The 134,157-nt window shown below is 44.0% G+C and overlaps 1 protein-coding gene and 1 long non-coding RNA gene across 2 annotated transcripts; one reads left to right on the top strand and one right to left on the bottom strand.

Moving 5' to 3' along the window:
• Nucleotides 1-14,084: 14,084 nt before the first annotated feature.
• LOC122547402 (uncharacterized) lies at nt 14,085-87,502 on the top strand. Its single transcript, XM_087976450.1, has 3 exons — nt 14,085-14,273; nt 27,127-27,442; nt 83,613-87,502. Exons 1-3 carry the CDS (start codon nt 14,259-14,261, stop codon nt 83,681-83,683), a joined length of 402 nt encoding a protein of 133 aa, XP_087832576.1. The 5' UTR covers nt 14,085-14,258; the 3' UTR covers nt 83,684-87,502.
• On the bottom strand, nt 84,436-89,679 carry LOC148142278 (uncharacterized). Its single transcript, XR_015752004.1, has 2 exons — nt 85,433-89,679; nt 84,436-85,380 (listed from the first exon to the last, which is right to left on the bottom strand). It is a non-coding gene; the product is annotated as an uncharacterized LOC148142278 (long non-coding RNA).
• Nucleotides 89,680-134,157: the final 44,478 nt, after the last annotated feature.

The raw sequence follows: 134,157 nt of genomic DNA, 5'->3' as shown, positions 1-134,157 counted from the left end.
CGAGCACAAAGGAAGGTGATTATGGTTTTTGAAAGTCAACATGGTCCAAGGATGGCACTGCAGGGGTTTCTCAAGGTGGCATCTTTAGTTGCTTCATTGATGATCTTCACTCCATCATAAGATCAGAAGTGGGGATGTTTACTGATACCTGCACAATGTTTAGTGCCATTTGCGATTCCTCAGATGCTGAAAACGCACATGCCAATTTGTAACAAGACTTGGGCAACATTCAGGATTGGACTGATAAGTAGCAAGAGGCGACACCATGGTGAAGGACTCAAAGGCCTCTATTTCTTCCTCTCCCTTTGACCCAACCAGTACCTTCCATCAACATACTCATTCGATTGGTGGAATTGGTCCTCACCCTCAACAATTTCTTCTTCGAATCCTCCCACTTCCTTCAGACCAAGGGCATAACCATGGGGACCTGCATGGGCCCCAGTTATGCCTGCCTCTTTGTCGGATATGCAAAACAGTCCATCTTCTGCAGTTACACTGGCAGCATCCCCCACCATTTCCTCCACTACATTGGTAACTGTATCGACGCGAACTCATGCTCTCACAAGGAGGTTGAACAGTTCATTAACTTCACAAACACCTTCCACCTGGATCTTAAGTTCACCTGGACCATCTGATGCCTTCCTCCTCTTCCTGGACATCTCCGGCAACTGACTCAAAATGGACATCAACTTCAAACCCACTGACTCCCACAGCTACCTGGACTACACCTCCTCCAACTCCCCCTCCAGTAAAAACACTTTCCCTTACTTCCAATTCCTCCGCCTCCAACGTATCTGCACCTAGGAGGAGCAATTTCACTCTAGGACATCCCAGATGGACTCCGATTTCAAAGACGGCAATTTCCCCCTCCCCATGTGATTAACGATGCCTTCCAACGTATCTCCCCTACTTCGCGCACCGCTGCCCTTAAATTCCACCTCTCCAACTGCAACAAGGATAGAAACCCCCCCCGGTCCTCACCTTTCACCCCGCTAATCTCTGGATACAGTGCATTATCCTCTGCCATTTCCACCACCTACAATCAGACCCCACCACCAGAGATATATTTCCCTCACCATCCCTATCTGCATTCCGCAGAGACCATTCCCTCCGCGACTCCCTTGTTAGATCCAGGCGACCCACTAACCCACACTCCATTCCGGCACCTTCCCTTGCTACCGCAAGAGGTATAAACCCGCGCCCACACCTCCAACCTCACCTTCATCCAAGGCCCAAAAGGGCCATTCACATCTGGCAGAGGTTTTCCTGCACATCCAAACACCTTAACTATTGTGTCTGCTCTCGATGTGGTCTCCTCTTTATTGGAGAGATAGAATGTTAACTTGCAGAATGTTTCAGGGAACACCACTGGGACACACAGACCAAACAACCCCACTGCCCTGTGGCCAACCACTTCAACTCACCCTCCCATTCGGCCAAGGACATGCAAGTCCTGGGCCTCCTCCACTGCCAAATTCAATCCACCTGACGACTGGAGGAAGAACATCTCATCTTCCGCCTTGGGATCCTCCAACTTCACTGTATCAATATTGACTTCACTAGTTTCCAAATCTCCCCTCCCCCCATCTCATTCCAGATTCAAACCTCCAACTCGACAACACCCTCTTGACCTGTCCTACCTGTCTATCTTCCTTCCCATCTATCCATTCCACCCTCCCCACTGACCTATCACTATCATCCCCCATCTGCATCTACTTATTGCCTTCCCAGCTACTTTCCCCCCCACCCCAAGCCCCACCCTCCCATTTGTCTGCCAGACCCCTTCCCCCTTCACATTCCTGTTGAAGAGCTTATACCTAGAACATTGACTCTCCTGCTCCTCAGATGCTGCCTGACCTGCTGTGATTTTCCAGTGCCACACTTTTCGACTGTAATAAGCAGCAAGTAACATTCGCACCGCACAAATGCCAGGAAATAACCATCTCCAGCAAAAGAAAATCTAACCATTTCCACTTGACATTCAATGGAATTGCTCTTGCTGAATCCCCATCATAGTAGGGATTATTATTGACCAGTAATTGAACTGTATCAGTCATGTAAATACTGCAAGAGCATATCGGAGTGAGGGTTTCAGTGGCAAATAACTTACTTCCTGACTTCCACCATTTACAAAACACAAGGTAGAATTTTGACACCGTACTGTTCACTTGAGTGGATGGTTACACCTCCAACACTCAAGAAACTTGACACTATCCAGAACAAAGCAGTCTACTTGATTGGCAACACATCCAACACTTGAAAAATAGACTCCCTTCACCACTGACACTCAGTAGCAGTGATGTCTACTATTTAATGGATACAAGAGTGTGGTGCTGGAAAAGCACAGCAGGTCAGGCAGCATCCTTAGAGCAGGAGAATCGATGTTCCGGGAACATCAATTTTCCTACTCCTCGGATGCTGCCTGACCTGCTGCGCTTTTCCGGGCACCACACTTTTGACTCTGATCTCCAACATCTGTACTCCTCACTTTCTCCTATTTAATGGATACACTGCAGTAATTCACCAAGATTCCAATAACAGCGCCATCCACTAACCTATACAATGGCAACAGGTGAATGGGAACACCAACATCTCTAATTTTCCCTCCAAGACAAGTATTATACTGATTTGGAACTCTGTCACCAGTTGCTTATGGTCAATGTAGCAAAATCCTGGAACTTCCACCCTGGGTGTCCCGACTGCAATCGTTCAACAAGTTGGCTCACCACCAACTGCAGAAGGGCAAGTAAGGATGGGCAACAGACTTTGGCCTAGCCTGCAATGCCAATGTTCTAGGAACAAATTAAAATCTGGTTTTGTAAGGTTAAATCACAGTGTTAGAGCCATGTGCAAAATCACTTGAAGTAAACAAGCTAAGCTTTCATATCATGAGGAAGGAATTCCCATAATGTTTTCAAACACTGTCCAATGTTGGTATGAATGTGGTAATCCATGAATGAAGCATATGGTACTTGACTAATTCTAACCTCCTGTATTGGTAGTTATGACGAATCTCAGCTGATTTAATGTTGTCTCCCAGCAATTTATACTTCAGCATGAATTGATGTTCCAAGTAAATCCCTGGCAACATTTGAATTGTGTATAGGAGACAACAAGAGAGTGTGGTTTCATCAATGTCACATATGGTAACAGAAAATTGTAAGTCTGTGCCTAGGTGCCTCATGAAGGATTTTCTGTTTGATAAATGGGTCACACTTCCCATTATTTAAATGAAATAGACAGCTAATCAGCAGTGTATCTTTGTGTGTTATCTGTTAATGATCCCACTTCTCAAAAAAAACCCTTCACCTACCATACTTACAGATTAATACTTATCTTCAAACTTGCTTTCCTCTCCACAATCCTTCAGTATGATGCTGCCTCCCAAATCCAGGACCATCTTTCACTGATTCTATCTTCTGAATGCATCCAATCAGCTTCCTGTTCCTGCTACTGAATCAACGTGAATATCAAAATTGGAAGTTTGCAGATCGTAGAATTTCAGAATTCAGTAAAGGAGCACAACAAACTTGTTAAAGAAAACTTGTAAATGAGAAAGAATGCAACATGAATGTAAAATTGCCAGGAACATCAAAGCATATTGGAAAAGCTTCTAGTGCACAAGAAAGGAAAAGATTATCAAAGATGAGTGTGACTCTATTGCAGACAGAGTCAGGAGAATTTATGATGGGAAATAGAGAAATGGCAAAGAAACAACATAAGCATGTTTCGCTTGCCTCTACAGAAGAATGCACAAAATGTTTTTCTGAAATAATTAGCATCCAAAGATCGAGTAGGAGCATGAATCTGAAAAAAAATTAGTTTAAAAGTAGTTTTGGAGAAAATGCTTGGGATTGCAAGTTGACAAATCCTCAGGATGTGATGATATTCACCCTGGAGTACATTTTTTACTCATGCACAGGATGTGAGCATTACTAACTAGACCTACATTTGTTGCCCATTCCTAATTTCCCAGAGGGAAGTTAAGAGTCAACCACTTAGCTGTAGGTCTGGAGTCACATGTAGGCCAGATGGCAAATTTCCTTCCTGTAAAAGACATTAGTGAGCGAGATGGGCTTTTCCCCAACAATTTCACGGTCACACTTAACTCCAATTTCAAATGTTGCCATCTTTGAGAGCAGGATTCAAACACAGGTCAATAGAATATTATGTGGGCCTTCAAATGAATAGTTTTGTGGTAATACCACAACGCCATCACGTCACCAGTGTTTAGAGAGATGTTTATGCAGATAATGGAACTATTCCTTATCATCTCTCACAATTCTACTAATTCTGCAATCCGCCTGCAGATTTGAAGTTTGCAAATGAAATGCCACTGTTTAAGAAAGGAATGAGAGAGAAAACAAGGGACTACGAGCTGTTAGTCTGTCCTTCGTAGAAGAGAAAAACCGAGAATCTATTATAAAGGATATGATTCTGGATATTTAGGAAATAATTGTTTGGACAGAGTCAACTTGGATTTATTAAGGCAAAATCATGTTTGACAAACCTTATGAAGGGTTTTGAAATTGTTACAAGTGGAGTCGATTAAGGGATCCAGTTGGCGAGGTGATTAAGTAGCAGACAAGAGTTCAGTTAACAAAATTAAATCATATGGAATTGGGGGCAACTTACTTGCATCAATTGAGGATTTGTTTACAGATGGAAAGCAGAACTAAAATGGATGAATATGCCCTGTTTCACTTTTCACAATCGAAATCGATTGCAATATTTCCAAGCTTGTAAATGATACAAAGTCAAAACTGAAAAACACTACAGATGCTGTGAATCAGAAACAAAAACAGAAATTGCTGGGGTCACCTTAGGTCTCTCAACCCGAAACATTAACTCTGATTTCTCTCCACAAATGCTGCCAGACCTGCTGAGCTTTTCCAGCAATTTCTGTTTTTCCTGCTGTTGACACAAAACTTTGAGGAGTAGGGATGGATTCAAGAGGCTTCAAGGGGATTTGGACAGACTGAATGAATGGGCAAGAGCATGATAGATGGAAAACAATGAGGATAAAAGTTATCCATCTTTATCGACAGAATGCTGGTGCAGAATATTTCTTGAATGGTGAAAGATTGGAGAGTGTTGACATCCAAAAGGAGTTAGATATCCTTGTTCATACATCACAGGAAACTACTATATAGGTGCAGAAAGTGGTTCAGAAGTCAAATGGGGTGCTAGCTTTTATTGCAAAAGGCTCAGAATACAGGCCAAAGAAGTCTTGCTAATGGAATGGAGCACTGGTTAGAGTTCACCTGGAGTACTGTGTGCAGTCTGGTCACATTGCATAGGGAAGGATACACTTACTACTGAAGGAATGCAGTGAAGGTTTACAAGATGATTTATGGGAGGGTAGACTCTCCTAAAGCAGGGGTTGAAGAAACTGGGCTTGCATCCTTGAGAGTTTCTAAGAAAGAGAGGTGATCTCATGTAAACATAAAGTATTTATAAAGTTCTAGACTGAATGGATAAAGAAAATAGGTCTTCTCTGGCCCTGGGGTCTAGAACCGCCGGACTCAGACCCAAGTTGAAAGACGAGCTGTTTAGGTTTGAAACGAGTAGGAATTTCATCATTCAGAGGGTGATGAATATTTTGGAATTTTCTTCCCAGAGGATTGAAATAATTTCAAATAGAGAATCAAGGGATATGGGGTTAGTGTAAGAGCATGGTGTTGGTTTGGATGATCAGCCTTGATCCAGACTGCCCGAAACGTCGAATCTCCTGTTCCCTGGATGCTGCCTGACCTGCTGTGCTGTTCCAGCAATAAAGTTTCAACTTTGATCTCCAGCATCTGCAGACCTCACTTTCTCCTCCAGACTGACAGGGCAGACTTAATGGACTGAATAGCCTAATCCTGCTTCTACGTTCTGAAAGACAAACTACCTCTCCTCATCCTTCCGAGCCTTTCTGTGAATGGCCAGACTGGACATGTTATTCCTTCATGTGTGCAAAATGGCTATACGATTTCCTGACAACACTCCAAATGTACTTCATGTAAAATGATGATACAGAGGTCCTCGGGCAGTACAGTGGCTCAGTGATTTGCACCAGGGTCCTGGGTTCAATTCCAGCCTTGGCTGACTGTCTGTGTGGAGTTTGCAAATTCTCTGTTAAGTGTCTGCATGGGTTTCTGATGGCCGCTATGGTTTCCTCCCACAGTCCAAAAATGCACAGGTTAGGTGGATTGGCCATGCTAAATTTCCCTTAGTGTCCAGGGATGTGCAGGTTAGGTGAATTGGTCATGTAAAATTGACATGTAGTATCCAGGGATGTGTAGGTTAGGTAGACTAGCCATGGTTACTGTGGGGTTACAGGGATAGGGTGCTGGGTCTGGGTGGGATGCTCTTTGGATTTTTATTGTGCAGACCTGATGAGCCAAATGACCCCTTTCTGCACTGTGGGGATTCTAGGACATGAAAGGAAAGTTTCTTCTCTCATTAGCCTCTGCTAAACCCTTTTTAGAAAGGCCAATTAAAGAAATCAATCCTGTTTGACTTGGGGATTATAACATTTCTAGTTGTATTCTGATCATTATCCACAAGTGCTCATTGAGTTTACTGCCCATTTTAGTGAAAGGTCACAGACATGAAACACAAACTCTGGGCTTCTCTCCACACATGCTGCCAGACCTGCTGAGTGCTTTCAGCATGTTCTGTTTTTATTACTGAATTTCAGCAGAACTGATTTACATCTAACTTTGGATTTACCTAATCCCTGAACAGAGTTGGAACCCAAATCCACATTGCATTTGATGTGAATTTGGGTCAAATCTGTCCTCTCAGATTAATTTTCTATTTTATACATATTATTCATAATTTCCCACCTAACACATTTCTTCATAACCTGTTAAAAATGTCATGACTGTTCCTCACTCATCCTCACCATAAACCACTCAAAACAAAATTTATTCTAATGCAATCATGTAAAAAAAACTTAAACTCTAGGTAAACTCTTGTTCTTAAATAATTTGGGTTTAATTTACTGGTTATTGTCCCAGAAAAAAACAACTCCCTCAGAGTAACCTCACAGATATGTCCTACCCCTGATTTGAAAATACACACAAACCTAATACTGGCAGAACATCTCTGGGACACATGTTATAGCCACTTATCCAGGTATCTAAGAATCTACCTGTTCTCTTATTCATTTATCTGACAATTCCGTTGTCCAGGACTAGCATTCCCAGACCATTCCCTGATTCCCTTTAAAGCTGGCAGGCTTTCCCTGTGATCTACACTTCCCGAGACTCTCCATACATGGAGTGAACATTGTAAAGACTAGCAGTGTAGGTGTAAAAAAATGAAAGGAACCCAGTGTAAAGGAAAAGCAGAACAAAAAGCTGGGAAAACATCAGTGGAACCAAAGGAAAAAGGGAATCAGAGGAAGGCAAGAATGAGTGAGTGGTACATACATGTACAGTACTCTATCTGTGGTGAGGAAGCTGCTATTTCAGAAATTCTGTGGCCAGGGAACTGTGATAGAAGAGACAAAACAGGTGATACTTTCTTACAGGAGAAGAGAGAGACTGGGAGAGAGACAGCATCACTTCAGACTGGGAGATGATGGTTGGCTCAGTGTTTAGCACTGCTGCCTCACAGCATCAGGGAACCGGATTCGATTCCACCCTCAGGTAACTGCCTGTTTGGAGCTTGCACATTCTCCCCGTGTCCGCCTGGGTTTGCTCCAGATGCTCTGGTTTCCTTCCACAGTCCAAAGATGTACAGTTAGGTGAATTGACCATATTAGATTGCCCATTGTATCCAGGAATATGTAGGTTAGGTGCATGAGCCATGGGAAATGCAGGGTTACAGGGATAGGGTAAGGGGATGGGTCTGTGTGGGATGCTCTTTGGAGGGTCCGTGTGGACTCATTGGGCCGAATGGCCTGTTTCCAAACTGTTTGGATTCTATATGCCAGCAGGGAAAGAGAGTGTTGTTAACTTCATCCTCTGATTTTAATGCCTGAGATCTTTCATGGACTGAAATAGACGTAATAAAAGACAAATGTTGATTTGGAGCAGCCGTTGTCATCACCTGACCAGGTTCAGCACGCTTATGAAACCATCAATAAATAAGAATCATTCTGAGCTGAAATTAAAGTGACTATAAAAGGCATTGAAACATTGATTTGCATATTTCTGGAACATTCACTTATTAGAATGAAAATCACATGCAAGTTATTCAGCTTGAAAAATGAACAAAGCCAGACATGGCAATATAAAAATGGACTGTATTTCAGGCAATAACTTATAGAGAAGGAAAGGCGATTCCCTAATAGCATAACTGGAAAACATTCCCTCTCTGTGTTGCTCTTATCTTCTTGAAAAATAATGCCTGATGAAATACAAACTGGGATTTACCAAGGACTCCAAGGAATCTACAGGTTTTGTTACTGTGGAGTATACAAGTCATCAAACTAAGCAACTGTGGTCTCAGATGAAAACCCAACACCTCAAGATTTTAAACTGCCTACTCTTGATCTTCATTTTTGTACTATACACCGTCCCCTTTTAAAACTGTATTCCCATGTTTGTAAATGTTTTTGATGTTCTGTTTTATTATTGTTCTTGGGGTTAATAAGTAATAAATTTCCTCTCTCTACTACTCAAGCATACTTTGTGATTGACTCCATGAGTTTGACCTAGTGAACTGCATTTTACTTGAAATTTGATGTAGCTGCATGTTAGAAATAATTAAAAATCATTTATCAGGCAACTGAGAAGTTTAAAAATAAATTATGATGAGGAAGGAAGTGTGGAAATAGTTTCAGGAAAGATGAGAGGGGATGGAATCAGATGAGCCTGTTGCTCCCAATCAAGCTATGGTGACTTCCATTCTGTCTGTAACTTTCACATTATGGCAACATTAAACATGTTTCTGATAACCCAAAGTTAAAAGTAACTTGCTGATACCTGTTATCTACACATATTCATGAATCTTTGTGATGACTACAGTGAATCTTTGATTTCTGACATATCGATGCTCATTATTATGCATGCGATCCCATACAGGGCTGTCATTTTAAATATCTGGTATACAAACATTTCCTGTACTTATGAATGGCTGCTTTATATTATCTTGCATTGTGTTCCAATTAGCCTCCAAATTGACTTGTGAACGGACTCAGGAACAGAACCCATTCGCAATCTGAGGGCTGCCTATAGTCTGAAATGGTGGAGAAACGCTGACAGTCATTGAACAGGGTGCAACAATGACATCAGGAAAAGAGAAAAAAAAAACCCTGAAAGTAAAGGCCAAAAACATTTAGAATCATAGGGTCATGCAGTACAGAAACAAACTCTTTAGTCCAACACAACCACATCATCCCAATCTGACCTAGTCCTATTTGCCAGCACCTGGCCCATATCCCTCCAAACCCTTCCTATTCATATATCCATTCAGGTGCCTTTTAAATGTTCCAATTGTACCAACCTCCACCACTTCCTCAGGCAGTTCAATCCATACAAGCACCACCCTCTGCATGAACAAGTTACCCCTCTGATCCTTTTCAAATCTTTCCCCTCTCACCTTAAACCTGTGCCCTCTAGTTTTGGACCCTCCTACGGTATGATTGAACTGTGTTTTCATAAATTCTGAGCTATTCTGGGAGAGTAATGCTATTTAATCTTTCTTCATATCTATTATTGATTGCATGAGCCATTTAAGCCCCTAAATGCGATTACTAAATTATAATCACTAATCTGTATCAGTTTTTCTACATTTGGTGCTGAATGTGAGGTAGCAAAATTGAATTTAAGACTGAAGATTTCCATTCCTTACATTCTGTTGATGCTATTGTTAATACATTGGAAAAATTGTTGGGATTCACAAAATCTCACAGGTTAGAATGAGGTCATTGGCCCATCATTTCTTACTACTTGCCTATGTGATTACATCTACCAAGATCAGAATATCTTTTCAGAAATTGACTTTAATGTTTCTGAGAGCAGGCATCTGAGAGAAATCTTTTCTCTTTGTTACGTGGTATATTGAAGCTGGCAATAGGCAATAAAACCTGGTCTAGCCAGTAATTCCCACATCCTATTAAATGAATAAATTAAAATTAAACTTGTGGCAGGAGCTCCACCTCATAACCCTAATAAGGCACTCAAAACCTCTTATCTGAAGCAAAGAGGGCATCAAGGTTTTAAATTTAAAACAAACGCAAATAGAGAAGACAAACATGAGATTAGAAAATGTTTTTTATTCAGCATTGTTATGTTCTGTAATGTACTGCCTGGGGCAGAAGAAAGGAATTCAAAAGTACAAGGAAGCTTAAAAATACACGAGAATTGCAAGATTATGGGGAAAAGCAGGGGGATGAAACTTTGACAAAATATCATTCATGAGATATGGTAGTTGCTGGCTAGCCATCCCTCAATACCTTGGCAAAAGTAGTAGTGAACTACCTTCTTGAATCACTGCAAATGAAGGTTATTAGATAGATAATTAAAACCATAAGGATGGGAATTCCAGGATTTTGACCCAGTGACACCGAAGGGATGGTTATATATTCCTAAGCTTGGATATTAAGTGGCTTTGAGAGGATCTTGCAGATTGTGGTGTTCCATTAGATCTGCTGTCCTTGTTCTTCTTGATGGTAGTGGTCACGGGTTTGACAAATTGAACTCAATGTTCCTCCAGAGAGATTGTACAGGAACAATGTGCTGATTGGCCTCCTTCTTTCTGTAGTTTTTAAACTCTATCTCCGATGCTATGATTCACCAAAGTTGTATCAAACTTGGGTTTCTTCCTGAGCAGTGTTTACTTCTATTTCTGGATTGATATGCCTTCTACTACCAGCCCTGCTTGCTTCTCTCTTCAGTAAACAGCAGCTTGTGTGAACTTACTAGAAGGCTGGTTTAAAACACAGTGTGCATTCATCAAGCTTTCATAATCTCACACAATCTATTCACCCGCCACTTTTTTCCCAATGTGCTGGTAGTTGTTGTAGCGAAACACCTGAACTACCTTACCACAGGTATATTTTTCTATGAAAATATAGTGACAAAAATAGGAAAATTCTTAAGTTTGAGGTGGGGTCATTGGGAAGATTTGTTGATGGTTTTCAGTCTTCTTGAAACATACGTAAATCATGTGGTGTGTGGTGTTGTGTAGCTGGAGGGAGAATTGTTTCATTTAGGTTCATATGCTTGATTACAACAGCACTTCAGGGACACAATCCCAGTTGTGTCCATTCAGGGTATAAATAAGGCTGTCACAACTTACTGTCTCTGAGCCAGAAACACTAAAGAAAAGCTTTTCTACTCCCACATTGTTATCCATCCCCAAAAATGGTTAATGCCTGTGGTTAATTCCTGGCGTGGGGACAGAGAGTTGCTTGAGTCCAGTGTTATGATGGAACAAATGACAGAACATGCATTTGATGACACTCAATATGAATATTATTGCAGTATACCTGTGTATGTATAATCCATTGTTGTCCAGGATATACTTGCATTGGAGGCAGCTCAGCTAATCTGCTCCCTGGGGATAAGTGGCTGAATGAATTCTTTAAAGTTGAGTATGAGATGAGGTCTCAGTAAGACACTCTGAAGGGTTGACACTGGGAAGTTGTTTCCTTGACTGGGAAGTCTAGAACAGGGGGATCAATCTTAGAATAAGTAGTTGATCATTTCAGATCTGATATGAGAACGAAAAGTCTTCATTCAAAAAGTTGTGAGATTTTGGAATTCTTAGTCCAAAAGAGCTGTATTTAAGGCTGAGATGGATGCATTGCTGGTATCTCAAGAGTCAAGGGATATGGGGAACAGATGAATGTGGATTTGAGAGAAAAGATTCATCATGATTGCACTGAATGGAGAAACAGGCTTTTCAGGCTGTTTGGCCCATTTTTGCTTGTATTTTAAGTGCCCTTATGAACATCCACTTCACTTCTGCTCACTGAAAAATTAGTAGTGATGTGGCGGACAGCTTCTGTCAATTGTCCCTCTGGTCTGCCTTTTCCTACCTAAGGAACAACATAGGGAGGACAGGAAATAATTCATTACATTTTAACATCAGGTAAGAGAAAAAAAACTGAGTACTGTTTGGTCCAGTGAGGAGTAATGTGGTATGGATGTAGGATAGAAGATGAAGAAAACTATTCACTCAGGTCCTGAGGGAGGACCTAAATGTCAGGTGGACATATTAAATTGCCTTTTTTTGATCCTACATTGCTTATCAAGTGTCCAAAGGCACAATATATTATGGTTAGCATTGGGTTATCAGGAAATCCACTAATCCCAATGCCAAATAAAGTTCCATTAATGGGTCACTAACATGGTGAACATAAGATAATAACAAATAGAAACAGGAGTAGACCATTCAGCCCTTCAGACTTGCTCCATCATTCAGCAAGATGATGGTTGATATCAATGGGACCTCAAATCCAATCTTCTTCCTGCCCTGCCAGCACAGCCCTCGAGTCCCTTCTCTGTCCAAAATATGTCTACCTCAGCCTTAAATTTATTTTCCATGCCTCATTGCTGCCCCTAATTATTCAAGTAGTTTTATTGGCTGATGCATGAATAAAGATGATGATTAATTCCAGAAGCATGCTTGATTAGGATTCAGGCCTCAAGTGCAGTTGAGTTATCCAGATATGGAAGCTTGAAGAATTGATTTTTGGCTGTAATTTATTGAGTGACTGTATCCGGCTTGATAGTAAAGAATCCAGAGCTGACCTTGATTTTCTGAGTGTGCAATCAATCATGAGTTTCTGCCTCTGATCGGTTTGCAGTGACTTCTGTTGGAGAGTAAGGAAGACAGTATGTGTTTGTGTGGGATGTGTAATAGCATTAACCAATGCGGTAAAATAGCTATGGTTAGATAATCAGCTACTACTGCTCACAATAATGAGGAACACTTGGGGCGCAGTAGAAATATTCCTCCCTCTGGATCAGGAGGTTTTTGTTCAAGTCATCACATGTACAGAATGTATAGAATCCCAACAGTGTGGAAACAGGCCCTTCGGTCAAACAAGTCCACACCGACACTCTGAAGAGTATCCCATTGAAACCCATTCCTCATTACTCTACCTTTACCCCTGACTAATGAACCTAACCAACACATCCCTGAACAGTATGGGCATTTTAGCATGGCCAATTCACCTAGCCTGCACATCTTTGGATTGTGGGAGGAAACCAGAACACCCAGAGGAAATCCATGAAGACATGAAGAGAATGTGCAAACTCCACATGTCTGGAGCCTGCTTAAAAATAGCTCTGGTCTAATACAGAAAAGGTGGTGTCTGGAGAAGCTTGAGGCTGTATTTCCAGCCATGGAACAATATGAGTTTCAGGAGGGATAAGGGACCAGATTTACTTGAATGGCTTCCCATGTAGTACTAATGATAGTGGATATTTCTGCACTTCCAAAGGTTAAAGAGGCATCCTGAAATAGAGGGAAAAGCTCCCATCTCAGATGCTGCTGACATGGGTGAATTGTAATGTAAGAGCAAGTAGAACACACGATTACCAAAAGGATCCTTCTGCTTATATCAGCTCATAGTCATATCTAGATGCTTCTTTAAATTGGACTGAAAGATGCCATTCCTATTTTGCCTTGCATAAATTTTCACACAGCAGTTCTGCATGCACTGAAATGATCAATTATTGCTACTAAGTAATTTGGAAGGCAACGACATTTACTTATGCTACGAAAATATGTTTCTGACTAATGTAGAATGAAAAAATAAATATCCACGCAATTAGCTCAAAATTGGAATGCAAGGCTGTGGAATTAATTTTCACAGAGGCTTAAAATGCGTGGGAGCTCAAAGAGAAAGGACATGAAAAATACAGAGAAAAAAATGAGGACAGAAAAAACTGTGAAACACCGAAGCTCATCTGTAACTGTCTTGCAACATGTCTGCTGAGAATAGAGGAAACGAGAAAAAAATAACATTCACTGGTGAAAAACATCACTGGCAGAGCCAGTTAGAATTGTGCATGGAAAGAGCCCAAGTTTTGTGTGGCATGGTGATAGGTTGGTTTCAGCTAATGACGAAGGTTATGTAATCAGTGATGGTCTAGTTTTAACACCTGCAGAAACCAATCAGTCCAGAAGATATTGAGAGAAAACGAGACAGAGAAAGAGAGAGAGAGGGAGAGGGAGAGAGAAAGAGAGAGAGAGAGGGAAGACAGCAAGTGTCCAGAGAGTACAACACTCGCTCTCAAGCCTGTTGTTTACCTGCAGTAACTAAACCCAGCAGCAGATTTCAGACTTTAATACCCACTCGTTTTAGGATGGATTGCTGTACTGTATGTATAATTTCTAGTCCATTTTTGTGCTTATTTATATGTGGTTTGTCTGCTTAATTTAAGTGTTGATTATAGAACCTTTAGTTTTGAACTCGTACTGATGCAGATCAGTGAGATAGACTGAACAGAAGGGTAATAGCTGGTGTCAATATATTTGGGGAGGAATCTCAATATATATATCACTTCTATTATCACAGTTAAGGCATCGACTGTCAGAGGTATTTTTTTATTTTATAAAATTCATATGCAACTAAAAGTAGTTCAATCTGATACAGTGGAGCCTTGCCAAGAGCTCTGAGTTGCCTGGTTTCAAACAGTGCTGTTTGTACCGTGGGCTTCATATTTCATATAAAAGCAGTTCTTAATGAGATGCACTTCAGAAATGAAGTTTTAACTGAAGAATGGATGAAGAGACTTTCTGCATTTTTAACTCTTCAAGTGCTGATTTCTTGGTGCTGCTCCAGTCAAGTAACTATTTTGTAAAATCATTTTGAAATCAAAGCAAATTGCTTTTCTGTGTGTCATTAGTGATATCACATGATATGATATTTGAATTAAAAATTGATACATGTTCAACAAATACTCTTCACCAAAGTTCCACCCAGGAAGAGGCATTGGCTATATCATGTTGAAACTGACATTTGGATCATTACCTAGACAAGGTGGATGTACTTTCATATTATTCCAAAAAAGATAGTACTTGCAGATAACAAAGGTGTTTTTAAGATCCAAACACATGACAGTGGTGTGAAGTTTGTCTCAATTTTAAACTTACGGTGCTCATGTCTGTTGTACAAAATAGCTTGTGGGATTGACATGTTAAAACCAGCCGGAATATTGGATGTGTGGGTATCAGCATGAATGACTTAGTGTATATTTTAAGCAGGTCTTAGGAAACATCTTCACTCAAAAAGCAAGTTTGGAATAATTTGCCAATTAGGGGCTCAAAACGCAAAGCCTGATAGATATTTGAAGCGAATTGGATCTTCCTGGTTTTTACTTACATACTCATAAATAATGGGATCTGAAGTAATAGAAAGTATGTGGAAAGCCCAGAAGACATTCAGTGATTAATAGACTAATGAATTCAGATTGCGATGTCCATTTTGAATTAATTTTGAAGTAATTTTATGTTAAGAATTTTGAAAGTGTCGAGATAACACTGTCACCACTCATTGTTACTGTAACAATAGGATGTCTGACTTTTAATTAAAAAGACTTCTACAATTACTTGATATTATTTTTGGTAATGTATTAAATTAATTTGCATAACCAACCTGGAAGCTCAGTCCTAGTGGGTTTGTTTTGGTGATATGATGATTATCATCATTTTGGGAGCACCTCAATGTTTTGAATTATATGTATCATCAACAGGATATGCACCCAAAATAGAAGCAATATATCCATTTAAAATTCACGGTATACACTGCAAAATTAACATATACGAAGTGGCAGGTTTGAAGCTATAATTATTTGAGGCGCAGTAGCTTCCTCTTGCCTCGATTTGCTTCCTTTGCCTCCTCCCTCACAGTTAAACCTCCCTAAAATGGTGGTGGGAGGGGGTGGGAAGCAGGAGTAAGTTAATTGCCTTCAGGTAACTGAAGTACTAAGGCCAGTACTAAGAATGAGAAATGGAAGTTCAATGTACTCCCCATTCCATTTATCCACTGGGCAGAAGCTCAGTAGGCATATCAATCAGGATTGAGTCTTACATTGAGGTCTGGACATACCCGAGTGTTATCAGTGAATATGTACAACTGACAAATGCTGCCTGGAAATGCCAAGAGCAAGATGATGATTGCATTGTTCTTTTGATTCTTGGAAATGAGGTCTTTTCCTCTTTAAAATATTTTCTCTCCTTTGTAATCCTGATCTACTCCACACCAATAAGATGGTGGGAAGCAGGTAACTTATTGCAGGCTTTCATTATAGTCTTCTGAAATGGACTTGCAGGCAGATGCCTTAAAAGGTTCTAAGGTTGTCAATTACCAAGTTGTGGGATTGGAACTCATGATGTATTTAAAGCTGCTAATTAATTTCTTTGTGACTTGTGAGTGCTAGATTATGCATTGCCACCAAATCACCCTCAAGCACAACCACCGTTATGCTCCCTGTCAGTTCCATCATTTTGAAATTGCCAGCCAACACTATCATCTTTCATTGAATCCCCTTTGTAATGGACAGTTTAAAAAGTAAGTTATGGCAATTCCTCCTCCACCAATACTTGTCGTATGATATGTATAAGCTATAAGAATCTCTACATTTGTGTGAAAAGTTTGATCTGAGGTAACACAAATCAGCTCATCAATCTCAATTATACATATACCCACAGGACCAGATACTGATTGTGGATCAGTAATGGCTAAATAATGTAATGGGTTTGTGGCCATTTCAGTGAATTAAGAGCAAGCTGAAAAAATGAAAAGAAGGGTTGCTTTATAAAGCTCTCTTGATGCTAGCACACTGTAACATACAGTGTCGTACTTAGCCAGGCAAATTAAAAAGGTTCCCTTGGGATGCCTTAATTCACTAAAGGTGCTGGACAAGTGCAAGTGTTGTTGATGTGTAAAAATGTTGTCAGCATTCCTGTGATAGGGAGAGTTAAGTTTAGCCAGTGTGCCAGTTTCCTGTTTACCATCTGTTGGTCTCTGCTGGAAGTGTGTGTATATGGTTGTTGAGTACGGGTTGGATTGCACTCAGCAGTGAGGTGTCCCAGTGCCTGCTGACACCAAGCTGGCAAGTGGAGAATGGGTCAGTTTGACCAGGAGACTTTGCCACTCGAGCAATCATTATCTTCAGGAGCGGTATAAATCAAAAGGGAAATTCAGAATTTGAATCGTTTAAAATAAAAGTAGCAATTGTGCAAAAAAAACGCATCATTACCATGAAAAACTAGATTATTGTTAATTGTAGCTGTCCTCATTTTATCCCTGGCAACAACCTTGCTAGGCTAGTGTGTGTGTGTGTGTGTGTGTGTGTGTGTATGTGTGTGTGTGTGTGACTTGTTTCTAGGAAGCCAATTAGCCAAGCTTAGTGACAAGAGGTAATATTTTTTAATTACATCCATAACGAGATTGTCTAAACTCATTTTTTTTACCACCCTCTGTCACCATAGCAGGAAACTTGCATTGCATACATTATTGAAGAAACTAATTCCGCACATACACATCTTATTAATGCATAATGCATGATGTTTAGCACCATCCAGGACTAAGCGGCCTGTTTGACGAGTACTACATCCACAAACACTCACTCCCTTCACCACTGATGCTGAGTCACAGCAGTGTGTACCATCTACAATATGCTCAGCAGAAATTCACAAAGGTTCCTCAGACTGAACTTCCAAACACACAAGCACACCATTGAGAAGGGCAAGGACAGCAAATACATATGAATACTAACACCTATAAGCCCTTACCATACTAACTAGGAATTCCATTATAAAAACCCAAAAGAACTGCAGCTGCCATAAATCAGAAACAAAAACAGAAGTTGCTGGAAAGGCTCAGCAGATCTGGCAGCATCTGTGGAGAGAAATCAGAGTTAATGTTTTGGGTCCAATGACCCTGCCTCAAAACGGAGGAAGGGTCACCAGAACTGAAACTTTAACTTTGATTTCTGTTCACAGATGCTGCCAGACCTACTCAGTTTTTCCAGCAACTTCTGTTTTTGATTGGAATTATATCCTTGTCCCTTTAATATCGTGAAGGGAAAATCTCAGAATCACCTACTTAATAACATTATGGGTCTATCTACACCAAATGGTCTGCAGTGGTTCAAGAAGGTAGCTTATCAAGGACAACCAGGGATAGTCAACAAACGCTGGATCAATCAGCAATCTTGACACTGCATGAATGAATTAAAAAAATCATTCCCACTTAAGTATGATTATATGCATTATTTAGGGGGAGATATGGTTGATTGCAGCTTTTCAAGGGAGCAAGGTTATTTGGAAAGTGAAAATGTACCATGATTCAGGTGGCACAATTGAAATTCTCTTGGAGATAATGAGATAAAGGAGTTGATTCTGGTGGTGAGTTACACTCCTCAGTCATTATAAAATGCTGCTGACCCCTGACTGAATAATACACAGATAATCCACCTCCACTGTAAGATACAGCTACAAAGAGATCGTCTTACCAGGAGAATCCACATTAACTTCCATTAATACAGAACATATCTGGCATTATGTTGAGCTACCTCTTACACTAGACTGAAAAACATGTAGTATTCATCATTAGTATGTATTCCATTGTGCATGGAAGTACTCCTCTTCTGATCTTACACGGATTACATCATAAAGGATCTAAAGTAGTCGGACAAAGCTTGTAATATGGAATGCATACCAACACATAGAAATCACTCTGTGAACCCATAGTCATGAGAACTTCTCAGCTTTGTCACACTGGTTCCAGCGAATCCTTAATGAAACATGGATCTTCATGCATATAAAGAGAGAAGGAAACAACTCCTGAATCAGTGGAGTGATGGAAGGTGTAATCAACAATGCTATCAAGCAGCACCTACTCAGCAATAACCTGCTCAGTGATGCCCAGTTGGGTTCTACCAGTAACACTCAGGTCCTGACCTCATTACAGTCTTAGTTTAAATATGGACAAAAGACCTGAATTTCAGAGGTGAGGTAGCAGTGACAGCCCTTGATCGAGTGTAGAATCAAGGAGCCTGAGCAAAACTGGAATCAATGGGTATTGGGGGCAAATTCTCTGTAGGTTAGTCATACCTGACACATAAGAAGACAGTCTTTGTTGTTGGAGGTCATCATCTCAGCTCCAGGACATTTCTGGAGGAGTTCCTCAGGGTAGTGTCCTAGGCCAAACCATCTTCAGTTGTTTCATTAATGACCTTAAAGTCAGAAGTGAGGATGTTCACTGATGATTGCATAATGTTCAGCACCATTCATGACTCCTCAGTTATTGAAGCAGTCCATGTTCAAATGCAATGGGATCTGTATAATATCTAGGCTTCGGCTGACAAGCGGCAAGTAAATTGCCCAGTGTTCAGGGATGTGTGGGTTAGGTGCATTAGTTAGGGGTAACTGTAGTAATAGTGTAGGGGAATGGGTCTGTGTGGGTTACTCTTCAGAGAGTTGGTGTGGACTTGTTGAGCTGAATGGCTTGTTTCTGCACTGTAGGGATTCTTAAAAAAAAAATCACATCACTCAAATGCCAGGCTATGACCATCACTGATAAGAGGCAATCTAACCACTGCCTTTTGACATTCAACGGTGTTGCCATCACTGAATCTCCCATTATCAACGTCCTGAGGATTATCATTGGCCAGAAACTCAAATGGACTCACCACATGATTGCTCAGTGGTTAATACTGCTGCCTTGCAGTGCCAGGGACCTGGATTCAATTTCATACTCAGACGTCTGTCTGTGTGGAGTTTGTATATTCTCCCCATATCTCTGTGCATTTCTTTCGGGTGCTCTGGTTTTCTCCCATGTCGAGAGGTGGATTGGCCATACTAAATTGTGCAGAAGTGAATTCTAGACATGAAATTCCTTTGAACGTTGGAAATGACAAATCTAACATCTGCTGAGTGAAGGCATGGTTTAAAATTAACAGCCCTATATCTAAGAAAATAGTTTATAAATTCAATGGTGAATTCAGAGGAAACTTTCCCGCCCAGGTAATGGTTATAATGTGGAACTGAGTACCATAAGGAATAACAGAGGATACAAGGATTAAAACATTTAATGGGAAATATGATGAATAAATGAGTAAGAATGAAAATGGAATGTTATACTAATAGAATGAGAGGGGTGAGAGGAAGTTTCAGTGAAGAATAACCACTGACACAGTTAAAAATCATCTTTCTCCTTTATTATTGATTCTTTAACAAGTGGTTAAATCCAGTACCACAGATTTTGTCAGTGGAGGGGTTATTAGGTACCTGGATGACTTTCATTTGATGACTTTTCTGCTTTATGCTACAAATTTGACAGAGTTTTCTAGGGTTCTTCTCAATCCCTCCTTCTCAATTCTCTGATGGGCCATTGGGCTGAGTATTGGCAGATGGAGTTTAATTTAGATAAATGAGAGGTGCTGCATTTTGGAAAAGCAAATCAGAGCAGGACCTATACACTTTATTGTAAGATCCTAGGGAGTGTTGCTGAACAAAGAGAACTTGGAGTGCAGGTTCATAGCTCCTTGAAAGTAGAGTCGCAGGTAGATAGGATAGTGAAGAAGGCGTTTGATATGCTTTTCTTTACTGGTCAGAGTATTGAGTACAGGAGTTGGGAGGTCATGTTGCAGCTGCACAGGAAATTGGTTAGGCCACTGTTGGAATATTATGTGCAGTTTGGGTCTCCTTCCTATCGGAAAGATGTTGTGAAACTTAAAAAGGTTCAGAAAAGATTTACAAGGATGTTGCCAGGTTTAGAGGATTTAAGCTATTGGGAGAGGCTGAACAGGCTGGGGCTGTTTTTTCTGGAGCACCAGAAGCTGAGGGATAACCTCATAGAGGTTTATAAAATCATGAGGGGCATGGATAGGGTAAATAGACAAAGTCTTTTCCCTGGTGTCGGGGAGTCCAGAATTAGAGGGCTTAGGTTTAGGGTGAGAGGAGAAAGATATAAAAGAGACCTAAGGGGCAACGTTTTCACGCAGAGGGTGGTGTGTGTATGGAATGAGCTGCCAGAGGAAGTGGAGGCTAGTACAATTGCAACATTTAAAAGGCATCCAGATGGGTATATGAATAGGAAGGGTTTGGAGGGATATGCGCCAAGTGCTGGCAAATGGGACTAGATTAGGTTGGGATATTTGGTCGATATGGACGCATTGGATCGAAAGGTCTGTTTCCATGCTGTATATCTCTATGACTCTATGACTCTATGACTCTGCCCTACTCTTTACTGCAACCCATTAAAACTGCTTCCCTGTTTTGTTTTATTTCTAGTTCAACTGAATGCAGTATTCAATGTTACACTTTTGACACGCTGCTCTCTTTGTTTCTGCCTGGAAGCTAAAATAGTTCACTTTGCAAATCCACAACATACTTTGTGCTATATTCAGAAATGAAACACACACAGATTAGATTAGATTCCGTACAGTGTGGAAACAGGCCCTTCAGCCCAACAAGTCCACACGGACTATCTGAAGAGTAACCCATGCCCCTCTGACTAATGCAGTTAGCAACTATGGACAATTTAGTACGGCCAATTCACCTGGCCTTCACATCTTTGGAATGTGGGAGGAAATTGAAGTAAACCCACGCAGATATGAGGAGAATGTGTAAACTCCACACAGACAGTCACCCAAGGCTGGAATCCAACCTGGTATCCTGGCGCTGTGAGGCAGCTGTGCTAATCACTGAGCCACCGTGCCACTGTGCAATGTTATAATTGAGACATCATAGAATAATGAATTACCAATAGACTGTAAGGGTCGCATTCTTATAAGGAAAGAAATGTTCTCAGCAACTGTTACATGTTAAAAGTTCTATTTTCAGGTTGTAGATATTTAAAATATTACAAGAAATTGACTTGAAAACCTAAAAGGCCGAGTTGGTTGACTATTCAACACTAAAGCTATATTTCAGACTGACTGAATGCAGTGTTAGGTGTCACATAATTACAGTGCTTCTTGAATACAGCTCTCTGTTATGCGGGTTGGAAATCTGGTGTTGATCGTAGATCTGCAGCAGCATCTTAAAGGGGTGGTATGGAAAGACTGTGATGTTTATGGAAGAGTGTGTTGGAAAGATTAAAATGAGCACACCCACCAGCACGGATATTATATACTTACTCTTGGGGTGTCACTGTCAGTGGCAAAACTAGCATTTGCAACCCAAACTTAACTGTTCTTGACAAGTCATTGTCTTGAACTCCTGAAGCCTATGTCATGTAGGTACACAGGCAGTACAGTTAGGATGGGATTTCAAGGATTTTGACGCACTGATGGTGGAGGACCAGTGATGTAATTCAGGATGGTGTGTGGCTTGGAGGAGGTGATGGTTTTCCCATGTGTCTGCTGCCCTTGTCCTTCGAGATGTTTGAGGTCATGGGTTTAGAAGGTGGTGTCAATGGAAGCTTAGGGATGACTTTAAAACGAAGCAAAGGTGTGGTCTAGACCTACATTCAGCTTTATCCTTCTGCAGCTGATGCCCCTTGAAGTGTCACTGTAAGCCACTGCCTCACCTATGAAATAACATCAATACTGATTCCAGTGTGAGTGCTGGTTGTCTACGATGAGCCCCATAAGAGAATTGGAATGTGCATGCATTCATCAATGAATGGTAGTTTCTTTTGACAAGTTTCAGAACCTCTATTGACACATTTACACCTAAGAATAGTATCAGTTAGTTGTAAAACACTCCATTTAGGTTTGAAATAGTAGCAGTCTTGCTCTACCGAAGCTGCAAAATGGAGAAAGAAATCATATACTTCACAGGCTGTATGTTTCAGTGTGGAAATTTAGCATCCAATTCAACTTTACTCCAGAGAATTTCAAAATGTATGTACAAAGTAGGTATGGATATGGACTGTGTGAGAAATAATTCTCAATACAACATGGAAAGATTCACATAAAAACTGGGGTCTGCCATATGCATGCTAATGTACTAATAGGCAAGACTTTATATGTTCATAACTGATAACAATGCTACAGATTTATACAGATGAGTCAGTGCTGAGGAAAGATCACTGGACCTGAAACGTTACCTCTGATGTCTCTTCACAGATACTGCCAGACCTGCTGAGATTTTCAAACAATTTCTGCTTTTGTTGATGATTTCCGTCATTTGCAATTATTTCAATTTTTATTTGTTACAGATGTGTATCTCATTGTCTGTATCCTCTATATCTTTTTCACTTTTTATCCAGTCAGCTATTTGAGTTTTGCTGTAGATACCCACCTTACTTCTCTGTTGCCCAATATCACATGGAATGACAACTCCCTCCACTTCCTTTGGGGCCCTTGACAGACAATAATTGCTGTATTGTGTCACCATTTGTTACAGACTCATAAGTTTGGAAGTGTTGTTGTTTTCTCCATTAATTTTCTGACCTGAATTCTTAATTTAATGCATTGAAAATTTTTATGATGCAGATATCTAATAGGCATTGTGGAGGTCTGCAAGAAACTACTGCATTCTATAGACCTATCGTTGTGATTTTTGAGAAGATATGTAGCTCAAGTTAGGGTTCAGGATGTAAGTTTGCTCGCTGAACTGGAAGGTTTGTTTTCACATGTTCCATCACCATGCTAGATAACATCATCAGTGAGCCTCCAGTGAAGCGCTGGTATTCTGTCCTGCTTTTTATTTATGTGTCTTGGTCTGTTGTTGTGGGTATATAATTTCTGGTTCTTTCTCTCAGAGGTTGGTAAATTGAGTCTAAATTGATGTGTTTATTGATGGAGTTCTGGTTTGAATGCCAGACTTCTAGGAATTCTTGTGCGTGTCTCTGTTTGGCCAGTCCTAGGATGGGTGTGTTGTCCCAGTTAAAGTGGTGTCCTTCTTCGTCTGTATGTAAGGATACTAGTGACAGTGAGTCATGTCTTTTGGTGGCTAGTTGGTGTTCGTGTATCCTGGTGGCTAGTTTTCTGCCTGCCTGTCTGATGCATCATTGTCAAAGCATGCACGGAACACATTGAAGTTGCATGAATTAATTTGGGCTATGGAATTTATGGTTGTTGCAATGAACTCCTTGTGTAATTGCATTGAGATCCTGCTCAACTGACCACAAAATTGGCTGCAAAGCAACTCGAACCTCTCTGTACACTTAAAAATGAGATAAAATAAAGAGGTTTTATTGGGTCTAGAATTAGGTACTTGCCATAGCAGAAGCTCCTGCACATACTGATCAGATCAGAAAGACTTGATGCCACATTAGCAGAGGTCTTTCTGATCATATAATTACTGGAACATGTACTTCAGCCCATTGGTTGTTTTTACCTGCACTTCCAGCATTAATGTACCTTTCCATTACTGACTGACACTCAATATTTGAATAAATCTGATGTCAGTTTTAGCCTGAATACATTAGCCTGGCAGCTAAATATTTGCTTCTTTTCAAGAAAGACAGGATGATGGGTAAACCATACAATCGCTAGATATTAATACCACACCTTGGACTAGTAGGAATCATTTAGAAAAACAGAAAATGTTGGAAATCTGGCAGAATCTGTGCAGACAGAACAGATTTTTAAAATCTTATCTTTAATATCAGAATCTTTCATCAGAGCTCTGATGATAATTCATCAACTGAAATGTTAAATCTCTTTGTACAGAAAAGCTGTTTGATCCAATAAGCATTTCCCGATTATTCAATTTTTATTTTAGGCTTCCAGAATCTGCAGTATTTTACTTTTATGTTGGAGTAATTATTAATTCTAGAAACAGAGGGTGTTAATTTTATTTCATACGAGCTGTTCCAAATTCTGGATTAGTGGTGCTGGAAAAGCACAGCAGTTCAGGCAGCATCCGAGTTTTTACCGAACTGTTCCAAATGCAGATCTGCAGAATAAAGTCTATGTCATTCACCACTAATTACATATTTTTCTCTTTCTGTACTTATTAAGGTGAGGCACATCAATGATATACAGAAGTCTATTTTTACTCCTTTATATACCAAAAACTCCTCAGTCAGTTGCAGTATGACCTGGATACAATTATTCACTTTTATCAAGTTTTTATATTGTGCCTTTCAATCCGGCCTCAGTATCTCTCTGATTACTATGATTTGGAGGGATTGGTGTTGGACTGGGGTGTACAAAGTTAAAAATCACATAACACCCAGGTTAGACTACAACCTGGGTGTTGTGTGATTTTTAACATTGATTTAATATGGTACCAAAACACTTACAATCTCAAGTTCTGGTAATTCTTGTTGCCTCACTAAGAATCCATCTGCTCAGTTTCATTTTGTGTAGAATTCTACACAAGTCTATGAATTAGTCAGGAGTCAGTTTCCAACTGCTTGAACATGCCTCAATTAAGATCATTATTTTTATGAGCATTTCATCCTGGCAACTGATTCTAGATTCAAAGTCAATTGTTAGTCAGTAATTATTCTACCATTCTGAGGTGAATTGAACTCCAGATGTGAGCAGGAGACGGGCATCATAGTTGAGAATTATGAAATTGTAGGGCAGTCAGAGTTTGTTACGAATCCAATGATTGCAGACTAAACTGTCAAATGTTAAAAATATTATAATATCAATGGTGACAATATTAGACATATGTCTGAGGAAACATAAATTTGAATCTTATTTTAATTTGCTTCCACACTGCAATTTTTTTTCCCTCATATACCTCTGGTATTTCAACTGCTAATCATTCCTCACTTATGGGCTTAGATGGTGATTGTCACAGACACTGATTTGAATTAGAGTTGAGTCCAATCCTGTACTTGCCAGATGTCCACTCCTGCTCCTTTCTCAGTAATTTTGGAATAATAATCAAGTGATGACCCTGGCTGATTTTCCATTTTCTTGGTTGAAGCACTAGTGGTGTGTGGGTTGTCACAGAATCACATCAGTGTAAAAGGGGACCATTTCCTCCCTAACTGTTGTAGCTCTGCCTACAACATATGGACTGTAGAAGTTCAATAAGGCAGCTCCCCCTTCACCTTTTCAAGGGGTTACTAGGCATGGGCAATAAATAGTGGCCAGCCAGCAATGCCAATGTCCCACAGTTGAATGAAAACCAGAATTCTGGACATTGTGTTTGCAATGGCTCTCCAAATAATGTCTCACTTAGTCTATGAAGAGATTGGTTACAATGTTTACTGAAGAGATGCTGCTGGATTCTTTGAATTTTTTGGGTAACTATTTATTTACATTGTACCAGCTTTGCAGATGTTTTTAACCAGCCTGTTTAGAAGCATTAAGAAATGCCTCTGGAGTGGGTAAGTCTTGAACTATGGCTTTCTGAGTTAGAGGTAGGGACACTGCTGTTGGGAATTCGTGGGAATTCTATGGCAAGTAAGTCATCTTCTGATTCCCCAAAGCCTGTTCACCATCTATAAGACATGGGTGTGATAGAATATTGTCCAATTAGAAAGATGTTGTGAAACATGAAAGTGTTCAGAAAAGATTTACGAGGAAGTTGCCAGGTTTGGAGGATTCGAGCTATCTGGAGAGGTTGAATAGGCTAGGGCTGTTTTCCCTGGAGCATCGGAGGCTGAGGGTGACCTTATAGAGGTTGATAAAATCATGAGGGGCATGGATACTAGCTATATATACTACACTTAGCAAGAGATCAATGCTGTTGCTTCCCTCTCTGGAGGCTGTACATCATCAGGGAATCATTGCTCCCTGTTTATGTATCTAATCTGTACCCCTTTACCATGAAGAAGATAGCTTCCTTCTTTTCATATATGGCTTGACACTACACCAGTCATCGACTATGGAACTGACAAATTCAAGGAGAGAGGATGGGATAGATCAATGGATGAGAGAGTTTCTTCCAAATTCACGTGGCCATGTCTCTTTGCTGTTCACTCAAGCTGTATATTCCTTTCATAAACATTATTTTATCAACTTGGAATGTGTTGGAGAAGGAGGTGAAGTGTAGGAGGGAGGCTGGATACCCAGAGTGGGAGAAAGTAAAGAACAATTCTGCTCACCCACATAAATACAATATTACGGTGCACAGTGATTTGTATCATAAGATCTGCCTTTGCAGTCTGCTGCTGAACACCCACTGTTTGTTAAATCCAATTGGTTTTTGTAGTAACCTCCGAACCAAATAAAATTCAATGTGTATACTTTATCTTCAAGATGTTTGCTTGGAGATGAGTGAAAGTTTATTTTGGGAGAGCGAGGATTTTGTGAATCACTCATATCTAAAAACTTGTTTTCTTCCCTCTCCTTGCATTCAATGAAGGCCGATAAGGAAGAAACCTGCACAAAGCATGAGGAGGAGGATATTCTCGATATCCCACTGGACGACGAGGAGGCTAATGCAGCTGCCGCCAAAATCCAGGCGAGTTTCCGTGGCCACATGACCAGGAAGAAGCTGAAGGGGGGAGAGAAGGAAGAGGCTGAGCAGAAGGCAGATGGCACGCCGGAGTGTGAGGGGGATACTTCCGCAGGAGCGTCTGAAGGAGCAGGCAACTCTGGAGCAGCTGAAAAGGGAGAGGATGAAAGCGGAGGAGAGGCGAAAGATGAGGCAGCCGTCAATGGGGACCAATCAGAATCAGGTAGGCAAAGTTAATATTGCTGGTGGACCTGCCTTCAGTTCCCCAAGTCTTAGGATCAGAATTTCCCTCTTTATCTTTCTACTTCTTCCTCTCTTTAAAATCATCTCAAACCTACAATTTGGTCACATTTGTTCACCTGCTCCAAAGGCTCGCTCTTTTTTAAGTTTTGTGTCTGTTTAGTCTCATAATGCACTTGGGCACTGTTGGACATGGATGTTGTTGGATGAGCCTGAACTTCATGAGCAGAGACAGATAGGGACCTTGTAGACCTGATCTTCATTGCCAGCCAGTAATCTGGAAGATTGCGTCAACCAATAATTAAACATGCTTCATTTATATTTCATTGAAAAGAAAACTATCACACCTTACAGTCTTGTTTGGACTCCTTATGAATTTGGCCTTTTTAATCTGAGTGCAAGCTCCTAATAAATTAGAAAGTTAATTTGACCTATTCAAATCTTGTGAATTCTATGGCAAGTAAGTCATCTTCTGATTCCCCAAAGCCTGTTCACCATCCATAAGATATGGGTGTGATAGAATATTGTCCATTTGGAAAGATGTTGTGAAACTTGAAAGGGGACAGAAAATATTTGCAAGAACGTTGCCAGGTTTAGAGGACTTGAGCTATAGAGAGAGGCTGAACAGGCTGGGGCTGTTTTCCCTGGAGCATCGGAGGCTGAGGGGTGACCTTATAGAAGTTTATAAAATTATGAGGGGCATGGATAGGATAAATAGACAAAATCTTATCCCTGGGGTCAGGGAGTCCAGAACTAGAGGGCATAGGTTAAGGATGAGAGGGGAAAGATATAAAAGAGACCTAAGGGGCAATCTTTTCCACACAGAGGGTGGTGCGTGTATGGAATGAGCTGCCAGTAGAAGTGGTGAAAGCTAGTAAAGTTGAAACATTTAAAAGGCATCTGGACGATATATGAAAAGGAAGGGTTTGGAGGGATATGGGCTGGGTGCTGGTAGGTGGGATTACATTGGGTTGGGATATCTGGCAGCATGGACAGATTGGACTGAAGGATCTGTTTCCGTGCTGTACATCTCAACAACTCTAAGTTGAAAAATGTGGTGCTGGAAAAACACAGCTGGCCAGGCAGCATCCGAAGACCAGGTGAATCGACGTTTCGGGCATAAGTCCTTCTTCAGGAATGAGGAAGGGCTTATGCCCGAAATGTTGATTCTCCTGTTCCTCAGATGCTGTCTGGCCTACTGTGTTTTTCCAGCACCACATTTTTCAACTCTAATACTCCAGCATCTGCAGTCCTCACTTTCTCCTCTATGACTCTAAGTACAGGTCCAACAATATTTGATAAGCTTGACTCCAACCAAGATAAAACAGCCCTCATTTTAGTGCACTGCAGCAACTTCGAAAGCCTCCTTTGCTAGCACCTTACAAATCTATGACCTCTTCTAGAAGAATAAGGAACTGGTGCATGGGACATCACCACCTGCAGATTCTCCTCAAACCACCTTAGCTTGAAAAATATTCTTGCTTCTTCACTGTCACTAGGTGAAATACTGACATTCCCTTCCTAACAATACTATGGATGTACCTTCACTAATTATCTGTGATCACCACCACCTTCTGAAAGGAAATTAGGGATGGGAAATAAATGTCAGCATTCATTGCCAACAATGCCTATTTCCTATTTGCAAAAAAAAATGGCTACCAATTTATGCACAGGTAGGTCCAACAAAACAGTACGATGAAAGCAATGTGGTTTTTAGCATTGGATTGAGGGGTATCCCACCAAATGTATGTTGTATGCTTCTGAGAAGGCAGGTTGGCTCTGAATTAACATTGCACTTAAAAGATGACACCTCCAATAATGTACCTTCAGTATGATACTGGAGCAGGACTTTAACAGATGACACCTCCAATAATGTACCTTCAGTATGATACTGGAGCAGGACTTTAACAGATGATTATCTAAAGTCAATGGAATAAAAAATGGGCATATTCTATAAAGATGCTCCATTCTTGCAAAATACTGTCCAGGCAATAATTACAAGTATCTATTTGAGGGCCACACTCAAAGATAACCTACAATGTGACCATTGAATTACTGGGACCCATACAGCATGAGGTTAAGCATGGTATTTACCTATTGATAAAATCATATTTTAAAGCCTTTTCTGAGGAACACAATAATTTTCAAGGTATTCAACATTGTGGGCACGTCTTGTAAACTGAGAATATAAATTATTGGTTTTGTTCACAATCTTGTATTAATATGCTTCTTCTTGATGTTATATTGGATTTTTCCTTTGCTGTCATAAAACAGTTGTCAAATATTTATCTTAATTCGATTAATGTTCCATCAAAACAAAAGGGATGGTATTTGCAACAAGAATATGAGGTGTTTAAAACAATAATTTTGAAGCTCCTTTCATTTATCTATGCAGTCAATGCAGTTCAACAGTTCAACAGTCAATCCTAAAGTCTTTGACTAATCTCTTTCTGTCGAGGGAGAAATATGTGAAACCGGGATATTTTTATTGATGCGAGACATGAGATCCAGAGATGGTAATATGCTTGCATTAGTTTTACATCTGCAGTTTTGCATTGTAGGTGGTTAGGACCAAATTGATCATTCCATGTGGGAACTAAACAAACTTACGTAAAGGGATTGTAAGAATTTAGCAAATTATTACAAAGTACAGTGTGCCACATGGATGAACTATAAAAACTTAGGTGTGCTTAAAACTGAAATATGAGTTACATAGAGCAGCAGTGTGAAATGAATAATATTTTGCACAAATGAGTTGTAGACATTTATATAGCATTGCCAAATCCACTTGGACCTAGAAATAGATGTTTCATCTCATCACAGCTGTCTTTAACCAATCTGTTTCCATGTTGAAAATATTGGTCCAGAGATGGAGGTGTTGTCTACTAGCTGGTGAGACACCTGAACTGGCTCTTTAAATCAAGGGATACCAAATCGAAATCAGAGTGCAGAGGATGCCAGGAAACTCAATAAATGTGAGGAGGAGACAGACAGAATTTAAATCAATAATGGATTATGGCGAGTGGGAAAAAAAAAGTGGAGTTGAGATGAGACCAACCTTGATCATATTTAAATGGTGGAATTGGTTTGTTGGCTTCAATTGACTACTTCTGCTTCTAGTTCTTTTGTTCCAATGCAATGTCAGTCTAGCATTGACAAGGCCACTGGCGAGCCTTTGCCTGGAATTAAGATTAGGGAGAGCTGCTGGCCAAGTACAGGCAGTATAAATAATGGGTACACTTCTATTGGAGATCAGGAACGCATGGATGTGGGGTGTACATGTACACCAATTGTTAAATGTGGAAAAGCAGTTTGAGAAAATAGCTCAAAAGATATGTGGGAGACAGTCAAGACTACAGATGCCCGAAGTCAGATTCAATGGATGTGAAGCTGGAAAAGCACAGCAGATTAGACAGCATCTGAGGAGCAGGAAAGTCAACATTTCAGGCCGAAACCCTTTGTCAGACATATGGGATCTAGGAATTTATAAATAGAAATGTTGAGTATAAAGGCAGAGAAGCTGTGATGAGCTTTTATAAAGCACTGACTTGGTTTTAGCTGGAATATTCTAATCAATTTTGGCCATCCACTTTAGGAAGACTGTGAAGACATTAGAGAGGATATTGAAAAGATTTATGAAAATGATTTAAGAGATGAGAGACTCACATTACATAGACATATTAGAGAAACTGAGATTATTTTCCCAAGAGAAAATAAGTTTGAGAGGAGATTTGATGTATTGAAAACCTTGAAAGTTTAGACATAACAGATAGTGAAATTATTCCAACTGTTCGGGTTTAAATCCATTGACAAAAGAATCAAAAATGTCATGATAAAAATAAACACATTTTATTCAGAACGTGATTCTGATCTGGAACATGCAACCTGAGAGTGTGATAATTGCAGCTTCATTTATGTTTTTTAAAGTGAAACTAGAGAACCTGGATGAAGTAATTTCCAGGAATATTGGGAACGAATGGTGGAGTAGGATAAGGTAACCTGCAGAGTGTTAACTTTAACCACTCAGTGACTGATTTAATTTTGCCGACAAGTACGTTGTATGATAAATTGTTAAGTGTCTCTTGAACATCCAAAAGCAAATTATTAATCATATCAACCTCAATCATCCTTTGTGTTACTTCATCAAAGAACTCAATCAATTTAGCGAATGATTTACCTTTAATAAATCTGGTACAGTAAACTGGATTTCATTTGTTAAGTTTTTTTTAGACAAATACATTTTTCCTGATTTAATAAATGCCCATCATCACATTAAGCTGATGGACATGTAGCTACAAACCTTTTGAAAGAGGGCAGGTAACATTTGCAAACCTCTAGTCCTTTGACACATGTCAGAGGAGGATTGTGGGTGAAGAGTCTGGTATTTACCACAACAACTTTCTGCCTGGACAGAGGAATCCTTCTGCTTCAAGTCATCCCTGACATTTGCATTTTATCAGTTTAACTTCTCTAATATCTCTTTCTTTACTGTGAGATTGATAGTATCGTCTTCTTTCATGAAGACAGAATTCAAGTATTCATATACCATCTTAGCTATGCTGTCTGCCTCCTCAAGAATATTATTTTGAGGGTTCAGTGTGTTTGTAATGAACTTCTAAGTTTCTTTTCGTGTTAGCCACTGATTGTTCTCACACACTCTCTTTCCCCACTTATTTCCTTTTTGTAGTTCTCTGTGCTGCTTGTTTCAGATTTATTCTTCATTGGGTGATTAATGCTACACCTATCAGAAGCTTCCTCTTACTTCATTCACTTTAATCTCTCTACATTCAGTTATCCAGGGAGTTCTAGCTTTGGATTTCTATTCTTTGTCCCAGGTAGGAATGTATCTACTTTGTACCGAACCTACATCCTCTTTGAGATTTCCCATTGCTTAATTACTACTTCTTCTGCAACCTTTGACTACAATCCACCTGGATTAGATGGATTTCCAGCCTCCCTAACTGAATATTTTCACTTTTCATTGTTCCTTGTCCTTTTTCTTTATTATTCTAAGCCTATACGTATTATGATCATTGTTCCCAAAGAAGAATGCTACACTTGCTTTACTCTGTTCCTTGGTACCAAGTGCAAATTATAGAGGGGATGCACTAACCAGCAAATTTCTCAGTCACTGAATAGATACATGCACAGCTTGACAGTTCATGACAGAATTATCTTCCCTAAGTTAATGAATTAAATCTCATGTCAAACAGTGTGTGATTCAAATCGAACTGAAAGCACATGTTTCTAACAAAAGTCATAGTCTACAGTTGTTGAAGCGTGTTTATGATATTTCAATTGAAACTATTTTAGATAAAAATAGATCTTTAATAATACTGAAATGTGTTTAAATAAACTTTCAGAGGAGTTCCAACTGATTCTCATTTGTTATATGATTTGTTAAATCTAATAGATTATGTAATGATTCTGAAATTGTCTGATACACGTGGACATCTTTCATTGTGAGATTCAGAGGCAAAGTTCTGACATTAATTCAAACAAATTCTCAACTGTTTTCTATCAATTGTGGTACACTAGTCATTAAAATATATTAATGATCAAAATAGGAGATTTTCCATTGTATCTTCTGGATATTTGTAAATTTATTATCTGGGATTAAACTATTTCAAACCCTTATTTGAAACTATTATTAAGCTGTTATTTGAAGTGTGATAAAGTTTTATGGGACCTTTCTGTATGCTTTGGGAGGCGGAGTGGTTGAAAGATCAAGTGGGAAGGCAGAGGATAGCCTTACTGCTTCTGTTTGCGTTCCATAAGGCCATTTGAGTCCCTTAAGGAGTCACTTGCAGGCTTCATTTTGTTGTAGCTGACCACGTTGTAAGAGCTAGTTGGACTATTGATCACCATAAGAGTAATCTACTGCCATCTTAATCCTTTTTAGGTCAAGATTTATAGGAACCACTTGGTCTAGTGTGGTAGACTGAAACCATTAGATAATCTAAAGAGAAGAGGATTTTTCTCTTAAACAAGATAAAATTCATTGCAGTATTCAATCAGGTATAAGTTATGATAGTATGATAAACATTGTTGCTAAGCCTGTGAGAATGTTTTAGATCTTACAAGGTCCAGAGCTGTTCTCCTGCCTCATTGCATGTAAAATGATCATATTGGGTAATGCAGCCTTCAGTCTTCAGCACTAACCCTTTAGAGCTTAACACATAATACAATATTTTCTCTAAATCTATTTTTCCATGATAATAATTATAATTTATAAATGTAATTGCATTTGCCATAACCCATGTACCTCTAGTCTCTGGCTTTCCAAATTGAGGTTGTTTGGTGGCTTCAGCACTCTGCCAGAACACATTCTTTTTGGACTTAGATGTCTGGCAGGTCTTTAACATGAAGAAAGTTGATCTTGATTTTTTTTTTTGATAGTGTGATTAAATTCCTTTTAATCTTCTGGCTTTTATTCTATGCCCTTCCCAGAGATGGTCTTTCCTGCTGAAACAGACAACTGCCCAATTCCCTCACCTGGAGGCAATCTCATGAATTTCCTCCACAGCAAATGACTGGTCTGTTGAAGCAGGCATTTCCTCTTTTGCAGTAACCTAGATTTCTGAATGAGTGACTTTTTAAAAAAATGATATCCCTGATCTCTGCGCCAGGTTATTTATTTTTGATCATATCCTGAAAGTGCAGGCATTTGTCATCCCATCTCAGTGGTGTCTTTCAATAGAGTCACATGCACCTCATTATTAAGCTGCATGAACAAATCTTTATTAACAATCTGCCAGCAAACCTGCACTGACATAACTAGATCCTATATTTAAACCTTGTGAGTTCGTTGAAATCCTTCAATCACCTTCAGAGAATGCAATACTTTGGTTAAATCAACAATTTCACTTTTGTAGTCATATTTCTTGAGGAATGTTCCTTATTTAACATGATGTCTGCCCCGGTACTGATAATTCTATCTTTAAAGATGAATGAATGAAATGTTCTATTTGAACTCGTAGCTTTGAACTTCAAAGCATCCAACATCAAATTTGGGTCTGCCATGATGGATTATTCACCAGGCTATGTTGCAGTCTGAACAACTTCAGTTAAAGGTTCATCAGAGAGCTCAAATTTATTATGACATTATTAACTTTCACATCATTTACATATCTTCACAAACTTTGCTGATTCTCTTTTCGAGCTGCTAGGAGCAGCAGGCGCTTCTACCATCCCTATACAATCAAAAACATCGACAATTCAATAATATGAAGCAATTCTGTTAGGCCAACATAGCTAATGTCAATAGATTGTACAATTGGGTTCACCATTACTCTTGGAAGTAAATGAAACCTTCGACCAGTTGATTTTTAACTTGTCGTATGATGCTGGTTGCTTGCAATGGCCATTTCCTAGACTTGTGATTCCACGACTGGCTAAAAGAGTCATAGTCATAGAGTCAGAGCATGGAAACAGACCTTTGGTCCAACCATTCCATGCCAAACATAATCCCAATCTAAACTAGTTCCCCCTGTCTGTGCTAGGCCCATATCCTTCCAAACATTTCTTATTCACCTACTTATCCAAATGTCTTTTAACTATTGTGATTACACCCACATCCCCCACTTTCTGTGGAAATTTATTCCACACACAAACCACTGTGTGAAAACATTGCCTTGTCATGTCTTTTTAAAACCTTTCTATTCTCACTTTAAAAGTATGCCTCCTAGTCTTGAAATTCCCTACCCTTGGGAAAAGACATCTCCCCATTCAGCTTAACTATATCCCCATACAACAGGATGACAGTGGGTTAATAACTTCAGGTACTTCCCTCATATCCGTAGCCATCTCATTGTCAGCTACTGATGGTAACTGACTTCCAGCATCCTCAGTTCTATGTGTTTTTTTATTGGACAAAACAATGTGCCTGCCCAGTCAGCTGCTGGTATTTGTCATATTCAAAATTTGGCCTCACTAATACTGCAAGGTGTCAATTATGACTCATTATGTATCATTCTCACCTCCAGGTCAGAAGATTATATATTCAAGTTGCTGTCCAGTGACTTGGCAATAAGACCCAAGCTGCCACTCTAATCCAGGGATGTGCTGACATAAAGTTTGACTGCGATGTTGATTGAAGATGTTATCTGCCCACTCAGCATGACCTGAATACAGTGACATTCATTAAATAGGAGCAGAGGGCTCCACTGAATTCAGATCAATATTTTTCTTCAATCAGTATCACAAAAACAGATAATTTGGCTATTATCTCATTATTGTTTGTTGTATCTTGCTGTGTGAAAATTGACTGTTTTGAATCCAACATGACAGCAGTGGTTACACTTCCAAAGTACAGCAAAGCCTTTTGTATATCCTGAGCTTATAATAGTTGCTATATAAATGTTAGTCATTCTTTCAGTAAAGTGCATACTAACTGATCCAAGCCAAGGTTGGAGAGTTTGAGCTATAAGGAGAAGTTTAATAGGCTGGGGCTATTTTCCCTGAGTGTCAGAAGCTGAGGGGTGACCTTATAGATGTTTATAAAATCATGAGGGGCATGGATAGGGGAAATAGTAAAGGTCTTTTTCCCCAGGGTAGGGGAATCCAAAGGAGAAAGTGAGGTCTGCAGATGCTGGAGATCAGCTTCGAGAGTGTGTTGCTGGAAAAGCACAGCAGGGCAGGCAGCATCAGAGAAGCAGGAGAATCAATGTTTCAGGCCAGAGCCCTTCATCAGGAATAAGCATTCCTGATGATGGGCTCCAGCCTGAAACGTCGATTCTCCTGCTTCTCGGATGCTGCCTGCCCTGCTGTGCTTTTCCAGCAACACACTCTCGATTAGGGGATACCAAAGCCAGATGGCATAGTTTTAAGGTGAGAGAGGAAAGATTTGAAAAGTGCCTTAAGGGCAACATTTTCATGCTGAGGGTGGCGTGTGTATGGAATGAGCTTCCAGAGGAAATAGTGGAGGCTGGTATAATTACAAAATTTAAAAGGCATCTGGATCGGTACATGAATAGGAAGGATTTAGAGAGATACGGGCCAAATGCTGGAAAATGGGACTAGATTAATGTAAAATATCTAGCTGGCATGAACGAGTAGGACTAAAAGATTAGTTATCATGTTGTACACCTCTATGACTATATGACCCTATGAATAGGTTTATGTATGAGGAAAGGTTGGACAGGATAAGCTTGTGTCAGCTGGATTTGAAAGAGTAAGAAGTGATTTGATGAAGACAAGATGCTGAGGGGTCTTGACAGGTGGAGGATGTTTTCTCTTAAGGGTCACTGTTTAAAATTAAGGCTAGCCCATTTAAAACAAAGATTAGCCATTGGCAACATATTTTCCAGAGGGTCATAGTCTTTCAAATAGTCTTCCAGAGGGTCATAGTCTTCCAGAGGGTCAGACTCAGAGGGTCATAGTCTTTCAAATTCTCTCCCTGAAAAGCTAGTGGAAGCATAGTGCTTGAATAATTTTAAACAGAGTTAGATATCTTCATCTTCAGCAAGTGGGTGAAAAGTTATTAAGAGAGAATCAGAGCTCCTCTAATTTTCTTTCCTCTGTTTCCGGGTCTCTGAGGTCAGTCCCTGGCAGTGCCTTCTGGAACTGAAAGTTAATGCTGCAAGTGGCATGCTAATATCAACTGCCATGTACGGAACTTTGAAGCTTAGAAGGAATATTGGCGGGAATGCAGTTTTGAGGTTATTATTATTAGCCTTGTTTTAACTGAATGGCGGAGCACACATGAAGGGATGAATGGGCTACTCCTGTTCCTTGTGTATGTGATGTATATAGAGAAAGTGAGGACTGCAGATGCTGGAGATCAGAGTCGAGAGTGTGGTGCTGGAAAAGCACAGCAGGTCAGGCCGCATCCAAGGAGCTGGAGAATCGATGTTTTGGGCATAAGCCCTTTCCTGATGAAGGTCTTATGCCTGAAATGTTGATTCTCCTATTTCTCAGATGCTGCCTGACCTGCTGTGCTTTTTCAGCACACACTCTCGTATATGGTGTATATCTCCAACTGATATCTGAAGAGCCCAGTTAATTAAGTGTTAATGCAATGATGACTTTAACTTGCCCTGAAAGTGACTGTTTATGCAGACGTGGTAAAGAATATAACAGGTCTGACTGCTGACACACATTTAGGTCTTTCCTGAATTTTGCTCTCCTCTGCAAATTCTAGCTGGGTTAGAGTCGCGCTAGAAAAGCACAACAGTTCAGACAGCATCCGAGCAGCAGTAAAATTGACGTTTTGGGCAAAAGCCCTTCATCAGGAATATGTCTGTTTCATCTTTATCTGTATGAGGAGGCCATGCTCAGAACAGACATGATCCTAAATCTCAGTTCGCTTAAGTAATTTGACTTTATCTCCTGACCGAAATGGGAACAGTGAAGGTTGTGGGAGAAATAATTTACATACTGTTTTACAAATAATTAATGTGCAAAAAGCATTACCTGTGTTTTCAGGAGTTCATTATAAATCTATTTCTAATTAGTATAAACAAGTAGTAAGACATTCCTCCTATTACCACCTTTGCTAATCTGACTAAATAAATCCCAGAACAAGACAAATGTTTAATGTGAGTTTTATATTTTTAAAGTTCTTTCCTTTGATGAAGGGCTAATGCCCGAAACATCGATTCTCCTGCTCCTTGGATGCTGCCTGCCCTGCTGTGCTTTTCCAGCATCCCACTTTTCGATTATTATATTAAAGAGTTCAGCAAGCGAAACAAAAATGCTGTGATAAATCACACAGACTAGTGATACAGTGATATAATGATACTGGCTGAGTCAAAATTGTTTGCAGATTCTAACTGATCAATTTGCCCATTCAAGAAAAGTCTCAAAAGGTAAATTTTGAGACCTCGCCTAACATGAGTTAACTCCCTTGCAGCAAGAAAATGTCAATGCCCCAACAGTCAGGAAGATTTGTACAATGCATCTGTGATCTTCTAATACACTCTCACGACAATTGATGACTTGGAAAAGCTACCATTTTGTGTCAATAAAGGCCAAGAGCTTTCTTTCATCAGATCCCCCAGGGTTTATTGTTAAATGTTTTGTCTGAAGATACACTAAATCACAAGCCCAGTGTTTTCAGCCACTGTCACTGCCTCTGAGCTACTGAGGACTTTCAACCAAGCTTCCTTTTCCTTATCATGATTTAGCTGGAGAGAACATATGTAAGATCGTGAGGTGAGACAATGCCAGACTCAACTGTGATGATCCCTATGGTGAGGACCACGTGCCACAGCTACTTGGTCAAAAAAGCCAGCATTGTCATCAAGTTCAGGAGATGGATGAAGGAGCTTAGGAAATCCAATTACCCTGTGAGAATGGAATGACATGTTTTTTTAAGACAGTTCAATTTTTCATGTCCTATTGATTGCTTTCTGACACAATTTTGCATGACCAACAGCAATCAATCTATCCACATCCATCTTAACCTCCCAGTCTCTGAATAATTCTGTTGAAGGATTTAACAAACAGTAAAGGAAACTTAAAAAAAGCATTCTGGAGGACAGACATTGTCATCTTAATTGATGCATTTCTGACCCAACACATATTTTACTTTCTTAGCCAGTGTACCTTGCTTTTTGTATTGTGTTCTTTCATGTGCTTCTTGCTTAGCAACCAACAATTGGGTTAGTGTTGCTAGGGCAGAAACCAGCTAAAATCAGAAACAAGGCCTGGAGATCTACACTAGGGATTGAACAGACTGCGTCTGACTGAGGTTACCATGAGAACTATTCCTGTTAGCACCTGCTGGCAAGAGTACAGGATCTTTTGACTTTCCCAGTAAAACCAGGGCAGAGCAAGCAGAAATAAATGTGCTAGATTAATTCCTCATTAATCATACTAATGATAATGTTTCTGCATATTTCCCATTTACAAATTGTAATCATGTAATAGCTAGATTTTAAAGAAGTTCAATAGATGCTAACCAGGTCAAACATTCAGGTGGCTGTGACAATAACTTAGGTTTAAATAGTACCTTTGATGTAATAAGAAATTTTAAGGTGCTTCACAGAAGCATTGTAAATTTGATCCTGAGTATGTAAAGAGATTAAAGAGACACATTCCAGACATATTCCCAATTTAGTGCCAAGGATACTAGAACAAGTTGACAGTCAGCTCTCCCATGAAAATACAATTGGCACAAATTCCTCACCTAAAAATGATTTCTGGTACGACAACAATGATATATTTAATTATTTCATTCATTCCCATTAATTTAAATTTTTAATCTAAATATCAGTCATAGAAACCCCTACCATCTTGGCAAAACCTGTTAATTGTTTCTGTACTAAACAATGGTTCTCTTTGTATTGAAAGTAATAATTTTTACTGCATTTGTAATTTCAGCTTCATTGCAATCCATCTAACGTCGAATTTGATCAGATCAGTTTCTTTTTTTTTTGTTGACAAGTGCATTTCTTTCTGCAGTGTACTATCAGACAAGAGGTTAGGCATGGCACAATCTCAAAGCCATTGTTGTAACCAGCCACCACAACATCCTGGGACTGTGGGTATGATTATCAATCAGTCTGGAAGTGGTGCGGAAGGTGGCAAGAAAGCCAAACAATTGAGCAAATTTACTTACCCGCTTTTTACCATCTCAGCAATTCAATGCTGGGTGCAAATGCCCATTGAGGGCTTTCTCAATTTTCCACAATTTAAAGTTCTCAAATGATCAATTAATGGCTCTTTAAGGCCCTCAACTTGCCACTGTCCCAATTCTTTGCTTTCCCAGCAGCTGAGAAAAATGACTGGTTTCCCAACCTACTAACCAGTTGGGTGAGCGGGAGGGAGAAAGCCTCGTTTATCCCAGTATGAGCCCAATTAGAATAACAGAATCCTTACAGCCATTTATCAAGTTCACACTGACCCTCTGAAGAGCATCTCAACCAACCCCATCCCCACAACCCCCTCCATAATCCCTCTAGCCTACATATCCCTGGACAACTGTGGGCAATTTAGAAGGCCCAATCCACATAACTGGGAGAGGTTACATCCAGAAAATGTGCAGAATTATGAGAGTTACAGAGCAGTAGGAAGTCAAATAACTACTCATACACACATGTAAATTAGCGAGAACAGGCTACAATTGAAGTAAAGGCCAAACTACATCAAAGGTTTATCAGTGATCCAAGCCAAATGTTCATCAAGAAGAGATTTTCCCGAGTGGACAGCTCAATAAGTTTAATCTAGATGCAGGAGTGTCACAATGCTATCAAGTTAATGTACCATGCTTGATGAAACACTTTACACACTACCACAGTCCAATTAAATGGTTCAGGAGGTAGCACTAGCAAGATAAAAGGTATTGCTACAAGCTACTGTATAGCATAAAGGATATCAGATGTAAAAGATGTAAACATGCTTCATAATCAAGAATTCTCACTCTTGGATGTCTGTTTTGACCTCAACCTTATTAAAATTGTGAAATGATATTGAACCTCAGGAGATGGGAGTGATATTAAATGAATATTTCTTATCAAGAATAATTGTGGAGAAAGAAATGGAGACTAGAGAACTCATGGAAATAAATACTGATGTTTTGAAATATGTTCGCATTACTGAAGAGGAAGTGCTTGAGGTATTAGAAAATATAAAGGTGCATACATCTCTGGGACCTGATCTAATGTATCCTAGGACATTGTGGGAAGTTAGGAAGGAAATTGCAGGACCCCTTGCAAAACTAGTGTATCATTTATAACTACAGGTGAGCTTGCTGAAAGACTGGAGAGTAGCTAATGTTGTACCTTTGTTTAAGGAGGGATGTAAGTAGAAGCCTGACAGCTATAGACCTGTGTGTCTGACTTCGGCGGTGGTGAAGTTGCTTGAGGTGATTCTGAAAGATAGAAATTGTATGCATTTGCAGGGGCAAGGAACGATTAGTGATAGTCAATATGGTTTTGTGCGAGAGAAATTTTGCCTCACAAACTTGATTGATATTTTTTGAGGAAGTAACCAAGAAGATTTATGAGAGCAGAGCAGTAGATATTGTTTACTTAAATTTTAGTAAAGCCTTTAACAAGGTTCTGCATTGTAAACTAATTAGTAAGGTTAGATCACATGGGATTCAGGGCGAGCTTGCCAATTGGAAATAAATTGCCTTACTATCAGGAGACAGAGAGTGATGGTGAGGCTAGTTTTTCAGACAGGAGGCCTGTTACCAGCGGTGTTCCACAGGGTTTGATGATGGTTTCATTTGTCATTTAGATGAGACTATAGAAGGCATGGTTAGTAGGTTTGTGGATGACACCAGGATTGATGGTATAATGGACGGTGAAGAAGGTTACCGAAGATTTTACAGAAATCTTGATGAATTGGGGCACTGGGCTGAGGATTGGCAGATGGAAAATTAAATGCGAGGTATTGCATTTTGGTGAAACAAACAAGGGCAGGACTTATACAGTTAAAAGTAGGACCTTTGGTGGTGTTGTAAAACAGAGAGACCGAGCCTTTCAGGTAATTCTTTCAAATTTACGTCACATGTAGATGGGGTGTTTAGAATGCATTTAGCATGTTTCCATTCATTGCTCAGACCTTTGAGTATAGGAGTTGGGACGACATGTTGAGGTTGTTGGTGAGGCCTCTCCTAGAGTACTGTGTGCAGTTCTGGTTGTTCTGTTATAGGAAGGATATTATTAAGCTGGAGAGGGTTCAGAAAAGACTTACCAGAATGTTGCTGGGAATAAAATCATTCGAGTTATAGGTGTTTTCCAGATGTTTGGTATTCTCAAACAATAGAGCAGTACAGTTCATTACTCATGTACTGCTTTACAGTGCCCTTCCCTTTGTCAATGGACTGGGTTTTGGTCATTTCATGTACAGATGGGAGGTCATCACAAGCAAAAACTTACAGAAGAAACTGTTTGTTTTCTTGGCAATGTTTAAGATGTTAGAATGGTGATTTGTTTATTCAAGAAAGAAATTAGATCGCAGAGCACAATCCAGCCAGTTCACAACTTTGTGGAAGAGATCTTTAAAGAATCATGAAATACTTAGAATGAGGTATATTCCAATGGCAAACACATATTGGGGTATAACTTTGGACTTGTAATCTTTTTTCAATTACTTCAGATGTATTTTGCAATATCAGAACTAATTGGCAGAATAACATTGATAAGAGGAGAGCATTCTTAGTTTTGGTTTCAGTCTGAGGGTGAGTGCATTAGTTGACAAATACACTACCCCATTATTGGTAAGAGTTGTCCATTTGCCTACCAAACAGATCATGAAGCGCTCACAGGTAAGCATGGGTAAATTTCTCGGCAAACTAGAGGCCTCAACACTGGCAGGCTGAGTCACCAATCAGAGGCTGTAAGCTTCTGAGTTCTAAAATTCATTAGTCAAGGTCACCTTGGTCAATTGAGAGGTGAGACGCTAAATACCTTTTATACATTTCATTTGGTAGGAGCAGTGGGAAAAGCAGGGTTGTCAAGGCTTCAGAAGCTTTGGGCAGTGAGATGGTTTTCAAAGAACAGCTTCTTGAATTTATCCCCGAGGCCATGCCTCCAATTTCCCTCAGATTCGGGTTAGTACAGACCCTCCTCTAAACCGGCAGGCAACTCATCATGGTTTCCCAGTCAGGAAACTGGCCACATTGCCTCTATGGGAGGAAGTGAGGACTGCAGATGCTGGAGATCAGGTCAAAAAGTGTGGTGCTGGAAAAGCACAGCTGGTTAGGCAGCATCCACGGAGCAGGGGAGCCGATGTTTTGAGCATAAGCTCTTCAATAGGAATCCATCAGTCGACTCTCTTGCTGCTCGGATGCTGTCTGACCGGCTGTGCTTTTCCAGCACCACACCTGTTGACCAACATTTCCTCTCTGCCAGGGAAATGGGTCACCAGAAATCATAGGAGCAACATGATAGCTCAGTGGTTAGCACTGCTGCTTAATAGCACCAGGGACACGGGTTTGATTCCACTCTTGGACGACTGCTTGTGTAGAGTTTGTGCATTCTCCCTGTGTCTGTGTGGATTTCCTCAAGGTGCACTGGTTTCCTCCCACAGTCCAAAAATGTGCAGGATAGGTGGATTGGCCATGCTAAATTGCCCATTGTGTGCAGACTAGATGGAGTAGCCATGGGGAATGCAGGAATAAAGGGATGGAGTGGGTCTGGGAGGGATGTTCTTCAGAGGGTTGGTATCGACTTCATGGACCACATGGCCTACTTCCACAGTGTAGGTTTTCTATGTTTCTGGGAAGGTGGTGAGTTGCAACCCTTAAATGACCATGGAATACACAAGGCCTGCTTGGTGTATTTCACATTATTGATGTCATAATGTTGTAACAATTGGATATTGGCCTGCCAAATTTATTTTATAAGAGAATATAGCCGCAAGGTCCATGGTTATTAACATGTAACAATACTATACCACATTGGAACAGCAATATAACCAACATTACATCCACAAATTATTTCTAACTCCCAGAGCAATGTGTGGTGAGTACGGGTAATAAACTAGAATTAAATACCCCACAATGCACGTCAAATATCAAAAGCAATCAAGACAGACCGCATGGATTACTCAGCAGTATCCCAATTAGTAACACAGTGAGTCATCAATTCTCATATTATACATGGGATTAGAATTCTTTACTTCTGTTGACCTGGCCTTGAAACTCACTCTCATGGACTGCACTATCATGGTCTGCTCTATCATGGACTGCCTCAACGTCTTCCTCTGTGCTGGTCAATCATTCTCCTCTCCTGGGTTTAGGCTGTCCTGGAATCTGAATCTGCATTCAAAACACTCTCACAGGTATAACATCAATTGTTCGCTGGCAGCCAGTCTCTGCAAACTAAAATGACACCAGGGATTTGTTTTTCCGCTGAGCTCTATTCTTATTCAGTTGCATTCAGCAAATACAGCTTATGGGCTTTACCATCCCATTATCTCAGCTGTACTGAACACTTAATAGGACCCAGCTTCCTCTGAGCCCCTCACAGCTTCCACAACCTTTCCAAAGCCCTGAACCCAATACTTCACTCTCCACTAACTTCTGAATGTCTGCCTTAATTCTAGCACCACGGACATATTCAATGCTCATTATTTCTCCCTGAGTTTCTGACACAGAACCCATTTAGTGCCCGTGCCTTCCCAACAGTATGGCTTAAAACAATCACTCCTGCATGGAATTTATTTGATCCCCTTATCCAACTGAATCATTGAACACCTTTTCAGTGACCCTCTGAACTGTTCGAAGTAAGCTACCAAAACGTTTGCAACAATTACTGCTCCTAACTAAAAAAAATGACAGTGTGATATTTTTGTCACTGATTAGGCCACTATTTATTGCCCATCTGCAATAGTCCAATAATGGAGAAGGTGATGGTTAGCTGCTTCCCTAAACTGCTGTAGTTGTGAGGTGCAGATGCAGGAAGGAATTTCTAGGATTTTCATCCAGCGGTGAAGGAATGGAGATACAGTTCCAAATCAAGATGTGCGTGGCTTGGAGCAGAACCCGATGGCAGTGACAGTCCCGTGTATCTGCTGCCTCTGTTCTCATCGTTATTTGAGGTTTGGAAGTTACAGTCAGAGGAGCCTTAGTAAATTATTGCAATGCATCTTGTAGGTAATACACACTGCTGCCGCCATGCATTAGTGTAGAAGGAAGTGAATATTGTGGTGGCAATCAAATGAGTTGCTATGTCCTCGATGGTGCCAAGCTTCCAGTATGTACTCATCCAGGCAACTGGGGAGTATTCTGTCACCCTCCTGATTTTTGCCTTCCAGATGTTGGATAGGCAAGTGGTGAGTTACTCGCCATAGTATTCCTAGCCTCTGAAGTGCTCTTGTAGCCACAGTATTTATATAACTGGTCCAGTTAATTTTCTGGTCAATGGTAATCCCCGGAATGTTGATAATGGGGAAATTGGTGATGGTAATGTCATTGGCCTTCAAGAGGAGATGGCTAGGTTCTCTATTGTTGTCGATGGTCATATCCCAGGATGTAGGAAAAAGTGAAGACTGCAGATGCTGGAGATCAGAGTCGAGAGTGTGGTGCTGGAAAAGCACAGCAGGTCAGGCAGCATTCAAGGAGCAGGAGAATCGACGTGTCAGGCATAAACCATTCCTGACAAAGGGCTTATGCCCAAAACGTCGATTCTCCTGCTCCTTGGATGCTGCCTGACCTGCTGGGCTTTTCCAGCACCACATATCCCAGAATGTATGTGATGCCAAAGGTAATTAGTTGAAGGCAATTCTCTTATTGACACCTGGGCAGCTGATGAGCTTACGTGTCTGAATGAAACAGAGAGGAAGGTTTTCCAGACTGGAAGAAGCAGAGTCTGTCTCAATGGCTCTCTGCAACAAATTAACCCAAGCCTGGAGACAGTCAGCTATTTTCTCCCAGTAATTGCTTTGAGCTGTGCCTCTAACCAATGACTATGAAACTGAACAATTAATGTGCAAATCCCTTTTGACTTTGGCAAAGAGCTGATAATCTGGAAGGAAAGTGTTGGTGAAAGAAATTATGCAATCATAATTGAGATGCTTCTCAACAGCTTAGCTGAACCAACTCATTGCAAATGAACACCTGCCCTGCCGTGGGGTAATCCTTGGAAAGAACTTACGGAAAATGGTTGTGAGCTACAGTTCATATTAATTTGTTTTTGGGAGAAATTCAACAAAAACCTTCAGTAATGACTGGTTATCTGCTGGCTTGTGAAAGGAATACAGTTAGCTTCACTTTCTCTAGGCATCTGAGTGCTCTGCATACTGAGAGAAAGGCATTAATTAAAGCTAACGTTTCAGAAAATTTGAGCTTTCCAGCCAAACAAGAAGATTTGGAGAAATCGTTGGGTTTATACACTGAGGTGCCAGATACAAGGCTTGAGACATGTACAGACAAAATGCTTCCGAATGGTCTGTCTAAAGCTAAAGTCAGATTGATAGCTCAGGGCTTCAAACATAGACTTAGCTATCAAAATATTAGTTGATTCCCTTATAGTAGGTAAAGTGAAGATTATCTTAGCTTTTTAATTCATTTGTTGGATGTGGGTATCTGTGATTGATCCATCTGTGAACTGGAGCTTGGCAATAAAGCCAGTCAAGCTTGGTTTCATTGCCAAACATCAGTTGGCCTTGAGAAGATTTTAGTGATCTGTCTTCTTGAACTGCTGCAGTCCATGTATTGTAGATAGACCCACAATATTGTTAGAGAAGCAATTCCAGGATTTTGACCCAGCGACACTAAAGGAAAGGCGATATATTTTCAAGTTGGGATTTTGAGTGGCTTGGGGGAGAATTTCAGGTGTTGTTCCATGTGTCTGCTGCCCCTGTCCTTCTAGATTGAAGTGGTTGTGGATTTGGAAGTGCTGCCTAAGGATCTTTGGTGAATTTTGCAGTGTCTCTTGTCAATAGAACACACTGTTGCTACTGAATGTCACTGGTGAACGAAGTGGGTGGATTTACATGTAGAGCCAGAAAGGTGTATTGCTTTGATAGTGTCAAGCTTTTTTAGTGTTTTTGGAGCAGCACCCATTCAGGTAAGTGGGTTGTATTCTGTCGCATTTCCACTTGCGCCTTGTAGATGGTGGATAGGCTTTGAGGAGTCAGGAACTGAGTTACTTGCTGCAGAATTGCCAGCCCCTGAGCTGCTCTTGTAGCCACATAGTAACATTGTCCAATTTCAGTAAAATATTTGCTGGGAATGTAAATAGATTGGTATAAGTGCTGCAGTTATTACGACAGAAAAAAATATAATAGGGAAGTTATTTTTGACGCTGTGACATAGATAGGAAATTAAACAATTATGTTTATGGATTGAATGATGCATCTATTTCTCAGTTAGCTTGTCCTGCTGAAAACAGATTGCATTCATTTAAAATCAGACCCAGCCATGCTTGACTGGGAGAAGCTAGTTGGCATTTTCATTATCACATTGATAGTTCCTGTATGGAATTTCTGTGGAATTCGAGAAATGCATTTCATGATTGGTAGTGAAGCTTTGGGAATCTTTTAAATACATAGGATTCAGTAAGTTGGGGGTGACTTTGGATCTACAAGTTTACTTAGAACATATCAATCACAACCCAATAAATAGAACCAGCTTCTCAGTGAAAGATAGAAACAGTGTCGTTAAGAAGTTAAATTGATCTTTGAATTCGATATGACTTGACCTGATAACTGTTGTGAAAGGATAAAAAAGGATGCTGTGGCTGAAGAGGTTCTGTGCATGAATAAATAATTGGAGAAGTAAATTTCACAGAGATGAGCATTCAAGTTTCCAGTTTTGAGTGATCCAGAAGATGTAAAATTAGTTACCTTTAGTAATGCTTCACATGTCAATTTTCCAGATGGATATTCTAGTTTAGCAGGATTAATCATTCCCTTAATAGGAAGAAATAACATCTTTATCCATGAACCATTAACTTGGCCAGTTCAGTGTTAGGAAGGTATCGGTGTGCACTGTATCTTTAAGAGAGAAAGGAAGCTAGCGAGGACTGACTGAAAGCACAAAGTGTCTTGAATAATTGAATAATGTAACATTTAGTTGAAACAAATAGCTGGAGTTGCGTTGTCATGGAACAAAAACAAATGCAAATTCAGCCAATCAGTTTAAATTATGCCCCAGATACCAAAATCCAATCAAATTTGAATTTTATTGTTTGCGATGATATCAAACCAATGAAATGATTCAATGTTTTGGGGAATAAAATTGGACATTTTGAACAGTTAGGGGAGAACTGCCAAGAACACCAACAAATATAGACTGCTCACCGATTAACTCCCAGAAAGGTGCATAAGAAAGGGCGGCATGGTGGCAAGCACTGCTGCCTCACAGCACCAGAGACCTGGGTTCAATTCCTGCCTCTGATGACTGACTATATGGAGTTTGCACATTCTCCCTGTTGATTTTAGTGTTCTATACCTTTACTAACCAACAAAATGGTGGCTACCTCTTCTAGGGTTTTCCCACCTTCTGCAGCCAAGATGGTGGGTTTGCCTCTTTTTCACATTTTTGCAGATTAGAAAACCAAGCATTTACTTCTACAAATTTTGAAAAACGTTCTCTGGCTATAACCTTTATAAAACTGCCTGCCAAAGGCATCACACAATGGGGGTAGCACAGTGGCTCAGTGGTAAGTACTGCTGCCTCACAGCGCTAGGGACCAGGGTTCAATTCCAGCTTCAGGTGACTGTCTGTGTGCAGTTTGTACATTGTCCCTGTGTCTGCATGGGTTTCCTCCAGGTGCTCCGGTTTCCTCCCACAGTCCAGATGGAGTGGTCTGAGGATTTATGGGTAATGCTAGTTCAGACTAAACTGGTAGGCAGAGCTATTGAGGTATTTCCCGTGCTGTCAGATGAGGGGTCAAGAGATTTTGAAGAGGTCAAACAGGCTATTTTAAGAGCTTATGAATTGGTACCAGAAGTGTGTATACAGTGGTTCAGAAACATCAAGGAGGAACCAGGTCAGACTTATGTTGAGTTCAAAAGAATTAAACATAGTCATTTTGATTGATGGGTGTGGGCTTTAAAGATAGATAAGATCTATGAGGCTGTAAGAGAGATTAAAAACTAGTGTTAAAAATACTTTAGCTGTTGAAATACTGGCATCAGTGGAAGCAATAGGAACAGAGGTGAACTTGTCTAATTTTCTGGAAGAGATTTGATACTGTGGCAATCTGAGAAAAAGGATTTTCCCATGGAAAGTTGTGAGGATAATTATTTTCTTTTGAGTAATATACATTTACTGTCACAGAGAAATGGTTGAGTGTTGACAATCTTGCTAGCGTGAAGAAAATCTTGGAAAAAGAGATTTCAAAAATAAAAAAAAATTGACATGATTAACCAATTTTAAGATAGTTTCCAAAAGAGAAATTCTTCCCTCAGAAACCATTAAATATGTTAAAAGAACATAGAAAATTGAATGTATTGTGATTCTTGAAGGCAGAATGTGGAAGATTATTACATTGTCACTTGTGGAACAGAAACATAATTTTGCTAATGATTGGCTACATTAAAATACAAGACATTGAATGTACTAAAAAGTTTGTTTCTTTCTCTTTTCTTTGTTCTTTTTTAAAGAATGGTTAATGTTAATAAAATATTAGAATGGAGAAATCTGTTAAATTAGCAAGTAATTGAATTAGAATGGCTACAGATGATCATCAGAACAGAAATACTGGAGAAACCCAACAATTCTGGCAGCATCTGTGAAGAGAGAAAGAATTACTGTTTCCAATTCCAAACAATCTTCCAAAAAAAGAGTCATAATGGGCTAGAAACATTAACTCTGTTTCTCTCTTCACAGATGTTGCCAGACCTGCTAAGTTTATCTTGCATTTTCTGTGTATATTTTAGACTTCTGGTACGCATAGTATTTTGTTTTCATTTGAATGAATACAGATAATTTAAATTGATTAACTGTCGTCTGGATCAATAAAAGTGGAACAGAGGGTCTTGTGATAAAGTTGTAGTGTCCCTACCTCTGGTTCAGTGGATCTCAGTTGAGGTCCCACACACTCTGGAGATGTGTCATACCACATCCAAACTTGTCAATTAAATATATTATAAAAAGGGGACAGACAGGTTGAGAGAGGTGTTTGATTGGTATAATCAACTCTCTGTGCAAAGAAAGTTTGTGGCTTTGAATTTCTGTGGACCAAACTAGTTCGAATTATCTAAAATTCCCTGCTTTACATTATCAATTTCCTTATTTGGTTTGTGAAAATCAATTTGTGGTGGACAATTAACTCACAATGGAATAAGACTCCTGCAATTCAATTTGAACAGAATCCTGACAGTGTGGAAGCAGGCCACTCAGCCCATCAAGTCCACACCGACCCACCGAACAGCATTCTTTCCAGACCCACCTCCCGACTCTATCCCTGTAACCCTACATTTCCCATGGCTAGCCCACCTAGCCTTCACACTATGGACACCTAGGCATGGCCAATCCACATAACCTGCACATATTTGGACTGTGGGAGGAAACCAGGACAACTGGAGGAAACTTATGCAGACACAGGGACAATGTACAAACTGCACACAGACGGTCACCTGAGGCTGGAATTGAACCTTGGTCCCTAGCACTATGAGGCAGCAGTACTAATCACTGAGCCACTGTGCTACCCCCATTGTGCGATGCCTTTGGCAGGCAGTTTTATAAAGGTCATAGCCAGAGAATGTTTTTCAAAATTTGTAGAAGTAAATGCTCGGTTTTCTAATCTGCAAAAATGTGAAAAACAGGCAAACCCACCATCTTGGCTGCAGAAGGTGGGAAAACCCTAGAAGAGGTAGCCACCATTTTGTTGGTTAACAAAGGTATAGAACACTAAAATCAATGGAAAAGTCCAATAAGCAGTACAGAGGTACAATATTACCAAGAAACAGATAAAAAAAAACTATAGCAGAAAGGTATCAGAAGGTATTCTAACTCATACTTGTACAAAGTAAGTCATTGACTAACTAAGCAGAGATGGCTGGGCAGGTGATGTGCTGTAGCTGTATGATGTGGGAGCTGGAGGAGAAAGTGAGGTCTGCAGATGCTGGAGATCAAAGTTGAAACTTTATTGCTGGAACAGCACAGCAGGTCAGGCAGCATCCAGGGAACAGGAGATTCGACGTTTCGGGCACATTCCTGAAGAAGGGCCTGTGCCCGAAACGTCGAATCTCCTGTTCCCTGGATGCTGCCTGACCTGCTGTGCTGTTCCAGCAATAAAGTTTCAACTTTGATGTGGGAGCTGGCTGATCCCATTGTGAACGGCAGTGACCACATCTGCAGCAAGTGTTGGTCGCTGGAAGAACTCCGGATCAGAGTTGATGATCTGGAATCTGAACTTCAAACACTGCGGCACATCCGGGAGGGGGCGAGTTACCTGGATGCTTTGTTTCAGGAGGCAGTCACACCTGGGAGATTAAGTAATTCACATTCAGCTAGTGATCAGGCACAATAGAGTGTGACTGTAAGTGAGGCAGGTAGGGAGAACCGGAGTTCAGGAGTGGAGGAGCCTCAGCCCTTGACCTTGTCCAACAGGTACGAGATTCTTGCCCCCTGTTCGGATGAGGAAAAGGGCTCTGGACAGGATGAGCCAACTGACCAAGGCACCATGGTGCAGAAGGCCATTCAAGAGGGGGGAGCTAATAGACAAGTAGTGGTTATAGGGGATTCTATAATTAGGGGGACAGATAGTATCCTTTGCAAGCCGGATCGGGAGTCTCGCATGGTGTGTTGCCTGCCCGGTGCCAGGGTGCGAGACATCTCCGACCGGCTTGAAAGGATATTGGAGCGGGAGGGGGAGGATCCAGTTGTTGTGGTCCACGTTGGTACCAACAACATAGGCAAGACTAGGGTGGAGGACCTGTTTGGGCATTACGAAGCACTAGGCAGGAAATTGAAGCACAGGTCCTCAAGGGTCATAATCTCCGGATTACTGCCCGAGCCACGTGCCAATTGGCATAGGGACAAGAAAATTAGGCAAGTAAACACGTGGCTAAGGGATTGGTGTGGGAAAGAGGGATTCCACTTCATGGGGCATTGGCATCAGTTTTGGAACGGGGGGATCTGTACCGTTGGGACGGTCTCCACCTGAACTGATCAGGTACCAATGTTCTAGCGAAGAGGATAAATAGGGTGTTCAGTAGGACTTTAAACTTCTGAGTTGGGGGGAAGGGAAAGTGAAAGCGACAGGGAGTATGGAGGTAAATGGCAAGATAAGCAGCAGGATAGCATGTTTCCAGGCGGATTTAAAATTGAGGCAGACTGAGAATGCAGTAAAAAGCAAGGATAACTTGGGACATATGACTTCCAACATCTCTAATGATAAGGAAGTTAGCATTAAGGCACTTTACCTGAATGCTCGTAGCATTCATAACAAAGCCGATGAACTAATGGCACAGATAATAGTGAATTATTACGATGTAGTAGGCATCACAGAGACTTGGTTACAGTGGGGTCAGGACTGGCAGTTAAACCTCCATGGTTTTTCAACTTATCGAAAAGACAGAGAGGTGGGCAGAGGGGGTGGGGTTGCCTTGTTAGTTAAGAACAAAATTAAATCTATGGTATTGAATGACATAGCGTCGGATGATGTGGAGTCTGTGTGGGTGGAATTGAGGAACCACAAAGGCAAAAAAAACATAATTGAAGTTGTGTATAGAACTCCTAACAGTGGTCAGGACCAGGGATGCAACATGTACCGGGAAATAGAGAAGGCATGTCAGAAAGGCAAGGTTACATTGATCATGGGAGACTTCAATATGCAGGTGGACTGGGTAAATAATGTTGCTAGTGGATCTAAAGAAAGGGAATTCATGGAATGCTTACAGGATGGCTTTTTGGAACAGCTTGTCATGGAGCCCACAAGAGAGCAGGCTATTCTGGACCTAGTGCTTTGCAATGAACCAGACTCTATAAAAGATCTTAAAGTAAGGGAACCCTTAGGAAGTAGCGACCATAATATGGTAGAGTTCAGTCTGGAGTTTGAAAGGGAGAAGGCAAAATCGGATGTAATGGTGTTACAGTTGAATAAAGGTAATTATGAGGGCATGAGAGAGGAACTGACTAAAATAGACTGGAAGCAGAGGCTAACCGGGAAGACAGTAGAGCAAAAATGGCAGGAGTTTGTAGGTATAATTGAGGACACTGTACAGAGGTTCATTCCCAAGAAAAGAAAGATTAACCGGGGAGGGATTAGACAACCTTGGCTAACAAAGGAAGTCAGGAAATGTATTAAAGAAAAAGAGAGATCCTATAAAGTGGCTAAGAACAGTGGGAAATCAGAAGATTGGGAAGGATACAAAAGCAAACAGAGGATAACAAAGAGTGTAATAAGAAATGAGAGGATCAAATATGAAGGTAGGCTAGCCAGTAATATTAGAAATAATAGTAAAAGTTTCTTTCAGTACATAAGAAACAAACAACAGGCAAAAGTAGACATTGGGCCACTTCAAACTGATGCAGGAAGCCTAGTGATGGGAGATAAGGAAATAGCAGGAGAACTTAACAAGTACTTTGCGTCAGTTTTCACAGTGGAAGACATGAGTAATATCCCAAAAATTAAAGGGTGTCACGGGGCTGAGTTGAGTATGGTTGCCATTACGAAAGAGATAGTGCTAGAAAAGTTAAAATGTCTTAAAATTGATAAATCTCCTGGCCCCGATGGGATACATCCTAGAGTTCTGAGAGAGGTGGCTGAGGAAATAGCAGAGGCATTGGTTGAGATCTTTCAAGAGTCACTGGAATCAGGAAAGGTCCTGGATGATTGGAAGATGGCTGTTGTAACCCCCTTGTTCAAGAAAGGATCAAGGCAAAAGATGGAAAATTATAGGCCAATCAGCTTAACCTCAGTTGTTGGTAAAATTCTAGAATCCATCATTAAGGATGAGGTTTCTAAATTCTTGGAAGAGCAGAGTCTGATTAGAACAAGTCAACATGGATTTAGTAAAGGGAGGTCATGCCTGACAAACCTGTTGGAATTTTTTGAAGAGGTAACAAGTAGGTTAGAGCAGGGAAACCCAGTGGATGTGGTCTATCTAGACTTTCAAAAGGCCTTTGATAAGGTGCCACACGGTAGGCTGCTGAGCAAGGTGAGGGCCCATGGTGTTCGAGGTGAGCTGCTGGGATGGATTGAGGATTGGCTGTCTGACAGAAGGCAGAGAGTTGGGATAAAAGGTTCTTTTTCAGAATGGCAGCCGGTGACGAGCGGTGTCCCGCAGGGTTTGGTGCTGGAGCCACAGCTGTTCGCATTATATATTAATGATTTGGATGAGGGAACCGGGGGCATTCTAGCGAAGTTTGCCGATGATACGAAGTTAGGTGGACAGGCAGGTAGTACTGAGGAAGTGGGGAGGCTACAGAAGGATCTAGACAGGTTGGGAGAGTGGTCCAGGAAATGGCTGATGGAATTTAACGTGAGCAAGTGCGAGGTCTTGCACTTTGGCAAAAAGAATAAAAGCATAGACTACTTTCTAAATGGTGAGAAAATTAATAAAGCCAAAGCACAAAGGGATCTGGGAGTGCTAGTCGAGGATTCTCTAAAGGTAAACATGCAGGTTGAGTCCGTGATTAAGAAAGCGAATGCAATGTTGTCTCTTATCTCAAGAGGGTTGGAATATAAAAGCAGAGATGTACTACTAAGACTTTATAAAGCTCTGGTTAGGCCCCATTTGGAGTACTGTGTCCAGTTTTGGTCCCCACACCTCAGGAAGGACATACTGGCACTGGAACGTGTCCAGCGGAGATTCACACGGATGATCCTTGGAATGACAGGTCTAACATATGAGGAACGGCTGAGGATACTGGGATTGTATTCGTTGGAGTTTAGAAGATTAAGGGGAGACTTAATAGAGACGTACAAAATAATACATGACTTGGAAAAGGTGGATGCTAGGAAATTGTTTCCATTAGACGAGGAGACTAGGACCCGTGGACACAGCCTTAGAATTAGAGGGGGTCATTTCAGAACAGAAATGCGGAGACATTTCTTCAGCCAGAGAGTGGTGGGCCTGTGGAATTCATTGCCACGGAGTGCAGTGGAAGCCGGGACGCTAAATGTCTTCAAGGCCGAGATTGATAGATTCTTGTTGTCTAGAGGAATTAAGGGCTACGGGGAGAACGCTGGTAAGTGGAGCTGAAATGCGCATCAGCCATGATTGAATGGCGGAGTGGACTCGATGGGCCGAATGGTCTTACTTCCACTCCTATGTCTTATGGTCTTATAAATTCTTGGAAACTACAATGAATGTAAAACAGTTCCTTAACAGAATGTAAGCTTTATAAAAGAATTTGATACAATGCGACAGAAATGCAGGATTTAAAAACTTAATTAACAAAAGGATGTTGTACAGAGTCTATCAATTTAAACAGCATTGGTAAACACAAGGTGCAAGAATAACAGATTTAAAACAATACTGAAATTTCAAAGAGTTAAAATACTTTTGCAATAATAAGATTACTTAGTGAATTGAGAAGAACTGGGAAAAAAAACCCTTCCAGATTCAAGATCAGTGAAGGGCTGTTCAGAATACACTGTTTAACATCCTGAATGTGACAGTTCTTCAGGTACGTAGAATTGGAAATAGGCCATTCAGCACATCGAGTCTGCACTGACCTCAAAAGAGCATCTTACTGAGGTCTGACCTCTTCCATCCTATCCCCATAAACTTGCTTTTACCATGTCTAATCTACCCATCCCAGCCCTACAGAAACCCATACAGACATAGTGAACATGCAAGCCCCACACAGACAGATGCCCAAGGCTGGAATTGAACTAGGGTACCTTGCACTGTGAGGCAGAAGCCTAACTACTGAGCCACAATGTCACCCCAGCTTTGCTTCTCAAAATTTGCCTCAAGTGTCCAAGATGGCACCAACACAGTGTGTAATGTTCGGGCTCACCCAGAGCCCATCTGCTCCAGGTAACCGGCATTGTTTGCCCTTTGTACTTTTCAGCTTTTGTCTTTTCTTTTTCCTTTCTTCAACACCTTTGAGGCTGGAGCGGTGTCGGTGGCATGGCCAGGACTCTTGCCGGTTCTGGTTGTGACAAGAGCCTGGACTCCTGGCACCAGTAGGGCCGGAATCTGGTTTCCTAGCACCAGTAGGGCCGGTCTCCTGGTGGTGGTAGGGCCACAGCCTGGTCTCCTGGTGGTGGTAGGGCCAGAGCCTGGTCTCCTGGTGGTGGTAGGGCTGGAGCCTGGTTTCCTGGCACCAGTAGGGCCTGCGCCTGGTCTCCTGGTGGTGGTAGGGCCAGAGTCTGGTCTCCTGGTGGCAGTATGGCCACAGCTTGGTCTCCTAGATGTGGTAGAGCCAGAGCCTGGTCTCCTGGTGGCGGTAGGGCCATAGCCTGGTCTCCTGATGGGGGTAGGGCCAAAGCCTGGTCTCCTGGTGGTGGTAGGGCCAGAGCCTGGTCTCCTGGTGGTGGTAGGGCTGGAACCTGGTCTTGTGGTGGGGGTAGGGCCAGAGCCTGGTCTCCTGGTGGTGGTAGGGCTAGAGTCTGGTCTCCTGGGGGTGGTGGGGCTGGAACCTGGTCTCCTGGTGGGGGTAGGGCCAGAGCCTGGTCTCCTGGTGGTGGTAGGGCCAGAGCCTGGTTTCCTGGTGGCAGTATGGCCACAGCTTGGTCTCCTAGATGTGGTAGAGCCAGAGCCTGGTCTCCTGACGGTGGTAGGGCTGGAACCTAGTCTCCTGGTGGGGGTAGGGCCAGAGCCTGGTCTCCTGGTGGTGGTAGGGCCAGAGCCTGGACTCCTGGTGGGGGTAGGACTGGAGCCTGGTCACCTGGTGGTGGTAGGGCCAGAGTCTGGTCTCCTGGTGGTGGTAGGGCCAGAGCCTGGTCTCCTGGTGGTGGTAGGGCCAGAGCCTGGTCTCTTGATGGAGGAAGGGCCAGAGTCTGGTCTCCTGGTGGTGGTACGGTCAGAGCCTGGTCTCCTGATGGGGGTAGGGCCAGAGCCTGGTCTCCTGATGGAGGTAGGGCCAGAGCCTGGTCTCCTGATGGAGGTAGGGCCAGAGCCTGGTCTCTTGATGGAGGAAGGGCCAGAGTCTGGTCTCCTGGTAGTGGTAGGGTCAGAGCCTGGTCTCCTGATGGGGGTAGGGCCAGAGCCTGGTCTCCTGATTGAGGTAGGGCCAGAGCCTGGTCTCCTGATAGAGGTAGGGCCAGAGCCTGGTCTCCTGATGGAGGTAGGGCCAGAGCCTGGTCTCCTGATGGGGGTAGGGCCAGAGCCTGGTCTCCTGCTGGGGGTAGAGCCAGAGCCTGGTGTCCTGGTGGTGGTAGGGCCAGAGCCTGGTCTCCTGGCAGTGGTAGGGCCAGAGCCTGGTCTCCTGATGGAGGTAGGGCCAGACCTGGTGTCCTGGGGTTGGTAGGGCCGGAGCCTGGTCTCCTGGTGAGGGTTGGGCCAGAGCCGAGTCTCCTGGTAGGGGTAGAGCCAGAGCCTGGTCTCCTCGTAGGGGTAGGGCTGGAGCCTGGACTCCTGGTAGGGGTAGGGCTGGAGCCTGGACTCCTGGTGGCAGTAGGGCTGGAGCCTGGACTCCTGGTAGGGGTAGGGCTGGAGCCTGGACTCCTGGTAGTGGGAGGGCTGGAGACAGAGCTTCTGGCAGAGGTTGGCCCTGAACCTGGACTCTTGGCAGCATTGGCGAGCTGGCAGCTGTGCTCTCGTGGGGCATCGGAGTCATTGTTGTTGTTCCCAGAATGGGACTCCTTGAAAACTAGAACATTTTGCAGAGATCTTGCAGAAGCCTTGTTGCCGTACACAAAACTCCAATTTGATCAGAGGATGAACTCTTATTTAAGTAATATCTTTTTATCCTATTGTACCTCACAATGGTACCGGACTTTGGTGACAAAACATTTTTCACTGTATCTTGAAGATAAACATGACAATAAATAAATCATTCAATTTATCTTTCAATGCAAGATCAAACACTAAGTGCTGAAGTAGCATGGAGTTACAGAGCCACAAAGACTGCATAGGCCGTACATGCAAAGACTTTAATATTGGACAACAATCACCTTTAAAAAGGGAACTGAAGCATCTATGGGGGAAATTGGTGATCCTAATGATCCAGGTTTCACTGAATTTGTTTATAAGATTGGACAGCCTATTGAATTTAAGCTTGAAAACAATGTCGAGGTCACTACCTTATCAGGTCATCAGCCATGACTGAAGGAGTAGAAACTATAACCTACAGAAATGAGATTTAGTGATGCAGATGGAGTGATTGTCAAAAACATAGGTATACTGCAGCACACAGAGTGTCAAACATTTGAAGAGATGGACACAACTTTTTTTTTAGTCTTTCCTGGAAGATGGGCATTACTGACAAGCTCAGAATTTGTTGTCCATCCCTCATGGCCCTTTAATGGAATGCCTCACTTAGCCATATCAGACAGCAGTCCAGATTAAATCACATTGGGATTGTAGACACATCATCCCTACCAAGTTGGAATAGTTGATTTCTTTCTAAAAGAACATTTAGTGAACCAGATGAATTTTTAACATCAATCAATAGTGCTTACATGGTATTCAATTAGGCCAGCATTTCTGAAAATAAAATAGCAGGTTTTTATTTAATTCAAATGGGATATGAAGCCTAGGATTGGATATTATTACTACACTACTCCCTCCCCATAGTGATAATGCTTCAGAACTAGTCATGTTCCTAGCTCAAGCTTTTCCAGTACATCCAGTACACTGACATATACCTGGTGAATGTGGAAAATTGGCCAGGGGCATCCCATGCATGTAAAGCAGAATAATTCCCACCTCCTCAAATTAGAAAAGTAATGGGAGGTGCCATCAATGCGTTAGTAATCAGCACTCAGTTTGTGTTCTTCCAAGGGCACCTAACTCTTGACCTCATGACAACCTTGATCTGAACAGGGACAAAAAACTGAACTCCTGAGGTATGGTGAGAGTGACTGCATCAAGGCAGCATTCAATTGAGTATGACGTCAAGGATCTTTATCAAAACTGGAGTCAATGTGACCCGGGGTCGTACAGTGAGGTGAATGGGAGAAATTCTCCACTGGTTGAAATCACTCCCGCGACAAAAGGAAGATGATTGATGTTGTTGGAGGTTTATCGGCTTACCCCCCCCCCCCCCCCCCCCCCCCCCCCAAGACATCTCTGCAGCAGTTTCTCTGGATTGTATCCCAGCCCCAGCCACCTTCAGATGTTTCATCAGTGACCTTCCCTCCTTTATAACATTGGAAGTTAGTTTCGACATTTGATAGTCATTGGACAATATCCAGCACCATTCTCAACTCAGAAATGTTCCTTCACTTTTATAGCTTTTCCACACTTCATGAAGGCTGCCCTGTAAACCCCAATGAAATATGACTCCAGCCTACCTGAGGACTAACTTTTCAATGGAAGAACTGGCTGTGGCAAGTGTGTGGGTAGGCTGTAGCATCTGACTCCCTCTGTTACTGTTCACTATGACGCTCTCTCCATGACCCTCTGACTGCACCACTCATTAGTCTTGGGACATCCTGTGATGATCTCTGCTGGAGATCCCGTGCAATACTAGCAGTATCCACTGCTCCCAGTGGTGCCACCTGTACAGAGGTACAGCCAGCTTCTGACTGTCTGACAGCTCTCAGGGGCAGAATATCTACCATTGGCCCAAAATCCCTGGAAGATCGAAAGCCAAACACTCGACAGTTTTATAATTTGGACAGGCCTCCCCCAAACAAAGCAACCTCAATTTCTGCTGGTTCTCCAAATGATAGTCCGGAACTGCATTAGGACTGTTAAATCCAACCCTTTCAATGTTTACAGCACATCAGCACTTATCCCCTATTTAATGTGCTACCATCAAACTTTGAGACAACGTATTTCAGATCCCAGTCAGTTTGGTCCTTCCACACTTGTATTATGCCTAAATCTCTGATCACATTAGTGACTGTGTGTGTGTGTGTGTGTGTAGTATGTGTGTGTGTTTCTCAGTCTCTTTTTCTCTTGATGCAACATTCTCATAATCGAAGCTGTAAAGTGCTTCGATAGTTTCAGCACATGACAAGTACTGGCTTCTTCTCTTGTGCACTATTTTCACCAGTGAATAAAGCCAGATTAACAATTATAGAGTCATGGATTCATAGCGATGAAAGCAAGCACGCTAAACATCTCTTTAACCACACCATCTGTATGTGACACAAACCTTAAAGTATTATACACCTAAAAACCCAGTTCTCTCTGTTCTACAACACTGCCCAAGGCCCTACCATGAATTGTATAAGTGTGTATAACAGATACAAGTATACAATTGTATAACACTGCCCCTGTTTGTTTTACCAAAATGCAAGATATTGCATTTATCCAAATTAAACTCCATCTGCCATTTTTCAGCCCATTAACCCATTTAATCAAGATCTTTTTTAGTAAACTTTGGTCAACTCGCAAGTGATATGCATCACCTCCTCGGACTGTCATTGATCTTAATATAAGAAAGGTGTGCAAAAACATGATATAGCATTGTGAATAATTGAAACTCAGTCACAAATTCTGTAGAACAACATAATGTGTTAGACTTAGATATAATCTGAGGACAATCATCTTTCCTTGTTTTGACACTTTCTAAGCATCATCTTTCTGTGCTCATGAATGACTATAATATTGGTCCTATTTCATCCCATGTCTGGATTTGCCTGATGTTTCTAAGACCTCTAATGTTCCTTCCGTCTTTGTGGCATCTACTACAAACGGGAGTAAGTTATCATTAAACCCAGTATCCTATGTTCTACCTTCTCCACTGCGCTCCAATTTTTTGTCATTACTGGGCTGGTTTTAAATTGCTGGACGCTATTTGTAGCCCTTAGGAGGCAACCGCTCTGATTAGAAAGTGATTAATGAATGTGCTAGGTGCTCTGGTTTGCATTAGGTCGACCAGCAGGAAGTAAACTTTATCCTGACTATTGATAGTGCTGTGCAGGGAGAGCACACATCAAGAATTTAGTCATCAAGGTTGAAATTAATAAATTCAAATTTATTTTAATAGAGGGAAGATGTAAATGTAGTGCCCTAATTTCTGAGATGTGCTTCTGCGCAGCATAGCAACATGTTGGGAACATTAATTTGGATGACATTTTATAATGAGGAGCTGGCTGACCTCTCAGCTAGATGTAAATTATTCGGTGACATTACTGAAAAGTGAACACCGGAGTTCTGGCCAATATTTATTCTCCAAATAACATCACTGAAATAGACTATCTGGTCATATTTCTTTGCTATGAGTGGGAGCTTACTGTGTTCAAATTGGCTGTGGCATTTCCTACATTTAACTGTGACTTCACTTTATTGATTGTAAAGTGTTTGATAAGTCCTGCGGTCACAAACATTGATATAGAAGTACAAGACTTTCATATGTTTCTTTAGATTAGATTTCCTACAGTGTGGAAACAGGCAATTTGGCCCAACATGTCCACACCGACCCTCTGAAGAGTAACCTACCCAGACCCATTCCCCTATCCTATCTTTACCTCTGACTAATGCACCTAACACGATGTGCAATTTAACATGGCCATTTCACCTGACCTGCACATCTTTGGACTGTGGAAGGAAACCAGAGCACCCAGACGAAGCCCACGCAGACACGGGGAGAATGTGCAAACCCCACACAGACAGTTGCTCGAGGCTGGAATCGAACCTGGGACCTTGGTACTGTGAAGCAGCAGTGCCACCGTGCAACCCTTTAGGCATTCTCTGGTGTTTGTGTGTAGACAATATTTTCACCAGTCCGCTTTTCTGTGACTGGGTCTAAAGACTTAATTGCTTTAGAGTGATAGAGGACCAACTACCATTGAGTCTTAACAGGAAGACACTCTTATTTTATCAAGCTGAAGTTTATTACATGATAGCAATTAGGTTCAAGTTACATTAATTTGTTAGATGTTGTCACTAAGTCTATGACCGGGCCAATAGATTTTGGTTGGCAGTCCATGAGATCCTAAAATATTCTCCCTATCCGCACCTAAACCAACATAACATCATCATATTAGGTGGAATTTAATGCAGGCTCCAGCATTAACCCTGTCAGAACCATTAGATTGTATACCAACACTTCATTTTCTCCCATAGTTAACATTTATGTGTTCGTGCATAAAATCATCTTTCTTACTTCACAATTCAGTTGGAGTTTTACAAATCTTTGAGCACACATTCTGTCTGGAGAATTGAAAGATTGGCTGATCACTGTGTGCAGACTGTCTGTGCAGCTTTGGAGGGAACATTGCTATTCAACTCAATTCTAACCTTGACCTTGCATGGTTTGCAGACTGTTCCTCATTGTGTTTGTCCCAGTCAAACAATGGTGGATGATTGTTTTACAATGAGAACAAGTTTCTTATAGATCTTCCATGCAACTCCCTCAGTTGTATGGATAGGCTACCATTGCTGATGGTCCACTATCTCTTGGCACAATTGTGCAACCATCAAGCATTATTGTGGAGAGGCTATTATTCCCAGTATGACCGCTCATTCTTACAAACATTCTTTTCATCCCATGGACTCAACTGTGGAGTCACTCTGTTTGCTCAGATAAAGAATTGAGTTTTCAGTTTTCAACCCATTAGCTTTGTTGATCTCAATAGCCACAGAGCTGAATTGATTGCTTAACAAGGCCGTATAAAAGTCAGTATTCTTATTCAAAAGGGTTTTCGCCACTACGATCCCATGCTAACTTTCCCTTTCAACTCTGGATCTCTTGGTGACCTCATTCCATGTTCAAATCCAGAAGTGGGTGCAAACTAGCTGAAAAGCTCATTAGGAAACTGTGGTCCATTGTTTGACATGATTAAAATGGTCACCCTTTTATGTCTTGGATGAAGAGAATTTTTTTTTTTCTTTTGAGGTTCATGAGACTTTGGAACTTTATGCCTCAGAATGTGGTTGAAGTGAGTGTCACTGAATAATTTTTAAAGGCAGAGGTAGATGGATTCTTGTAAGATAAGGGAATCAGTGGTTACCTGGACAGATGGGAATGTGGAATTTGAAGCAGACAATTCAGTCATGATTTTATTGAGTGGTGGAACAGGATCAAGGGGCCAAGTGGCCTCTTTCTAGCCCTCTTCCACATGCTTTTATGTCAGGGATTCTACATACAGTGAATATTTCATGTAAGATTGTCATAACTGCATCTGTGGTGATGGTGTGCAACTCCTTTCCCTCTATACATGCAAAAAAATAGTCAACAGTGCCCTAATGTTTGAGATATGCTCCTGTGCTGCATAGCAACATGTTGGGAATATTAATTTGGATGACATTCTATAATGAGGAGCTGCCTGACCTCTCGGTTAGATGGAAATTATCCAGTGACATTACTGACACAGAAATTCTGGCCAAAGGTTGTTCTCCAACAGCAGTCAACAGCAGTAAGGTGAACAACCTTTCAAACATAAAGAGCTCTGTTCCCAAGTGTTCACAAACTCTGGATGGGTTCAGTGACTCACACATTTCGGGCCTGCAAATAGCACAGCTTCACAAACAACTATGAAGTCCTCAATCTCTTTTGACATCATTGGCCACCTGACTGACAACCGATCCTTGGCTCTGCACTTAGTAATCCTCAATCCATCATTTAGTTGTAAGACCAAAGGTGTTTGGTCCATCTCTATGAGCATTTATGGGCCAAGGATACAGTCTGAAAATCTCTTTTTTATCCAAGTTATCAGGAAACCCTCATTCTCTATAACTCCAATAATATATTTCCATGTCTCCCAATACTCTAGAGGTGTAATACGCCCATCAGCTTATTCCTGTAAGAATACTACTTCTATGTCTCTATTCAAAGCATTCACAGCGATAATGATTGGAAAGGATAATTGTAGTGAGCGAATGGGCAGCAACTTGTGCTGGATCTTTTGAAAAGCATTTGTCTGATGTGAGTCCAAGCACTATCCTTTCAACTTCTTAGTGAATTGTTTCAAGCATTCAGTTGTAGTTGCCAAGTGAGGCAAAAAAATAAAATTGCCTATTAGTTTACCCGGTTAGGAAATCTTTGATAGACCAGGAACTTATTCTAGAGTGTGAAACTACTTAATGGACTGTGCTTTTGGAATGTCTAGCTTCATTGCATCCTTGTTCCATTGCGTCCCAGAAAATTATTCCTCAGAAAATTCACACTTGTTGAAGCTAAGCCTTTTGGGCATGTACGCATTTTAAACATCATGAAAGCTCTGGCCATGCCTCTTCATGATCTCCAATTGTATCAATGTGTCATCCATCTGACATAAGACACCTTCTAAATCTAATAAAGTATTGGACATAGTCGGCTGAAAAATCCCTGAGTGTGAAGTGAACCCAAAAGGTAGTCTACTGAAGCAAAATCCTCCCAGATGGAGTGGTCAAGTTAATAATGGTAGTAAAAGTCCTTGAATAGCATCTGCCATAGTTGGCATCACAATTCTGCTTTTAGATAGTTTGGCTAAACTTCTATTGACTGTAGACATAGGGTGGATTTTCCTCATCGCTACCTTGTTGAGCTGTGTCTGGTCAATATATGTTCTCTTGGATCCTGTCAATTTGGGTACAGTAAACACACCCATACAGAATTTGTTTGGCTTTGTCACCAGAGAAAAGATACCCATTCTGATAATCCCGTTGCTTCTTCTGAATTTGATTCATTAAGAAATGACAAATCTTCCTGGGTATATCGACACAATGGTTTAGCATTGTTCTTTAATGTAATGCTGTGACCAGTGATGAGATTCCCCAAACCTGTAAATAATTTTGGGGGATCCCTTCTCTTATATGCCGATGCCATTCAAATTCTTTGATCTTTCAAAGAGAGTTGAAGTCAAAACGCACATTCTAATTTGGATGAGGTTTCTTGTTAGTGAATTGCATATACATTCTATACTGTCTGACACCATTTGTATCGTAGTGTTGCTTGTAGCACATCTTTTAATCTTAAAACCTGCAGTCTAGATTTTGTGGTTTTATTTCTGTAGAGTATAGTTCTTATTGTTCTGCCATGTTAATTGATCTATTAGGGCAATGACACTTGTAATTGTATCAAGCTTAAAATAAATGAGATGTCCATTAACATAAACAGCTCTGTCAAATTTGCACTAATTTGATCACTAACGTCCCCTAGAATTGAATACATTCCCTCATGCTGATTGATCAATTGCATTAAAATGAATAGTTATTTGATTTTTTTCTGCTCTGAAACTGCATTTTACTTCTGCACATCTTCTGGAAGTGACCTATAGTTCTACAGATTAATTATTGCCTTGTCATAACTGGGCACTGCTTGTACCAGTGTGACGTTTTTTATTCCACAATGCTGGCACTAAGTCTTTGTACCTGTTCTTTGGCTTGTCCTTTGGAGATGGCTTCTTACAGAATGTTTTCAGAATGTCTGCAATTTATAAAACTGATAGGTTCTGTTGCTCTCCTGTAATAAGATTGCCCTTTTTCTTTTAGGATTTATTTATGATTCTTCCTAGTTTTTGTATCCTGCACAATCTAAATAGCTTTCTGCAAAGTTTGGGGACTTTGACCCAATATCCCTGGGAGGAGTGGCAATGTATTTCCAAATAGAGATAAAGAGAGCCTTGGAGGGGAGTTTGCAGGAGTTGGTGATGTTCCCATATACCTGCTTCCCTTGTCCTTCAATATGGAAGTGGTCATGGATTAGGAGGTACTGCCTAAATTGCCTTGGAGAATTGTTACAGTCATCTTTCAGATGCTACACAGCTGCTACGGAGCATCCATAGTGGAGGGACTGAATGTTTGTATATGTGGTGCCAATCAAATAAGTTGCTTTGACCTGGATGGTGTGAAGCTTCTTAAGCATTGCTGGGACTGCAAGTGAGGAGCATTCTATCGTACTCTTGAATGGTGCTTTGCAGATGATGGACAGAGTTTGGGGAGCTAGGAGGTTAATTACATGCTGCAGGATTTCCAGTCTCTGAACAGCTGTTATGGACATAATGTTTATTTAACTTTTCCAGTTCAGTTTCTGGTCAATGGTAACTCTCAGAATGCTGATAATTAGGGGTGGTAATATAATTGGCTGTAACTCAAGTTGGGGACTTTTTTTGGGGGGCAAGAGATCCCAGATGCTGGGTAATGGTGTCAAAGAGACTTCAACTTCTCAGGCAATTCCTGGGAGTCAGCTGTCTAGGGATTTCTGCATAGTCACAATGTACAACTCTAATCCATGCTGCTGCTATTATGCTCCCCTTGGGAACATCTGTACCACATATGATTGTAAAGAACCTTTCTCAGCATTTGTATTCCCTAATGTCAAATGATAGCCACAGCCTGCTGAGCTTCTTTCTTTGAAATGTTGTGATTACTTTTCCCTTTGTTGGCTCCGAAAGGGTTCATTTTCAACTGGGTTTCTCCACTTTTACATGAAAGCACTCGCTTTCAATTCTGAATAGCATCCTACAGTTCTCCCCAGTGTGGATGCTTTTAGAGATTCTTACACTTCTCTGTTATTAAGCTGTCTGCTTCCTGACAGGCTTGAAATGTGTGAGTCTGAGGTATCGATTTTTTTTTTCGCTCTGAGGTGCAATCTAATTAAACTTGTGGAAAACAGAAATCTGTTTCTTCAACTTGTGAACCAAAATCCAAGGAGCTGATTAGCTCAGTGGGCTAGATGGCTAGCCTATGGGGTAGGATGGTACCAACAAAGCACATTCAAATTTTGTTCTGGTTGGAGTAGACTTGAATAAACCACACTGATTGGGGAAAAAAGAAGCTGCCTGGGGAAATGGTTCAGGATGAAGAATCAGCAGGCAATGAACAAACAATTGACCTTAGTGCAATGCTCAAATAAAACTGGGACTGATTCTAAACACAATGAAGGCTGCCCATCTTTTAGCATTGCTGTTCCTACTCTCTTGTTTCATGGTATTTTTAACACTTAGATCGATTGCCATACTTGACTAGCTCAGTAGTTTTCTCAATCAAGTGCTGTTTTTGCAGTTATGCTTGATTGCATTTGCTCTTTGATGCTCCCTATTGGTAAAGCTTTCGGTGACTCCAATACACTTAGATAGTGCAGATGCATGACCCAAATGATCCTTCACTACCAGTTTAATTGGGCATGGTAGTAACTTTCCAATAATTAACCATTCTGTTTAAGCTACATACAAATAATTCTTAGCTTCACATTTTTAAAATATTTCCTCCTGAACTTGCCCTGATCAAACACTTCTTTCACTAACCTTCCCCAGCCCAGGGAATGTGCAAGAAGAAATTTGATTGAAATGCTATTTCCCAAAACTGAATAGATTGCCAATTGACTGCATGGAAAATCACCAGTCAGACAGAGCCCTTAAAACATTATCAGACAGAGGGATCTAGGTATGCAGGTCCACAATTCTATGCAAATGGCAACATTTGTATATTTTTTTTTCTTTTTTTAAACCCCACACTACCGCCTCACTACGGTAGTGCTTATTTTTCCCCAGCACCCATGTTGTGTGTGTGCAGGTGTGAGGCACAGTGAGAGACACAAGTTGCACGAATCTTTATTCAATTTCCACCACCAAAAGGAGAAGAAACACCCAAGTGGCCAGTGACAAGCAGTGCCCTTCACATCAAAGGGCAATGCTGCGTGATCAAACAGTGAAGGGGAGGGCAGGGATTAAATCAAAATAAAGTTGGACGGGGAAATAAAATCGCCTGTTTATCTCTGTCAGTTAGGGCTCCCTGATTGGGGTTGTTAACCTGGGCCAATCAAGGATCTCAACGTCAATGATATCCACCTGGCCCTTGTTCCAATCGCTACAGTGTGCAAGAAAGCGCATGGCATGCATGCCTTCATTGGTCAGATATAGAGTTTAAAAATTGGCAAGTCTTGTTGCAACAGTATAAACCTTCAGTTAGGCCACATTAGGAAAATTGTCAACTAGGAGAAAGTGAGGACTGCAGATGCTGGAGATTAGAGTCGAATCAGAGACTCATTCCTGATGAAGAGCTTATGTCCGAACATTAATTCTCCTGCTCCTTAGATGCTGCCTGACCTGCTGTGCTTTTCCAACGCCACACTTTTCAGTTAGGAATATTGTGTACAGTTGTGGTCACCACATTACCAAACCGATGTAGAGCCTTTGGAAAGGGTACAGAAAAGGCTTATCAGGATGATTAGATTAGATTAGATTACTTACAGTGTGGAAACAGGCCCTTCGGCCCAACAAGTCCACACCGACCCGCCGAAGCGTAACCCACCCATACCCCTACATTTACCCCTTTTACCTAACACTACGGACAATTTAGCAAGGCCAATTCACCTGACTTGCACATCTTTGGACTGTGGGAGGAAACCGGAGCACCCGGAGGAAACCCACGCAGACACGGGGAGAACGTGCAAACTCCACACAGTCAGTCGCCTGAGTCGGGAATTGAACCCGGGTCTCTGGCGCTGCGAGGCAGCAGTGCTAACCACTGTGCCACCGTGCCGCCCTCACCGATGCTGCCTGGTTTGGAGGGCATTAGAATTGAGGAGAGATTGGTCAAACGTGACTTGTTTTCATTTGAACATTGGAGGCTGAGGGGTCTCCTGATAGAAGTTCAGGATATTATGAGGGACATGGATAGAATGAATAGTTGGAGTCTTTTTCCCAGGGTAAAAATGTCCATTACTAGTGGACATAGGTTTAAGGTAAAAGGGGGAAAGTTTGAAGAAGATATGAGAGGCAAGTTTACCACAGAGGGTGGTCAGTGCCTGAAATGTGTTGCCAAAGGAGGTGGTAGAAACAGATGTAATAGCAACATTTAAGAGGCATCTTGACAGATAAATGATTAAGCAGATAATAGAGGGACACAGACCACTTAGGAGGCAAAAGGTTTTTAGTTTGGAAAGGTGTCATGTGTTGGCACAGGCTTGGTGGGCCGAAGGGCCTGTTCCTGTGCTGTTCTTTATTCTTCTTTGAGACATAAGAAGGTTATAGTTCAGAGAAGAAGTGGAGTCTATTGGGCAGAATCTTATATTATTCAGGACAGATGTCTATATGGCGTTTAGAAAACATGTAACCTTTGACTGCAAATATAATATTTTGGTCTAAATTGTTAACCTGCCACAAACCAATCACTGTGATCTCAATATCTTTCATTTTCCAACCATAGTGTGTTGAAATTAGATTTCATCATACAGGCTCCCACTCAAACACTTGCTGAAGATCTAGGAATTGTAGTCTACCAGGAAGAAGTAAGAGTTGCAGCACCCAGAAGACTTACAGTGTTCAGTTTTTGCAAATGCCTATTCTTGGTGGTTAACCAGCCCTTGTACGAGTCCTGTGTCGGCTTTCCTCTATCATTTTTTTGGATGTTTTTACAATACACCATTTACTGGAAGGAGAGAAAGACTTTGGTGAAGAAAGTCCAGAATGAGGGTAAGTTTGAAATCTATGTGGTCAGTCAGGCCACATCTTGTGAAGACCTGCCTCAGTTAAACATGGAGACTTACCTCAGCTCCTGCAGACATAGTTGCCATTGTGGATGTATGTGCCAATGATCTGGTCAGGAGAAAGTGTTTCCTGTGCTTCCACCCTGTGCGTTCTGCTGCAGGGAAACAACTCTGAGGTTATGGAGGTGATGAACACACACCACCTTGTATGTGTAATGTATTAAAATAATTCTCCAAGCTGTTTAACTGACATGTATGTCCTGGCTCATAACAGAAAGGAGCTGGCCAATCTTCAGTGCCTCCAATCGTGACTGGTGGCATCTAGACCAGTCATTCTGGCTGGTGCTCAACTGTATCATCATCGTGACTTGTTGTTTTGACAAGGTTGACAGATGTTTAGACGCATGGTGAAAGTGGTTAAAGCCATCAAACGATACGGCAGCTTCTGATATTGTGCTGTGCCGGTAAATCTGGTCAAAGCCAAATGAATCTGTCTGTCCCTGGAGAAACATGCTGTTTTTTTTTTAATCATTCATGTTCTGATGCATCAATGTCAAGCCACTGTTAATCTCTGACCAGTGCCTGACTGTCACCTACAGACGTAGCGAAATGGAAGCTAGATGTGAAACTGTTGACCACAAACATACTGAGGAACTTAAAGGGAGTTAGAAAGATTGGAGAGCAGTAAAACCACTCTGACACACAGTTAGGAATTGTTCAGTGTGAACATCAAGAGGCTTTGGATAAATCACTAACTAAATCAGAATGATGGCTTACTGTCGTAGTTAAATTGAGATTTGTGAGGCTGGATTGAAGAGCCAGAACTCATGGAACTGCCTGAGGGTGTGCTTTGAGCTGGCTGCGTGTCAGAGTCCACAAGACACTCGAGGGATAAACAATTTAAAAAATCACGAGCACACGGAAATGCACATTCTGGTCCTCTTGCTTCGAAGTATACAAAACAAGTCAGACCAATGTCTCATCCAGCAGTTTTACTGGGTTTTTTTTCCGTTTGGGGAAAGGCAACATCATTCTTCTTAATAAGTGGAAGGAAATAAGAAATTGGTGACCCATCATAATCAGCTCTGCAGTTGGTGATCCACCCTGATCAGACGTGCTATATGCTGAACAGGTAGATTGTTGATAACCTTATGTTACTCAGAGATACAGCTGCTAATGACACCTTCCCCATTAGTTTTGACTCGGAGAAAGCCTTTAACTGAATATTGCACGGTACACAATAAATGCACTCTTTAAAGAGGGAGGGGATGGTGCCTCAGGAGAGGAATGCATATCCAGATCCAACTGTTGTACACAAAAATCAGGGGCATGATCTTAATCACTTGATGGGAATGACAAAGCTTTCAGATCAAATCTGGAGTCAGGCAGCCCTCTCCTCTCTCTCCTTGTTGTGTCAAGCATTTTGCTGTCGATCAGGAAAGGTGTGGAATAAAAGGAATGACAATCACAGGCAGCAGAGGATCGGAGGTCAAAGACTCCTTGCAGACAGCCAAGTCACCATCTTCAGCTTGGATCTGCCGTGGGGCTGTTACACCTAGACACCAGCTGAGATTCCTCAACTCCGAAGAATTCTGGATGGAAAACCCTAAATTATTAAGTTCCTGTTTGAGGAGGGGTAAACTGACTCCTCATCTTTATTCCCCCAGTCCCTCAGCATAGTACGTTGAGGTGCTGGAAACTGGCTGAGAGCCCTCAAATTATATATTTGGCATGTAATGAGTCTGGTAAGTATTAACTGTAATTGCAAACCTAGTGAGTAATGGGGAGATGGTGATTTGGTTTGTCAACTTTGAATGACCATGTATAATTCTAAACATTTATGAATAAAGTGAATTTTTTTAAAACAAGTGATGAGTATCTCATTAAATAATTCTCAAACAATGATAATTGTTAATGTTCACAATTTGTGGCTCAAATGATATTTTCTTTGTTTTAGCACAAAAAGCATGTCTGCAAAAGCAAGCCTTATGTGTCTTGTGCAAGCATTATGAGTCACACATTTAGAAATTGCCAGTTTAGTAGTAAAACAATTTAAAGACATTCAACTATTCAGGTTAGGTTAGGCAAAGAGGGCATTTACTGGAGTTTTGTATATAATTTTCTGAAAGGTTTTGATAGGCTTAATATTGAAAAAATATTTCCTTTCATCCAAGTGTCTTTTGTAAAAAGGTCATCAATTTTAAAGCGTGAATGTGAATAGAGTTTGGGACATTTTTATTTAAATCAGAATTGCTAGTGGCTGGAAATTGACTATACTTCAGGAACATTGTGTATAAATCTTTAGACAAATGGTGGAAAACTAAAGCCAATATTGACCTCGTTCTGATGACCACCTTCGTATGTAGTTACATCAAGCTGTACCTAAACCCTCTGTGTATTAACACTATGCGCTGTGTGATGATGCTGTCACTTTAACAAGATTATTTTGTCCTTGGGTTTCTTTAAGAGAGGTCATAAAGGCAGAGGTGCTGAACTGTCTGGAAAGACCTCGTTTGACAATGGCAACGGAGTGGCCAGTTCTGTCAATTAAGGTTTTTCCGAGTTTGGTTTAGTTGTAGCAGAGAAGCTGCTGGTAGCTGTAGAAGAACCTGCTACAGTACAAAAAGATTCTGTGCTTCATCAGATGATTCTTGGCTGGCTTCTCTCTCTGAAGTCTCACCTGCCTGTAAGACCTTGTGTTTGCCAAGGGGTATGTTTGTGGGATGTTATTGAAATTGGAACAGCTCTTTAGTTAAGTTGTTGTGTCAGGTCAGTTGAGTTTTCCAATAATTAAGTTATTCTAGATTCCATTTTCTTTTGTTTGTGTTTCAACTGTTGTGTCTAAATAAATTCTGTTTTGCTTAAAGCCGGGTGGTTTGACCAGCTTCATCAGACTTGGATAATCCACTTCACACCTGCCCTTAAAATAAGAAAAGCTAGGGTCCCGGCGACCTTATTAAAATACTTTGAGGGGGTCTAGCCTGGCCCATAATACTGAGGTTCTTGTCACAGAAGTGATTTAAAGAAAAAAGAATGACCTAACCTTTAAATCGCATCACTCATACTGCCATAATGTCCGATGAGACTTTGTAGCCAATTAATTACAAGTGAAATGCAGTTTGTGCTGTTGTAATGGAGCATGTGTGCCTTCCAATTTGAGTACTGCAAGGTCACAGAAACAGCAATGAACATGGTGGCTCAGTGGTTAGCACTATTACCTCAAAGCACCAGGATCCCAGGTTTGGTTCCAGCCTCAGGCGATCGCTGTGTGGAGTTTGCACATTCTCCCCGTGTCTACATGGGCTTCCTCCCACAGTCCAAAGATGTGCAGGTCAGGTGAATTGGCCATGCTAAATTGCCCACAGTGTTAGGTGCATTAGTCAGAGGGAACTGGGTCTGGGTGGGTTACTCTTCAGAGCATCATTGTGGACTAGTTGGGCTGAAGGGCCTGTTTCCACATTGTAGGGAATCTAATCTAATCTTATATATGGTTAGCGATCACAGCAGTAGAAATCCTGTCTCCTCCAGGTTTAATATTTCAATAAAATATGGCACCTCTGCCAATGCAACAGGCCATCAGCACTGTACCCAGATGACAGTCTGTGGCCTACTATACTGGGAGTGAGACTTGAATAATGACAACTGATTTGAAGGTGCAGCTGTTGTCACTGAGTGAAGCTGACACGGTAAACATGAACAGATGGTGTGTTCATATTTGAAGCACCAACTCAAGCACAATGAGGGAGAATAAAGCATTTTTCCGACTGCTTTAGTAAAGACACCCGATCAAGAAACCATAGACTGACTGTCTTGTCCCTCCCTGTAGGTTTCAATGATTCTTGCCAAAAGTGAACTTTTAAAAATTTCTTCATGGGATGCAGATTGACGGGCAAGGCCCATTTATTGTTTCATCCCTTTCCACACAAAGGAGAAGTCAAAGGCATGCTAAGCAATTCATCAAAGGGAAGGGGGTACCATTAGTCATGTGTGGTCAACTCGGAGTGTCTTCACACCAACACTGGTGGCTACCTGATCCATATCCTTTGCCCGAATTCAGCTCATATTCTTGAATGATCCACTTCATCCTTCTTCCCTTCCATAATCTGGCAATGGCCCATCATTTCAACATTCCTGCCCTACGTCTGGTTCAGTTTAATCAGAGTGCAAATCATCTCCTGATAAACAGTTCTGTCCACTGAATAGTGATTTGATCTCTCACTGCACTTTCACAGAATGAATAATCCTATTCTAACAACTTGGCCACTCTCACTCAGACTAACCAATAACTCCAACACATAGCTAAATGTAGGTCACAAGTGAGAACATTACTAATTGCTGTTTTTCCATTCCCAGGGCAGTGAGTGCAAGTTTCAAATGGTGTGACTCATTTTTTTTAATGAATGCTGAATGCCAGAAGTCATAATTTAAAAATAGATATCACTTTTTTCTCTCACTTCCAACTTTGTGTCATGATAAAACTAATCAACCTGCACACCAATTGCTTCAATATAACACATATATATAACACCTTCATAAGAAAACATTCAAGTTATGTTGGTGAACATTGACAAGGAAGACAGTTAATCCAAAGCATTTTCCGGAACAATTAATTTACTCAAAATTAAATTCTTCTCTCCAATATAATTAAGTTACATAGATAGATGTAGAATTTTTCACATTCTCGTGACCAAGTGCATAATATATAAGATGCTATCGGTAATGTAATGGGCGTTCAGCTGAAAATTGATCGACCAAATCTTTTGGTGTCTAGATCATCAGAGACCAACTGTAAGGCTGGAGATTTGCATTGGGATCTTATGGAAGTTACAGTGGGAACTACGTAAGAACTTTCTACTTCCAACAAAGAATTCCTCTACTCCTTGGAATGGTGGGCAGATGTCTTCAATTTTGTGTTAGAGAACTGAACGGCTCCCAACAGGAGATTGTGAACAGAAATGTCTGGTATAACGCCTTCCAGAACTGAATCCCCTTCACTCACACCGACTGGTCGATGACCTGGTTTCCCAACTTGTCCCCAGTCTAATGATGACCCTTCCGACAAGCTGAGTACCTTACTAACCATACTGCCCGATCATCCAGCCATCCTGCAGACCCGTCTACCAGCTCCGCTGTCTGTCACCCTACACACCTGCCACACTACATCACTCTTCACTACTCACTTTGGCCAATGAGCATTTAAATTTGCCATACGGCAGCTAATCTGGTAAAAACAGGCATGACCCACCTATCGCAACTCTAACAGTGCTGCAACAGTGCTCTCTGAATGATGCTGTGCTGTGCATTTCTGACAAAGCTGGGATCAGAAGACCTGGGAAGAAACATGGAGCAGTGTTGAGGCAGAGAAAACTTTGAGAGGAACAGTAATCCAATAATGAACGCAATTCCTTGGAAGATTTGGGTGGCTGTGAATGATTGATATCTTGTCTTAAGAATCTCTCATACATATTTTATTAAAATCACTGAGAGTTAATTCTCCTTTTGGAAACAACCAGCTCATTATTCTTTGATGAGCCTTGTTTTCGTATCCCATCTTGGCCTTATCTTTCTCAATCTCTGCAACTTTCTCCAGCCTGCAAATGCCTACCTTCATAAATCTGCTCCTTGGAGCCCTGGAAGAAATTTGTACGTTTCAATGAGATTAACCTCTCATTCTTCTAAACTCTAGAAAATACACACCCTGTCTTCTCAATCTCTACTCTGAGGAAAATCCTGGCATTACAGAAATCACTTGTTGAACATTTGTCGCACTTCCTCTCAGGCAAATATGTCCTTTCATAGGTCAGGAGGCCCACACCGTACACAATACTCCAGGTGTGATCTCACCCAAAATATTTTACATTTGCTGGGGGTCAATTTGATATTGAATTTTTTATGAGTAAAGTGTGTCAGGTGTTCTGGACACTGTAAATAACTAGAATTAAGATCCAGGTTGTAGGAATAAATTACTGCAGGTGCTGGAATCTATACTGAAAACAACAAATGCTGGAGATCACAGTGGGTCAGGCAGCATTCATGGAGAGAGAGAGCAAGCTAACATTTTGAGTCTGGATGACTCTTCATAAGATACACAATGTTGAGTAAGGGCTTTAATACCCTGGAGCAACCTTTTGACGATGTCACAGAGCCATTCCCCACTGGCATAAGTAGCACAGTATGGGTTGAATAGGATTCATAGAAAGTGGATTTGAAGGGAAAAGCAAATGCTAAGAATAGCCTAACAAGAATGGAAATGGGAGGATTAGAGCCTGGTATATTTCCGGTTAGCAGGTAGAGCAGTCTTGAGTGTTAATGTACAATAAATAGAGTTCGAAAGGAGGCTGAGCCTGAAGACAATTCTTTTTCTCTTTGTCTTTTTCTCACTGGTCTGCCTTGAGCACAAACATTAAGTGTGGACCTAAAACTATGCAACAACAATAGACAGGTCAGCCTTGCATTGAATGGCAGAATAGGTTCAAGCAGTTGAATAGCGTACTCCTGTTCCTATAATTCTATTTTTTTAAACTCTTGTTCTATATTTACTTAATGATTGACTTTCTAAATGTAGAAATTATTCTGTTAAGTGAATTTGTAGCATAGAACAGTGCAGTGAAATGGATTGAGATGTGTGAGATGTTGATGCATTAACCTACGCCTGCAATATTACCTGGTTAAGTGTTAACTATGCGACACGAGGAATTTCACAGATGATGTGGACTGTAAAGAAAACCTGTGGAACCAGTGCTTATTTCCAGACAAAATAGAAGGAAGCACTAATATATGACAGGGACTGGCATGATACAGCTTGCAACTCATTTTCACACTGAGTAAGCAGAATTTTCTTTGCACAACAAGGTGTTACAATCTGGAAATGCAGTGCCTGAGAGAGTGAGGGAAACAATTTCAATTGTCACGTTCCAAAGGAGAATCAGACATATCATTGAAAAGGAATAATTTGCAGAGCTACAAGACATAGTTGGGGGAGTGAATGTCATTGGATAACGCTTTCAAAAGCTGGTACAGATTTAATGGGTAGAGTATCCATCTCTAAGGCTCTAAGATTTGAATGATTTACACTGTATACGTGCAAATGGTGTCACAATGGTTAGCACTGCTGCCTCACAATACCAAGGCCCTGGGTTTGATTTCAGCCTCGGGTGACTGTTTGTGTGGAATTTGCACATTCTCCCTGTGTCTGTGTGGGTTTCCTCCAGGTGCTCTGGCTGCCTCCCATTGTCCAAAGATGTGTAGGTTAGGTGGATTGGCCAAGCTAAAATAAAATTGTCCAAGGATGTGCTGGTTATATATATGGGTTAGCCTTGGGAAACACTCAATTGGTGGAGACGTGGGTCAAAATGGGATGCTGTTTGGAGGGTTGGTGCAGACTCAGTGGGCTGAATGGCCTCTCTCTGCACTGTAGCGATTCTGTGAAATTGAAAGTTGTGACTCCATGAATTTATCAAATGCAAATTGTCTCCTATTGGATAACATATGTAAAATGACTCCCTCATCCCATATTCGTTTGCATTTTCCCAACAGCAGTTCTAACTGGAGCATGGCATCATGGGTATTTGTAGTTGTCCATAAACAACTCCACAAACTATTCTTCATGTGTCAAGTTGTGGACGCTGCACACCCGGCACAGAGTCTGTCTGAACAGGAGCATGAATCAGAGAACTGTCTTATAATGATGGTTCATGCACTGCACACACCTCCCATTCTTTTCTAATATAAATGCTGACAGGGATCGTGTAACAGTGCTCAAAGGAATAGGGGATGTGTTCAGATACTTACTGAGATTCCAATCTTGATCAGGTTGTGTGGAAGCCTTGTTCAGAACTGGATAGACTCTGAAGATATTTAAAATGTATCTTATTAATGGTAAACTCAAGAGTGAAACTAAATCGGAAATGTTACAAAGCTTCCATTCATGAAAACATTTCAAAAGTATGTCATTGCTGTTAAAGCACTTTGTGAAGTCCTGAGCTTGTGAAAGTTGCTATATAAATGCATTCTTTCTTTTAACATTAGGGAAAGATTAGGAATGCCAAGTGATGTGGAAAAGGCTTATTTATACACAAATCGACCAGTATTACTATGGACTAGAGTGACCTATCATTTAATTTCAAAACATTACATTAAATTGAAGCTGACAGCCTGTACAAACAGGATAATGAGACAGCAAACCAGCAACTTTCATGACATTCCTGCATTATGTCAAGCATGGAACAGCCATAAGGAACTCAGTAAGGAGCACAGTTTAAGCAATGATTTAAACAGTGTTGAAGGTTGAAGTGCCAGTATTCTGCCGAACTTAAATGCCTTTGTACTTGGCAATGGATAAGCAGCTGAGCACATCCTGCCATTTTTGTTTTGCAGCTCAGTTATAAATCTGTGGATTTGAACAGGATGCAAGCAGAAACAGTTTGCTGAATAGGAAGAGAATTTAATGGTACTATCACTGCTTCGTCACTTGCATGGTTTTAATAGTGCAGGATAACGTCTAATGAGGCACATAGGGACACTATATATGACCATATTCCATGTTTGGTTCCCTCCAGGTTTCTGTTCCTGCCACAGTACTGGAACAGCTCTTATCAATTCACAAATGGTGTCCTATGTGACTGTGACAAAGACCAACATTCTCTTCTCCAGCTACCTGCAAACCTTGGTATGGTTGACCATAGCATCTTCCTCCAGTGTCTCTCACTGTCATCCAGTTAGGTGGTACTGCTCCAATTTGGTTCTATTCTTACTTTTCTAGCTGTGACCAGAGAGCAATCACTGCTCTTACTGCTCCTATACTATTACTCATGCTGTCCCCAAAAGGATCAATCCCTTTTCTTATTTCGAATTTACATGCCACCTCTCATCAACACTATTTGAAAGCACCATCTTCGGTTTCACGTTGACACCCAGCTGACCACCATATCTTTTAACACCCACGCTGTTGCTCAGACCATTTACCCTCGACTAATTGGAATAAATATTGGAAAAACTGAAGACATTGTTTCTGATTCCAATGATAAACGGTTTCCTAGCTACCAACTACCAACTACCAACTAAATCCATCTCCCTGAAGACAGTCTGAAATTAAGCCAGCCTGTTCACACTCTTGGTGTTATATTTGATCTTGAGATGAGCTCCTGACCTCAAAAAGACTGCCTATTTCCATCTCTATAATATCAACCAGCTTCACTCTTGTCTTAGTTTCTGAAACTCTCATTCGTGCCTTAATTGCTTCGAGATTCAAGTCAAATGCTCTCCTGTGTCTTCTCCCAATATTCTAACCTCTGTAATGTTAACGTAATCCAAAATTCATCTTCCCTTGCTGTAACACACAGAAAATCCCTTTGCCCTATTACACTATGGTTGGTCCCTAGTCAAACAATATCTTGATCTTAAAATTCCTATTCTTGTTTCCAAACTCCTCCATGGCCTTGAACGTCCTATCTCTGTGATCTATGCCTAACCCACAACCCTCTCTGATATCCTCTTCTAGTTCTTATTCATTTCCATTTGTAATTGTTCCCGATGTGGTGGCCTTACCTTCCATTTCCATGGCTCAAGCTCCGTAATTCCCTCTCTACACATCTTCATCTATCTCCTTTGTTTACTTCCTTCAAGACACTTCTTAAAACCTACCTTTTGATCTTTTAATTAATATCTTGCTTCTGGCTTAGTATCATACATTTGCTTTATCTGTGAACTTGTGATGTTTCAGTAGATTCTATATTAATAAAAGTTGGTGATTTTGTAATTATTGTTCATTAATAAGTTGCCCATAGTATTCAGAGATGTGTAGGTTAGGTGTATTGTTCAGTGGTAAATATAGAATAGGGTGGGGGAATGGGACTGGTTGGGTTACTCTTCGGAGGGTTAGTGTGGACTTGTTGGGCCAAAGGGCCAGTTTCCACACTGTAGAGATTCTATGATTAAGGAGAAGGGGTCCTGGAGGATTCACATTTCAGATCAACTTAAAATGATTTGATAAGGAATTAGTTGGTTTTGAAGAAAGATGAGAATGTTTCTCTTTGATCTTTGATTCAGATAGACACTGGCAGATGAATGGCAGTAATCCAACAAGGTGTTTGAGTGAACATCAATAATCCATGATTTGGAGATGCCGGTGTTGGACTGGGGTATACAAAGTTAAAAATCACACAACACCCCAGGTTATAGTTCAACAGGTTTAATTGGAAGCACACTAGCTTTCAGAGCGACGCTCCTTCATCAGGTGATAGTGGAGGGCTCGATCGTAACACAAAATTTAGAGCAAAAATTTGCAGTGTGATGTAACTGAAATTATACATTGAAAATTGATTGTCTGTGAAGCATTTAATCTGTTAGAATACAGTGATAGTTTCACTTCTTTCATGTGTAAATCACAAAACCTTTTTTTTAAAGTTGCATTCTTGGGTTAGCTGTTAACAATGGTGATGGCTAGACAATATGTTGAATATCAATAATCCAAGCTTTGTTTTAGTGGTTGATAAAACTGATTCCTTAACTTGTTCTATATTCCCTCAAATTGCACCCCTTCCGACTCTAACAACATTGATTCCACACTAATCCATTCATCTTACCTACATCACCAAGAGAGTCCAGGCTTGCATATGTACATTATACCTTGCAAAATTAGCTAGATGATGACTAGGAGATGGAGAGTAGTTTCTCCCCTGCCTACAGGGGATATTGATCTTTATTGCAGCATTAGTAGCGCTGGCAGAGAGCAGCTAATACTAATAATTAAACCAACTATTTCCCAGTAGGTTTGGTTCTGTGGTACAGTTTGAGTTTAGCAATTGAACAATTTTGAAAGCTGAAATTGCTTTCTTGTAATCTCTCAGGTATCTGTGTGGTTTTAGTCAATCCCACATTCAGCAGTCTCACTTTGCTTCTGATGTAACTTGGATGAATTTTCTTTCAACAATTGTCAGAATTTCTTCTTAAATAACTATTATCAATAGATCTGTAAAATGATTGCCAATGGATTATGTACAATAACATAACAGAATTTGGACAGATGCATGATGTCAGAAGTACTGTTGACTAAAAATTAGCTTATGTCCAATTGGGAAGCAAAATGCTCGCAACACCCATGCCTAAAGGGTCCGATGGCAGTATTAGGTCATATTAGTCTGCTGGCGAATCATTGCTCTTGTGTTGTGTGGATTATAGTCAGATAGATTCACTGGAATTTGATTAAAGAGCTAAAGCTATAAGTCTGGGTGATAGTGCAAGGCAATTGGGAGGGAACATACAACTATCTCAGCTAGTCTGCAGTTCGTGTTTGGTGATTTGAGAGACCTCGCCTTGCATCTAGCTCTATATCCAGATGAGCAGAAGTATTGTTACTTACCTTTCTGTTCACAGCTGCTGTCACAGTTTCTTTAAAGGCCATTTGTTTTAGTCGTTTGTTCCTGAGAAAATTGAGAAAATAGATCTTAGGGCTTTAATTTAAATAGGTGGTATCTCTAGCCACAGTTTTGAGCAAGTGACTATCTGGCACCTTAATCATTTGCTGTGGGACACAGACGTGACACCTTCCAATACCTGATCTAAAAAATGGTACCAAATGATCCAATTTCAGAGTTCTTGGAGTTAAGCACATATCCAAGCTCAATGCAGTGATGAGGAGTGCTACTTTGTTGAGGAAGCTGTTTGAGTCTTGAGGGTGAAACACATTTCTGCCTGCTGAGATGGCTTTGAACAATCTCATGTCACTATTTTAAAAAAGAGCTGATTGTATCCTGGTTAATAACTCGCATCTCAAGCAACAACATGAAAACAGATTGGTTGGGAAATATTCTCAGCGGATCCTCCTGATCTGCTGTTGTGGCGGGAAGATAATTTATTTATCAATCTGAGATTTCACCAATATTCCGCCAAAGTTAAGAATACAATCTGGAGAAAAACTGGGAAATATCTTTATTATAAGGTTACTTTTTTGCCATTTGCAATGTGAGCAATATGTATAAGTTTGCTACTATGTTTTCCATTATCAAAGCGAGGACAATATTTCACATATAATACTTAAATTGTAAGGCATTTTATGGTGTTCTGAGGGTTGTACTTGTTCCCTTAAACTCAGTTGCCAAGCAACTGTAGTTGCAGTACCAATTTATTCCAGTTGGTGGTGATATTGTAAACATTGAATCAGTATTAATGCTTCAGCCACCTCAACACTGCCACCATCTGTAAGTCAGAGCAACAGCAAGAGAGTAGTAAGTTGTCATTAACATTAAACAACAAACTTACGGCTTTATGAAGAGAGAAAGAAGACAAAGCCATACATTTCCTTAACAGTATTCTGCCATTATTTCATATCATAATTAATTTCTGTTTCAACTTTATAAAACTTAATAGTTCAACTAAACTGACATTTAATAATCTCGATTGTAAAAACTGCAAATTATCTCTGGCAATCATAATCTTTAGGGGAATAAAGTTCCAAATTTCTATGAATCTGTTTGTAAAAATGTCCTTCCCAACTCTCCTCCTAAATGATCTAGCTCTAATGTTTAGACCACTTCCACTTGTTCTTGATTCCATCCATCAGTGGAAAGAATTCCTTTGATTTGGAGGTCTGGTGTTGGACTGCGGTGTACAAAGTTAAAAATCATACAACACCAGGTTATAGTCACCTGTCGAAGGAGCAGCGCTTCGAAAACTAGTGCTTCCAAATAAACCTGTTGGACTATAACCTGGTGTTGTGTGATTTTTAACTTTGAATCTACCTTATTCTCTTGAGTTACTTCCTGAAGGGAGCACCATGTTGATTATTCGCAAAAACCACATCGAAGTGCCCTGAATATTAGTACAGATAAAGCAGGTTCTGAGTCTACCTCAGACAGAACATGGATTGAACTTTGCAATATTGGCATTAATCAGAACCACTAACTAGGCATTTGGGCAACCATGTTAACTGACCCTCTCCCTACTTATTTTGTAAATCTTTTGAACATCTGAACACCTCAATCAGATCATGTCTCAATTATTATTTCTGAAGGCAATATAAGCAAAACATAAGCAGCCCATCCTCATAAATCAACCCTCCAAGCCCAAATATTATTTAATTGAAATGTTATTTCACAAAGCATATTTCAAAACTTTGAAAATGATCCCAAAACTTGGGCTGAGATTTATTTAGTGAGGAAGTAAAGATACTCACCACTGACTTATTATTCTGATCACTGCTCGAACTGCAATTCGACCTGGTTGAACATTACATAACCTTTTATAGAGTTTGTAACATTATTGAGAGTACAATGAAAGGGACATTTGTGATGTTCTCTCCAAAGGAGAGGTCCACAGTGTAGCCCATGGAGAAGCATTGAGTGACAGACCCAAACTTCAGGATTTCCATGTTAGTGTTTAATATGGAAGTTATGATGTATTTCACAGAGGCACTTGCATTATGGTTACCACCACTCTTTGAGTATTTACTGATTGTTATTTATCTGATTTTCTCAAAGTGAATCTAAATAATTTATTTACAGAACATAAAATGTCCTAGAATTTGCAAAAAAATTCAACATATGTCTGGTCTCTTCAGAGAGCCCAGGGATTTTCTAGAATCTTCTGTATTTGGGGAGTCAGTCACTTGACTGTGTAGCTCCACCAATAGGCTTAAGCAAGCAAGCACAATTACTCTGATCAGCGCACAGACTAATACAATCTAATAGTGTGTTATGAAATGCTACAACAACAACAATGAACAATTATAGTTGACATCTTCTGGGCTATTATGTGGAGATTTTGCTTTGCCAGTTGAAAATTGTACTGACATCGACATTCTCTAGTTTTCTTTCCAGATCACTGACTAGCCAAGTTTCTATTTTCAATTTTTATTTACAGGTACCATTTTTAAAGCATTGACTGGGAACTTTATATTTAACTTGTAGATCTCCTTTTCAATTCAGCTGAATGCACTGAATTATTTTTTGGAACTGCTCATCAATTTTTCTTCATCTCATCCAGATCAGCCTGATGGCATCACAGTCTGTACGATAGATACTCATTCTATGGGTTCTTCTGTGAAAAACAGTTCTGAAATGATTTACAAAAAACTGACTGGTACCAAGGGGCAATGCCCACCAAAATTCTGTCCATGGGTGTCTGAGTTTCAAAACCTCTGCTCCTGCCAAATCCTTCCCCTTAGGATCAGAAATCATGGACATGTTTCCTCACAAATTCCCATCCACATAAGGTTCAGGAAAAGTAGCGATGAGAAAACTAACAAAGAAAGAGCGGTGATGATCTGACTATTGTTTCTGAGAAAACAAGGGACAATTTTGAACACAATTGGACTGTATGGTTTCTCACACACTGGGGCCAAACGGAGGTCAAACTGCTTATTAATCAAATCTAAATGTTTTCACAGCCCCGGAAGATGGAGGGAAAGCACCTGAAGAGGTAGAAGGTGAAGCAGAGGCAGCAGCTCCCGAGCAGTGAGGACCTGGAGCTGGAATGACGCAATTTGTCAAAGTTCCAGCAGCCGAGGAACAATATTGTGCAGGATTAATTTAATGAGGTCACTCCAGTTTGTACCCTTTGCAAAACATTCCTGCTTTATTTTGGATTATGTTGTACATTTCCACCTGTCAGCAAACCCACTGACTCCACGTCCCTCTCTTTCCCATTTTTTTCCTTCTTTATTCCTGCTCTCACATTTTGCTCATCTCTCTTCCCTCTCAGAGGCAAATAACTCCATGGCCACTGGATCCCGAATCTATAAAAGCTAACATCTGAATGTTGGTGCTTATAACCAAGTGGTTCTGGTATTGTAATATCAGATCCATCAGGAATTGAAACTTGATATATTGCCATTATGATTGGATTTGTTTAATTCCCAAATGGCATTCAAGATTAATAATCAATGAGTATTCAGCAGTAATAAGGCTTGTCATTGATACCTTAGGGACTCCAGCTTCCAACAGTCAGAATCTCACAAGACCAATGGGTCTGCTTGGCAGGTGGAAATATCAGTTGTTACATCGTACATTTTTCTCTCTAACCAGTCTTTAGATGAGTTACTATTTTTTTAAAACAAAAGGGAGGTATAATTACAATAGAGCGAAGGAATTGAGTGTAGATGCATGCTGCATGAATTGGAACTTTGTGTAACTGATGTGCTGTACAGGATAATGAGCTGCCTGAATGCTTGAAACACACAAAGACTTATCTGTCTGGTCTTTAGAAATGTGGATTTGATTCCCCTCCATTCCACTCACCCATCCCAGCATAAACAAAACTGAAACAGATTTCAAACATAAACAGACAAGTTTTTAATTATAACAAGTAGTGGAGTTTAACAAATTTAAAGCGCTCAACACCAATTTTCAAATTGCATTGCCTCTGACTTACTTTGAGAGTCTCAATAAGAAGAAGATTTAGCAGTGACATGCAAAACAAAATTGTGATTTATTTTTGAAGTAGCGGACGGTCAGACCAACCAACTTCAAGCTTCCTTCCCAAAGTGTTTTATCCTTCCATGCTGGTGAGCTTGGTTACCTGAATAGATAGAAGCAAGCCTTTGTGAATGAGAAAGGTCTTTGGCATTAGACGAACCTTTTGCCTTTTGATGTTTGTGGTGGGAAGCTTCAGACCTTTTCATGAGGTCATGATTTGTCCAAACATTGGGAACTCTCTCGGGGCCTTGGAAGTTTACTGCAAAACATCCAGTCATTTGCCTCTGAACAGTTCAGAGATTAAAGCCAGTGAAGGTACGTCTGCAGATCAAAAGACCATCAGAATAACGGATTAGTTGCCCCAACTTTGGAAAAGGTTACCAGGACACTCCTCATGTTTCCTTTTTCACACTTTGATACTTTAAAACTATTTTATTCTGTTTAGTTTCAGGGGTTTTTATTTCATGAAATTCCAAAGGAAATGGAGAGAAAATTGAAGATTCAGTCATCTTATGTTCCCTGCTCAAAGTAATGTGATTTCTTCTCTCCTCCCCTTTTTTGGAGGGGTCACTATGGCTGCTGATTTTGCATCTTGCACTCTTTCCTTTAAATAGAATCCTTACAGTGTGGATAGAGGCCATTCAGTCCATTGAGTCCACACTGACTGTCTGAAGAGCAACCCACACAGACACAGCCCCCTATCCCTCCAACACAGCATTTCCCATGGCCAATCCATCTTGCCTGCACATCCCCGGCCACCACAGGGTAATTAAGCATGGCCAATCCATCTTGCCTGCACACCCCTGGATACTAAAGTCAATTTAGCATGGGAAATCCACCTTATATGCACAGCCTTGGACTGTGGGAGGACGCCTGTAAAAAAGCAGGTGAAAATTACAAATTCCACATAGACTCAAGGCTAGAATCGAACCTGGGCCCCTGGCACTGTGAGTCAGCAGTGCTGATCACTGAGTTGCCATGCCACCCTTGATACATCCTTGAATTCAACAAAAGATGAAAAATCAAGTCCAACATACTTATTGCTTTCCTTCATTGATGTTTAGTATCCCACAGGTTCAAAACTCTCAGTTGCTCAAAAGGTCTGTGTCTTTTGCAGGAAATTTCTGGGATTCTAACACAGATGCTTAGTAATATTTGAACAACACCATCTATTACTGCTGAGATCTCATTGAGGTTGGCCAATAAAGATGGAAACATAGCCGTAATAATGACTTTAGCTATAATTACTCATTAAATAGCCAATCCCGTAATAAACTTCGAAATAACTTCCCACCAATTAGTGTGGTACATTGGCTCAGTGGTTAGCACTGCTGCCTCACAGCACCAGGGTCCCAGGTTCGATCCCAGCCTCGGGTGACTGTCTGTGTGGAGTTTGCACACTCTCCCAGTGTCTGTGTGGGGGTGCTCCAGTTTCCTCCCACAGTCCAAAGATGTGCAGGCCAAATGAATTGGCCATGTTAAATTGACCATAGTGTTAGGTGCATTTGTCCGAGGGAAATGGGCCTGGGTGGGTTGCTCTTCGGTGAGTCACTCTTCGGAGGGTTGGTATGGACTGGTTGGGCCGAAGGGCCTGTTTCCACACTGTAGGGAATCTAATCTAATTCTGTGTCAGTCAAAGACCATTCTGTCAAAAGTAGGTTAATGTGTACTGAATGTACAGAATATTTCAGGCAAATTTAACCCAATCAACTCAATGGAAAATTGATATGATCACTGGCTTTCTGTCACATACAATTGTATTCTGTAATTAAGTCAATGAAGAATAATGCTGGATGGGTTGGAATGTCACCTTTTCATGCGATCTGCTGGGGAAGTGTGGTTAAAGTGGTCTTCCTTGTCTTTGTTCCCTGCTCTACAGTAATGTCCTCTGTGCTCTATATCATCTCTTACAGTTTCACACCACAAATGCAGGATTGACTCAATGCCAACAAATTCAGTAATTTGCCAGATTACCCTAAGCATGTTTTTATTTTGCTTTCTGTTCATACATTTGGTGATTTTTCTTTCAAGGTCAGATTTTTCCTTGGTCTCGCATGAATGGAGAAGAAACAGTTCAAAAGAAATGAAGTATTTGAATTGTCATAGTCACAATATCTGCAAGGCTTACTGGGATTATGGTTAGGCCTGGTCATTTTAAGCAGCACATACAGTTTTCATGTGTGTAGATTGTATTTTTCTTTGTGTGTGTGTGCAAGCATGGAGATGTGTGTATGTGCTCATATTACACTACACTTATGGCACAGATAGATGCCATTCAGGAACACCACCACTATAATTTAGATATCATCATAAATTTAATGATCATAAGATATCAATGAATCAAAATCTGAAAATGAACCATATAAGGTATGATTAAATGTTTGTCAAGGAGGTAGAGGGTGCCTCAAACATGGAAAGTAAAATATAGACATGGAGGGATTTTGGAGGGAAATCCAGAGGGTCAAGTCAGTTGATGACACAACTGCTAATGGTGGTACTAAATAAATCAGGGAGTGCCCAAGAGGCACAGGTATCTCCGAGGGTTACAACAGCAGAATGCAGAAATATCAAATTAAAAACTTTGAATACTCAACTGGTCATGACAGCTTTTGTGGAAAAAGAAACAGAATTAATGATAAATAATCCTTGGAGGACAACAGAAATAACAGTACAGATGTGGGAATAGCAGCGATTTCAGGTAATGTTATAGCTTTGATTGGATGGTTAAGATTGGAACATGGCAAAGGCCAATACTTTGCCACAGAATGACAGAAGAAAGGAATTACAGGAAGCTGGTGTGGTTATGTGTGTTGAAGGCTGCAGACAGGTCAAGGAAGATGAGTAAAATTTTATCACAGTTACAGTTACAAAAATATGCCATTTTACTTCTTTAAGTGACAATTTGGTCTTGTGTTGGTGCTATCAACATGATCAGAAGATTGCAATTGCAGCATAGATGGACACTGAATGGGAGATAGAGAGAAAGCGAGGACTGCAGATGCTGGAGAGTCAGAGTTGAAAAGTGTGGCATTGGAAAAGCACAGCTGGTCAGGAAGCATCCAAGGAGCAGAAGAGTTGATGTTTCGGGCATAAGCCTGACCTGGTGTGCTTTTCCAGTGCCACACCTTGACACTGAATGGGTGATGTCAATATGTTCAAAGACTTTGGACAGGAGATGGAGAATGGAGATGAGGTGTTGCTTTGCAAAGACAGTAGCTTCAAGAGTTAGTTTCTTGACGAAATGCATGATGGTGGCAGACTTGAAGTACAGAAATAGTATCTGAGGACAGAGAAGTGATCATGGGCTAACGGACGGGAAGGTGATCAACAGTTTTGCTGAAATAGAATCAAGGATGTGACCAAGGTCGAAGATGGGGTTAAATCCAGAGAAAGATGAAAGTTCAGTGCTAAATCAATGGGGGACATTAAAGGGAGATCTTTGGGAAGGGAGGAAAGAGTTAGAGTCAGCTGAATAAATGTTCTCAATTTTTGTGACAAGTCTAGAATACATTATAATAGAACGTAAGGATGGTGAGTGTAGGGCTTGGTGATGTGTGAAGATGACTTGTGTTGGACAAGAGATCTTCAAATATTATGCAAGTTTAGTGATTAAGAGGAAGACGTGATTAACATTTTATGTGGCTCAATCAAGTTAGTTGATGGATGATTAAACCAATCATCTACCAAAGGTGTTCAAATCATTGGCCTTAAGAAAGAAGAGGTGAGTGGATATTGGAGGAATACAAGGGTGAAAAGAGGAATTGCTTTAATGGGGACAAGGGTATCAATGTTGGGGAAGAGAAACATTTCACAATCAGTAACAGAGAGCTCATGGACTGAAGTTCCATGTTCAGAAGTGAGTACAGAGAAAGGCAGACAACCAGGAGCAATGAGAGAGAAGGGAAAGGTATTGAAAAGTTTAGCCCCAACAAGGAAGGACAGTTTGTGATGATGTTTAACAATAGTCTCTTGCTGCTCTCATCCACTAACCCTCGTCCATGTTTCTTTCTATTTCTTTGTCCCTCATGTAATTAGGTTGTTTCTCCTTAAAATGATCTGTGCTATTCATCATGGCTATAATTCATAGTAGTGAACTTCAAATTCCAGCAGAGGAAGGATTGGCAGGACAAATCAACTTGGAATGTCTTTGGTTATTGTTAGAGTTATCACATTTCAGCATGTGCTCTTCACACACTGTTATCTCATGGTTAACGTGTTCTCCAGATCATTGAGCACAACCTCAATCACTTAGCACCAATGCATTGCATCTCACCAAATATGCCCTGGCATTCTTGCATTTACATGCACACGTATGCTTGCCTTTGCATGTATTTGTATGTACATGTAAATGCATGTGTGTTTCTATGTGTGTGTGCGTGTATGTTCCCAAGCACCAGGCATTGCTAGAAATCGTTCATTACAAATCGTTGTGACTATGGGGTTTATTGGCACTGTGTAATCTTGCAGTTTATTCTTAAGAGATGCCAGTCTTACCCTGTCTGAGTGTACCTGGGAAATTAACTCATTTGCTTACTTGCTGTTTATTTGCATGTGATTTATCCAGAATACTTAACAATTAATTGTTCCTTTCAAATATGTTTATTTAACAAAAAAAATAAAAAAAGTCAAAGTTTCAGAAATGTTTGATTGAGCAAAATTATTTTTATGATAGAGGAATGGTTCCTGAAGGATTTGATATATAAATTTAACTCAATAACATTGAATACATAACACCTACATTTCCAGAAAACCATATCTGCAAACCATGAGTTACACACATGTAATTCCAGGGCAACAGGGAATCCCAAGGGATCACAGCAACAATTCACTTTTGGAACTATGGAGTATCTAAATCAATATTTAATCCATATATAGCTACCTACCAGTGTAATTACACCAGCTGCAGTTTAAATTTGGGTTGCTGGGCAGCTTTCAACCATTGCTCACACTAAGAGTCAGTACAAGGCCTAAACTGTGTGCAGATTTTGTTAATTATTTACATGAGCTTACCCTGCAAAGTCCCAGGCAGTTAGCAGCTTCCAGAGTTGATTTTACTTGTCTTGCTGTGTACGCCTTCCCCAGCATTGACCTATACTATCTCAGCTAGTGAGAATGCCCAGCCTATGATCTGCTCCTACCTTGTCTCATTCTATAAGAACTAAACTTCCTGCAAATAAAAACTGAAATAGAATGCAACAAACTTATCTCCCCAATTCCTGACTTATGCTTTTAATCCTTTTATCTGTGACACTTTTCTCTGGGATGGTATCTCTGCAGCCTTGCAGTGCTCCATGAATTCCGTTCCGAAAAAGAATCAAAGCGGACTTGAAATGTTCTCTGTTTCTTTCTGCAAATGCTGTCAGACCTGTTGAGTTTCTCCGGCGCTCTCTGCTTGTTTCTGTATTCTGGTAGTTCTAGACGTTTGTCCAAATCTCACTTCCGTCATTGCCACCATAAGTGTCCCTGTATTCAACTGTTTAGGTTCCAAGGTCTGGAGTTACCTCCATACGTTCCTCTAGCTCTCTCATTCCCCTTTAAGACCGTCCCTAAAATACACCTTGAACCAGATTTTTGTCCACATCTGAGGACCTTCATCTTTTGAGATATTTTGCCTGACAACATTTCTGCTGACCAGCAAGGCAAAGTATCTGGTTGTATGACTGTGTTAATTGTCAAGACAAGGCAAGGCATGGATGATGCCAGCATGCAGGTAGGCACCCAATGAGTGTTACAAGATCAGGCAAGCAGCTCTGCGATGCAGTGTGTTTCAATCTGAGCTAGGTGCTAAACCTGTGCAAGGTCTCCTTGCAGCAGGTTATCAATGCTGGACACTGGTGCCCTCGACATTGCAGGTCTGGGCTTCCAAAATGTCTTGCAAGTGCATCAGAAAGATGCCATGAGGATCATGAGGAGTTGGCAATGCTCAGATGCCAAAGTCAGTTGTTGAAGTTTGTGCGCAGCTGGTACTCATGGCTCATGCTCTGAGATGCTGCCACATGGTCAGCAACATGGAGGACCTTCACAGCCAGTGGTGAGGGAACTCACCAGGCACTCGCTTTGACTTCCATTTTTAAATTCTTGATGTCTGGTTTGCTTGCAGTGGATAGGGATCTGTGTACTCAAGAGGCACGATGTGCACTTACTAAGAAATTTAACAAGCAATGAACCCCTTTTAGTTGGCAACTTGCCACTGCCTGGCATGAAACTTGACTTAATGCCTAGCAGACACATAACAGATACAACAGGTTGCCTGTTGAGATAAGGCTCACCAGACCTTTAATGCAATTCTGCCACATCTTGCCATTAGTCCATGTCATTCAGACTCCTGCACAAATCTTGCCTGTATCCTCTGGTTAGATGAGGAAATGGCTTTCCTCTACCTCACTACAGCAAACAGGCCCCATCCTTTCCTAAACTCAAAGAGGAAGATAGCAGAAATCTTCACCATTGTAGACAAAGAGGAGGCTGAAAGAACACAGCAGGCCAGGCGGCCTCAGGCATCTGAAGAAGGGTTATACCTGAAACATTGACTTCTCCACCTCCTGAAGCTGCCTGTCTTGCTGCGATCTTCCAGCCTCCTGTTTGTCTACTTTGGATTTCAACATCTGTACTTTCCTCATCTCTTATGTTTATACCACTGCAAAGTGTCTTCAAAGAATGCTGATTTTGAAGAAGTTCTCTGCTATCCTGAAACCCTCATCATAGAGAGTAGCTGGTACAGTGCAGTGAGCTTGCATGCCCACACAATGCAATCAGCAGTGCACTGGATTTGGTGCCTCTGCATATACAACATGGTGAGCAGTGGTGTGAGATCTTCAGAATCAGCTTGAAGTTACCTGTTCATACAGCATAGTCAGCAGGGAGGAGCTGAAAATTTAACAACCCCTATAACAGCGACGCTAATGCCAAACCCCAACAAGGAAGAATATTCCAGTGGATGGTTACAGCATTTCAGATTTGGCAAGAGAAGCACTGTAACGGGAAATTAGCAACTCCGTGAGGAAGGAGAATTAATAACAGCAAAGCAGAGACATGGTGCATCACAAGGCAGTGGCATATGAGAGTCGTCCCAGTTATGTAGTCACTCTAATGTTCCACACACGCCATTTGGCTTCCAGAGATTACTGCCACATATATGCTGTGCAGGGGGAACACTGTATGAAGGTCATTGCTGAGAAGGGATGATGTAATGATTGTAATGAAGTCAGCCATGTGGACCTCATAGAATCTGAGTTCCTCTCTTGGGGCTGTTAATCTGGTCCAATCAGGAAGCCCTGGCTGACAGAAAAGAACAGGAGATTTCCCTTTGATGTGAAGGGCAGTATTTGTCACTGGCCACCCGGGTGTTTTCCTATCTTCCTGGTGGTGGAAATTGAATAAACATTTGTGCACTTTGTGTCTTCCACTGTGTCTCACACCTGCACACACACACCATGGGTGCTGGGGATAAAATAAGCACTACCGCACTTAGGTGGTAGTGAGGGGGTTAAGAAAAGAAGAAAAAAAAAATAAATAAACAGGAGTGTCAACATGATGTTCTGGCTTAGTTGGTTAAAGTACTAGCTTGGTAAACAGTGAAAAAAAAAAGAACAGGAGATTTCCCTTTGATGTGAAGGGCAGTATTTGTCACTGGCCACCCGGGTGTTTTCCTATCTTCCTGGTGGTGGAAATTGAATAAACATTTGTGCACCTTGTGTCTCACACCTACACACACACACCATGGGTGCTGGGGAAAAATAAGCACAAAAAGAAAGAACAGGAGATTTCCCTTTGATATGAAGGGCAGTGTTTGTCACTGGCCACCCGGGTGTTTTCCTATCTTCCTGGTGGTGGAAATTGAATAAACATTTGTGCACCTTGTGTCTCACACCTACACACACACACCATGGGTGCTGGGGAAAAATAAGCACAAAAAGAAAGAACAGGAGATTTCCCTTTGATGTGAAGGGCAGTGTTTGTCACTGGCCACCCGGGTGTTTTCCTATCTTCCTGGTGGTGGAAATTGAATAAAGATTCGTGCACTTTGTATCTTTCACTGTGTCTCCCACCTGCACACACACACCATGGGTGCTGGGGATAAAATAAGCACTACCACACTTAGGTGGTAGTGTGGGGGTTAAAGGAATAGAAAAAAGAAAAAAAAAATATAACCAGGAGGTGGGAGTGGAGTGCATTATTTCTGAAAAAAACAAGAACAGGAGATTTCCCTTTGATGTGAAGGGCAGTATTTGTCACTGGCCACCCGGGTGTTTTCCTATCTTCCTGGTGGTGGAAATTGAATAAAGATTCGTGCACTTTGTATCTTTCACTGTGTCTCAGACCTGCACACACACACCATGGGTGCTGGGGATAAAATAAGCACTACCACACTTAGGTGGAAAAAAAAGAGAAAGAAAAAAAAAAGAGAAAGAAAAAAAAGATAAATGGGACATTAGAGGTGGGCGCCGCAGGGAATGGAGTAAAAAAAAAGAAAAAAATAAATAAATAAATGGGACATTAGAGGTGGGCGCCGCAGGGAATGGAGTAAATAAATAAATAAATAAATAAATAAATAAATGGGACATTAGAGGTGGGCGCCGCAGGGAGTGGAGTGCATCATTTCTCCCTCCAACTCTATTTTGATTTAGTCCCTACCCTCCCCTTCACTGTTTTGATCACACAGCACTGCCCTTTGATGTGAAGGGCAGTGCTTGTCACTGGCCACCCGGGTGTTTTCCTATCTTCCTGGTGGTGGAAATTGAATAAAGATTCGTGCACTTTGTCTTTCACTGTGTCTCACACCTGCACACACACACACCATGGGTTCTGGGGATAAAATAAGCACTACCGCACTTAGGTGGTAGTGTGGGGGTTAAAGGGGACAAAAAAGAAAAAAAAAGAAAAAAAAACGAAGAGGAAAAAAAATTAAAAAAAAATAAAGATGAGAAAGGACAGTGCTTGTCACTGGCCACCCGGGTGTTTTCCTATCTTCCTGGTGGTGGAAAGTGAATAAACATTTGTGCACCTTGTGTCTCACATCTACACACACACACCATGGGTGCTGGGGAAAAATAAGCACAAAAAGAAAGAACAGGAGATTTCCCTTTGATGTGAAGGGCAGTGTTTGTCACTGGTCACCCGGGTGTTTTCCTATCTTCCTGGTGGTGGAAATTGAATAAAGATTCGTGCACTTTGTGTCTTTCACTGTGTCTCACACCTGCACACACACACCATGGGTGCTGGGGAAAAAATAAGCACTACCGCACTTAGGTGGAAAAAAAAGAGAAAGAAAAGAAAAAAAAAGATAAATGGGACATTAGAGGTGGGCGCCGCAGGGAATGGAGTAAAAAAAAAGAAAAAAAGAAAAAAAAAATAAATAAATGGGACATTAGAGGTGGGCACCGCAGGGAGTGGAGTGCATCATTTCTCCCTCCAATTCTATATTGATTTAGTCCCTACCCTCCCCTTCACTGTTTTGATCACACAGCACTGTCCCTTGATGTGAAGGGCAGTATTTGTCACTGGCCACCCGGGTGTTTTCCTATCTTCCTGGTGGTGGAAATTGAATAAAGATTCGTGCACTTTGTGTCTTTCACTGTGTCTCACACCTGCACACACACACCATGGGTGCTGGGGATAAAATAAGCACTACCGCACTTAGATGGTAGTGTGGGGGTTAAATTTAAAAGAAATAAAAAAAACAAAAAAAAAAATTAAACAGGAGACGCATTGTCCTTTGATGTGAAGGGCAGTGTTTGTCACTGGCCACCCGGGTGTTTTCCTATCTTCCTGGTGGTGGAATTTGAATAAAGATTCGTGCACTTTGTGTCTTTCACTGTGTCTCACACCTGCACACACACACACCATGGGTGCTGGGGATAAAATAAGCACTACCGCACTTAGGTGGTAGTGTGGGGGTTAATATATATATAAAAAAAGAAAAGAAACAGGAAAAAAAAAGAACAGGAGATTTCCCTTTGATGTGAAGGGCAGTGTTTGTCACTGGCCACTTGAGTCCTTATGTGTAAGGACTCTCCTTGAAGGTGACTATCCCTAGATCAGCTGCCCGAAGGAGAAGGAGAAGGAGAAGGAGAGACCAGCACTCCCACTGCTGGTCTCTGGGACCCCGCCCAGACTTGCCTCAGCTGTTGCTGCTTGGGGCCTACCTCACTGCTGCTGCCTGGGACTTGCCTTGGGGCCCCTCCCAGGACCTCCACCACTGCCACTGCTGAAGGCCCACCTCCACTGCTGCTGCCTGGGATTTTGGGGCTGCCTGACATTTGCCTTGGGGATCCTCCCCAACAGGTCTGCCCCCACCACTGCGACCAAGGGCCTGCCCAGGACCTGCCAGAGGCCTGCCTCCACTGCTGCTGTTGTCTGAGGCCTGCCTCCTCCACCGCTGCCTGGGACTCGCCTTGGGCCCCTCCCCAGGACCTCCACCGCTGCTGCCTGGGACTCAATTTTGGGGCTGCCTGGGACTTGCCTTGGGGACCCTCCCCAACAGGTCTGCCCCCACCGCCGTGACTGAGGGCCAACCTAGGACTCGCCAGAGGCCTGCCTCCACTGCAGTTGTCACCCGAGGCCTGCCTCCTCCACTGCTGCCTGGGACTCGCCTTGGCCCTCCCTACAAAGCCCACCACCACTGCTGCTGCCGGAGGCCCACCTCTGCCGCTGCTGCCTGGGGCCTGCCAATGTCCAGCAGCAGAGTATGGCGAGCCCGAAGGTCGCGGGGCCCAGCCGCATCTATGCCGGGGTAGCCGCTGCCTTGGGCTCGGCTGTCCCAACCCCGGCTGCGACGTCAACCCCCTTCAGGCACCTGACCAAACGCCTGAGGGTCAAGGCCTATCCCCACCCCAACATGACCATCGAGGCCTGCAGCAAGGCCATAGCTAGTGTGGTCGGCCCACCGGCCATCGTCGCTGCGGCCCGGATGTACGGGAAGGCCGTCTTTTTCCTAAAGACCGAGCAGGCGGTCCACCTGGCCGTGGAGAGGGGGCTCACTGTGGGCGGGACACATTTGCCCGTCGACCCTCTGGAGGTTACGGCCCAGAGGGTCGTGATCTCCAATGTCCCGCCCTTCATTGCCAGCGAGCTCCTTCTCCCCCACCTCACCACGTTGGGGGAAATCCGGTTCGGTGTCCAGCCGCTCCTGCTCGGTCTGAAGGACCCTGCCCTCCGACATATCTACTCCTTCCGGCGCCAGGTATTTATCTGCTTGGCCCGGGAGGAGGTCACCGAGGGCACTTTCACCGTCCTCCATGAGGGCGTGGCCTACCGTGCCTTCTGGACGGCGGACGGTGTGCGGTGCCACCTGTGCCGCGAGGTGGGGCACATAAGGAAAAACTGCCCCACCCAAAAGGCTGCCCAGCCCGCGCCGTTGGCTGATGGTGGTGCCGCCGCACACACTCCCCCTCCCCCGAAGCCAACACCACAGGCCCCGGCACCGGAGGCTAAGCCAGGGGCTTGCAATGTTCCAGACTCTGGCAGGGAGGGGGGTGAGCGTCCGGCCGGCCAGAAGGCGCGGAAGAAGACGCGATGTGTCAGGCCTGCCCAAGGGGAGACCACACTATCCCCTTCCCCGGAACCTAGCCCACGACCTGCCCCGCCCCGGCACGACAATGCCCCTGCGGCCGTGCCAGCGTCGCCCCGGCGCGGGAACCCTGACCCCCAAACCCGTACCCGACCCTGGCCCCACTGACCCCACACCCACTCCCCACCCCCGTTAGAGAAACCCCTGTGGCATCAACACCTGCCCCTGGCGCTGCAACACTTGGCCCGGGGGCCCCCGAGCCAGAGCCCTGCCCCACACAGCCACACCCTGGCACTAACCTGGGGGGAACCACCGCTGCCCCACCTCCTGCAGTGATCGTGTCTCTGGGCCCCTGCCCGCCCACCCTCACCTGATAAACCAGGGGCAGGGCAGGAAGTGATACGGCTGACCCTCCCCACCCTGGCCACACCGCCTGTATTCCCCCAGCCAATCGTATTCCGGGAAAGGCTGGGAGGAGGGACCTCGGGCCCCATGACCACCAAGGCGGGCGGGGAGGGGAAGGTCCATAAAATCCCCCCTGCCCGCTTGGGGAAGAGGCACCGGCCCTTGGAGGGGAGAGACACTCCAGCAGCGCCCTGGCGGCGCTGCCCCTCTCCAGGGGATGAGCCAACGGTGCCTCTTGACTGTCCCGCACCGCGGCCCGACCTACCCAAACCCCAGGGGCTACAGCAGGGCCTCCTGCTGCCTCAATTCCTCCGGCCCCTGGGGAGGACTTTAACAACCACGAGGGCCGTGGTGTGGGCGACGACGGAGGATCCTCTACTGGGTCGTCGAGCGGTGGAGGGGAGGAAGGGGTTATCCTCGCTCCTCCCTCCCAGACTGTTTTTCCGGGGGCCTAGGCCATGGGGAGGACTTTTCCCCGAAGAGCTGGGTGTCCCGGCGTTGGGAGAGGAGCAGGGCCCTGAGCCTCTGCTGCCCGACAACCCGAACTCAGGGCGTTCCGGGAAAAGGGTGCGCCGAGGAAGGTACTGCCGGTGACCCTGGGGGTGGGGTGCGCCGGGGGTTTGAGGCCGGTTGGCGGCGCCGGACCAGCCCCCATCCTCTCGGTGGGGGAGGGGTCGGTGACCGAGGGCGACCTCCCGGAGGAGGATTTGGGATCGGTGGCGGACACCGGGGACGACGTGGACTCTGTCTGCAGTGACATTTACGAGTCCCAGGTGCCCCCCACCGATCTCCCCCTCATCCCCCTCGAGGAACTCCTGGAATTTAATCGAGGAATAGAGCCCAACTGGCGCTCGATCGCTGGAGCTCCTTTGAAAGAGTTTACTGGTCGGCCCACGCTGCCCGCCAGGCGCCTGGGCTCAATGTCAATGAGCAAAAGCGAGTCAGGTACTTCCTGGGGGCGCTCCTGGTGAGTGCGAGGGACTTCTGTGCCCCACCCTCGTCCTCCCTGTAAGTGTGTATATAGGTTTGTTAACTGTACTGGTGGTGGTTGCACAAAGCTTCCGACATGGAGACGATAGCCAGCCTCAACATCAACGGCAGCAGGGAGTCAGAGCGCAGAGTCCAGACCCTCTCGGTCCTTCGGGACGGGAGGTACGCGGTGTGCTTCCTGCAAGAAACTCACACTACCCCGGGAGACGAAGCCACCTGGCTCCTGGAGTGGCGAGGGGTGGGTCTACATGAGTCACCTCACCCACAGATCTGGCAGGGTGGCTATCCTGTTGGCCCCCCCATTTTCAGCCAGAGATCTTGGGGGTCAGGGAGCCAGTGCCAGGCCGTTTGCTTCACCTGACGGTTCGGCTGGGGGGCGCGGTGCTTCACTTGGTGAACGTCTACGCTCCCCTGGCCGGGCCGAGGCAAGCGAGCTTCTTCGAAGAAGTGTCCGCTCATCTCGCTTCCATCGACGAGAACCAGTGCGTCGTCCTCGGGGGAGATTTTAACTGCGTCCTCGAGGGCAGGGACCACGGCGGTGCCCGCACTGGCTGCGCGTCGGGGAAGAGGTTGGGGGACTTGGTCAAGTCCTTCGACCTGGTGGACGTCTGGCGGAATCTCCATCCCGACTCCATCGCCTTCACCTTCGTGAGGCCTGGGGTCGGAGCGTCCAGAATCGACCGCCTGTACGTTTCGCGGGCGTACGCCTCCTGTTTTCCGAAGGCCTCCATGCGGCAGGTGTCGTGCACGGACCACCACCTGGTGTGGGCGGAACTCCTTCCGTTCGGCGCCAGGCTGGGCTCCGCGTACTGGCACTTTAACAACCTGCTGCTGGAGGACGAGCGGTTCCGGGACTCGTTTCGTCGTTTCTGGGCCGGCTGGAGAAGGAAGCGGGGAAGCTTCCCCTCCCTGAGGCTATGGTGGGACGTGGGCAAGGCTCACGTCCGCGTCTTCTGTCAGGAGTACGCGAGGGGGTCGACGAAGAGGCGGAAATCCAGGATCCGGGAGTTGGAGAGGGAGTTGCTCGACCTGGAGTCACGCCTCGGTCAGCCCGACGCGGACCCGGCCCTGCGCGGGGCGTACGAAGAGAAGAAGGCCGCGCTCCGGGACCTGCAGCTCGTCGGGGCTCGGGGCGCGTACGTGAGGTCGCGGATCCAGCTCCTCCAGGACCTGGACCGCGGCTCCCCCTTCTTCTACTCGCTGGAAAAAAGGCGTGGCACCCGTCAGCAGCTCCTTGTGCTGCTGGCCGACGACGGGTCCCTCGTCTCGGATCCGGAGGGAGTCAGGGCCCACGTCCGGAACTATTACACGGCTCTGTTCTCTCCGGATCCGTCCAGCGAGGATGCTCGCAGAGTTCTGTGGGAGTACCTGCCGCAGCTCAGCCCAGAGGACGCCGGAAGGCTCGACGCTCCTGTCACCTTAGAGGAGCTGACCGGCGCCCTCGACCGGCTCTCGAGGGGCAAAACCCCGGGGCTGGACGGGCTGACTGTGGAGTTCTTCAGGGCGTTCTGGGACGTCCTGGGGAGTGACTACGCACAGGTCCTGGGGGAGTGTCTAAATGCCGGACTGCTGCCCCTTTCTTGGCGCAGGGCAGTCATCGTCCTGCTGCCAAAGAAGGGGGACCTTCGTTCTTTGAAGAACTGGCGTCCGGTCTCCCTCCTCAGCACGGATTACAAAATCTTTGCCAGGGTGTTGTCTTCTCGCCTGGCCTCCGTGCTGGCCCACATGATTCACCCGGACCAGTCCTACACGGTCCCGGGCTGGAGGATACACGATAACGTCCACCTGGTCCGGGACCTGATCCATTTCTGTCGACGGGCTGGTCTGCCGAGCGCCTTCCGGTCTCTCGACCAGGAGAAGGCGTTCGACAGGGTCGATCACGAGTACCTGCTCGGGACTCTGCGGGCATTCGCGTTCGGGACGCAGTTCGTCGCCCGGATCCGACTTTTGTACGCCGCCGCAGAGTGTCTGGTTAAAGTTAACGGGTCCCTGACGGCGCCCCTTCGCTTCGGGAGAGGAGTGCGTCAAGGCTGCCCCCTGTCCGGCCAGCTGTATTCCCTGTGCGTGGAGCCTTTCCTGCGCCTCTTGCGGAGGAGGTTGTCGGGCTGGTTCTGCGCGGCGCGGGCACGGGGGTGGTCCTCTCGGCCTACGCCGACGACGTGCTCCTCACTTTCACCGACCCGGCTGACCTGGGGAGGATGCGCGAGTGCCAGGCCGTGTACTCGGCGGCGTCTTCCGCCAGGATCAACTGGGCCAAATGTTCTGGACTACTGGTCGGCCCGTGGCGGGTGGACTCTCTGCCGGAGGAATTACGGGGGTTCAGCTGGAGTACCACCCATCTCCTCTACCTGGGGGTCTACCTCGGCCCGGCTGAGGAATCCTGGCCGGCCAACTGGCAGGAGCTGGAGGCCAAAGTCTCGGCTCGCCTAGGCCGCTGGACAGGACTGCTCCGAGTGCTATCTTACAGGAGTCGAGTGCTGGTCATAAACCAGCTGGTGGCCGCCATGCTGTGGTACCGGCTGGTCACTTTGGTCCCTCCTCCTGGCTTTGTCGCTGACATCCAGAGAACGTTGGTCGATTTCTTCTGGGACAAAAAGATGCACTGGGTCGCCGCGCAGATTCTGAGTCTCCCTATTGAGGAGGGCGGTCAGTCGCTGGTGTGCGTCCGCACCCAGGTCGCGACGTTCCGCCTTCAGACCTTGCAGCGATACCTTTACGTCGAGCCTCCTCCTGGGTGGTGCGCCCTGGCGACGTATTTTTTCCGCCAGGTGCGTAACCTCAACTACGACACGCAGCTCCTGTTCGTCGACCGTGACGGTTTGGAGGTCGCCCTCAAGACGCTGCCTGTCTTTTACCAGGACCTGATCACTGTCTGGAACATGGTCGAATCGCGTCGCGCCTACCCTCCCGCTGGAGTAGCGGCTGTCGTCAGGGAGCCGTTGCTCAGGAATCCGCACCTCCGTACTCGCGGGTTCGAGTGGCTGTCGGAGGGGAGGGCCGCGGCGGCGAGGGTGACCAGGGTCGGGGACGTGCTGGCTGCCGGGGGCCTGGGCTGGACGCTGCCGCAGGACATAGCAGGCAGGGCAGCGGTAGACGTCCAGTACGTGGCCACCGCCATCCGACGCCTTAAAACGGCGGTGCTCGGACCCGACGTAGTGCACCAGTTGGAGGACGCTCAGGTGTGCGGTGGGATCCCGTCCGCGCTCACCCCAGCCCGGACGGAATTTCACATTGGCCCCAAGGTCCCGTACTTCCCGCGGGAGCCTGTGCCCCACAACCTGAGCTGCCTCCGAAATTTTAATTTTGTTTTGTTTAAAGAAATAAAAAGAAGAGCCCTGTACCGACTGCTGCTGCACACCGTCCACCTCTTCTCCCTCATCCACCGTCCGGACACGCCTTGGCGTGCCCATTTGCCACCGGGCGGTGGGGATCCCCAGTGGAGGGCTCTCTACACGGGAATCCTCCCCCTTTCTCTCGGGGATCTGGGGTGGAGGGTGCTGCACGCAGCAGTCCCCTGCAACCGCAGATTGCGGTGGTTCACGGACTCCCAGCCCAACTGCTTGTTCTGTGGCGCTGTGGAGTCCGTGGACCATGTATATATTGGGTGTGGGCGTTTGCACTCCCTTTTTGATTTCCTGAAAAACCTTCTCCTCTGTTTTTGGCTGCACTTCAGTCCCACGCTCCTGATCTTTGGGCACCCGGTACGGAGGAAGGAGGGCAGGTCTGAAGACCTCCTCGTGGGTCTGCTCCTGGGCCTGGCCAAACTGGCCATCAACAGGTCCAGGCAGCGGGCCGTGGAGGGGGTCGTTAGGGCCGACTGCCTGCCCCTCTTCCGCGGTTACGTTAGAGCCCGGGTGTCCTTGGAGAAGGAGCACGCGGTGTCCACCAACACCCTGGAGTTGTTCAGGGAGAGGTGGGCGCCGCAGGGAGTGGAGTGCATCATTTCTCCCTCTAACTCTATTTTGATTTAGTCCCTCCCCTCCCCTTCACTGTTTTGATCACACAGCACTGTCCCTTGATGAGAAGGGCAGTGCTTGTCACTGGCCACCCAGGTGTTTTCCTATCTTCCTGGTGGTGGAAATTGAATAAAGATTGGTGCACTTTGTGTCTTCCACTGTGTCTCACACCTGCACACACACACCATGGGTGCTGGGGGAAAAAAAATAATAATAAGCACTACTGCAGTTAGGTGGTAGTGTGGGGGTTAAAGGGAGAAAAAAAAAACAGGAGATTTCCCTTTGATGTGAAGGGCAGGGCTTGTCACTGGCCACCCGGGTGTTTTCCTATCTTCCTGGTGGTGGAAATTGAATAAAGATTCGTGCACTTTGTGTCTTTCACTGTGTCTCACACCTGCACACACACACCATGGGTGCTGGGGAAAAAAAATAAGCACTACCGCAGTTAGGTGGTAGTGTGGGGGTTAAAAAAGAAAGGGGGAAAAAAAGAAAGAAAAAAAAATATAAACAGGAGTGAGTAAGAGAATATAAACAGGAGTGTGAGTAAGAAAAAAAAAGGAAGAGAAAAAAAATTAAAATAAAATGGTGTCTCTTTTTTTAAGGAGAGTCCTTACACATACACTCAAATTCAGCAAATACCCGGGTGGCCAGTGAAAAAAAAAAGGTAAAATGGTGTCTCTACCGCAGTTAGGCAGTAGTGTGGGAGGAAAAAAGAAGAAAAAAATAAACAGAAGTGTTAGAGACTCTGGAAAAAAAAGGAAGAACAGGAGATTTCCCTTTGATGTGAAGGGCAGTGCTTGTCACTGGCCACCCGGGTGTTTTCCTATCTTCCTGGTGGTGGAAATTGAATAAAGATTGGTGCACTTTGTCTTCCACTGTGTCTCACACCTGCACATACACACCATGGGTGCTGGGGATAAAATAAGCACTACCGCACTTAGGTGGTAGTGTGGGGGGTCAAAAAAAAAGAAAAAAAAAAGAAAAGAAAAAAAAAAGAACAGGAGATTTCCCTTTGATGTGAAGGGCAGTGTGTGTCACTGGCCACCCGGGTGTTTGCCTATTGTGAGTGTATGTGTAAGGACTCTCCTTGAAGGCGACTATCCCTAGACCAGCTGCCCTACAGAGAGAAGGAGAAGGAGAGACCAGCACTCCCACTGCTGGTCTCTGGGACCCTGCCCAGACTTGCCTCAGCTGTTGCTGCTTGGGGCCTACCTCACTGCTGCTGCCTGGGACTTGCCTTGGGGCCCTCCCAGGACCTCCACCACTGCTGCTGTTACTAGAGGCCCACCTCCACTGCTGCTGCCTGAGACTCAATTTTGGGGCTGCCTGGAACTTGCCTCGGGGACTCTCTCCAACAGGTCTGCCCCCACCACTGTGACCAAGGGCCTGCCCAGGACTTGCCAGAGGCCTGCCTCCACTGCTGCTGTTGTCTGAGGCCTGCCTCCAACCACTGCTGCCTGGGACTTGCCTTGGACCCCTCCCCAGGACCTCCATTGCTGCTGCCTGGGACTCAATTTTGGGGCTGCCTGGGACTTGCCTTGGGGACTCTCCCCAACAGGTCTGCCCCCACACTGCGACCGAAGGCCTACCGTAGACTCGCCTGAGGCCTGCCTCCACCGCTGCTGTTGTCCGAGGCCGGTCTCCACCGTCGCTGCTGCTGCCTGGGGCGTAACATTCGGCAGCAGAGTATGGCGAGCCCGAAGGTCGCGGGGCCCAGCCGCACCTACGCCGGGGTAGCCGCTGCCTTGGGCTCGGCTGTCCCAACCCCGGCTGCGACGTCGACTCCCTTCAGGCACCTGACCAAACGCCTGGGGGTCAAGGCCTATCCCCACCCCAACATGACCATCGAGGCCTGCAGCAAGGCCATGGCTAGTGTGGTCGGCCCACTGGCCATCGTCGCTGCGGCCCGCATGTACGGGAAGGCCGTCTTCTTCCTGAAGACCGAGCAGGCGGTCCACCTGGCCGTGGAGAGGGGGCTCGCTGTGGGCGGGACACATTTGCCCGTCGACCCTCTGGAGGTTATGGCCCAGAGGGTCGTGATCTCCAATGTCCCGCCCTTCATTGCCAGCGAGCTCCTTCTCCCCCACCTCGCCACCCTGGGGGAAATCCGGTCGGGTGTCCAGCCGCTCCTGCTCGGTCTGAAGGACCCTGCCCTCCGACACGTTTACTCCTTCCGGCGCCAGGTGTTCATTTGCCTGGCCCGGGTGGAGGTCACCGAGGGCTCATTTACTGTCCTCCATGAGGGCGCGGCCTATCCCGCCTTCTGGACGGCGTGCGGTGCCACCTGTGCCGCGAGGTGGGGCACATAAGAAAAAACTGCCCCACCCAGAAAGCCGCCCAGCCCACACCAACGGCTGATGGTGGTGCCGCCGCACCCACTCCCCCTCCCCCGAAGTCAACACCACAGGCCCCGGCACCGGAGGCTAAGCCAGAGGCTTCCAATGCTCCAGCCTCTGGCAGGGAGGGGGGTGAGCGTCCGGCAGGCCAGAAGGCGCAGAAAAAGACGCGACGCGTCAGGCCCGCCCACGGGGAGACCACCCTATCCCCTTCCCCGGAACCTAGCCCACGACCTACCCCGCCCCGGCACGACAATGCCCCTGCGGCCGTGCCAGCGTCGCCCCGGCGCGGGGCCCCGGCGCGGGACCCCTGACCCTCAAACCCCCGAACCTGTACCTGACCCTGACCCCACTGACACTACACCCACTCCCCACCCCGATGGAGAAACCCCTCAGGCTTTAACACCCGACCCTGGCGCCGTGACACCTGGCCCAGGGGCCCCTGAGCCCGAGCCCCGCCAAACCCAGCCACGCCCTGGCACTAACCTGGGGGGAACCACCGCTGGTCCACCTCCTGCAAGGGCCGTGTCTCCGGGCCCCGGAGGGGGAACCGGGCCCCTGCCCCGCCCCGCCCCGCCCGCCCTCACCTGATAAACCCGGGGCGGGGCAGGAAGTGACACGGCTGGCACTCCCCACCCTGGCCACGCCCCCTGTCTTCCCCCAGCCATTCGTATTCCTGGAAAGGCGGGGGGGTGGGACCCCGGGCCCCGTGACCACCGAGGCGGGCGGGGAGGGGAAGACCCATAAATCCCCCCCGGTCTCTCTGGGGAAGAGGCACCGGCCCTCGGAGGGGAGGGACTCTCCTGCAGCACGCCGGCGGTGCTGCCCCTCTCCGGGGGACGAGCCAACGGTGCCCCTCGACTGTCCCGCACTGCGGCCCGACTCGCCCAAACCCCCGGAGGCTACAGCAGGGCCTCCTGCTGCCTCGACTCCTCCGGCCCCTGGGGAGCACCTCGATAACCACGAGGGCCGTGGTGCGGGCGACGACGGAGGACCCTCTGCTGGGTCGTCGAGCGGTGGAGGGGAGGAGGGTGTTATCCTCGCTCCTCCCTCCCAGACTGTTTTTCCGGGGGCCTTGGCCCTGGGGGATGACCTTTTCCTGGGGGATGACCTTTTCCCCGAGGAGCCAGGCGTCCCGGTGTCGGGAGAGGAGCGGGGCCCCGAGCCTCTGCTGCCCGACGACCCGAACTCTGGGCGTTCCGGGAAGGGGTGCGCCGAGGAAGGTACCGCCGGTGACCCTGGGGGTGGGGTTGCCGGGGGTTTGAGGCCGGTTGGCGGCGCCGGACCAGCCCCCATCCTCTCGGTGGGGGAGGGGTCGGTGACCGAGGGCGACCACCCGGAGGAGGGTTCGGGATCGGTGGCGGACACCGGGGACGACGCGGACTCCGTCTGCAGTGACTTTTTTGAGTCCCAGGTGCCCCCCACCGATCTCTCCCTCATCCCCCTCGAGGAACTCTGGGAATTTGTCGAGGAAACCTCGGGGTCGCCGGGATAGAGCCCAACTGGCGCTCGACCGCTGGAGCTCTTTCGAAAAAGTTTACTGGTCGACCCTCGCTGCTCGCCAGGCGCCTGGGCTCGACATTAACGAGCGAAAGCGAGTCAGGTACTTCCTGGGGGCACTCCTGGTGAGGGCGAGGGACTTCAGTGCCCCTCCCTCGTCCTCCCTGTAAATATATACATGGGCTTGTTAATTGTCCTGGTGGTGGTTGCACAAAGCTTCCGACATGGAGACGACTATAGCCAGCCTCAACATCAACGGCAGCAGGGAGTTGCAGCGCAGATTCCAGACCCTCTCGGTCCTTCGGGACGGGAGGTATGCGGTGTGCTTCCTGCAAGAAACCCACACTACCCCGGGAGACGAAGCCACCTGGCTCCTGGAGTGGCGAGGGGGGGTCTACATGAGTCACCTCACCCGCAGATCTGGCAGGGTGGCTATCCTGTTGGCCCCGCATTTTCAGCCGGAGATCTTGGGGGTCAGGGAGCCGGTGCCAGGCCGTTTGCTTCACCTGACGGTTCGGCTGGGGGGCGCGGTGCTTCACTTGGTGAACGTCTACGCTCCCCTGGCCGGGCCGAGGCAAGCAAGCTTCTTCGAAGTGTCCGCTCATCTCGCTTCCATCGACGAGAACCAGTGCTTCGTCCTCGGGGGAGACTTTAACTGCGTCCTCGAGGGCAGGGACCACGGCGGTGCCCGCACTGGCTGCGCGTCGGGGAAGAGGTTGGGGGACTTGGTCAAGTCCTTCAACCTGGTGGATGTCTGGCGGAATCTCCATCCCGACTCCATCGCCTTCACCTTCGTGAGGCCTGGGGTCGGAGCGTCCAGAATCGACCGCCTGTACGTTTCAGTGGGCGTACGCCTCCTGTTTTCCGAATGCCTCCACGCGGCAGGTGTCGTGCACAGACTATCACCTGGTGTGGGGGGGAACTCCTTCCGTTCGGCGCCAGGCTCGGCTCCGCGTACTGGCACTTTGACAACCTGCTGCTGGAGGACGAGCGGTTCCGGGACTCGTTTCGTCGTTTCTGGGCCGGCTGGAGAAGGAAGCGGGGAAGCTTCCCCTCCCTGAGGCTATGGTGGGATGTGGGCAAGGCTCACGTCCGCATCTTCTGTCAGGAGTACGCGAGGGGGTCGACGAAGAGGCGGAAATCTAGGATCGGGGAGTTGCTCGACCTGGAGTCACGCCTCGGTCAGCCCGACGCGGACCCGGCCCTGCGCGGGGCGTACGAAGAGAAGACGACCGCGCTCCGGGACCTGCAGCTCGTCGGGGCTCGGGGCGCGTACGTGAGGTCGCGAATCCAGCTCCTCCAGGACCTGGACCGCGGCTCCCCCTTCTTCTACTCGCTGGAAATAAGGCATGGCACCTGTCAGCAGCTCCTTGTGCTGCTGGCCGACGATGGGTCCCTCGTCTCGGATCCAGTGGGCATCAGGGCCCACGTCTGAAACTATTACATGGCTCTGTTCTCTCCGGATCTGTCCAGCGAGGATGCTCGCAGAGTTCTGTGGGAGGACCTGCCGCAGCTCCCCGGAGGATGCCGGAAGGCTCGACGCTCCCGTCACTTTAGAGGAGCTGACCGGCGCCCTCGACCGGCTCTCGAGGTGCAAAACCCCGGGGCTGGACGGGCTGACTGTGGAGTTCTTCAGGGCGTTCTGGGGAGCGACTACGCATAGGTCATGGGGGAGTGTCTAAATGCCGGAGAGCTGCCCCTTTCTTGGCGCAGGGCGGTCATCGTCCTGCTGCCAAAGAAGGGGGACCTTTGTTCTTTAAAGAACTGGTGTCCGGTCTCCCTCCTCAGCACGGACTAAAATCTTTGCCAGGGTGTTGTCTTCTCGCCTGGCTTCAGTGCTGGCCCACATGATTCACACGGACCAGTCCTACACGGTCCCGGGCCGGAGGATACACGACAACGTCCACCTGGTCCGGGACCTGATCCATTTCTGTCGACGGGCTGGTCTGCCGAGCGCCTTCCTGTCTCTCGACCAGGAGAAGGCGTTCGACAGGATCGATCACGAGTACCTGCTCGGGACTCTGCAGGCATTCGGGTTCGGGACGAAGTTCGTCGCCCGGATCCGACTTTTGTACACCGCCGCAGAGTGTCTGGTTAAAGTTAACGGGTCCCTGATGGCGCCCCTTCGCTTCGGGAGAGGAGTGCGTCAAGGCTGCCCCCTGTCCGGCCAGCTGTATTCCCTGTGCGTGGAGCCTTTCCTGCGCCTCTTGCGGAGGAGGTTGTCGGGGCTGGTTCTGCGCGGCACGGGGGCGGTCCTCTCGGCCTACGCCGACGACGTGCTCCTCACTTTCACCGACCCGGCTGACCTGGGGAGGATGCGTGAGTGCCAGGCTGTGTACTCGGCGGCGTCTTCCGCCGGGATCAACTGGGCCAAATGTTCCGGACTACTGGTCGGTCCGTGGTGGGTGGACTCTCTGCTGGAGGAGTTATGGGGGTTCAGCTGGAGTACCACCCATCTCCTCTACCTGGGGGTCTACCTCAGCCCGGCTGAGGAATCCTGGCCGGCTAACTGGCAGGAGCTGGAGGCCAAAGTCTCGGCTCGCCTAGGCCGCTGTACAGGACTGCTCCGAGTGCTATCTTACAGGAGTCGAGTGCTGGTCATAAACCAGCTGGTGTCCGCCCTGCTGTGGTACCGGCTGGTCACTTTGGTCCCTCCTCCTGGCTTTGTCGCTGACATCCAGAGAAGGTTGGTAGGCTGTCCCGAAAGCCAGAGTGTGGGTAGGCCACCCTGATGCCAGTCGCCCCGAGAGCCAGATGGTGGGTAGGCCGTTCTGGGCGCTGGCGTCCCAAGAAGAGGTAATCGGGACCGGCTGTCCCAGAGGTGGTCGAAAGGTGTCAGAGTAGCCGAGAGCGCGTAGGGGCAGGCTGAGATCCGGAAGGCTTGTGAGCTACCCTGCACACCGTCTCCCCAGGGAAGTGGGCGGGCTGTCCTAGAGGTGGCCGGAAGGTGTGCCAGGATAGCCCACTGGCCAGATGGCACATTGGGGTGGGTGAGAGCCCAATGGTATGTAGGGGCAGGCTGAGAGCCAGAAGGCAGGTAGTCACCCTCAGTGCTGTCACCCTGGGCAGGTACCGGAGTGGGCTGTCCTAGAGGTGGTCGCAAGTTGCTGAGGGTGGTTAGTGAAGCCGGAAGGTAGGTAGGCCGTTCTGACTGCTGTCTCCCCGGGCGGGCTGCCCTAGAGGTGGTCGAAAGGTGGGATGGACAGACATAGGTGCGGGCTGCCTTAGAGTGGCCAGAAGGTGGGAGGGACAGGGGCTTGCTGGGTCTGTATGGTATGCACTTTTTATGTAACTGGGTTGCCCTTGTGTACAAATGTCATTGCCACTGTCTTTTTATGGGAAACTGGGATTGGAGGTTTGTCCTCATCCTCCTGTAAACTGGTTGAACGGTAGGGTTTGGGGCCTGGCTTTGCTGCTCCTCTTCCCTGTAAAATTGCTGTTATATACAGCTGTAAGTGTTAACTGTTTTTTTGTAAACTGTTTTATAATTTGTTTAATGAAGTAATAAAAAAAACGGAGTGTCACCCTGGCGTTTTTCAAGGAGTGGAGTGCATTATTTCCCCCTCCAACTCTTTTGATTTGATCCCTGCCCTCCCCTTCACTGTTTGATCACACAGCATTGCCCTTTGATGCAAAGGGCACTGCTTGTCACTGGCCACGTGGCTGTTTCCTTTCTTCCTGGTGGTGGAAACTGAATAAAGATTCGTGCACCTTGTGTGTCTCTCACTGTCTCACACCTGCACACACACACCATGGGTCCTGGGGGAAAAGGGAAACAAACAAAAATGACAAAAGAAGAACAGGAGTGTCAGGTGTCTTGGGCACTCAAAGCTGGTGCTGAAGGAGCTGGATCAGGGTCAAAGACTCTCTGCATGTAAATAAGGGTTGATGGGGTATCAGCCTCTGGAGGAAGCAGAGGTTACCAGATGTACGCAGGGCAGCCGAAAGTGTGCCAAACCTGCGGGACGTCAGGCCACATGGCGGCGGTGGATTGTAAGGTGGTCGTCTGTTGAAACTGCAAGAAGGAAGGCCACCCGATCAAGGAATGTAAAGAGGCCAAGAACTGTAATCTGTGCGGAGAGAATCTTTGGGAAAAGGAGAGGGCGGATCCTATCGAGCGGTTCCCTGAGCAGACTGTCAAAGTCATTTGGCAGAATGCCTCATCACCAGAACTTTCCAACAAGCACCAAGACATGGTTTGGCTGGTGGTGAGAAGGGCTCTGCCTGTGAGAACCTTCATGCACGCCCAGACTCAGCCACACTGCATGCTGCCCTCGAAGCGGCTGCGGGGGGGAGAACGAGACTGTCACACCTCCTTCTGGAATGTGCCTATGCAGAAGAAGTCTGGTGAGGAATGCAGTGGTGTTTGTCGAAGTTCGTCCTGAGCATCACCATGACGTGGGACTCTGTGCTCTACGGTCTGTTCCCCGGGACGCACACCGAAACGACCATCAACTGTGCCTGGAGGATCATCAACTCTGAAGTTCGCTGTCTGGGTGGTCCGAAACCTGTTGATCTTCCAGCTGAAGGAGTTGACCCCGACTGAGTGTTGCAGACTGGCACATTCCAAGGTCCAGGACTACGTGTTGTGGGACATGCTGAAGCTTGGGGCAGCTGCCGCCAAGGCGCGGTGGGGAAAGACCACCCTGTAACATCTGCCTGTCTGAGAAGAACAGGGGGCCCACGCAGTCATTTGGGCTCTGCTGATGCCTCAGCTAAATATATGGATATATGATTGATAAATGTACAGACCTGTATATAAAAATGATAAATTCTGATCTCTGTATGGAAGTGTTTACATATGTATGGCATGACCAACTGTACAGACCAAATTATTTTATGAATAAAGTATATTTATGAAATAAAAAAAAAATCAGCCTCTGTTGAGTTATTTCTGATGATACCAGTTCAAACAGGTCCTGGAGTTTCTTATACTGAAAGAGGAAACTGTCACTACAGCACAGTGAGGCAGCATGCCCATACAATAGTTATCTTGAGAGACAGTACTTGACCACATCTCATGAATATTAAAATAAAACCCAACTACCTTCTTTTTTCCTCTCTGGATTTGCCATTTTGATCAGTAGTGCTGATTTCCCAATTGAAATGTTAACTCGATAAGTTAATTCAAAGCTCACTTTTATTGAAAGAATTTGGAGAAATATTGATGAATGATTCAGACAGCCAATTACCTCGGACTCATTTCTCTTCAATGTAAAGTTGATTTTAAAATATTATATTTTAAATCATCCTATCAGTTTTTTAAATGTCTTATTCTTTCTGCAGATTCCATTTTTGCTTCTGAATTTAATTTGCACATATATTAGATTCACACCTACACCAAGAACAGCTGATAACGGCTACAGCAGTGCATGAGCGGGTTTGTTCAGAAATGCCTGCTATTGTTAGGTGCTGAGAGGAAACAAAGTTTATCGTTTGTGGATACAGAGAAAGAGAAATTAAGAATGAGACAATTTGAGCTAAAGGAAAGAATGCCAGAAGAGTATGAAGCACATATAGAGAGCAGACAGAGGAAAAAAAAAGAGAGAGAATGCGAAGCTTAAGTGGTAAAGAGGAAGAGATAAATGAGAAAAGGAAGATAGGAAAATGAGAAAAGGAGGAAGGAAGCAATTATTCGTGAGAATGCCCGTAGAGATGAGGAGTGTTAGTGAGGCAGAGAAAATTGGAGTGGTGTCTTTGAATACTCATATCAAATCTCTTCAAAGTTGTGGGTCTAGACTAAATAGAAGAGGAAAAACTGATCCTATTAAGAGAAAGGATAAAAATCAGAGAGCTCAGAGCTAAGGAAAACAGCAAAAGGAATGATAACATGACAATAGACAATAGGTGCAGGAGTAGGCCATTCTGCCCTTTGAGCCTGCATCACCATTCAATATGATCATCCTTAAATCAGTATCCTGTTCCTGCCTTATCTCCATAACCCTTGATTCCACTATCCTTGAGAGCTCTATCCAACTCTTTCTTTAATGATTCCAGAGACTGAGCCTCCACTGCCCTCTGGGGCAGAGCATTCCACACAGCCACCACTCTCTGGGTGAAGAAGTTTCTCCTCATCTGTCCTAAAATGGTCTACCCCGTATTTTTAAGCTGTGTCCTCTGGTTCGGGGGGGGGGGGGGAAACATTTTTTTTGTGCAGTGATTCGGAGGATAGGAATTGTTGAATAAGGTGATGTTTCTGAACAAGTTCATGTTGGAGGCAATATTCAGCTCCACTCAGCTGAGGCTGTCCTACTGGCTAGTGCTGGGATAAAACAGAAAATCTCAATCTCATGGATGTAGACGTCTATCCCATCTCCTCAATCTCAGTAACAAGGAGCTGATGTAACTTGAAGAGAGTTGTTAACATGCAGTAAACTACATCTTGGTAAGAGAATGCCTTTTTTTAAGACTCAGTAGCCTTTGATTCGCTAACACTGATTAGTGTTAGGCCAATAGAACCAATGAAAAGAGAGAAGCTTGGTGACATCATCCCCTACCACAGTACCCCACGGTGATCAGCAGTGGGCATTATTTCTTAACATCACAGAGTACAGAGTTATAAAATCCATAGGACCCTGAAAGAAAATTCCAGAAGACCTAAGAGTTGACAGTTTCAAAGATACATCACTTTAAGAACTATTGATATTAAGCAGTAACAAAAAGAGCTTGATGGGCGGCACAGTGGTTAGCACTGCTGCCTCACAGCGCCGGAGACCCGGGTTCAATTCCTGCCTCAGGCGGGAATTTGCACGTTCTCCCAGTGTCTGCGTGGGTTTCCTCCGGGTGCTCCGGTTTCCTCCCACAGTCCAAAGATGTGCAGATCAGGTGAATTGGCCATGCTAAATTGCCCGTAGTGTTAGGTAAAGGGGTAAATGTAGGGGAATGGGTGGGTTGCGCTTCGGCGGGTCGGTGTGGACTTGTTGGGCCGAAGGGCCTGTTTCCACACTGTAATGTAATGTAATCTAATCTAATCTAATCTAATCTAATAAATAAGCTTCAGCAGGGGAGAAGGCAGGATGTCAGGCTAAAACATTTCCTTACCAGCTCTGAAGGAAACAAAAAATAGAGTAGGCTTCAGGAGCTTAAGATGTGTCTCACCTTACAGTTACAGACATCATTGGAAAGTGAGGATCTGTGGGAGTATTCCTGGTTAGGAGGTTCACCTAGAAAGTGAAGGAATCAGAGCTGTGTGATTGAAGTGACAAAAACCTCTATTGGGCAAGGGGATAAACTAATTATCAGAGCAAAAAAAAAGGAGTTTTTTTAAAAAAGTGCCAAAAGGTCATGAGGATTGTTGCTACCACAATGAGTGACACGATAATGCACAGCTACAGCAGGGAAATTCAGATCCTTAAAGTGTTGAATATTGAAGGTGCTGCTCAAGGAGAATGACAAAGCGGCATTATAGTCATAAAATAAACAAATTAAGAGTTAAAAGTAGGAGATGCTTAACAGAGGGAAACAGAAGACTGAGGTCATGATATGAGTGGGAAATCCATAATCTAAAGTATAGTGCTTCCAGCAAAAATTAAGATGGGGGATGTTATAGAAAAGGAGTTATGGTGGGTGGGAAATCATCCATTTTTCCTACAAAAATGCAAGAAACCACCATTTTGCCTGTAAAAGGCAGAAAACCTCCATTTGATCACAAAAATCCAGTACACTGTACAGATGCATGGTGCTATTATTTAATAGAAACTAAAAAGGAAAATAATAATGGTTCTGTTTAAAAGCTTTAAAACAAGCAAAGCAAAACCTTTGCTACCAACAGTAGTAAAAGTCTTCAAGGATATGAGATTACACGACATTGAGATACTGCAAAACCTTTAACGCAAGATTAAATAATCACATGAAGAAGACACAGCAGGAGATATACTACAGCAAAAATAAATATTGTTTGGATCCCAGCTGATGATAATGCAAGGCAATGCACACACACAAAAGCTCTGCAAGTCAATGCATTATTTACTGTTGTATTCTATTACTTTGGATCATGCAACTGCACTTTTATTTCTTCCCCACTAATGAACGTAAACTGGTTGTGAGGTGGTCCTGGGTGCTGGATTTGTCTCATGTGCACTTCATAGATAAGGACTGAGGAAACATTTGTACCCTGATAAAGAAACTGCATCATGGGTATGACAACAGGAAGGCAGGCTGGGAAGAGGGGAGATTGGCTATGCTAAATTGCCCATAGTGTCTAGGAATGTGCAGACTAGATGAATTAGCCATGGGAAATGCAGGGTTACTGGGTTAGGGTGGGCTGCTCTTCTGAGGGTTAGTGTGGACTTGAGCTGAATGGCTTGCTTCTGCTCTGTAGGGATTCTATGACTTTAGTCTCTTAACTCAGTCTTCTTCATGGACTGCTGACAGTTTATGGCTTCTTTATATAGTTCTGCTGGAATGTTTTTCAAAATATTCTGGTGGACAAATACATTTTCAGTCTGATAGCTTGACAACTTTTATATATTCCTCAACCTGAAGATTCTACAAACTGAACCTTTTCTGCTCAGAGGCAATGGCCATTGAACTATAAACTTTATTCTTCTATGCTTCAACTCAGTTATTCTGCCACAAACCCAGCTGTATAAACATTAACCCCTCAGGCATTTTGCTCACAGTTGAATGAACCACATGTCTTCCTGTAAATACTCTCCACGTCACTGTTCTAAATGACCTTCTGACCTCTTGAAAAGGATCAAAAACATTTAGCAGTTAACAGAACAGAAGCCATATATCTGTCTATTTTAAAAATCCAAATACTTGATCTCATCCTCACCAATCTGCCTGCTGTAGATGCAACTGTCCATGCTAGTGTTGGTGAGATGGACCACCACACAGTCCTTGTGGAGACAAAGACCCAGCTTCAAACTGAGAATGATCTCCATCATGTTGTGTGGCACTGTCATCATGCTGTTGACTGTCCGTTTTTAGTCAACAGGTAACTTCAGTGAAAGTGAGTTTAGAAGGCACAGGGTGCTCTTTAACTTAACCAATTCACTCTTTTATTCTTAAGACTCTCAAGGTATCAAGTATCAAAAGTATCCAAAGTATTAAAAATATCAAGATCTTCCCAAATACAAAATGTAAACAGCTGAAAGAAGCCACATCAATCACTAACCTAATTCTTCACTTAAATTGAAACACATTACCCAGGAATGCTTAGCTGGCCAGGCTACCACACCAAGTTATTACTGCACTGTCCTTTTCCAGGAGTTCCACTAGAGGGCTTAAAAGACACTAGGGTTTTATCCCTGATCTTTTATTGGCTTCTGTCCAATTAGATATGTTCATGTCGTGTTGTGTAGCACTCATCCTCCAACCAGGTACCAGAACTGCTTCCCTTCTCCTTGATTGGTCACAGTAGTTGCCATTGTGCATGTGACTGTAGCATGTCCGCTCATTCACCTTGAGTAACTCATAGTCTCTCCATTCAAGCTTTAACCCTTTCCAGCCCTGGCCAACAGTGATAAAGTGAACATACTTTGAACAGATCTAGCAACTCAAAACTGGGCATCTATAAGTTATTTTGAGCCATCAGCAGCAGCAGAATCATACTCTGATACAATGTGCAATCTCATGGCCTGATGTATCCACAACACTATCATTCCCATCAACCCTGGTTCAATGGAGAGTGCAAGTGGCCATGCCAGGAGCAGCATGTCTCAAAATGAGGTGCCAATCTGGTAAAGCTGCAAAGCAAACAGCACAAACAGCAAATGACTCCACAACTGGATCAAATTTAAACTCTGCTGTGTGCCATTTCCAGCCATGAACACTTGAGGAGGATATTCTACAAATATCCCCACTCAATGATGGGGACACACAGCGCATCAGTGCAAAAGACAATGCTTGTGCAACAAGCCCCAGAGTTGCTGAATGGATGCTCCATCTCATCCTCCTCCAGATGACCCCAGCATCACCAATGTTTTTAGCTAATTTGTTTCATTTCACATATTATTAAGAACCTGTTGAAGGCACTAGATACTACAAAGGTATGGGCCCTGACAACATGCCAGCAATAATACTGAAGACTTATGGACCAAAACCTGCTCCACACCTAGCCAGTCTATTCCAGTATAGTTACAACACTGTGCTTTCACTAACAGAATATGGAAAATTACCCAGGTATGTCTAAAACAGGACAAATCCAACTCAGCCAATTACCTACTCTCAATCATCAGTAAAGTGACAGAAGGTGTCATCAACAGAGCTATCAAGCAGCACCTGCTCAGCAATAGCCAGCTCAGTGATGCCCAGTTTGGGTTCTGCCAGGGCCACTCAGCTCCTGACCTCATTATAGTCTTGGTTCAAGCATGGACAGAAGAGCTGAATTCCAGAGGTGAGGTAAGAGCATCTGCCCTTGACATCAGGGCTGCATTTGACTGACTGTGGCATCAAGGAGCCCTAGAAAAAATGGAATCAATAGGAATCGGTGGAAAACTCCTTGGCAGTTGCAGTCATGCCTGGCACACAGGGAGATGGTTGTCATTTGTGGAGCTCAGTCATCTGAGCTCCAGGACATCTCTGCAGGAGTTCCTCAGGAAGGTGTCCCATGTTCAATCGTTATCAGCTGCTGTAACAATGACCTTCCCTCCATCATAAGTGGGGATGTTCATTGATGATTTCACAATTTGCAGCACTATTCACAACTCCAAATGCAGGACAGTATCCAGTTTTGGGCTGGTAAGTGGCGAGTAACATTTGTGCTACACAGGAAGAATCTAACCATTACCCCTGACATTCAATGGCATCACCATCAGTGAATCCCCAATTATCAACTTCTAAGGGGTTAACATTGACTAGAAACTGAACTGGACTTGCTATATAAACACAGCAGCTACAAGAGCAGATCAGAGGCTAGGAATTCTGCAGTGAGTAACTCACCTCCTTATTCCCTAATACTTGTCCACAAGGCATGGGTCGGAGTGTGATGGAATACTCCCCACTATCCTGGATGAGTACATCTCTAACAACGTTCAAAAAGCTTGATTTCATCCAGTTCAAAGCAGCCCACTTGATTGCTAATCCATCCACAAAGAGGAACCTCCATATTTTGAATATCAATTATCTGAATATCGGATTATCCAAAGGGGATTTCAAGATCCTGATAGAAACATTACATCAAAGAGCTGTTTCAACCCTGATCGCGTCTTTTGTTTACAGGTATAATGATTAAAATCATACTCAGCTCACTGAAATGTAGCCAAGAACATCTCTAAATGACTGACTACCTGTCCTCTCTCTCCCCCCACCCCCATATTTTCCCTGGAGTTCTACACAGGGGTGAACCCTAAACTCCGCCCCCCCTTCCCCAGATAATCTCTCCAACATTGTCCTGTACAGGGCAGAGGTGGAACCTGTCAAAACATTGTGTGTGTGTGTGCGTGTTGCTATTTGGAGACTTACCCCACAAAGGCAGCAGCAGTCTTACCGTTGGTGTATAGTCTGGCTGCCCTGGAGGGGTTTGTGGATGGGGCGGGGGGATGAAATTGCATGGGTTTGGGGGCGGCAGGGGGTGGACGTGGGGGTAGTGTTGGGGGCAGGTGGGGGGGAGTGGATGGGGTTGGGGGCAGGCAGCGGGGCGATGTTGGATGGGGTTGGGCGGACGGGGCAGGGTGGGAGCAGATGGTGTTGGGAACGGGCTGGGGGGTGGTGTTGTATGGGGTTGGGGTGGGCTGGGGGATGGTGTTGGATGGAGTTGGGGGCGGGCTGGGGGGTGGTGTTGGATGGAGTTGGGGCAGGCTGGGGGCAGGGTGGAGGGGACAGGGTTGGAGGCGGGTGGGGGACAGTGTTGGGGTTGGGGACGGATGGGTGCGGGGTTGGGGTGGGAGAGGACGGGGTTGGGGGCGGGTTCTGGTGCGAGCGGATGGGGTTGGGGGCAGGCAGGCAGTGAGGACGGGCTGTGGGGGGGGGGGGGGGGGGTGCAGGGTCTCACGCGCAGTGTGCTTTTGCTTAGTCTCCTGAATGGGGAGTAGACTTCACATAAAACTCCGAGCCCCAGAGGAAATCAATTTACCGAATAATAAATTATCCGAATGCAATAGTGCCTGCCCATCTCGTTCGGATATTCAAGGTTCCTCTAGCACTAATGCACAGCAGCAGCAATGTGCACCATCTATAGGATGCACTATTAAAATTCGCTAAGACCCCTAAAGTGCTTAGACACCCCCTTCCCAACCCATGATCACTACCATTTAGAAGGACAAGTGCAACAAATACAAGGGAACATTATTCCCAACAAGTTCCCCTTCAAGCCACTCACCATCCTGCCTTGGAAATATATCCTTGTCCTTCCATGTCACTGGGTCAAAATCGAGGAACTTTCTCCCTCAAAACACTGCAGGTCTACTAGCATCATATGGTCTCCAGCAATTCAAGAAGACAGCTCACCACCGTATTCTCAAGGGCAACTAAGTTAATAAATGCTGGCCCAGCCAGCAATGCTTACATCCCATGAATGAATTTTAAAAATCCACCTTCATTGACAACTCACCACTGCCCAATGTGAAACACCATGCTGTTATCAAAAGCAGAAATGTTGGAGCAAGATGCTCCTGATGTAAAGATTGGCTTCACCTCAGACATTCCTGCCACAGTTCTCGTCACAGGCCATGTTGCTCAGTCCTCCATAAGGTTCTGGCCTTGTTGTCCCAGTCACACAGTCGCACATAAGGGCAGCAAGAGTAAATTTATTCAACAGCCTGTTGGATCACCTCATCTGTCATACCTTTTCACCTGGTCTTTCAATCCTCATGAATCATGGACAACTGCAAGATCAGAGACGATTCCTTATCTCTTGTTCTGTTGTCTACACAGCAGAACAAGAATGTGATTTCCTCAAGGTGATGTACAGTTACCTCATTCTTCAGGTGTTAATTCTTCTGCCATTCTTCCCAATAACAGATCCTGATTTATATTTGCTGACACCTTATGATATTGTCCAATTGTTAATACTCTCTAAACTGATTACGAGTTAAGGCTTCGGTTAATTCATTCCTTCTGTACATTGAGGCAAACTGCTGTATCTCCTTTTTTCAAAAGACCAAGGGCTTGCTAATGTCCCCCGATGTCCTGACCCACTATATCTGTTGGTGAGATTGAACCATGCTCTCAAACGACAATGATACAGCAACCAGGAACCCAAAACTAGTTCAAACAAATACAACAGAAGGGAAAGAAAGGTAAAACGTGTTGCTCTTTCTCCATATTGTGTCACGTGTTGGAAACACCAAAGACCATAAGTTCCTCAGGTTCTGAGGAAGGGTCACTTGATCCGAAACATTAACTCTCATTTCTCTCTACAGATGCTGCCAGACCCGCTGAGCTTTTCCAGCAATTTCTGTTTTTCTTCCTCATTTACTGCATCCTCAGTTCTTTCAGTTTTTACATATTTTGAGCATCAGCAGAATTCAGAAATGGAGATGATTTGCTGATTTTTAATGAAAAGCTGATTGTTACAACTTCACTGTTTTGGCTTTGCAATGATGAGTTACTCAAGATGAGATATACAGGGACAGTTGGGGTATCACCAAATGCAGAGCCAGAACTGTGTTATCTGTATCTGCAGTTCTTATTTTTCATTTATCCTCAGTCATCTGCGCAATGCTCACGGACCTCAGAGGAGATTGGGATCCTTATCAGTGTCTGTGTCCAGCGCTGTTCTCAGGCCTGAGCAACACCAGTCACTGATCGTCACTACATTACTCATTAGGCCATACAGCAGAACCACATTGTGCAGAGTAATGTCCATAGGTCTTCTCATTGTGACTGAGGCATTATTTAACTGGTTTAACGTTACTTGTAAATAATTGCTCTCTTGCAATAAACTTCATCTTTGTCAAGACTCAATAGTGTTTGACCTATACCCTTATAAATTAATTAAGTCCTTACACCCAATAACAGAGGATTGGTGGCATCATCTCACTCACCAGAATTATCACTGGAATTATTGTGAAGCCTCATCTCCAGTCAGTTGCTCAATTCTCCATGACCATTCACAAGCTGAGTGGAGCAGGACTGCAGAGTTTACATCTGATCCATCAGTGACGGGATCACTTAGCTCTGTCTATTGCAATCTGCTTAAATGCTTGGCATACAAAGTAGTCCTGCATTGCAACTTTGCGAGTTGACACCTCATTTTTTAGCTCTGTTACTCCTGGCAGCTCCGCCCACACCAGAGTTAATCCCCACCTTGATGCTAATGGCAGACTCGAGGATATGCCGGGCCCAGATTATGGTTGAATACAATTCCGCTGCAGCTGCTGGCTCACAGTTCATAGAATCATAGAATCCCTAGAGCGTGGAAGCAGGCCATTCAGCCCATTGATTTGATACCCACCCTCAAAAGAGCATTCCACCCACACCCACTCCATCCCTGTAGCCCCACGTTCCCATGGCCAACCCTGGGCAATTTAGCATGGCCAATCACCTAAACTGCACATCTTTGGACTGTTGAGGAAGATTAGGAGCATTTGGAGGAAATCTACACAAACATGCAGAGAATATGAAAACTCTAGCAGTACTAATCACTGAGCCACTATGCCACCCCAGCCACCATGCTGCCAATGGTGGCTTAATTTTGTGTTGTTACAGTTACTTAAAAGCTATCCAATTTGCATACTGGTAATTCCACCCAATGTGATGGAGTGTATCTTCAATGAGAAGGCAGGACTTTGATGTGGAGAGCACACTGCTGTCTGAAGAATACACCCAGTTACGAGCATTTGGAAAAGCACCAATATTAGACACACAGTCACTAAGGCCACCAGAAAACATGACTCTAGTAAAGTGTGATTAGATATGAAAGAAGGTGCCAGCTTCTAATGTTGCTTGGCTTGATGACTTGAAGGACAACGTTGCGAGCAATGTAATCTTGAATGGTATGAGCTGGATTTTCCATCTGGATTGGAAAACTGCCACCCGGATGAATAGCATGTCCCGCCCTACCTGAACTGAGAGGCACAATCTGGTAGGATAAATGAGCATATAAAGTAAGAGGTGAGCATGGCACACAATGTGAGATGCTAAAAGCTCCCCTCAGTTGGATGTTGCCTGTCTGATATCAGCAGTATCATTGGGGACTATTGTTGCCTTGGTTGACTAGACCACAGAAAGCTCAGAAAAGCTACCAGGATGATAAAGTGCCCAAAGATGCCTTGTTGGAGTACACCAGTTAGCCCAGTGTCTCACATTTCACCAAGAGAAACACAAATGGAAATGACCTCCTTTCTTCTGTGCAGCACTCCTGCCAGCTGTCCACACGTGTGCCCCACACTGTTTCCAGACAAAAATGAACTTGAGGGATTGTTAATCGGCAATGAGCAAGTTTTCTGCTTCTTTCCTACTGTAAGTCTCTGAAACCTGCAAACTATTGCAGGATATGGAGAAATCCAGTGTCATCCCTGAGGAACCCAATTCTCAAATCGTGCCATCTTTTTTCCCCACATGCACCAACAAAGGGAAAATTCAATCCCCATTGGTTCCGTGACCTTTAATGATTCCAAATAATATTTAGAACTTCCAGGATGCATGGACATTACTTTAGAATGCAATTGGTTGCACTAACTTCTTTCAAAGCATGGTGACCAGTTAGACACTTTAACTCAGTATCATTACAGAAACAAGCAAGTCATTGGTATCGGTCCAAATAAGAGCAGCTTCAAACATGTTCTTGAAAGAGTTGAACAGATAAATCTGGGTTTCTTCCTCAGATCTTATTTTTAAAAATTGGAACAGGCAAATACTTACAGGAAGGAAAGGAGCCATCCGGTTCCTACAGTCACAGTATCACACAAACATGTGGCTTACAAAATAATTCTGTTGTAGTTAGCTCAAAATCTCACTGATTAGGACATCGAAAGTGATAGGGTCTGAATCAATTAAATCATTTCAACTGCAAACACAACGATAAAAGCTCACTGATGACCACCTATGCTGTTTGAGATGTCCTGCCTGTAACAGAAACAAAAACAAAAAATGCTGAAAACACACATCATATCAGTCAGCTCCTGTAGACAGCACAAGAACAACTTACAAATTTTATAGAGTCAGACATCCCTTTCACTTCAAAACTAAGTCTGTCCACCCTTGAAGATGATGGGCTTGGGGTAGGACAGTGGCACAGTGGTTAGTACTGCTGCCTCACAGTGCCAGGACCCGGGTTCAACTCCTGCCTCAGGCAACTGTCTGTGTGGAGTTTGCACATTCTCTCCATGTCTGCGTGGGTTTCCTCTGGGTGCTCCGGTTTCCTTCCATGGTCCAAAGGTGTGCAGGTTAGGTGAATTGACCATGCTAAATTGCCCGTAGTGTTAGGTAAAGGAGTAAATGTAGGGGAGTGGGTCCGGGTGGGTTGCCCTTTGGAGGGTCAGTGTGGACTTGTTGGGCCGAAGGGCCTGTTTCTTATCAAGACAGTCCTGTGTGGGAAGAATAGTGGGAGTCTATGTCTATACAGGTCGTTCCGCTATAACGTGTGTTTTTTCAATTTGAATTTTCTGTAAGACAATTGACAAAATGGGGGCTGCTGTCCTACAGTGCGAACTTTTAAAACATATGCTGGCTGTAAAGCGATTACAGCACCAACACTTTCAGAGCTGTTTTTAAAGCATGATTTTTCTATAATGCAGGGTTGCTCAAGAACATAACGATCACGTTATAGAAGAACTGACTATTTGTGGATAAACCTGAGTGTATCCAAATCTCTGCTGTCTGAATCCTAATTTGCAATCCTGTGCCTGCTGACCTACACAGTTTACAGTCTTGCATTACCTCAGTGTTAGAGCTGTTGTGTTTTTTTAATTGGGGCAATTGTGCTTACAGCTTGTCTTTTCTAAGTTCCTCTCTCCTTGTCCTAATTTTTCTGTGTTTTTCATTAGTTTCTGATTAGCCCTCTGAAATATTTGGTATACTTTGATTTAAAAGTTGGTAAGGGGAAGTTACTGGAAATGGCATTGGTTAATCCCACATAAATTTACTTCAGGACGATTAATAAACTCTTAAAACGGGGTCAACAATTACATTAGAGAGAAGTAGAGAATTTAGTTAGCCTGACTAAGTAAGATCCAATATATGATCATTTTATTCTTATTCAAGAAAGTTTGTCAGGTTGAAAAGAATTAAAACATACAGGCAAGCTGAAAATGCTGCTGATGTAGCATAGTGGCAGACACACACATAAATCTGTAAAAGTGCAATGTGTGTGAACTAACAACAGCCTGTGAGCCATATTGGAGACTAGATGGTCAAATGACCCTGTACCACAGTGAGTAAAGTACCATAGCTATAAGGATAACAAGGCTGAGACAGTTGCACAGAAGACTGGGGGAGTAAATTAAGACCAGAGATTTTTTGTGTCCCCTACTATTTTTAATATGTGGGAACCAAGTTATTTATCTGAACCAGATCATTCCAGAATTTGGGTAATGTACTGTTTATATGACTCACATTATATATACTTCTGAAGTTTTTCTCTAGTTGGCAGAGAATTACCTCAGAATCTTCTCTGGGGAAGGCTCTTCAGTGTTGGTTCGATGGGACTCCTAGGACTATTTTTAAAAATAATTTTCCTCAATAGGTTCTATAAAAATGAATGCTGTTGGAAAATATTCAGTTAAAAATAATGAAAAAACAAAGCGTCGGCATTCATAATTGTAATGGAAAATTAACAAATTTTACATTTACTGTGAAATTTGAAAGAGAATGCTTTTCTAAAATTTAATGCTGTGCTGAGCTTTGCAAATAATACTTTGATGAGGTTTGCAGCCAGCTTGACTCTGTTTGAACTTTGTAAACATTCAACTTGACCTTGCGACAATAAAATTCAGCAAAAGCTGAAGAACTGTTACGTCCAAGACCAGGGGATGAGAGAATAACAACTTGAGTTTTCCCAGTCTTTGCCCTTGAAAGCGTAATACGAAACAGTATAAGACGAGTATCTGATTTATGCTCAAGTACCCCTTGCATAAGGCATTTTGTCAAGTGCAGAGGGTCCCTTTGCAAAGGCCTGGAATAAAATTTTTCTTTGCTCTTGCTAGCATTTGAGATGAGTAGATTTAACTTCCATGACAGTAAACTTGGGGGCTCGTCCGGGATTTAGCAAATGCCTTCTTTTGTGTACCAGTACATCCAGATAGTCAATTCTGGTTCGCTTTTTCATTCAAAGGGAAATCATATACCTTCACGCGACTTTGTCAAGGTTACTGTGAGTCCCCCACCATATATAATGAGGCTCTACGCAGGAGTTTGGAGACTCTTGTTTTAACCCCGGGATCAGTGCTTCTGCAGTATCCTTACTGCTTCCCGAGCAAAAGACAGCACACATGTTGTTAGCGCATTGGCTCAGATATAATATAGTGTTATTGGAGGTGCCTAACATTACAATAAAGTGATGTAACATCCTTAACCCTGCTAGCCTTCTCCCCACAGAAGGAGATGGAGACCCACATGATTGTGTTGCTGTAACTAATGAAATTTGCAGACCCAGACCGGATTTGCAGGGTTCACCACTTCAGAATCCGGATATGGAGTTATTTGTGGATGGGTCAGCATTCAAGAGCAAGAAGACAGGCCAGAATTGTGTTGGGCATGCTGTGGTAACTACCCATGATGTAGTCAAAGCAAGATCAATCCCTTCCCATCTGTCAGTGCAAGCAGCTGAGCTGATTGCCTTGACTGAGGCATGTATATTGGCTAAGGAAAAGTCAGTGAATATTTACACCGACAGCAGATATGCATTCGGGGTTGTACATGATTTTGGAACCCTGTGGAAACACAGGGACTTCTTGACCTCCACCGGAAAGCCCACCACACACCGTGATTTCTGACCTCCTGGAAGCAGTCCTATTGCCCAACTCAATTTCTGTTTGTAAATGTGAAGCCCACACAAAAAATAATGATTCTAATGCAAGGACAGATTCAGCAGCAAGAACGGCAGCCCAGCAGCCACCAAGTGATCAGGTTAACATGTGTATGACAAAAATTTGTATCCCAACAGCAGACGTACGGGAGTTACATTCACAGGCCACATCGTGAGTGGAAGAAAGCAGGATGCAGTGTGAGGGAAGGAGTGTGGTGTGGCCCCAATGGTAAACCCTGTCTATCATGATCATTATTTCAATTCTATGCCAAACTGACACACGATAAGGACCATGTGTCAAAAGGGGGGAATGTATGACAGTATTTCAGCACACAGGTACACTAAGGGATTTTCTCATTACTCCCAGGAGTATTGTGAATGATGTGTTATCTGTGCCAATAATAATGTGGGCAGGGGAATACAGATGAGTCAGGCAGCACACTCCCAACCCAAAAGCCCTTTGAACATTTACAGATGGATTTTATTGAATTCCCAGTGAAGGGAAAAGGTATTGTCTGGTAATAGTTGATATGTTTTCCAAATGGGTGGAAGTGTTCCCCACATCTAAATAGGATGTCGGTGCAGTAGCCAATGCTCTGCTAACTGAATAATCTCAAGATGGGGCATCCCTGAAAGACTCAGTAGTGACAATGGGACACCATTTGCCAATAATGCCTGACAGCAGATTAGTGATTATTTGGGAATAAACATGAGACAACACTGTGCCTATCACCCAGCGAGCAATGGGGCAGTGGAAAGAGAAAATTGCTACCCTAAAAAAAAATTTAAATTGACAAAATGTTGTGAGGAACTAGGGGTGGCATGGATAAAGGCACTTCCAATTGTACTGATGTATATGAGATCTAGGAGGAGAGGAAGATCTAATCTTAGCCAGTTTGAGATTTTGTTCGATAGGCTGCCCAACACAGGAAATGGCCCAAGACCTACGGTAAGACAGATAACAGACCACTGTGAGGATGAAATATTGTGTTACTGTATAAAACTCTCTGCACTTTTATCTCAAATACAGAATCAAGTGAAAGCAGCATTACACCAACCAACAGAGGGAAGCTGCACAATCTAGAACCTAGAGACTGAATAGTGGTGAAAGACTTCAGGAAGAAAAACTAGAAGGTAAAGAGGTGGCTGGGACCATTTCAAGTGCTCCTCTTAAGACCACCGATTTTTAGTTATCTGGCTCTGTAATTTTTAAAAGAAACCTGGCTTTTTTTTTGGTTGTTGTCCTTGTTGTCATAAAATAACAAAAAGGGGGAAAATGTAATGGAAAATTAACAAATTTTACATTTACTGTGAAATTTGAAAGAGAATGTTTTTCTAAAATTTAATGCTGTACTGAGCTTTGTAAACAATACTTTGATGAGGTTTGCAGCCAGCTTGTCTCTGTTTGAACTTTATAAACATTCAACTTGGCCTTGCGACAGTCGAATTCAGCGAAAGCTGAAGAACTGTTATGTCCAAGACCAGGGGATGGGAGAATAACAACTTGAGTTTTCCCAGTCTTTGCCCTTGAAAGCGTGATAAGAAACAGTATAAGACGAGTATCTGGATTATGCTCAAGTACCCCTCTCATAAGGCATTTTGTCAAGTGCAGAGGGTCCCTTTGCAAAGGCCTGTAATAAAAGTTTTCTTTGCTCTTGCCAGCATTTGAGTTGAGTCGATTTAATTTCCACGACAATAATACATTATGTTTTGTCTTAACTTCAATTCAGTAATGAAATTGAAATTAATGCTTAAGTAAGGTAAGTATGAATCATGAATGTAGGATTTTTAATTTCAGAAACCTTCACAGTGCCCTTGACTGGCTGTTAATTAAATTTTGTAATTATCATAATTGCAATTTGAACAGAAACTAATCTCAGTTGAACAAAACTTCTAACAATATTTTATAAAACCTAAGGAACTGCACTGCAGGATATTGTCCCATGAAGTTAAAATATGTATAAGCATATCCTCAAATGAACATACAACCTTACCTCAGCTTCAGTTTAAGATGGAGAACACACAGAGTCAGTTCAGAGAGAGAAATAGGGTTTAGCCTCTCAGGGTTACTCTTGGCTGCCATCTCGTGATTATATGGCACATGTCCTGTAACAGCCTTCTATTTAAATTGTGGTGTGCTGGATGCAGGGAACATAACAATGGAGAAATTTAATTTGAAAGGTCACATTTTGACCTATTTAACTAACAAATTTACTTAGCAATAAGCTATTAATAAGCAGGTTGTTTTTCTATAGCAAAATGGTATGATATAGTACTGTTAGTCCAGAATTGAGCCATTCAACACTGAAGATCTGTGTTAATATTTGAGCTCTTTAGAGCTTTCTTGTCCTGGATTTCACCTAATCCTATCAAGATATCCATCTATTTTTTTCACCCAAAATGTGTTATAAAACTTCTCCTTAAATTTATTCACCTTATAGTTGCCTCAAGAACTCCTTGCCGTAGAAAGTTTATTTTCATTCATTCATGGGATGAGGACATCCCTGGCTAGGCCAGCATTTATTGCCCTATCCCTAATTGGCCAATGGGCGGTTAAGATTCAACCACAATGCTGTGGGTCTGGAGTCACATGTAGGCCAGACCAGGTAAGGATGGCAGTTTCCTTCCCTGAAGGATATTAGTCAACTGTAATTCTCAGGGTAGAGACATTTCTCCTGAATTTCCAATTAAATATATTTGTCAGTGTCTTATGTTGATGGTCTTTAGCTTGGTACTTTGTCGCAAGTGCCTCTTGTATCTCTGCCTCTGTACCCATTCTGCCTAAAAGCGTTTTGTGTTTTAAAGGTCTATGTTATGTTATTCTGCTGTCCTCTCTCGGAGTAATTGCCTACTTAAAGACGTCAACTGGCAGTGGGGCAAGTATGTAGCCACGTGCTTGATTTTGGCGATAGTGGACAGTTGGCAGGGTCCCCACTTGCCCAGATTAAGTTCCCCTTTGCCAGCAAACCCACCAATGGGGTGGGCATCAAATGCTACCACTGAAGCAGATCTGTAGAATGTTCTGATTAAAGTTCCATGTTACACTCAGCAGTGACAACTCAATGGCAGTTTGTGAACACTGTTTACAAGGTCAGGCTTGGACAATCCTGGACAATATGGACAATTTAACACGGCCAATCCACCTAACCTAGGCAAAAGTGAAGTCTGCAGATGCAGGAAACCAGAGTTTAGATCAGAGTGGTACTGGAAAAGGACAGCAGGTCAGGCAGCATCCAAGGAGCGGGAAAATCGACATTTCAGGCAAAAGCCCTTCGTCAGGAAGGGTTTCCTAATGAAGAACTTTTGCCCGAAACGCGATTTTCCTGCTCCTCGGATGCTGCCTGACCTGCTGTGCTTTTCCAGCTCCACTCTAAAATCCACCTAACCTGCACAATCCTGGACACTATGGGCAATTTAGCATGGCCAATCCACCTAAATTGCTCATCTTTGGACTTTAGGAGGAAACCAGAGCACCCGGAGGAAATCCACGCAGACACAGGAGAATATGCAAACACCACACATTCAGTCACTTGAGGGGCTAACTAAAGCTTGGTCCCCGGTGTTGTGGGGAAGCAACGCTAGCCACTGAGACACCATGCTCCCCAGAATTAATTATTGTATGCTAAATTAATCTAATGTAAAGAATACTTAACAGCAGGAGAGCCAACTTCAATTAGATATAAAGAACAAACCATAACCCAAAGTGATAACATACTAGATATCCAAATGACAACAAATGTCCGATGTGCCACAAAGCCTGCAGACCTCAAATTTGTCTCAGCAGCCATCTTCAGAAACAAGGAAGACAATAATCCTCTCCAGTGAGGTCTGAGATCTTGGTTTGCTTTTTAAATGACCTTAGTTCCGCGTTTAGACTCTCCCTGTTGCTTTAACCCATTCATTCTTTTTTCACTGCCTTAATTCAATCCCTCTTTCCTCTATTAACTCCATACATGAGTTGACAATGAATTCACCCACTTTAATTTTTACTTCCTCCTCAGTCCCTGCCTTAGTTATTTCTCAGAGGAGAAAGTGAGGTCTGCAGATGCTGGAGATCAAAGTTGAAACTTTATTGCTGGAACAGCACAGCAGGTCAGGCAGCATCCAGGGAACAGGAGATTCGACGTTTCGGGCACAGGGCCTGTGCCCGAAACGTCGAATCTCCTGTTCCCTGGATGCTGCCTGACCTGCTGTGCTGTTCCAGCAATAAAGTTTCAACTTAGTTATTTCTCAGTCCTTCAACTGGAATGGTGAAGGAGATGCAGTGGGCTGTTCTGTTCCCTCAGGGCAGAGCTGACTGGTTTCTCTCACAGATCAGCTACAAGCTTTTGATCTCAAGAATTGGCCTCATGTAAACTTTATAAATGATTTGATAAATTTAACACAATACTCAAAACCAGCAGTTGCTAAACTACAGAAGCAGCAGAAATGGAAACTTCTGTAGATTATGACTGTGGCTCCCTCTACTGTCCATTTTTTACAAGTCATGTTCAACTCTTACATTTTACAAAGGATAAAGTAAGAACATTGATAAATGCATGATTACATATTTAAAGAACATTAAGAGAAGTAAAAATATTTGTTGAATCAATTTATTTTTGTTTATCTGGCATTCAACAATGGTAGATTTTCCATTTAACAACATCATCACTAACACCTTAGCATCATAGAGTCATAGAGATGTACAGCATGGAAACAGACCCTTCGGTCCAAATCGTCCTTGCTGACCAGATATCATAACTTAATCTAGTCCCACTGGCCAGCACTTGGCCCATTACCCTTCAAACCCTTCCTATTCATATACCCATCCAGATGCCTTTTAAATGTTGCAATTGTACCAGTCTCCACCACTTCCTCTGGCAGATTATTGCATACACTCATGACCCTCTGCATGAAAATGTTGTCCTTTTTGTCCCTTATATAGCTTTCCCATTTCATCCTAAACCTATGCCGTCTAGTTCTGGACTCGCCCACCTCAGGGAAAAGACCTTGTCTATTTACACTACCCATGCACCTCATGATTTTATAAACCTCAATATGGTCACCCCTCAGCCTCCGACGCTCCAGGGAAAACAGCCCCAGCCGATTCAACCTCTCCATATAACTCAAATCCTTCAACGCTGGCAACACCCTTGCAAATATTTTCTCAATCTTTTCAAGTTTCATAACATCCTTTCGATAGGAAGGAGACCAGAATTGCATGCAATATTCCAAAAGTGGCCTAACCAATGTCCTGTACAGCCGCAACATGACAGCCCCCAACTCCTGTTCTCAGTATTCTGACCAATAAAGGAAAGCATACCAAACGCCTTCTTCACTATTCTATTGTTAGCGCGGATGAAATGATATCAGTCCGAGCCCAGAGTGCGGTTCAACAATCGGTAACGCTTATTGCTACAGTAACGCCAGCGGAGACCAACCAAGGTCCGAATCTCGGCTGATCTGCTGTTCCCGCGCGCAACTTCATATTATATACTTTTAGTTGTCAGGATGTGTGGGATTTGAGGATGAATGGGATGATAGTTCCCCATCATCACTGGAGTAGGTGCGAAGAGGCTGTTTCCTGCCGTCCCAGGAGAGTTGCAGGGCACGCACAATAGGGTGCTAATTGGTTTATGTAAAACGGGTCCGGGTATTATCTGCTTGTCTCTCTCTGTGAGGCAGGGGCTAGCACCCCCCTTTGTTCTCTTGGGGTGTTGGTGTGTATTGGTCTGTCCGTTCCTGTCTGGTGGATGCCTGTCTTTTGTGTCAGGATGGCTCCGTATCGATGGGTATGGGTGTGTTTCAATCAGTCTCTTGATGTGATTAGGAGATGGGTTTCCATATTTAATTAATTCCGGAGATTTGGTCCATGAGTCATGGGTAATGTTGGTCTAGTGTGGATTCTATCTGTCCTCTGTCTCCTATCTCCCAGCCACGTGGGCGGACTGGCAGCTGCTGAGTCTTTGTGGGTTTAAAGCTGCGACTGCTGTTTAAAACACAAAAATGAATTCTTATCGTTTCCTGATGTAGGCATAGTCCCGTGGCAAATGCGGGGCGGCTCTGATGCCCGCTTGCAGTCCCCCCTTTCGGCAAGGGGTTGGACACGTCCACACCCCCGATGCCGATATTTTAAAAGTCGGTTCCTCGCCCGGTACATTCCGCCGGCCGTCATGCTGCACTCATGGGGCCTTTGGATAGTCCTGGGAGAAAGTCACATTAACTCGAGCCCTGTGAGCTCACGGTGCCTGATCGCCCGCCAGGAGTCGATGGCTTGGAGCATGGTCTTCCTGGCCTTTCGTTTCTTGTGCTGGTGGCATGAATGACACGCCAGCAGGAGCCAGGCCAGAGCCAGCAGTAACTGTATGGCTACAATGGTGTGCGAGATGATTCGGATCCAGGGATGGATGTTCACTTTCAGGCCCCAATCCCACACCCTCTGCGCCCACCCCTGGGACTGCAGAGCTGTGTCTGTGTCCTCCTTTAGGTCCTTTATATGCGACTGCAACTGGTGATACAATTTCACTGAGTGTCCTACCCGGGTCCTAAGCACCCGTAAGACCTCAGCCAAATGTGGGATGGGGGCTTGTTCAGGCTCCTGATATTCCCTGAGGGTGTACCTGAATTTATCAGTAGTTTGTGTGGACTCGTGTTTCCGTGGTCGGACCTCTGAGATGTGAGCTTGCCCAACCGTGACTGGGCGCCGGGGGGCGAAGCAGAACTCGTGCTGGGGAATCGGGCACTGCAGTCCATTATACCAAAATGAGGTTTCAAGAGTGGAGACACAATATCCTCCCCCCCCCCAACCATACCCCGCCCTAGTGAAGTGGGGGCCCGTGGGTTCGATTTCAAGGGTGCAGCCCTGTGTCCGGTTGAACCCGCAGTCCGCTGTTTCACTCCTTCGTAAGGGGTGAGGGCAGATGGTAATTGCCCCCCGCCGTTTGCAGCCTGTAAGCGGCACCCCGTATACAGTGCCGTTTCAAGATATGGCTGTGTGGTGAGCTAATCGATATTTGAGGGAAGCGTTTTCCCGTATGACTCCGATGTTCTCAATGTGAAACAGGGGAAATGGCCCCGACTCTGGGGTGACCACGGGGATCAGGAGGACAATCCTGACTCCTGTCGCCTCACTGACCTCAAAGTCGGGCATCACTGGGTATACTGTGGTCATACCCTTCAGAGACCGGTTGTCGAGCGGCCCGGAGCGCCCCGCGAGTGAGGCCAGTTTGGCACTGTCGATCCAGTCGGGCACCTCCCCCCTTTGGACCTGGTCAAGATTGTGCCGGATCTGGGCTACCATCCACAGGCCATACGCATGGCCCGGTCTATAAGGCGGTTAATGGTGTGGGCGTGTGTCTCCAGGACTGCAATGCCGTCGAGCTGGGTGTATGCTCCCTCTTCCCCCAGGCATGCCTGGTCTGCCTGATTTGTGAGAGACCTCTGTAGCAGGTCCCTCATTACCCCTTTTAGTTGCTCGACCTTTTTGTTAAGGCCCTGGATGTCTAGGGAGTTTACTACGGATGTTCCCGTGTTGAGTCCTGTGAGAGCATCGTTGACTATGTCCCGTCTGTGTCGTTGTGTGTGCGTGTTATGTATGTCATTTCGGTAGTGGGTTGCCCCCATGGCGTCTATGGCCCTCTCTATAATCTCCTTCCCCATCATGGCGTATAGGTTGCGTACCTGTGCTATGCAATAGTCCGGTACCCGGATGCCCAATATATTGACCAGCACAGGCACGACCTCATGTCAGACGTTGCCATAAAGGGCCTCTCCCTCACCCCACAATACCAGTCCCCCCGCGGGCCCCGGTCCCAGAGAGGGGCACGGCAATATCTCAGGAGTCGTGGTCGGGGGTGGTGTGGTCGGGGCAGGTGGAAAGCACAAATACAAAGAGACTACCGCGGCATTAGTAGGCTCGTAATATCCGCAAACAGACAGATCCCATACAGTAAAGGCATCAAAGGCCGGGGCAGAGGAGAGGTCCTCTGGCATGACACACATTGTCCCGAACATGCAATCCCCCAAGTCCATCGCCTCAGCACGCCGGAGGCAGGTCGGCCGCGGGTCGCGCTCCGACGTGCAGAATAAACAGAGTGTCTGTACGCCCGGGAGAACTTCCAGCCAGGCGTTGTAGAACGCGTCGATCACATCGGGCTTGTCCCTTGCAGGAATACAGATGGCGTCAGACGCGTTGAAGGCAACACTGTGACGGTAGAAGTTGTCATATATTTCGGGGAAGGAAGGCACTAGTCGTAGGGCGAAGAAGAGAGCAGGGAGGAGAGCGGTGCACCGGTGAAGCATGGTCTGTGGGAAGAGAGGGAAAGAGGCACCCTTACCAAGGGTGTAGGGTTAGTGTGTGTAGGAGCAGGTCTTCCTGGAACTGGTCTACCCGTTGCACTGTAGGGAGAAAGAGGGGGGCGGTTAGAGTCAAGTCGGGGGGGGGGGGGGGGGGGGAAGTGTCTGTCCGGTCGGGGCTTAAGGGTAGGGCTTAAGCTGGGACCAGTGTTTCCACCTGCCCTTTCCCTTCATGTCGTCACAGGCGCACGTGTCGCTGGTGAGGATGATTTCGTGCGGTCCCAGCCACCGGAGGCGAAGCTGGGCCGGTCGGGGGCGGCCCTGACCAGGACTTTGTCCCCAACGCCAGGAAGGGGTTGGGCGGGCAGATGCGGCTGCAGTTTTGCCTGGTCCCTAATGTCCTGCTGGTCGCGCGCAGTTTGTCTAAGGGCCCGCAGCTGCGTGTCCAGCTGCCTCAGGGGGGCCATGTCTTCCCCCCCGACCATGACGTTCTCTGGTAGTCGCATGGCCCTCCCCGTCATGAGCTCGAAGGGAGTGAGGCCAGTGGAGCGGCCTGGGGTGGCCCTTAAGCGCATCAGTATGCAGGGCAGAACGTCCACCCAGCCCTGCCCTGTTTCGGCGATCGCCTGTGCGATCACAGCTTTGAGGGTCCGGTTCATGCACTCGACCATCCCGGAGCTCTGGGGATGGAACGGGACGTGGAAGCGCTGTCTGTTGCCTAGGAGGCGGCAGGCCAGTTTCATTGTGCGTCCGGTGAAGTGCGTGCCCTGGTCTGAGTCTAAACATTTTGAATTGACCTGCAGGGTCTAAGGCTTTTTACAAAGTGAAAGGTTAGGGTTTCTTCTACTCTTTGTGTCAAGAAATGCTTCCTGACATTATCCTTTTGCTGTCTGGCTTTAATTTTACACAGTCTTGCTCTTGATTCTCCTGCCAGAGGAAATCGTTTCTCTCTGTCTGCCCTTTCAACTCTTTTAGTTATCTTAAACAATCCAATTAAATCATCACCTTCATTGTATGGAGTATTTGGGTCTAATCAATGTGGAATTCATGCTCAAATTCTAATTGTTCTGTCATATTTTTGCTAATAGTCTTCCTTCCCAGCAGCTTCCTGGACATTATCTCCCCAGCTCAAGTTAAGTAAATCTTGCAGCCTCATTTTAAATCCTTAAAAATTTGGCCTTTCCAATTTGAGCATGAGGTTCCATCTGCATTCCCGCAAGGTAAACATAGAAATTTGTTCTTGTTAACTTTGCTATTTGGCTTCCTCTTCAATTCTGGCAGATTAACTTGTGAACTTCTGGGATGTCTTCTTGTATCCAGCCAGATAGAAATGTTCATTAGCTAACCTTTAGTTTCCAACTATTGGACTCAAGTAACTAATTTAAAGCAAAAAAAAAATTATAGTCTGGCATTCTCAATACCTGAGACTTGGAGACTAACAGTCTATTCACTTTTAACACAATCTACCATTGTTTACAAGTGTGAATACCTTCCCACGAAAACAACTAAGGGACACCTTTAATCTTAACAATCCAGTTTGCTGTCGGTGAAATTCAAATCAGCCTCTATGTTACCCAAATTTACTGACAGCCCCAAAATGTAACCATCTTGTAAAAATAATTGTTTGGTAGTACTGAACTTAAAACATGTCTAAAAAGAGACATGAGGTTGAAGCTTTTTGGCTTGCACTCATCA

This window comes from Chiloscyllium plagiosum, unplaced genomic scaffold (genome assembly GCF_037043375.1).
Source record: "Chiloscyllium plagiosum isolate Xiang-an unplaced genomic scaffold, Cpla_swu_hap1 HiC_scaffold_29, whole genome shotgun sequence".
NCBI classification, from domain to species: Eukaryota; Metazoa; Chordata; class Chondrichthyes; order Orectolobiformes; family Hemiscylliidae; genus Chiloscyllium; species Chiloscyllium plagiosum.
This window is presented reverse-complemented; position numbering and strand designations above follow the sequence as displayed.

Excerpts from the sequence above, each read along its gene's own strand:
- LOC122547402 (XM_087976450.1), top strand. Across the intron at positions 27,443-83,612 it reads TGGGGACCAATCAGAATCAG|CCCCGGAAGATGGAGGGAAA; the intron begins GTAGGCAAAGTT and ends ATGTTTTCACAG.